This window comes from Euleptes europaea, chromosome 18 (assembly GCF_029931775.1).
Source record: "Euleptes europaea isolate rEulEur1 chromosome 18, rEulEur1.hap1, whole genome shotgun sequence".
Taxonomy (NCBI): Eukaryota; Metazoa; Chordata; class Lepidosauria; order Squamata; family Sphaerodactylidae; genus Euleptes; species Euleptes europaea.
The window spans coordinates 14,586,704-14,705,145 of record NC_079329.1 but is presented as its reverse complement, the minus strand read 5'-3'; the positions used below and the strand labels follow the sequence as shown (position 1 = coordinate 14,705,145).

At 48.1% G+C, this 118,442-nt stretch overlaps 4 protein-coding genes across 4 annotated transcripts; all 4 read right to left on the bottom strand.

Annotated features, from left to right (window-relative positions):
- Nucleotides 1-17,101: 17,101 nt before the first annotated feature.
- On the bottom strand, nucleotides 17,102-40,971 carry LOC130490452 (ADP-ribosylhydrolase ARH1-like). The gene is made up of 17 exons (XM_056864279.1): nucleotides 40,961-40,971; nucleotides 38,829-38,890; nucleotides 38,553-38,579; nucleotides 38,263-38,311; nucleotides 37,430-37,488; nucleotides 36,475-36,537; nucleotides 36,109-36,162; nucleotides 30,828-31,160; nucleotides 29,643-29,812; nucleotides 26,461-26,597; nucleotides 24,026-24,255; nucleotides 21,288-21,386; nucleotides 19,508-19,613; nucleotides 19,347-19,426; nucleotides 18,697-18,880; nucleotides 17,370-17,584; nucleotides 17,102-17,265 (listed from the first exon to the last, which is right to left on the bottom strand). Exons 1-17 carry the CDS (start codon nucleotides 40,969-40,971, stop codon nucleotides 17,102-17,104), a joined length of 2,043 nt encoding a protein of 680 aa, XP_056720257.1.
- An 11,690-nt stretch (nucleotides 40,972-52,661) lies between these two features.
- SPNS1 (SPNS lysolipid transporter 1, lysophospholipid) lies at nucleotides 52,662-64,021 on the bottom strand. The gene is made up of 12 exons (XM_056863844.1): nucleotides 63,891-64,021; nucleotides 63,223-63,288; nucleotides 62,947-63,083; nucleotides 61,612-61,763; nucleotides 60,976-61,042; nucleotides 60,406-60,548; nucleotides 58,401-58,556; nucleotides 57,326-57,515; nucleotides 56,634-56,699; nucleotides 55,473-55,571; nucleotides 54,386-54,557; nucleotides 52,662-52,782 (listed from the first exon to the last, which is right to left on the bottom strand). Exons 1-12 carry the CDS (start codon nucleotides 63,910-63,912, stop codon nucleotides 52,688-52,690), a joined length of 1,365 nt encoding a protein of 454 aa, XP_056719822.1. The 5' UTR covers nucleotides 63,913-64,021; the 3' UTR covers nucleotides 52,662-52,687.
- Nucleotides 64,022-67,036: 3,015 nt separating this feature from the next.
- On the bottom strand, nucleotides 67,037-76,705 carry NFATC2IP (nuclear factor of activated T cells 2 interacting protein). The gene is made up of 8 exons (XM_056864278.1): nucleotides 76,694-76,705; nucleotides 76,486-76,605; nucleotides 71,864-72,009; nucleotides 71,696-71,767; nucleotides 70,425-70,614; nucleotides 68,591-68,735; nucleotides 68,280-68,386; nucleotides 67,037-67,197 (listed from the first exon to the last, which is right to left on the bottom strand). Exons 1-8 carry the CDS (start codon nucleotides 76,703-76,705, stop codon nucleotides 67,039-67,041), a joined length of 951 nt encoding a protein of 316 aa, XP_056720256.1. The 3' UTR covers nucleotides 67,037-67,038.
- Nucleotides 76,706-82,360: 5,655 nt separating this feature from the next.
- LOC130490449 (tyrosine-protein phosphatase non-receptor type substrate 1-like) lies at nucleotides 82,361-90,464 on the bottom strand. The gene is made up of 5 exons (XM_056864277.1): nucleotides 90,407-90,464; nucleotides 86,555-86,887; nucleotides 83,873-84,172; nucleotides 82,656-83,153; nucleotides 82,361-82,494 (listed from the first exon to the last, which is right to left on the bottom strand). The coding sequence occupies exons 1-5, from the start codon at nucleotides 90,462-90,464 to the stop codon at nucleotides 82,361-82,363; spliced, it is 1,323 nt and encodes a 440-aa protein (XP_056720255.1).
- Between the last annotated feature and the right edge of the window lie 27,978 nt (nucleotides 90,465-118,442).

Here is a 118,442-nt window from a genome sequence, read left to right as displayed (position 1 = left end):
AAGGGAGGTGGATGCGGAGGAGAAGCTTGTGGGCATCTGTCGCGGGAAGAATATCCTTTTCTTTAAAACACAGTAGCAAAGAGCAAATTTTGTTTGTCTTCGGCTTATTTAATGCTTCAAGTGGAAGTGGCAGAAGCAGCTCGACATGTGTGTTATCCCAAAATAGATATTTCTAATCTGGTACAGCTTCTTGTTCTCAAGCCTCCCAGACAACAGCCGAATCCCTGCGAATCTCCTCATCACCCCCAGCCCCCCACCGCTCCCGGACTCGGAAATTGTTATGCTTGATTGATCTAGGCTTCAGATAATAACAGTAATGTGGATGGCCCCAATATGACCAACAGGCTGTAAGCAACATGGGATTGTCAACAAGAACTTCTTTGTATGATGGGGAATGCCCCAAGTATGCAAATATATATTTGCATATATTTTTTAAATGATGAGGACTGAGCATGTACATTACCCTGCAATGGGCATCATTAAAAAAAATGTGCAGGGGGATTAATTGTTCAAACATCCAACAGGTTAGGTAGGGTTGCCAGGTTCCTCTTCGCCAACGGCAGGAGATTTATGGGGGGGAGCCTGAGGAGGGTGGGGATCGGGGAGGGGAGGGGCTTCAATGCCATAGAGTCCAATTGCCAAAGAGGCCATTTTCTCCAGGTGAACTGATCTCTGTCGGCTGGAGATCAGTTGTAATAGCAGGAGCTCTCCAGCTCGTACCTGGAGGTTGGCAACCCTAATTGGGAGGAAAGTTAAATCCCTCTTCCTCGGGTTGGAGGTAGGGTTGCCAACCTGCCAGGCCCCTCTATTGGGGGATACCCAACACCCTCTTCACCACTGGTGGGAGATTTTTGGGGCGGAGCCTGAGGAGGGTGAGGTTTGGGGAGGGGAGGGACTTCAATGCCATAGAGTCCAATTGCCAAAGCGGCCATTTTTCTCCAGGTGATCTGATCTCTATCGGCTGGAGATCTGTTGAATTAGCAGATCTCCTGCTACTACCTGGCAGTTGGCAACCCTACTCCGAGTGCAACCATGTCAAAGAGGGACAGGAGAGTTGGTCGGGAGGCGGCATCCAGGACTCCCAAGCTCCCTCTGGACTTTCCAGCGACTCTGGTGAAGGTGTCCCGAATGTCTCATAGGGCTCAGATGCCGGCTGAGGCTGTAGGACCCATCTCCCCCGAGTTCTTGGGAGCCTTTGGCCTCCCTTTGTAGACGCCATGGTAACCAGGTGCGGTCTTCCATCTACCTATTGGTTGCTAGGAGCTGGTGTAGAACCAAAGAGGGAGAGGGGAAGCGAGAGCGGGGAAGCGACAGAGAGAGGCTGGTGCAGGGATGAGGGGCGGCCGGTTTTAGGGGAGATGGGGACAGGAGGGCAGGAGACAATTTGTGTTCCTGGAGGACTGCTGATGGGAATTAAGGATCTGCACGGGGGAAAGGGCACTGGGATGTAGGGGACAGTCAGGAGCAAGAAGCCAAACGGTAGGAAAAGGGTCACCAAGGCAAGTGTGTTGAAGAATCTCTGACCTGACCTTTTGCCCTCTTCAAGACCCCCACCCTCCGGGCCATGCAGCCCTCCTCACGCAAGGGCCGCCTCTCCACAGCGCCAGGGGCGGGCACCGCAGGCCAAGAGAACGTTTCGAGCAGCCCTTCCATCTCTGGCGACCTCCGGCTGCTTCACACAGTGTAGGTAACAAAGGCAAAGCCGATGACGTACCCCTCCCATCCCTCCCAAAGCCCGCGGAGACCACCGGCATGTGTTTTGCTTTCCAGAGATTGTGGGGACCAGCTGCTTTGCTGCCAGTTCAACAACGACGGGACGCGGATTGCTGTGGGCTTGCGCACCGGTACCATCAAGGTCAGTCTGGCGGGAGGGGTGCCCACCCTTCCCTCGCAAAATGCACCAGCCGAGCGTGCCTTTAATCCCGGCTGCCAGGGAGGCTGAGGCCGATGGATCGCGTGAGCTCAGCAGTTCTGGGCTGCAGCGGGTTATGTCGATCGGGTGTCCGCACTAAGTTCGGCATCAATATCATAGAATCATAGAATTGGAAGGGACCACCAGGGTCATCTAGTCCAACCCCCTGCACAGTGCAGTAAATTCACACCTACCTACCTCCCACACCCCTTGTGACCCCTACTCCATGCCCAGAAGATGGACAAGATGCCCTCCCTCCCATCATTTGCTTAAGGTCATAGAATCAGCATTGCTGACAGATGGCCATCAAACCTCTTCTTAAAAACCTCCAGGGAAGGAGAACTCACCACCTCCCGAGAAAGCCTGTTTCACTGAGGAAACACTCTAACTGTTAGAAAATTCTTTCTAATGTCTAGATGGAAACTCCTTTGATTAAATTTCAACCCATTTGTTAAACTGCGGGGAGCTGCGGCCCTCCAGGTTGCCCAAGAGGGGTGAACCAGTCCAGGTCGGAGATGGAGCAGATCAAAACTCCAGTGCACATCAGTGGTGGGGTCGCGCTTGTGAATAGCCACTGCAGCGTAGCCTGAGCAAGACAGCGAGACACGGACTCTAGGGGAGGGGCCGTGGCTCAGTGGCAGAGCATCTCTTTGGCATGCAGAAGGCCCCATGTTCAATCCCCAGCATCTCCAGTTAAAGGGATTAGGCAAGTATGTGATGTGAAAGACCCCTGCCTGAGACCCTGGAGAGCCGCTGCCGGTTGACTCAGGTTGACTCAGCCTTCCATCCGAGGTCGGTAAAATGAGTACCCAGCTTGCTGGGGGTAAAGGGTAGATGACTGGGGAAGGCACTGGCAAACCACCCTGTAAACCCAGTCTGCTGAGTAAACATCAGGATGTGACATCACCCCATAGTTCAGTAATGACCTGGTGCTTGCACAGGGGACTACCTTTGCCTTTTAATTCACCCCTCCTGCAAAATCTCTGTGCCCCAACAGACCAAACCCCAGTTCTCATGTATGAATGTTTGTTTACACTTTTAGCCAAACCAGTTTCCTTCTCGGTCCCACCTCTTTTGCGCACCACATTGCCTTCCAGCTCTGGTGGCAGCAACAAGGGAAAGTGGCTAGGGTTGCCAACTCCAGACTGTGAAATGTCTGGACATTTTGGGGGCTGGAGCCTGGGGAGGACAGAGTTTGTGGAGTGGAATGCATGGAGGGTTTTTGCCTTGGATTTGCTGCTCTCTAGATGCACATTTCCCCCATCTGGATTCTCAAAACCCTGCATGGGGGCTTATTTTTGAGTTCTGAGAATCTGGGTGGGACAAATGTGCAGCTAGAGAGTGGCAACCCCAAGGCAAAACCTCCCACGCGTAAATGGGTTCCGCCCTCCCAAACAACCATTTTCTCCAGGGAACTGATCTCTGGTAGGCTGGTAACCCTAGGGAATGCCCACAAGGTGGCACCAAGTAGGCACATTGCAATACAGGTGACTTGGAGCAACAAAGGGTTTCGTGGCTCCTTCGTTGAGGCAAAGCTCTTATTATTACAATACAATACAATACAATACAATACCTTTATTGGCATCTTAAAATAGTAAAACATGCCGTACAACCGGCATAAAAGAATAGGATAAAATCATTATTATTATTCATTTAAAAAGATGGTCACTCTTATTATTATCATCCTCAGTTGGCACATGGGTGTGTGCAGTCCTTCCCAGGTCCTGGTGATCAGACATGCCCTGTGAGTTACAAGTTCAGAACTCAATTCCTAGGTGTGCATGTCTGATTTGGATTAGCAGTAGAAAAGAGAGGGCCAGTTATGCACGGGAGGTTTTGCCTTGACTTTGCCACTCTCTAGATGCACATTTTCCCCATCCAAATTCTTAAAACTCAACTACGAGCCCCCATTCAGAGTTTTGAGAATTCAGATAGGGAAAATGTGCATCTCAAAAGAAGCAAATCTAAAGCAAAACCTCCTGTGCATAAATGGTAAGAGTCCAATAGCACCTTAAATGCTAACAAAATTTCTGGCAGGTTATAAGCTTTCGTGAGGAAGTGAGCTGTGGCTCACGAAAGCTCACACCCTGCTGGACATGTTGTTAGTCTTTAAGGTGCTACTGGACTCTTGCTCTTTTCTACTGCTATTGACAGACTAACAGGGCTATCCATTGTGATTTGGATTAGAACTGAGACATGGAGGGGGAGGGTCTTTAGCTTCCCCGCGGGTCATTTTCCTGACAACCTGCTCTTCTTTGCTCAAGGTTTATTCTGTCAGCGATGGATCCCTGGTTCATGTTCTCACCGACCATGATATTTCCAGCGCAGGGTTGCCGGTCACCTCCATGCGCTTCATGCCCCGTGGCCCTGCCCACAACGGAGACGTGCTTCTCTCCACCTGTGAGTGATGATTTCCCTGTGTTTTCTCATTTCTTTTACTCTGGACTGGCGCTGAAACTACATTTGGCCCCATTTTTGTTTGAAATTTATTTCTGACATTTTTAGCCTGTCTTTTCCCTTTGACTGGGACTCAGGAGTCTAAACCTGGGACCAGTACTTGTCTATCCAAATGTACTTTTAAAATGTTTTGCCATCTTCTGGGCATGGCGTAGGGGTCACTGGGGTGTGTGTGGGGGAGGTAGTTGTGAATTTCCTGCATTGTGCAGAGGGTTGGACTAGATGACCCTGGAGGTCCCTTCCAACTCTATGGCCATTTATGCATGGGAGGTTTTGCCTTGGATCTGCTGCTCTCTAGAAGCACATTTTCCCTATCCAAATTCTCAGAACTCAAAAATAAGCACCCATGCAGAGTTCTGAGAGTTAGGATCAGAAAAATGTGCATCTAGAGAGTGGCAAATCCAAGGTAAAACCTCCCATGCATAAATGGCCTTTGATTCTATTATTCAGGCTACCCGCTGAAATATTTTTTCCTAAGAATTTCAGTTTTCATTAAAAAAACAAACAAAATGCAAGTTAAGTGCAAAGACTTTCATGTTTTAGCCAATACCCACTGAAATCTCAATTGAAATCTCAAATTGAATTGAGGGGCGGGGCAGTGGACTTCCTTTTACTCTCAAAATCAGAATAAACTATGCACCAAGATACATTATTCAATTCAATTCAATTCCTTTACTGGCATATGAGAAACTAGTCAGAATACCCTACAAACCGTAAATGATACATTATTCAGATTTCATCAGTGTATACAATCTGTTCCAAGTTCAGGGATCTTGGTGCAGAGTTTTAAGGTATTCCTGTGACTACGCAGTCTTTAGGCTTGGCTCCACCAGAGCATATCCATGGATGGAGTAGTTTCAGCCCAAGGAGCTCGACTTTTTCACACACACCCCTTCTAATGCAATCCAAAATATGTGGTCCCCCCCCCGCCCCCCCATAAATTGCTGTGAATGCAGTATTTTAAGGAGGAGCATTCTGGGCTGTATCAGGAGAGGAAAGGAAGAAAGTCCCACTGAGCAAGTGGAAATCATTCCATCCATAGAAACGCTTTAGCTGGAATATTCAGCATTCTTGCTCGCTTTGGTATTTTCCAACTCCAGGAGTGTCTTGAATTGCAAATGTTTTTGGGGGAAATGTGAAACAGAATTTGAATTTTTGAAACATAATTAATGTTAGGTAAATATGCTTTGTTGAGAATTCTCCCCCCCCCCATTTGTTTTAGGTCTACAGTAGACAATGTATTAAACCCTGACCCCTCTCCCACTCACAGATTCTGGTGGGATGGTGAAGCTATGGCATGTGTCTTCCCGTACCTGCGTGCGCACTATGAAGGAGAACCGCCAGACGATGATCGCCTCCTTCAACCCCTCTGGGTCCAAGTTCATCACAGCTGGATCAGGACCTGGGATTTGCATGTACGATGCTCAGACGTGGGATAATGTGGGAACTTTTCAAGCAAGGTAAACTGGGACTATGGGGGCAATGGGAAAAAGTGAATCTTTGGTCGTTTATGCATGGTTGGTTTGTCTCACGATTCTCCCATGATTATCTCGTTTCTCCGTCGGGGTTATGCATGTTGTTCTCCTCCCCCAGGGGCTCAGGTCTCTTCCGTTCCCCAACTTCCAGAGGTTTTCCAATCCGTGTTTTATTGTGCTATTTAGTTTAGGGGTGGAGCCTGAGGAGGGTGGGGTCTGGGAGAGGGGAGGGACTTCAATGCCATAGAGTCCAATGGCCAAAGCGGCCATTTTCTCCAGGAGAACTGATCCCTGTCGCCTGGAGATCAGTTGTAATAGCAGAAGATCTCCAGCAACCACATGGAGGTTGGCAACTAGGGTTGGGAAATATCTGGAGATTTTTGGGGCGGAGCCTGAGGAGGGCAGGATTTGGGGAAGGGAGGAACGTCAATGCCATAGAGTCCAATTGCCAAAGCGGCCATTTTCTCCAGGGGAACTGATCTCTATCGGCTGGAGATCAGTTGTAATAGCAGGCGATATCTAGCTAGTACCTGGAGGTTGGCAAACATCCATTTTCTCCAGGGGAACTGGAGAAATAGGAGTATTGTGTCTAGATCAATGGAAGTAATACTACCACTGTATTCTGCATTGGTCAGACCTCACTTACTGTGTCCGTTTTGGGCTCCACAATTTAAGAAGGATGTTGACGAGTTGGAGCCTGTCCAGAGGAGGGCGACCAGAATGGTCAAAGGTCTGGAATCCATGTCCTATGAGGAGAGACTTAAGGAGCTGGGTTTGTTTAGTCTGGAGAAGAGAAGGTTAAGGGGAGTCACGATAGCCATGTTTAAATATTTGAAGGGATGTCACGTTGATGAGGGAACTAGCTTGTTCTCTGTTGCTCCAGAGACTAGGACACAGAGTAATGGATTTAAACTAAGTGAAAAGCGATTCCACCTAAACATTAGGAAGAACTTTCTGACGGTGAGGGCTGTTCGACGGTGGAATGCACTGCCTCGGAGGGTGGTCTTTAAGCAGAGGTCTTTAAGCAGAGGCTGGATGGCCATCTGTCGGGAGCACTTTGATTGTGGGATCCTGCATGGCAGAGGGTTGGACTGGATGGCCCTTGTGGTCTCTTCCAACCTTGTGAACTGATCTCTGTAGTCTGGAGATGAGCTGTAATTCTGGAGGATCCCCAGGCCCCACCTGGAGGCTGGCATCCTTAACAGATAGGTCGATAGATAGGTCGATATTTTTTAAGCTTGTTTTAATGTTATTGCTGTTTGCCACCTTGGGGCCCCTACAGTGGGTGGAAAGGCAGCTTAAAAATATATTTTTTTGAAATAAATTAAATAATGGCTTGGTTTCCTAAGCTGCAGCCCTCTTCTTCCTCCAGCGATAACCCAAATCTGATGGATGGGCACTGGTCCCGGGTGTACGCCCTGACTTTCTTCCCAGAAAACGACGATCGTTTTGTCTCTGGAGGATGGGACAACACAGTACAGGTGAGGGGGGGTATTGCATCTGTGACATGGGAAGGAGAGGCTACGTTTGCAGGGTGTGGTAGTGTGGGGGGAGGCAACACTACGGGGAGGACTGTGCTTTTACAGGACGTGGGAGGGGGGATTTGTAGAAGGGGGAGGACTAGCAACGGACATAAGAACATAAGAAAGGCCCTGCTGGATCAGACCAAGGCCCATCAAGTCCAGCAGTCTGTTCACACAGTGGCCAACCAGGTGCCTCTAGGAAGCCCCCAAACAAGACAACTGCAGCAGCACCATCCTGCCTGTGCTCCACAGCACCTAAGATAATAGGCATGCTTCTCTGATACTAGAGAGAATAGGTATGCAGCATGACTAGTATCCATTCTAACTAATAGCCATGAATACCCCTTTCCTCCATGAATATGTCCACTCCCCTCTTAAAGCCCTCCAAGACCCCCTGCTCCATGCGGCTGCTGTTCTCGGAGTGGGAATAAGTGATCATTTCGATGACTTTAAGGTTTACAGACTGTAGGCAAAGGGAGACCAGCAAAGAAGACGGGCTTTTGAACCCCTTTTCCCACTATGTAATTTCTCCCAAAATATCACCCTCTCCAAGCTATCCTCTCCACCCTGCCAGTGTATTGCTGGTAGGGTTGCCAGGTCCCTCTTGGTCTTTGGGGTGGAGCCAGAGGAGTGGGTGAAGCCTTTTCCCCCTTCATTTGGCATTCCCTCAGTGATCCCTCCTTCCTGATCAGTGTTTTGTCGTTCTTATTCCTTTGTGTGTATTTTAGCACTCTTTTATCGATGCTTGTGTGTGTGTGTGTGTTTTTTTAATTGGTTTTAAAACGCGACTTTATGATGTTCGCTTTGTTTTGTTGGCCGCCTCGGTGGCCCTTGTGAGGGTGGAAAGGCAGGATATAAACTTGGTTAAAATAAAATCACATAAACGGAAATGGTCGCTCGCCCCTGTCCTACATGCAGGCCATAGGAAAACTAGGCACGGGAACTTTATTGGGGGAAGGTTTCGAGCTCCTACTAACCGCACTTCTCTGGCTTCTGTCCCCCCAGTTCTGGAACGTACAGCTACCACATTCCCAACGGTATACCTGTACCTCCTTCTCCTTTCATTCCCCGTTTGCTTTGCCTGTTTCCCCTTCACACCATCCTCTCCCCCTTTCTATTCTTTTTTCCTGTCTTCTGCTTAGGGTTGCCAACCTCCAGGTACTTAGATATACCAAAGAACCAGCACGAGGGCTCTGCTTATTAAAGATACTAAATATACTCACAATGCGTTGGTGTCCCTTTACTTATGCAAAACTATACATATACAAAAAAACATAAACAGAATATGTTACAATGTGTTGATTCACACAATACATGCAATACGTGCAATTCCGAGTTCAGTTGTTCTTGTGCGTTGTGCAATACAAAGAACATTCGACTACAGTTCAAAATGAAAGTCGCCCAGCGACCACCTTTCCACAGCCTGGAGCCGAACGTTCAAAACAGGCTGCGGGACGAGAACGGGGCGTTCTCCTTTCTCTTTTTTCCTATACCTCGTCCCGCAGCCTGTTTTGAACGTTCGGCTCCAGGCTGTGGAAAGGTGGTCGCTGGGCGACTTTCATTTTGAACTGTAGTCGAATGTTCTTTGTATTGCACAACGCCCAAGAACAACTGAACTCGGAATTGCACGTATTGCATGTATTGTGTGAATCGACACATTGTAACATATTCTGTTTATGTTTTTTTGTATATGTATAGTTTTGCATAAGTAAAGGGACACCAACGCATTGTGAGTATATTTAGTATCTTTAATAAGCAAAGCCCTCGTGCTGGTTCTTTGGTATGATTAAGATAACACAGCATAGGTTTTGCAAAAAACCTCCAGGTACTAGCTGGAGATCTCCTGCTATTATAACTGATCTCCAGCCGATAGAGATCAGTTTCCCTGGAGAAAATGGCCACTTTGGCAATTGGACTCTATGGCACTAAAGTCCTTCCCCTCTCCCAAACCCCGCCCTCCTCAGGCTCTGCCCCAAAAACCTCCCGCCAGTTGCAGAAAGGGACCTGGCAACCCTACTGGCAACTGGCAGGAGTCTGGGGTGGGGGGACATGGGGAGATGCCTCTGGGCTATAGCTTGATGTCACTTCCAGGTTTTCCCAGAGGTTATGTCACGCTTCTGTAGGAATCACCAGAAACTGTACGGCAAAACCGTAGTGTTTCCAGCAATTCTTAGAGCAGACACATCACTTCTGGATTTCTCCCGGAAGTGATGTCACACTATCGCTCTATCCCCTCTCCCAAACCCTGCCCTCCTCACGCTCCGCCCCAAAAACCTCCAAGTGTTTCCCAACCTGGAGCTGGCAACCCAACTTCGGCTCCTCTTAGCCTTAATCATCCTCTCTGCCTCCTGCCCCCATCTGCTTACTTCGTCCTTCCTCTCACCTCCTCCCTACACTTGCCTCACAGGCGTCTCTCTGGGCCCCACATCTGCGGTGACGCGGTCTCCATCGACAAAACCGGAACCCAGGTCCTTACAGGTTCCTGGAGGAGGAATAACAGCTTGCAGGTGAGAGCCGGGGAAAGCGCCTCAGACACTCCAAGCAGAGGAGGGGAGGTTTTGAGGATGTGGGGGGGGGGGAGAGAAAAGAGAGGGCAGGAAGCCAGGTCTCCTGGGGTCTCTTAGAGGGCTATGTAGGAGGGGGGAAGGGGGTGAAAGATTCCTGAGTTTTGGGGAGAGTCTGAGGCCTTTTCTGCAAAGACGTTTCCCTGCAGTCAACCCCGCCGACTGCTTCGGGGCTTCCTTTGGATTATGCATGCCTTTTCCGATCGTCAGAGGTCACCCCACTCTCCCTGTGCATTTTGCCCGTGTTTTCCAGATGCTGTTTTAGCCAGAATCGGGAAAACCCAAGCAAAACGTGCGGGGAGAGCGAGGCGACCTCTGATGGGCGGAAAAGGCACACGTAATCCGAAGGAAGCCCCAAAGCAGTCGGCGGGGGTGACCGCGGGGAAGCGTCCCTGCATAAAAGGCCTGAGAGTAAAGAGCACCGGTGTCTTTGTGATATGTCCTTTAATGACAAATCACACTACAGTGCGGCTCGGCTGGGCCTATTGTGCTAGGAAAGACAGCCAGCATGGCATGGGGGTCAGTGTGTCAGGCAAGGGTCTGGAAGACCCAGGTTCGAATCCCCACTCTGCCATGGAAGCTCACTGGATAGCCTTGGGCCAGTCGTTCTCTCTCAGCCTAACCTACCTCACAAGGTGGGTTTTTGCAAGGATTAAACAGAGGAGGGAAGAACGATGCTGTAAACTGCTTTGAGTCCACACTGGGCAGAAAGCAGGATAAAAATATGTAAACTAAGGGGGTTACCGCACTTGTATTCCCAGCAATGTATTAAGAGTTTGAAAATGTTATAAAAAATACTGGTCGCACTTTCTATGTATTCCCACCGATGTATTAAGAGTTTGAAAATGTTATAAAAAATACTGGTCGCACTTTCTATGTATTCCCACCGATGTATTAAGAGTTTGAAAACGTTATAAAAAATCCTGTTCGCACTTTGTTTGGCCCCTTTAGCTGTGAAGACGTCTTCCAACCATTTATAAGCCGTGGTATCCAAAAACCCTTTTAAAGCAATGTTTTTATTAACGTTTTCAAACTCTTAATAATCGCTGGGAATACAAAGTGCGGTAACCCCCTAAAACTGTACAGTTGGACCTCAGCATCTCTAATGCTCAAGGTTAATGAGAGGGGATATAATGTACATTCCTAAAATATTAACTCCAATAAATTAGTATTTTTATTGTCAGATAAAAGGTAAAGGTCCCCTGTGCAAGCACCGGGTCATTCCTGACTCATGAGGTGACGTCAAGGCAGACTTTGTTTGCAGGGTGGTTTGCCAGTGCCTTCCCCAGTCATCTTCCCTTTACCCCCAGCAAGCTGGGTCCTCATTTGACCGACCTCGGAAGGATGGAAGGCTGAGTCAACCTTGAGCCGACTACCTGAAACCAACTTCCTTTGGGATCGAACTCAGGTCGTGAGAAGAGCTTGGACTGCAGTACTGCAGCTGACCACTCTGCGCCACGGGGCTCCTCATTTATTACTTACAGGCTGTCACTTTTCGCTCTAGCAGCTAGAAAGATAAGAGCCAAACTGGTGCCAAAGAATGCAGCTAGCAAGAACTGATGGCCAGCTAGGATATACTTTAATTATATTGTATTTTGTCACAATTTATATGGCATTTTGAGTTTTATCTTTATTGTATAACCTTCCATTTTTATAGTCTAATATACCTTGTAAAGGCCTTTGGCTATCTACAAATAAAATATTTACTTACTATCCTAAAATATTGGGGGGGGTGAATATATGCTTACATGCCTATGTTTTGAAAACCCAAAACCATTGATATTTTATATGAGTAATAAACCCTTTCCCTCCCCCAATCCAGATCTGGGATGCTGAAACTGGCAACAAGCTCTTGGACATCCCAGAAGACTTCCGGGGTCCATCACAGGTTGAAGACCGCTTTCTGCTCTCTCTCTCCCGTGTCCTGAACCAAGCAGCTGCCCTTCTGCTGTGACTCCTTCTCACACACAGAGAAGAGTTATGGAATGCCCTGAATGCCTGACACAGGGATCTGCAACTTTTTCAAGCCTGACACAGGGTGGTGGATTGCTGCAGGAGGTGGAACCAAACACAAAAATGTCAGGGATTGAAGTTATGCATGACTCTAAGGCCATTTATGCAGGGGGATTTAGCTCACGATCCCTGCGGGACTGCTTCAAGGCTTCCTTGGCGTTATTCATGATCTTACCGACCTTCAGAAGTGACTTCGCTCCCGCCTCGTTCTTTCCCCCGCAGTTCTAGGATGCTGTTTTATAATGAATTTAAATTCTGCTTTGAGGCAAGAGCGAGGCAAATCCCTGCCATTTCCATACATAGTCCTAACTTCAGGTTTCTCTCCCCACGGCCATTCTGGCACCTCCCTTCCACATTTTCTGTCCCTCCCATCCAACCCCATCCCTCAAAGCAAAGCACAGAAGAGGGAGTGAAACCTTCATGAAATGCAGGAGGACACGAACTGGAGGGAGGCTGCAAAGGCTGGAAGGCAGCCCCTGGCAGGGAGCTGTTGAAGAAAGGGGGAAAGGAATACCCAGCTTTGCAAAAGCCCACACACAGACAGGGAGCCGTCCCTTTAACAGCTGACCCGCCCCCTCCAAGTAAACTGCAACAAGGCTGCGTTTTCTGGGGGAGGGACTTAGAAGCTCCATGATTCACTGGGGATGCATAATTAATCACAAGGTACTCCTGGAATTTCTTTGGTGGGGGGAAGCCCTCATGCATATGATGTTTGAGAATTCGGAACAGAAAACTGTGCAGCAAACCAAACGCAAACTTCCCTTGCATAAATGACCAAATAGTAATCCTTCATGTGGAAGCTCTGTTTAACAGGATGCCCTTTAAAAGGAATGGACAAAGTCACCCTGAGAATACCCGTGTGCTGTGGTGGCCACTGTTGCTGAAACAACTCTTAAAATATCTGCACAGCCAATAATATTTCCAACGGCCTGTCAGAAACCCTGCTAGGCAAAAGCCCTATCTGGTCCTGCCCACTCTCTGAAAACCACTTGGCAGGCACCAGGAAAAGTGTTGGCAGGTGCCATGGTGCCCATGGGTGCCACGTGGGAGGTCCCTGGCCTAGACAGTCCCAGTTCTTTTTTTAAAGAGAATTTGTTAAGAGAAAATGAGAACAATAAAAGAAAATGGAAATACAACATTACTAAAATATTCATAATACAAATTCTTAAAAAGAAACTAAAACCGTGCTGCCAATATAACTAAAATACCTATAACAGTGAATCAAACAATACTTTATCTAAAATCCGCATGATTATTACATCACTACCTCTCTGCGATTTACACATTGGAGTGTTTTTTTCCATCCTTGAAATTGTTAAATTCCAGCAAGGGTCCATTTCTTCCATATTTTTGTCGTTATTTTAATATGTCAACTTAATTAAAGCATAGGTTTCTTTAACCTTATCAAGCCAATTATTTAAATCAGGGAATTGATTGCTTTTCCAATATCTCGCAAGATTTGTTCTAGCAACCGTTGGTATATGGAGGAACATAACTCGGATATCCTTTGGTTTATCGGGAAAATAATTTAATAAAGACAATCCCAGTTTTGTTATTTTCCATCAGATCCTCCCTCCTTGAAACAAACTTGTAACTTCTGTAGTTTCTCTCCTCCAGCTTGTGGCTTGACTCAGATTACTTGAGCCGTGGCAGCTGTCAGTGAGAAGCTAATCCTTCCTTGCAGTAAGGAGAGATCGGACTCCGTGTTCTCTTTTTGGTCTTGTCCACCTCTGTGATTCTCCCTTCCCCAGATTTACTCCTGCCATTTCCTCGGCACTGACCACATCATAGCTGGAGGCAGTCGGAACAACATATGTCGGCTCATCGACAGGAGAATCCTCATGGTACGGTTGTTTAATGGGATGACTGGTGGGAAGCTCTGTGGTCGGAGAACCTGATCTGCATGCAGAAGGGTCCCATGTTCAGTCCTGAGCATCTCCAGTTAAAAAAAGATCTCAGAATAGATAAATGGAGCCTCTGTGTTCAGAAGCAATTTCCCTCTGAATACCAGATGCTGGCACCAAATTATAGTGGAAGACGGTCGTTCATGCCCTGCCTGTGAACTCCCTGCTTATAAACATCTGGCTGGCCACCACTGGAAAAAGAGCACTGGAATAGACAGACCTTTGGTCTAATCCAGCAGGACTCTTCTTAGGTCCTTGGGTACCTGGTTTAAGAACATAAGAAAAGCCCTGCTGGATCAGACCAAGGCCCATCAAGTCCAGCAGTCTGTTCACACAGTGGCCAACCAGGTGCCTCGAGGAAGCCCACAAGACGACTGCAGCACCATCCTGCCTGTGTTCCACAGCACCTAATATATTCAGCATGCTCCTCTGATCCTGGAGAGTATAGGTATGCATCATGACTAGTATCCATTTTGACTAGTAGGCATGAATACCCCTCTCCTCCATGAACATGTCCACTCCCCTCTTAAGGCCTTCCAAACTGGCAGCCATCACCACATCCTGGGGCAGGGAGTTCCACAATTTAATCATAAGTTGAAGAACTGTTTTTTAAGGGGTAGATTTGAGAAGATGGGGTGGGGGAAGAAGGTTTTGGAGTCCCTTCCTTTGTTGGTATGATATTTCCCTTCTCTTCCTTGCCAGAGCACGGGAGTCCTGAATGACCTGCCTGGGGGTGTCTACAGTACCCACTCCAGCTGCCGCGGAGTCCTCGGCGTCACCACCAGCAACATCATTTATCTCGCACAGACTCCAGTTCGACCATGAACCCTCCATTCAGTTAGCTCCGATTAGGATTCTTGCTACTGCCAAGAGAGAGACCACCAACCTCATCCAATCATGCGCCTCTCCTAAGGATTCTCACCATGCCTTGCTGCTTAAGGTCACTGCTGGTTTACCTGCTGTCCTCCCAGAATGCTCTGCTTCTCTACAGACCCTTTCGGATCATGGTTTGCCACTGGAGATTCCTGCCAGACTCAGTGTGGCCAACCCCAACATGCTCTGCTGACGTCCCGTACCTTCCATCATGCTCTTCTGCTTCCAGTACACGCCACGGTGCCTGTAGTTTTCCCCATCAAGGCTTCCTTGTGTAGATGCCTTCACGTTTGGATTTGTTGGCAACAGCTATGACTGTTTCAGCATTCTGCCCTTCCATGAACAGTGTCCTCTAGCCTCTGCCGCCGGGAATTATGGCCAACTTCATCACTCTGTAGGTGACACATACCTCCCCTTCCCATCATCCTCTGCTGTAGATATAGACAGACCCATCATGCCCTGGCTGCAGACCACCATTTTCACGGGTGGTTGTTTCCCCTGTTGTGGAGAATCATGACAACTTAACATGAGTGACCAGTTCCGTCTTCCTCTGGAACCAGACTTGCTTTCCGGCCAAATGTTTGGAAGAGAGCCCTTGGTACACAATTTTGCCATTCCTGCCCAGGGGGTTAAAGTGACGAATGCTTTTCTCTCTCTCTCTCCCCTTCTCCATGCCAGATTGGCTGCCCTAACAACCTGCCCTGGTGCCAAATTAAACCATCTTGGCTGGACCTTCATGTGTATCCTGGGTTCTTTGGGAGAGGAATGGGATTTGGCCACATGGGAGCGTGGCAGCTGGGAACTATGATTCTTAGGTTCCCTAAGAAGGTCCAGGATGTAATCCCAGAACCGTTTTTTCCCCTTCGGTGACAGGGCTCAGCCATGAAATGTGTGAAGCAATGATGAAGAAGAAAGCACCTCTGGGATTGTGCAGAGTGCATTTCCCTCACCACCGGATAATCTCAGCTGTCCTCCACACCTTTGCAATTAGTGGTAATGCCTCTTGAGGCAAAAAATGCACAGGGAGGGGCTGTGGCTCAGTGGTAGAGCATCTGCTTGGCATGCAGAAGGTCCCAGGTTCAATCCCCGGCATCTCCAGTTAAAGGGACTAGGCAAGTAGGTAATGTGAAAGACCTCTGCCTGAGACCCTGGAGAGCCGCTGTTCCGTTGAGTAGACAATACTGACTTTGATGGACCAAGGGTCTGATTCGGTATAAGGAAGGTTCATGTGTTCATGTGTTTCTAAAAGAGGAGGAGGAGAAGAAAAGTTGGTTTTTATATGCCAACTTTCTCTACCACTTAAGGGAGACTCAAACCAGCTTACAACCACCTTCCCTTCCCACAACAAACCCCCGGTGAGATAAGTGGGGCTGAGAGAGCTCTTAATAGAACTGTGACTAGCCCAAGGTCACCCAACTGGTTTCATGTGTAGGAGTGGGGAAACCAACCCGGTTCACAAGATTAGCATCCACCACTCATGTGGAGGAGGGGGAAATCGAACCCAGTTCTCCATATCAGAGTCTACCGCTCCAAACCACCGCTTTTAATCAGTACACCATGCTGACTCATACAGTTTCTCTGCAGAAAATCAGTATCTGAAATGTCCTTCCTGTAGCTCACTGGTTCCCAACCAGGGGTCCGTGGACCCCCAGGGGTCCACGAGAACCAAACCAGGGGTCCGCGAAACAAAGTTATAAACCCATAATAAATTAATATTTTCAATTAAAAGTTTATTATAAAAATATATATTCAAATATTATTCTAAGTTTAATGTTTACCTAACAAGATAATTCACAGTGGGTAGCCGTGTTAGTCTGTCTGCAGTAGTAGAAAAGGGCAAGAGTCCAGTAGCACCTTCAAGACTAACAACAATATGTTTGGTAGGGTATGAGCTTTCGGGAGCCACAGCTCACTTCTTCAGATACCTGAAGATATCTGAAGTAGTGAGCTGTGGCTCACGAAAGCTCCTACCCTGCCAGAAAATATTTTTGTTTACCTAACAGTTATGATTAAAGTTTATTTTCAAATTCTCGGAATTTTTATTTTGAACCTTGGGGTCCCTGCACTGAACAAAAAGGTCCTAGTGGTCCCTGGTCAAAAAAAGGTTGGGAACCACTGCTGTAGCTAATAAGACAAACAGAAAAAAAATGTGCCAGGCACCAGAGGTAGCTACTCCAAAATTTTACAAAATCATAGTAACAACAAAGGTTCAAATAAATTGCAAAACAAGTACTACAGTATACAGACAACGAGCAAACGCAAAAAGCTAATAAGGCAAACCCACACAAGAATTGTAAACACAGCTCCAGTTTATTCTACAAAGAGCAAATACCAGCCTGTTGCTAATCTTCCACTAGGAGTCGCGGATGCTAGACGGCGCTCAGACAGGTTTCTGTCCCCAAGCGAGGTCATAGAGACGATCAGCCGCAGCCACCATCCTGTCTCGGTATTCAAGCTCCCGGTGATTTCCCTCCGGGACCCCCCGGAATCCGTGAGCGAGACCCCAGCAGCTCGCCGCAATCACCCCGGTGGAGTCACTGTCTCCTGTGAGACAGGGAAACCAAGAAACAGAGAGAGAAAAGCGTGAGATGCAGCCATCTCTGGGGTAGGACAGGGCTCCCGCTGGCCGTGTTTCCTCCCCGACTCACCGCCGTGGAACATGGCGCAGCTGCACAGCTCCTCCCAGCTGTCCCCGGCCCTCAGGAGCGCATCGTAGGCGATCATGGGGGCGTCGTGACCGCTCCGCCCGGCCCAGCCATCCAAGCTGAACGTTTTGTAGATGGCATCTCGCTCGGCGGGACCATAGGCGGGAGGAAAGCGGGCAGGCCCCTGGCTGCTGGCAAGACCCCGCTCCAAAAGGTACCTAAAGGGGAGAGGGCAAATCCCTGAGGACATTAACTGAAAACCCCTTCCATATACTCGAACCTGAAAAGCATCAGCATTTCCTCCCCATTCTTTATTTATTACGTTTTAAAGTCCATCTTTTAATTTCTTTTTTAAAAAAATTGTTCAGGAGAGATTATGACTCTCTCCCCTTTTATCCTCACAACAACCCTATGAGGTAGGTTAAGTGGAGAGATGATGACTGTGGTAAACTGAGTAGGGATTTGAATCTTGGTCTTCCTAATTACTCAGTCCAGCTCTAACTGCTATACCACGTTGAGGCCATTTATGCATGGGTACTTTGCCTTGCATTCTCCGCCAGACTGCTTTGGGGCTTCAATGGAGTTATGCATGATTTTTCCAACCTTCAGAAGTCACTAAGCTCCCGCCTTGCACTTTCCCTGGGGTTTCAGGATGCTGTTTTGCCACAGATTTAAAGTCTGCTCCGAGCCCAAATCGATGCCATTTCTGTGCATAGCTTTAACTTCGGGTTTCTCTCCCCATGACCATTCTAGCTTGTCCCTCCCTCATCCAACCTCTCCCCCAGAAGCCATTTTGGTAAGTTTCAGCAGGGAGTGTTTTAAGATCTGGGGAAGGGAGCGCTGTCCCCACTCCTCATATGCATTCTGTCTGGTCAGTTTCAGCAGCAAGAGTTTTTTTGTTTGCCAGGGCAGGTTTATCCAAAGGACGCTTGAAACAAACCATGGAGAGTTCTTTTTAGTTTGCCAGTACAAGACCCTTGCTTTGAAAAACAAATTGGGGGTGGTGGGGAGTTCCTTCTCTGCTTTGGCTGTAAAATTGCCACTCAGTTCTAATCAAATGGAAGAATCTCGCTGTGGGGCTGGCGGGGCTGGTGACCCAAGGCGCCCTAGCCCCCCCCTTTTTAGCACAAATAATTATTTCCTTTACTAGATAGCCACCATTATGGCTGCTGTTCTGCAAATATTCACAGGATATCTGGTCATTTATTTAACAATCAAATTTCTAGCCCTCCTGATGGAGGAGAAATTTGAACCAAGAGAGGTTGTATTGCCCGAACAATTTTCATCTCCTTCCTTCTCCCAAAAATCCCTCTCCCCCCAAAGTACTTACCACTCCCATTTCTCTTGGAAATAGGCCCAAGACCCTACATTCGATTCACTCTCTGCTGCAGCATTCTGGACATATTCTAAGGCGAGGGGCAGTGTTTTGAGCAACTCTGACCCCCAGTGTTCAAGGGGGAGGCCCTGTACAGCATAGGCAGTGAAGAGGGCAGAGGCCAGCGCCCCCAGATAGCCTGTAATAGAGGAAAGGCAGAGTGGGCTTTGTGGCTTATGTATTTGCTTTTCCACTGGTGAAAATGGGAGGAGGGCAGAAGAAGAAGAGTTGGTTTTTATATGCCGACTTTCTCTACCACTTAAAGAAGAATCAAATAGGCTTACAATCACCTTCCCTTCCCCTCCCCACAACAGACACCCTGTGAGGTAGGCGGGGCTGAGAGAGCTCTAAGAGAACTGTGACTAGCCCAAGGTTACCAAGCTGGCCTCATGTGGAGGAGTGGGGAAACCAACCCGGTTCACCAGATTAGTGGAAGGGAAGGAGATTGTTAGCCGGTTTGATTCTCCTTTAAAAAGGTAGAGAAAATCGGCATATAAAAACCAGCTCTTCTTCTTCTTCTTCTTCTCAGCATTGCCTTTACTGTTTCGCCTATGACCCCACAACGCATCCCATTATGAGTCCACTGCCCCACGTCCCGCCATTACCTGTGGGATGGTGATGTGTCATTCTTCCACTTTCTACACTGACTTGGACCAAAGTGGTTAGATCTGAAGGATGTGGATACCTGGGACAGATGTGACTGTGAGTCAATACGGAGTTACTTCCGGCCTGCTGCCTTTCTTGACCCCATCATACCCCACATTACCTCAGCCCAATGCACATGGACCTCATGGCCGCACCGCAACCTGTTGCACCGGGGTTGAAGGGAATGCGGTATCCACCTGGCTCCCCTGGACGCAACTGGGACGTTCCTATGAGCAGAAGAAGAGAGATGTCTTGAGATGTCCTTAGGCCAAAAGACCTGTGACACCTGGCAGTACATTGTTTGTCCCCACTTTTTCTTTTTCCCCAAAATGTAGCTACAGCTAAGTAAAACACCTGCTGGCAGGGTTAGAGGGGATTCTTCACCCTTTACCTTCTGGTAGCTTTTGGCTAAAACTCCTCTCTGGTAATTGTTCTGCTAAAGTTTTCTCCCCATCTTATTTTTTTTTCCAGTGAGGGAAAAGAGATTTGACATTTATGCCTGGGAGGTTTTTCCTTGGATTTGCCACTCTCTAGATGCACATTTTCCCCAACCGAATCCTCAAAACTCTCCATGGGGGCTTATTTTCAAGTTTTGAGAATTTGGATGAGGAAAACGTGCATCTAGAGAGTAGCAAATCCAAGGCAAAACCTCCCATGCATAAATGGCCATTGTTGAGTTTTAAGAATTTGGATGGGGAAAACGTGCATCTAGAGAGTGGCAAATTCAAGGCAAAACCTCCCATGCATAACTGGCAATCTATTTTCCCCCAGGGGAAGGAGGAGGAAACCACTTGTGGGTGATTTTTTTAGGGGGGGAAACAACATAGGAGAGTGATTAAGCACCCTGCCCCTTTGCCAAGTCTGTTTTCCATTTTAGATCACAGCGGTTTTCCATTTTAGATCACAATCTCTGCAGAGGCGGCTTGTAAAAGGGTGGGGGTGAGTCAGGAGAAAACTGAACACAGCTGAGAATTAGATGTACTTTGGCCCTTCGTGTAGTGCTGGTGTGAATGTCAGCAGGAAACCCCTGCTTCAAGTTTCCCCTTAGCCACAAACACACTCGGCGGCCTTAGACCTCCCCGTTCCACATAACACACACACATCCTGCAACAGAGAGACTGTAAGAAAAATTGCTTATTGCTGTGAGAACTGCTGAGGTGTGATGTTCTTTGCTTCGGAAAGGGGCTAGATAAAAACTCTTTGAACACATGAAGCTGCCTTATACTGAATCAGACCCTCGGTCCGTCAATGTCAGTATTGTCTACTCAGACCGGCGGCGGCTCTCCAGGGTCTCAGGCAGAGAGGTCTTTCACATCACCTACTTGCCTGGTCCCTTTAACTGGAGGTGCCGGGGATTGAACCTGGGACATTCTGCATGCCAAGCAGATGCTCTACCACTAAGCCATGGCCCTTCTCCATAGCTCTCCAGGGTCTCAGGCAGAGGTCTTTCACATCACCTGCTTGCCCAGTCCCTTTAACTGGAGGTGCTGGGGATTGAACCTGGGACCTTCTGCATGCCAAGCAGAGGCTCTACCACTGAGCCACAGCTCCTCACCCCTCCCTTTCATAAGTTAAACCCGGAGGTGGGAGAAAACCTTGTCCTGCAGGTGGGGAGGAACAGGGACTGTTTTGTCGAACTCCAAGCTGAGAAACAAACTAGCAGCCATTTCCACAGTCCCTTGTATGTAAGCAAAGCAGGGAGAAATGGAAAAAGGGGTACAAAGTGAAAAAATGAAACAACAGCCTCCTACTGGAGGGGAGGGGGAGAGAAGAATCCCTTTCTGACTTCATAAGCTTGCATCCTTCATTACTAAAAACAAAAACCCAGAGCTGAACATGAAATGTTATTTTTCAAGCGAACGGGATTTTGGTATCTTGCAGTAGGGAATTGTGTAGGTTACCCAAAATGCTTGTGGGTCCTGGCTTCCTCCCCTCCATATCCTTCATGGCTTCAACGTAGCGGCTGGCCAGTTCCTGGAACAGAGGCTCTCCATTTTTCCCTGAGGAGGAACATAAATTAAAAAATGGTTTAATCTTAAAACCTGTTCTTTCCTCCAAAAAACCAAAGACATCTTTTTAAGCTACCTTTGCCCTCCTTCAATGGCTGCCACGTCTATGGAAACCTTCATGAAATGCCCGGTGGTTATCTTGAAAAGCACTTCCTTCACCACACCACATCACACCAGTTTGCCTGTTTCCTACCAGGGGATCCCCTGACTCCTGTTTCCTGCCACCCATCCTACGGCCAGCAGGAGAAAAATAATATTTAAAAAATCATCATAGAGTGATCGTGTGACATCACTTCCGGGAGAAATCCAGAAGTGATGTCAGTCGGATCTAAGAATTGCTGGAAATACTACGGTTTTGCCATACAGTTTCTGGTGATTCCTACAGAGGCGTGACATCACTTCTGGGGAAACCCGGAAGTGACATCACACTATAGCCCAGAGGCATCTCCCTATGTCCCCGTCCCCCCAACTCTTGCCAGTTGCCAGTAGGGTTGCCAGGTCCCTCTTTGCAACTGGTGGGAGGTTTTTTGGGGCGGAGCCTGAGGAGGGCAGGGTTTGGGGAGGGGAGGGACTTCAATGCCATAGAGTCCAATTGCCAAAGCGGCCATTTTCTCCAGGTGAACTGATCTCTATCGGCTGGAGATCAGTTGTAATAGCAGGAGATCTCCAGCTAGTACTTGCTTGGGTAAGTTAAAATTGTATTATGGCAAAACTATATGGACCGATGTTACGTTTTAAGGAATTAATGTATTCATGTGTGCAATTTTGGTTTTAAAGCAACAGGAGCAAAATCAGAAAGTCAAGATTTTCCTGTACAGCAGCAACAGACTTCTGATGAAGCTAATGCAATTGGAGAAACAAGGATAAGATTCGCGAGACCTTGTAAACTTGCATAGATTGTTGCAACCTGTATAAACTGTTTTGTTGCAAAACCTGAACCATTTGTTGGAAATCACGTATTTGAAATCACATAAACCATTATGTTCAGTGAATCAGTGGTACTTTATGTATATATGTACTACCTGGGGGTTGGCAACCCTAGTTGCCAGCCACTGGCTGGCAAGTAGGGTTGCCAACCACCAGGTAGTGCAAAAACAATCCACACAAGGCTCAGTCCCATACATATATTCAAAAGGAGATAGTCAATACAAAACGTACTGCAAGCAATATCTATAGGTGAGCGACAGTCAAACAAGAGAACATTATAAAAAAATATCAAAAGGCAAGTCAAAGAACAATATATACAACAAATTTATGTCTAATGTTTCTCTTTGAGTCTTAAAGTCTTTCCAGTACAAATCAGTAGAAAGTAGAAAGAATTCCTACATATTTTCCAAGAGTCCAAGTGGGAAATCAGACTTTTATATCCACTGGCTATGTGCTGCAGGTGTTTCAAAAGGAGACCTAGCTGGCACTTATGTGTGTGTATGTGTGTTAAGTGTTGTCAAGTCACTTCTGACTCATGGCGACCCTATGAATGAAAGTCCTCCAAAATGTCCTATCTTTGACAGCTTTGCTCAGATCTTGCAAATTGAAGGATGTGGCTTCCTTTATTGAGTCAATCCATCTCTTGTTGGGTCTTCCTCTTTTCCTGCTGCCCTCAACTTTTCCTAGCATGACTGTCTTTTCCAGTGACTCTTGTCGTCTCATGACGTGACCAAAATACAATAGCCTCAGTTTAGTCATTTTAGCTTCTAGGGTCAGTCCAGGCTTGATTTGATCTATAACCCACTGATTTGTTTTTTTGGCAGTCCACGGAATCCATAACACTCTCCTCCAACACCACATTTCAAAGGAATCAATTTTCTTCCTATCAGTTTTCTTCACTGTCCAGCTTTCACACCCAAACATAGTAATAGGGAATACGATGGCATGAATTAATCCAGTCTTGGTGGCCAGTGACACATCCCTACACTTCAAAATATTTTCTAGCTCCTTCATGGCTGCCCTTCCTAGTCTCAATCTCCTTCTGATTTCTTGGCTGCAGTCTCCCTTTTGGTTGATGGTGGAGCCAAGGAATAGAAAGTCTTGAACAATTTCAATTTCCTTATTGTCAACCTTAAAGTTGTGTAATTCTCCTTAGTCATTACTTTTGTTTTCTTGATGTTCAGCTGTAGTCCTGCTTTGGCACTTTCTCTTTCTACTTTCAGCAGTAAAAAGAGAGCTGGCACTTATAGTAGAATGGAAACGTCTTCCAGGTAATAGACACTTTCACCAATGATGGTTGAAGTTTGCCTGTGTAGTGGTAGCTTTCGGAACCAGCTCTTACAAAGACTGAAATTGTACTGGAAAGTCTATTAGCATCGCACTGTGAATTGTTTTGATAAACCTCCAGGTAGTAGCTGGAGATCTCCCGCTATTATGACTGATCTCCAGCCGATAGAGATCAGTTCACCTGGAGAAAATGGCCGCTTTGGCAATTGGACTCTATGGCATTGAAGTCCCTCCCCTCCCCACACCCCACCCTCCTCAGGCTCCACCCCAAAAATCTCCCACCGGTGGCAAAGAAGGACCTGGCAACCCTACTGGCAAGCCTAGGCTGGCAAGAGCACAGCGCCGTGAGAGAGAAGGGCATTTTTCAAGGGAAAAAGTAAGGCTGGAAGCCTGCCGGCCCTTTTTCTGATACTTACCAGTGGCCAGGGCCTCGGCGGTCGCAAGGTGCAGCACAGTGTCGTCGCTGACGGGCCAGTCAGGGAGGGCAACACAAACCTGGCCAAGTCCTCCCATTTCCTGGAGCTCCTGGTGGATCTGAGGCCCGGAGGTGCAGTATTCCCAGCGCTGATTGCGATAGCCAAGTGCATCCCCTGCACCAGAGAGCACCATGGCAGCCCGATAGGCTTCCTTGGAGGGAACCTGGGGACTGCAGTGGGACAGTAGAAGAGAAGAGTTGGTTTTTACATGCCACTTAAGGGAGACTCAAACCGGCTTACAATCGCCTCCCCTTCCCCTCCCCACAACAGACATCCTGTGAGGCAGGTGGGACTGAGAGAGCTGTGACTAGCCCAAGGAAGAAGGAAGAACACTGTTGTGACTGCTGCGGGTGCCCACTGGGGCAGAAAAGCAGGAACACTAGACGGGCCACTGATCTGATCCAGCAGGGTTCTGAATAAATAGAAATGCTTCAGAGTTAGGGTTGCCAGGTCCAGGTGGGGAAATAGCTGGAGATTTTGGGGGTGGAGCCTGAGAAGGGCAGGGTTTGGGGAGGGCAATAAATAAATAAATCTTTGAATTATTTCTATACGTAATCCTAAACTTTTACAACTACTTATGCTTCATAGATCTTCCCCACGCTCCTGTGCCTTTAACAACTCACAGGATAGACCAAAAATTCAACAGGCAACACTATCCCCATCATTGCAATCTCCATGCTGGAGAAAGCTACATATGAGCATAAGAAGAACATAAGAAAGGCCCTGCTGGATCAGACCAAGGTCCATCAAGTCCAGCAGTCTGTTCACACAGCAGCCAACTAGGTGCCTCTGGGAAGCCCGTAAACAAGACAACTGCAGCAGCCGCATTGTCCTGCCTGTGTCCCACGGCACCTGATATAATAGGCATGCTCCTCTGATCCTGGAGATAACAGGTATGCATCTTAGGGACATAAGAAAGGCCATGCTGGATCAGACCAAGGCCCATCAAGTCCAGCAGCCTGTTCACACTCTGTGGGCTTCCTAGAGGCACCTGGTTGGCCAGTGTGTGAACAGGCTGCTGGACTTGATGGGCCTTGGTCTGATCCAGCATGGCCTTTCTTATGTCCCTATGATGCATACCTGTTATCTCCAGGATCAGAGGAGCATCCTATTATATCAGGTGCCGTGGAACACAGGCAGGACAATGCTGCTGCTGCAGTTGTCTTGTTTGTGGGCTTCCTAGAGGCACCTGGTTGGCCAAACAAGACGACTGCAGCAGCATTGTCCTGCCTGTGTCTTGAAGTACCTGATATAATAGGCATGCTCCTCTGATACTGGAGGGAATAGGTATGCATCATGACTCATATCCATTTGGACTAGATTTTACACCATTTGACTTTCCACCTGTCAGGCAGCTGTTAAAAATCACAGCAGCCCGGGGGGGGGGGAGCAGAATAGTATCTTCTCTTTTCCTTTCCTTTCCCGTTTCTCTCCATGCCGAGGCCACAAACTTCAAAAACAACTGGGGTCCTGAGCCTTCAAAGGGTCCCCTTGCTCTGGAGACATCATCACACTCTCCCCTTGGCTCAGACAGAGACTGAGAAGGTGTGTGTGTTAAGTGCCGTCAAGTCGCTTCCAACTCATGGCAACCCTATGAATGAAAGTCCTCCAAAATGTCCTATCTTTGACAGCCTTGTTCAGATCTTGCAAATTGAAGGCTGTGGCTTCCTTTATTGAGTCCATCCATCTCTTGTTGGGTCTTCCTCTTTTCCTGCTGCCCTCAACTTTTCCTAGCATGACTGTCTTTTCCAGTGACTCTTGGCGTCTCATGACATGACCAAAATACGACAGCCTCAGTTTAGTCATTTTGGCTTCTAGGATCAGTTCAGGCTTGATTTGATCTATAACCCACTGATTTGTTTTTTTGGGCAGTCCAGGGTATCCGTAACCCTCTCCTCCAACACCACATTTCAAAGGAATCTATTTTCTTCCTATCAGCTTTCTCCACTGTCCAGCTTTCACACCCATACATAGTAATAGGGAATACGATGGCATGAATTAATCTAGCCTGAGAAGGTACCGCTGAAGATAACCGGAAAAAACCACAGGTCGCTCCTCCTCCCTTCATTGCATACCCGTGTCTTACGAGCATTACGGTAGCCAACCCTCGGGCAACCCGCCGGCTTTACGAAGCGGGCCCCGCTTATAAATCGGGGGGGCGCGTGTATTAGGGAGATTACGGCGCAGCCTGGAACGGCCCGGGAAGGCTTCCCCGGGCTTTAGGGTCAGCGCTGCAAGCGCGCAGTCGATGCACGGGAGGGGAATGGGGGAGCAGTGCAAGGGAGGGGGAGCAATGCAAGGGAGGGGGGGGCGCTTAGGGCTATTCGGGGGGGGGTCTGTTTTTTTGCAAGGGGAGGAACCGAGCAGAAGCTTACGGGACTGCCATGGCGGCGCCGGTCTGCTGGCCCAAGAGCGGCTGGCCGTCGTCCGCCCCGTCCCCTCCGGCCGTCTGCCCTCCCCCGGCACACCCCTTTGGCCCACCCCCTGGCTGCTGCTGCTGCCTCGGCAGTTCCTAGGAGCGACGGCGGCTCGGCCAAAGTCCGGGGGCTGGAAGTGGGTTGGTGGTGGGGGCGCTCAGGGCCGGATTTCGGTTTGATGAGGCCCTAAGCTATTGAAGGGAATGGGGCCCTTTATATGTCCAGATAACAGGTACAACAGCTTGACCTACATTCAACTGTGCTGCAATGCGGTCTGCAGCTGCATGCTACATGTTGCCATGCAATCAGTCCATGCAGAATGTAGGCACCCTATATATAGAAGATAATTCACAGTGGGTAGCCGTGTTAGTCTGTCTGCAGCCACGAAAGCTCCTACCCTACCAGAAAATATTTTTGTTAGTCTTTAAGGTGCTACTGGACTCTTGCCCTTTTCTACTATATATAGAAATGAGCAAACCAGTGATATTTTAGGGAGCAGGCTAGCAGGTGGGGCCCATTACTTACATCATAGGAGCCTACACAACACAAAACACTGTTGCTGTATGTAGGTTTTATTTTATTTGTTTATCTTATACTTAGGAAATGTACATCGGGTTTTTTTTCCGTTAAATTTTTTTGGGGGGCCCAAGAGAGTGGGGCCCTAAGCTATAGCTTGTTTAGCTTATACGTAAATCCGGCACTGGGGGAGCTTAAAGCGCAAGAGGGGCTTCTCTGAGCGACCTTTTTGTTCTCTTTTGCAACGCTTTCTTCAAATCACCCACCCACCCACTTACCCTCAATTTGGCTGGGTCACCGTTTTGGGGCACTTGTAGCCTAATAAAGGAAGCCGAACCGAATCATAGGCCATTTGTGCATGGGAGGTTTTACCTTGGATTTGCCGCTCTTCAGGTGCATCTTTTCCCCATCCAAATTCTCAGAACTCAGCAATAAGCTCCCATGCAGAGTTTTGAGAGTTTGGATGGGCAAAATGTGCATCTAGAGAGGAGCAAATCCAAGGCAAAAAACCCCATGCATAAATGGCCATAGAGTTGGAAGGGACCACAAGGGTCATCTAGTCCCACCCCCTTCACAATGCAGGAAATTCACAATTACCTCCCCCCCATACACCCCCAGTGACCCCTACATGCCCAGAAGATGGCCAAGGTGCCCTCCCTCTCATGATCTGCCTAAGGTCATAGAATCAGCATCGATGATAGATGGCTATCTAGCCTCTGCTTAAAAGCCTCCAGAGAAGGAGAGCTCACCACCTCCCGAGGAAGCCTGTTCCACTGAGGAACCGCTCTAACTGTTAGAAATTTCTTCCTAATGTTCATAAGCAGCGTTTTTACTGCATTAGAACCCTCCCTTGCATTGTGGCTGTCCATGCAGGGCAGCTTGTCCATGCTATCCTGTTCTAAGTTTTGGATACTGTCCCCCTAAAGACCATGGTTGCCAGCTCTGGATTGGGAAATACCTGGAGATTTTGGGGGCGGGGTTTGGAGAGAAGAGGGACTTCAGTGCCATAGAGTCCAGTTGCCAAATAGGCCATTTTCTCCAGGTCATCTAGGTGAACTAATCTCTCTGTCACCTGGAGATCAGTTGTAATAGCGGGAGATCTGCAGCCACCACCTGGAGGCTGGCAACCCTACTAAAGACCCTGTTTTTATTGCCTGTTATTTAAGCTTCCAGTTCTCCAGTTACTACTTGTTGGTGCCAGCATTCCTTTCCTAAGAGAGGCAGGGCTAATGGCTCTTGTTTTCCCATTTGCAATAAATGTTAAATGCTTGTTAGCTTTTTAATGATAATAGTTGTGCAACTACAACATGACATTCATGAAAAAGATTAAAATATTAATTGCCCCACTTTACACTGACGGGGGTGGGGAGGCAATAAAGAAGGCCTCTCTCTTTTCGATCTTCTTTGCCTTTGATTGGAATCAAAGTAGTGCTTAAGTATTTCTTATGAACACATGAAGCTGCCTTCTACTGAATCAGACCCTTAGTCCATCAAAGTCAGTATTGTCTACTCAGACCGGCAGCGGCTCTCCAGGGTCTCAGGCGCAGGTCTTTCACATCACCTACATGCCTAGTCCCTTTAACTGGAGATGCCGGGGATTGAACCTGGGACCTCCTGCATGCCGAGCTGATTCTCTACCACTGAGCCACGGATCCTCTATGCTCTATGGGAGGTGTGTGTCTTTAATTACTGCATTTCTCTTGGCTGCAAAGTGTGCTCCTTAATGTATTTTTCACTGTTGTCATTTGTGAGTTGCGTTTTCAATCGCTGTTTATTATTCTAACCTCCAGGTTTCACTGTTGTGAGTTTTCTAGTGGGTTGTGAACAACAAAATTCATGAATTACATTTGCTGCAAAGGGGAGGGGGGAACGTAGTAAAACATCACAGACAGAAACCCCTGGAAAACTCTACCAGGGTCTGACAGTTGACTGACAAGGATGGAATAAAGACAGAACAGCAGAAAGGTTAGGAAATAAGGTCAAAGGGGAAAGTGTGGGGAGAAGCGGGGCTTTTTCTGAACGAGTCTCTCTAGTAAGCATAACAGCCAAGCAGAGACCTGCAAGATCTTTCAGGGGGAATATTGCTCTATATCAGGGGTTGTCAACAAGGGGGAAATTCCCCCCCCCCTGGGGGGGAATTTTAGGATTCGGGGGGATTTGGACCACTATTCAGGAAAGTGTGATGTCCTGTAGATTATGTGCAATCTGTAAAATTGTAGTGTTTCTTTTTTTAGTTAGACTATATTGGGAAGGGGGGAATTATATTCTGAACAATGGTGAAAGGGGGGAATGGAGCAAAAAAAGGTTGAGAACTACTGCTCTATATCAAACTGCTCCGTAGTTTCAAATCTGCTTACAGGTCATCGTGGAAAAGGAATACTTCAGCCGCATAAAAAAGGTCATTATCTGGAATGGATCCTGCACTGCTTGTTTAAAATTGATATGTTTAATGGTAGAAGAGTAAGAACATTTCTTTTTGTTTGATATCCTAGCCTTTTCTTAGAACTACAATTTTCGAATTTCCTTGGAGAATAGGATCTTCCAGCACAGTGGGTTTAAAACTGATTTCAATTTCCAGGAGTGCAGACATGGTACCCTTCCTAGGGTCCTGGGGTGCCAGCCACAGAATCGTGTCCTTTGAAAGTCTTGCTGCTCATGAACTGCTCCAGCTTTGCCTCCAGTCGCGCCAAAGCCTGTGTGATCTGATCCAACTTGCTCAGGACATCTGAGTGATTGGGACACGGCAGCGATGAAACAGAATCGTCCCGGTCATCCTCAGACGTCTTCGAAGGGTCTTTGGGGAATTGAAAGAGAAACTCTACTCAGTACGGTTGAGATTGTCAGCATCTTCAGCTGAGGTCTTGCGCTGGGGGTCTTTGACCACCAGAGGTGAGGGCAGCTGGCTGTCATGGATGGAACCTTCTCCGTGGTAGCACATGGATTGTGGAACACCCTGTCTGGGCACATTCACTAGGCCTTTTTATAATTTTTGGCCAGGTGCGAGTTTAAAATGTTTCCCCAAGCTTTAACTATGAACATTTAATTCTGAAGATTTCCTTTCCCTTCCTTTCTCCCTTAGAAGCTCCTTGATTCATAAATCTTGGGCAGCATAATTCTAGATCTATTGTTTAAGGGATATAAGGACTAATTTTGCCACTGCCAATGTAACCTTAGGATCGCTGTCTCTTATTAAATAGGGCATTAACTCAGACACAGGGGTACTAGTCCAATCTGTTAGAAGAGAATAATATAACTTGATCTTAAAGGTAAAGGTCCCCTGTGCAAGCACCGGGTCATTCCTGACTCATGGGGTGATGTCACATCCCGACATTTTACTGGGCAGACTTTGGGGGTTACCATTTATAAGCCGTGGTATCCAAAAACCCTTTTAAAGCGATGTTTTTTATAACATTTTCAAACTCTTAATACATCGCTGGGAATACAAAGTGTGGTATCGCCCATTGCTTTAAAAGGGTTTTTGGATACCATGGCTAAAAAATGGTTGGAAGACGTCTTCACAGCTAAAGGGGCCAAACAAAGTGCGAACAGTATTTTTTATAACATTTTCAAACTCTTAATACATCGCTGGGAATACATAATGCGGTAACCCCCTTTTTTGTTTATGGGGTGGTTTGCCAGTGCCTTCGCCAGTCATCTTCCCTTGATCTTAGATCTTCATAAATATGATGCTTTTAAAAATATTGCAATAGTTTGGTTTGCTGCTGTTACGTTGCTTTAAGATAGCTATAAATTGTAAATTAAAGCACTACGCCATGCTGGAACTCCCCTTTCCCATTCAGCCATCTTACCCTCCACTTGCAAAGTGACTTCCCGGATTTGCATTTCTGGAGTGTATGAGATGTAGCATCTGTAGCTGCCCGAATTCGTGGTGCCGACTTGGGAGAGGAGCAGGGAAGCGTTTCCGGTCGCCAGCCCTTCCTGGCTCAGGCTGACGTCCGGCCGGAACGCCGTCACCTCGTTGTCAAACTCGACGAGCTGCTTGCCGCGGTGGAACCACTGGATCAGGAGGCGGCTCAAGTCCACGGGCCCATCGTCCACAGTGAAAATGCACTTCAGCAAGATGTCCTCTCCAACGGCAGCGGTCACCAGGGAGGGGTCCGACTGGATTTGCAGCTTCCCGGCTGCGCGAGCCACACAAATCAGAGACCGAAAGCCAAGCTAGTTATCAGTATCCTTTAACTTAAAAAGGCAAAGGTCCCCTGTGCAAGCACCGGGTCATTCCTGACCCATGGGGTGACGTCACATCCCGACGTTTCCAAGGTAGACTTTGATTACGGGGTGGTTTGCCAGTGCCTTCCCCAGTCATCTTTCCTTTACCCCAGCAAGCTGGGTCCTCATTTTACCGACCTCAGAAGGATGGAAGTCTGAGTCAACCTTGAGCCGGCTACCTGAAACCGACTTCCATTGGGATTGAACTCAGGCCGTGAGCAGAGCTTGGACTGCAGTACTGCAGTTTACCACTCTGCACCACGGTGCTCCTTCCTTTAACTTAACTGCCTTAAAATGTGAATGGACCTGGTTTGCTACCAAGATCACCATGCATCTTACTCCACTGTGCTTACATATGACCCAATGAAGGGATCCTAGGTAGAAGCTAAACTCTTAAGATACGAATGCAGGCACAATGGTTTACTGGAGTTGGTTCCCCCCTCAAACAAAACAAAATGAAAAGCAACACCAGGGCCTTTGTGTTGATTATTCATGCCGTTTCTGACCGTCAGAGGTCGCCTCGCTCTCCCCCTGCATTCCTCCGTTCTCAAATTCGAGATAAAACGGGTCTCTAAAAATGCGGGCAGAATGCGGGGGGAGAGTGAGGCGACCTCTGAACTCCCCAAACCCCACCCTCCTCAGGCTCCGCCCAAAAAACCTCCCGCCAGTGGCGAAGAAGGAACTGGCAACCTATCCCCGTCTCCCCCTCACCGAAGCCTCACCAATTCTCCCCAGGATGCAAAAGGAGGTGAGGAAGGTCATCGACAAGAAGCCCATCTCTGCGGCTGCTGTTCTGGTATCACCTGGCGTGTCTTCCAGCGCAGCCAGCAAGGTCACTGGAGGATGCTGGGTGTGGATGGGTATTTATCAGCAGAGATGCCCAGCAGCAAGAACTCGGCTCCCTCTGGCCCATCGAGATAGCAGGGTGTTTGCCTCCGCCGGCCTGTCACGGGGGCAGTGCCAGCCAATCTGTCCTATCTCAGGGTAAAGTCTGGTAACCTCACCCAGTATCCCCCTAGTTTGTCTGGCATAAGCATATCTGGGCTGCCTAAAATGTTTCAGTGGTGGTGGTGGGGGGTTTGTGGGGAGGAGGTAGTATTTGGTTGGAAGAGATAAATGGTTGAAAAGGCTGGCAGGAGAGGCGGGCTGAGTTTGACAATCCGTATGCAAAAAGAGATAAATGGTGGTGTCAGCTGGAATCTTCAGCCCATAGACTCTGAACTACTTCTAACTGGAGGAGTGGCTCAGTTTTCTTAATAAAAATAAATACTATTTAGATAGGGTTGCCAACCACCAGGTGGTGGCTGGAGATCTCCTGCTGTTACAACTGATCTCCAGCTGATAAGAGATCAGATCACCTGGAGAAAATGGCCACTTTGGCCATTGGACTCTATTGGCATTGAAGTCCCTCCCCAAACCCCGCCCTCCTCAGGGTCCGCCACAAAAATCTCCCGCCCCTGGCGCAGAGGGACATGGATTCTGTTACATGATGCTCCACTGACATCCTTCCCTTCACCAAACTCCAAACACCCCCAGATCTCCAGGAATTTCGCAACCCAGAGTAGGCAAGCCTAAGTTAGTGTAAGAAGCAATATTTATTTCCTGCATATGTGAAGAGAGCCAAATTGTGCATCAGTGTCGGTCTCAGCACAGCCTCTGCGATATTCACCCTCCCCAATCCGAGCCATCTGGGATGAAATTCAAAACAAAGGTACTTCAATGCTTCCTTTTCCAGTACAAAGAGCAACGGAAGTTTAGGCAGACACTCCCCACTTATGCACAGAACAGCAGCTGAAAAACTCGGCTAGACCAGGCCAGCGGCTCACGTAATCCAGCCTCCTGCATCTGATAGTGACAAACCACATACCCTTCGTTCCTGGGTGCCAGCCAAGACAGAGGCAAAGGAGGGAGCAGAAAGAGAACAGATGTTGCTGTACATGTGGTAGAGTGGGGAAAATAAAAGGAGATGAATGTCTCTGCTATGAATGTAGGAAAACTAGGACAGGCATTTTTAAAGTAAAAAGAGGCCTTTCCCGTGCACAAGTAAACATAGCTGGTGGATGTTAAAATGTGACCCTTGTTAAAAATCACCTTGAGTTAGAATATTTCCATTACAACACGTTGCATTGCTATGTACAGTAGCGTGCATTCTCGGGTACTTCTCGGGTACTTCTGTAGGGTACAGCTCAGGTATATTGATATATTTTTTCCCTTTTCTGCATTAGGTGGATATTACCACTGAGAAATGATCAGTAACAAATTTGTTGTTATGTTGTTACCATGATTGCTATATTTTCCTTTAGTGACTGAGCTGTATCAGCAATGCATGTATATATTCCTTGATTTTTCATTCTGAGATTGTAATTGACATTGCAGGAGTCACAGCTTTTATTTGTGCATTCTTGCGTTGATTTTGCTTGTCATGTTGTTAAATTTCTCATTAAATACCAGCTTTATTTGCACTAATTGAATATTGGTCAATTTCGCAATAGTGTTTTTCAACGCTACATGAGCCCACGTGCTGCTTATTCCCTCAGTTTCTACTATTTACAGCACAGGTTCCACAACCTCCAGGTACCAGCTGGGGATCTCCTGCTATTACAACTGATTTCCAGCCAACAGAGATCAGTTCCCCTGGAGAAAATGGTCACTGTGGCAATTGGACTCTATGACATTGAAGTCCCTCCCCTCCCCAAACCCCACCCTCCTCAGGCTCCGCCCCAAAAACCTCCCCCTTGGTTTACAAGAGGGACCTAGCAACCCTAGGGTCACGACACTGGGCATCCTTTCTCTACTTTTCTGATACTATCCCTTTGATATGTAGATTGATACTCAGGGAAACTTCCTTCCTGCTTTCACATCTTCCCATGCATGCACACTTTCTTCTCCATCTTGCCACTATGAGAGCAGGGCATGGATACTTCATCTCCTTCCCTTTATCCCTTAGAAGCTCCTTTATCCATTGAACTTGAGCAGCATAATTTTAAATCTAGTGGTTGAGGGATAAAACGACTGAAATCTTGCCACTGACAATGTGGCCTTAGCATCTCTGTCACTTAATTAAAAAAAGGCATTATATCGGACACAGAGTCACTAGATTTATATATTAAAGGGGAAAGATATAATGTGATCTAAGTTCCTCATAAAAGCGGCATTCATAGAATCATAGAGTTGGAAGGGACCACCAGGGTCATCTAGTCCACCCCCCTTGCACAATGCAGGAATTTCACAACTACCTCCCCCACACACCCTAGCTACCCCCAGCTATTCCAAAAAGGCATGAGCTAGTGAATCAATAGAGCCAGAAGAGCAAGGGCAGATCCTTTCTGGATATGGTATATTCAAAATTCTGCTTTGCAAAACCATAGAAGGGATAGCATTCAGTCTAGCTAAACAGAAGGCTCTAGAAAGACGAGGAGTTGTCAAATAATAAGTATAAATGGGCAGACTGCATGGTGCTGGATGATTCATCTCCATCCATCCTAGTTAGCTAGATTAGAAGTCTATATCCTAGCCAGAAATGAAGTTCCTACAATAAAGAAGCATATTTGTTTGAATAGATAAAAGAGGCTCAGTGTATATTTATTCTTAGCACATCACACAGATCAGATGGGCTCTGCCGCGTAAATTTGTCTTTGTGCATTCTGCTAAATGTAGGTTACGGGGGGGGGGGGACCCCAACAATCTGTTCACCCATGCCCCAATCCTCACTCAAATACAAGGATGATGGAACTCCTGCTGGTTCTTTATTCAGCTCTAAGATAAACACAACTCAGATTGCTTTTGCGAGGAAGTCGGACCCGCTTGGACTGTCAAGCGTCTGAGCTTTGATGGGGAGACACCAAAGGATTGTGGGAAATTCTCAGGATGTGTCAACCAAAGTGCAAAGAAGGGCAATAAGTTATGGCAGCATTTGGGGTGACTGATTGGGGGCAAATGGGGGGGCATCCTCAGGTCAACGAGATCATCAGCGATCCATCCCATGTGGAGGCGGTCAGTGTCTCTAAAGAATACTGCCTTGGAATTAGCTTTTCAGCCTAGAGGGGGGGGGAACAAGAGAGTTGATTATACGCACAATTAAAATTCTCCACATTTTTCATACCATGGCCAATCCTTTTGTGGATTAAGCTTTTTTAAACCCCCCTTTCCTAGGGCTTTTATGTACTGGTTGTTTCCATTGCGATCGCTCCCTGCCTACTTCAGGGCTTTATTTTCATTATGCATGCCTTTTCCAACCTTTAGAAGTCACTTTGCTCTCTCCTGAGATTGCCAACCTCCAGGTGGTGGCCGGAGATCTCCCGCTATTACAGCTGATCTCCAGCTGATAGAGTTGGGTTCCCAGGTCCCTCTTTGCCACTGGTGGGAGGTTTTGGGGTAGAACTTGATGGGGGAGGGGTTTGGGGAAGGGAGGGACAACCCGTGCATAAAAGGCCCGTCAGTCCAAGTACCTCAAACTCTAGGGCAGATGATGTTCTCATAGTCTGGAGCGTCATCTTCACTTTCCAGATCACTGTTGCCACCTACTGGAAGACAAGACAATTGCACAGTGCCAAGGTGGGTACTTTCAGTCATGCCATTTGATGAGGGTGGATAGGTAGGGTTGCCAACCTCCAGGTAGTAGCTGGAGATCTCCCGCTATTACAACTGATCTCCAGCCGATAGAGATCAGTTCACCTGGAGAAAATGGCCACTTTGGCAATTGGACTCTATGGCATTGAAGTCCCTCTCCTTCCCAAACCCTTCCCTCCTCAGGCTCCGCCCCAAAAACCTCCCGCTGGTTGTGAAGAGGGACCTGGCAACCCTATGGATAGGGTCAACTCTTTCCCTATCCTTGTACTTAAGGGTCTTCCCCTCACTCACCGGCACAAAGGTCGAGGATGGTGAGATCTGGTTCAAGCACGTTGACATATTCTCCTTCAATAAAGGACAAGAAGAGAAAGAGGAGCGTCGTACTGAAGCAGATCAGCAATTCCCCACCATCACTGCATGCCGATATCATATAGTAAATAGGCTTTTGCCTAAGGGCCAAACATTGCCTGGTCTACACATGCAGTTCACCTGGAGAAAATGGCCACTTTGGCAATTGGACTCTATGGGATTGAAGTCCCTCCCCTCTCCAAACCCCTCCCTCCTCAGGCTCCGCCCCAAAAACCTCCCACCTGTGGCTAAGAGGGACCTGGCAATGCTATTCTTGTGCCCTCCTTCCTTTCCCCTCCCACCACTCACCAAGTGAATGCCGTGAAGATGCTGGAGACTCAGGCATATTCTCATAATGATCCCCTACGGAACCTGCAGGAGACATCAGGAAAAGAGAGCTCAGTATGAGGAAAGTTATTTACTTAATCCATATCTCATCATGCCTTTCTTCCATCCATCTCAGTCCTCAAAGCTGTGTGTAGAGGGATCCCCAAGAGATCTCTCAACCAAGTGCTGACTAGACCCAGACCCTCAGAAAGCCCCAGGACCGCCCACCCCCTACACTTCCCCTTCTGGGAATTCCCTGCAACTGAGAGGGCTCAGAGTTATTTTCTTACTTAAGAGTCCTCAATTTTAGGTAAAGGTAGTCCCCTGTGCAAGCACCGGGTCATTCCTGACCCATGGGGTGACGTTTACTAGGCAGACTCTGTTTACGGGGTGGTTTGCCAGTGCCTTCCCCAGTCATCTTCCCTTTACCCCCAGCAAGCTGGGTCCTCATTTGACCGACCTCGGAAGGATGGAAGGCTGAGTCAACCTTGAGCCAGCTACCTGAAACCGACGCCCGTCAGGATCGAACTCAGGTCATGAGCAGAGCTTTTGACTGCAGTACTGCAGCTGACCACTCTGCACCACAGGGCTCTTCCTTTCTTCTCTTTCTAAAAGGCTGCCTCAATTTTAAGGGGCAGCTTAACTCAGCAGCCCCTAAATCAGGGGTGTCAATCATATGGGCCGAGGGCCAAATCCAGCCTCTTGAGAGCTCTTATCTGGCCCGCGAGCTGGCTGAGGTGGCCACCGTGCCCCCAGTCCCGATCTGGGTTGGTGAGTTTGCTTCAGGCTGGCCAGCCGAAGCAGCCACTCACCCTCTGGGCTGGCGAGACATGGCCCGGCCCGATCAAGTGACTCTTATGTCATATCCGGCCCTCATAACAAATGAGTTCGACACCCCGTCCCTAAATAGTCAGGCGGAGCCCTGCTGGTCAATTACCTGCAGACGCTCTGTCCGTGTTTCCCTGGTCCGTATCTGGAGCATCAGGCAGCACCTCACTGTAGTGGACAAGAGAGCAGCTTATGGTAGCACTGAATTTGGAATCTGAGCAGTTACCCCATTTTGAAGTCAGACCACTGGCCTGTCCCACTCAGCATCCCTTTAGGGTAAGGGTAGGGTTGCCAGATCTGGGTTGGGAAATACCTGGAGATTTGGGGGCGGAGCCTGAGGAAGGCTAGGTTTGGGGAGAGGAGGGACTTCAATGCCACAGAGTCCAATTACCAAAGCAGCCAGATTCTCCAGGTGAACTGATCTCTATCAGCTGGAGATCAGTTGTAATAGCGGGAGATCTCCCTTCCCTCCCCAAACCCTGCCCTCCTCAGGCTCCATCCCAAAAACCTCCCACCGGTGGCAGAGAGGGACCTGGCAAACCTACCAGTACAGGAAACAAGATGGAGACCTAGATGGATAGGGTTGCCAGGCTCCGTAGCTCCACCGGCGGGAGCTTTCCAGGTTTACCCAGAAGTGACGTGGACGCTCTAGCGAACTCGGCATGAGTTTTTCCCGAGATTGCCAGAGCATCCGTGTCATTTTTGGGTTTACCCCAAAAGTGATGTGTGCATGTGCTCATGCGCGCAGTGCCCGCTGGCTATCAGCTGGCCAGCGGGCAGCCCGGTGGATCAGTGGGATTTTACCCGCCACCACCGGGCACTTGGCAACCCTATAGATGGACCATTGGTCTGATCCAGCACAGTTCTTATCTACTATGGTTTACCCTTAGCTATGATCCATTACACTGATCCATTAACCTCCCCCCGCCCCACAACACTTACATGTATCCGGGAACATAGTTTTCATCGTCGTCAGTAGCACAAGGCTGTTCTGGAAACAGGAAGAGCCAAGATACAACCTTAATGGGCTCAAGAGAACTGAGAGGGAATGCCAATAGACCATCATGTTTAGCCCCAGCCAAGAGGCAAGCCCCACAAGCCAGCCTGCCCAGTGCAGCCCACTGCTCATCACAGCTGAGACAAAAAAAAGACAGCTCAGGCAAGTGAGCCAAACTGCATGTTCTAGAACAAGGGAAGGTGGGGAGGAGGCTGCAATTCCTGCTGTTACTCACCCTCATTCTCATAACTGGGAATGCTTTCTGAGAAGGGAGCAACAGAAAGAGAAGATAGTGACTGACCATTTCAAACATTCACAGCTTGCCAAACCTGAGCTCTTTGCCCTCCTCCTCTTTTTCCTGTCTTATAAAATCAGGCACTGGCGCTCATTCATTCTGAAAAACACTCTTGGCAGTAGCTGGATTTCCATTCCTATGGGGTGCACTTGCTCGTCTTCTTGCACAGTCTTTTGTAGGCAAACAACCTTCACAGACATTTGCGTGGCCACTCACCATTATCCTCTTCATCTTTGTCGAATGAAGCGGCTGGCCTGGGAGGATTCCGCGGAGGGCATCTGCAGACGGCAAAGGGAGAATTGGCCTAAAGAGGTGGGATTATGCCCCTCCCCAAAATGATGTGCACACAGAAACATGAAAGTGCTCCATACCACCACCGCCCCGCATACGCCCTGCTTATTCCACACTCCGCTCAAATGACGTGCAGAGGCCAAGCATTCTTACTAAATTAAAGGAGCCCTAATCAGCTCACGGGAATGCTTCTATCTGGCCCTCAAACCATTTAACAGTTTTTATGGGTGTTAGCCAGTCAGAATGCACCACTGGGCGATGGGCTGAAACATCCAAAAATAAATAAAAGTTAAGCAACTTGAAGGCAGAGTGCTTCCATCTACGCGTTACACAAAGCCCTGCTTTTGTCTCCATTGTTAAAACCTCATTACTTAAGCAGATACACATAGGGATGGCCTTGTGTGTGTGTGTGTGTAAAGTGCCTTCAAGTCGCAGCCGACTATAGCGACCCCTTTTGGGGTTTTCATGGCAAGAGACTACCAGAGGTGGTTTGCGAGTACATTCCTCTGCACAGCAACGCTGGTATTCCTCGGTGGTCTCCCATCCAAATACTAACCAGGGCTGACCCTGCTTAGCTTCTGAGATCTGACGAGATCAGGCTAGTCTGGGCCATCCATGTCAGGGCGGGATGGCCTTAGCTATGGGGTTGCCCCAGGCCCCACACTGGGTGGGTCCCCAATTGCCCAGTGCCCTTTCCCTAGGGTTGCCAGGTGCCCGGTGGCAGTGGGCAACCCCCCCGGCAATTCGCCCCTCTTCCCGCCGACCACTTGAGGGTCGGCGAGCAACCGTGCGCACGGCACTTCCGGTTTACAGTGGATCTGTATTATTAAACAAGTTAGAAACCCATAAAACCAAAACTATATTAATTAAAAACTAGGATTTAGGCATATTCCCAGAAAATAGGTCTATCTGGCTACTGAATGGAACACCCCCATGTTCAAAGGCAGTATACCTCCAACTAGAAGGCAAGATTGCAAAAACATCTGCTCGCTCACAGAGCTTGCACATGCAAGGAGAGATACCCGGAAGAGGGCAAGGAGACCCAGCAAACAACTTACACACATCCAAGGTTTGCTCACCTCTGCAAGTCTGGCTGGCGTTGGGCAGGGGCCCAAGGTGGAGCTGTAAGGCCAGTGGAAGCAAGAAGAGATTCCGTCACCAGTGGGGCTGGGCAGGATCCCAGTTACCCTCCACACCACTTCCCACACCCAAGAGCAAAGACACATCATGAGATGGGCTAGAGTCTTCCCATGTATTATAGGCTGGGGACACATGAAGCTGCCTTCTACTGAATCAGACCCTCGGTCCATCAAAGTCAGTATTGTCTACTCAGACCGGCAGCGGCTCTCCAGGGTCTCAGGCGGGGGTCTTTCACATCACCTACTTGCCTCGTCCCTTTAACTGGAGGTGCCGGGGATTGAACCTGGGACCTTCTGCATGCCAAGCAGATGCTCTACCACTAAGCCATGGCCCCTCTCCATGGCTCTCCAGGGTCTCAGGCAGAGGTCTTTCACATCACCTACTTGCCTAGTCCCTTTAACTGGCGATGCTGGGGATTGAACCTGTGACCTTCTACATGCCAAGCAGATGCTCTACCACTGAGCCACACTCTACCACTGAGCCACAGCCATGCCTCATGCTTAAGTGCTGAAGGCTCCCGTGTTCGACCCTTGGCATATCCTACTCAATAATGATCTCGGGCAGCAAGAACTGCCCTTTCTTCTACTACAGACCTGATAGAATAGGTAGTAGGGGCTATGCGGATAAATGGTGTGATTCTGTATGGCAGTTTCATATGCCCATTTTGAGGGCCCTGCTCTGAAGAACTTTATCATGAAAAGCTGGGCATTCGTTTAAAACAAGGGGTTTTTTGGGGGAGGGGGTGATTCTCCCAGCTCAATATTTTAACATTTGTTTCTATTACAAGATGCTGTTAGGTAGGTGGGGATTCAACCATGTACAGCCATCAATATTCCTGAATGGAGAGAAAACACGAAAAATGGGTATTGGGTATGGAATTAAGCTGTTTGAATCCTTTCATTTAGAAAGTTTCTAACCTGGGAGGCATAGCTAGAACAAAAATTACAGAGTACACCAGAGCTCCTCTGAAACTAGGGAAACAGCCATGCATAAAAGACCAGTGATAGGAAAATGGGAGGAGAAAAGAAGCCGAGTTTCCAACACATGAAACGCCTTTGTACGCTGAATAGTGGTGCTGCAGAATGGGATTGGAGAAGCTGATTCTATGACCTTAGGCAGTTCATGAGAGGGAGGGCATCTTGGCCATCTTCTGGGCATGGAGTAGGGGTCACTGGGGGGGTGTGGCGGAGGTAGTTGTGGGGTTCCTGCATTGTGCAGGGGGTTGGACTAGATGACCCTGGTGGTCCCTTCCAACTCTATGATTCTAAGCTATGGGTGCAGAGCTTCAATAGGTGAACACCAAACAGTTATCTCCCAGTCTTCAATGGTGGATTTACAAGGGAACCGCCTGAGAGAAATGCTGACACCGGGAACAAACCAGTCCGCTTGAAAAAGGACACAGGAGAGGTCTTACTTACAGGGATTACGCCGCAGCACCCTGAAAGTCTCGAGTTGCCTAGAAGAGTGGGGCCTGTGGGGACAACAACCGACTCATTTTCTCACTCAGACTCTTACTTGACAGACCCTAACATACCCCACACCCTCAATTTTCAAACCCTTCAGAATCTCGGTCTTCCCATAGCTTTGGGTAGGATAGGAATCCCCTCCCACCCTAAACCATCTGCTGAAGCCTGTCACCATCTAGTGGTAGCAGATGCCAGAACTGCCGTTTTCGAAACAAACCTTTCTAATGCTACCTTTTATCGCCACCCGCCGTTTCTTTCTCTCGTATGAAAAATGGAGTCAAACTGAGCCGAGGTCGCGTTGCCAACGTTTTTCAGACTGGTGCTCTGATGGCGAAGAGCTGCATTCAGCAGTTTGGATGAGTAGGGTTGCCAACCTCCAGGTGGTTCAACCAAAATAACAGCACGGGGCTTTTTTTTTTTTAATCAAACACAATGAGTATTAATATACAAATGACAAGGACACAAGGCAACCAACCTATCTAGCTAAGAACATGTGAAAAAACACGTTACATGAAACACAGAAATAGGTGTACGCTTCAAAAATTCTTTAGATTTCAACTCAGGGCGAACTGAAATTTCCTTAGAGGCTGAAGAAGCCTGGTGGTAAAACGCAAAGTATACCTAGGATCTGCGTTCTGTTATGCGGTTCTGAACAAAAGACCTATTTTGGTCCCCACCAGACGTTTCATATTGCCCTTTTAAGAGATCTGAGCTTGCTACAAAACAAGTGAAACGAAAGAAGTTGATCACGTACCTGGTGCAAGCTAAGTCTACGGACGGATTGATAAGCCCCGTGTTGAAGAAACTGTCTTACACGCTTGTAATTTTTGTTGGACTTGCACAGGTGTTTTATGGGACCATTTGTTGAATAACTGTATATATTGTATATATTTCAAGTTTTGGTCTTGCTTTGTTCACCACCTATTTCTGTGTTTCATGTAACGTGTTTTTTTCGCATGTTCTTAGCTAGATAGGTTGGTTCCTTGTGTCCTTGTCATTTGTATATTAATTCTCGTTGTGTTTGATAAAAAAATAAGCCGCGTGCTGTTATTATGGTTGAGTTGCTCTCAGTACAGCATATTGTTTTGGTTAGTAACCTACAGGTGGTGGCAGGAGATCTTCCACTATTACAACTGATCTCCAGCCGATAGAGATCAGTCCCCCTGGAGAAAACGGCTGCTTTGGCAACTGGACTCTATGGCATTGAAGCCCCTCCCCTCTCCAACCCCACCCCCTCAGGCTCCGCCCCCAAAATCTTGAGGTATTTCCCAACCCAGAGCTGCAACCATACCTTTGGGGCAGGTTAGGGTTGCCTACCTCCAGGTACTAGCTGGAGATCTCCTGATATTACAACTGATCTCCAGCTAGGGTTGCCAGGTCCCTCTTTTCAACAGGCGGGAGATTTTGGGGGCGGAGCCTGAGGAGGGTGGGGTTTGGGGAGGGGAGGGACTTCAATGCCATAGAATTCAATTGCCAAAGCTGCCATTTTTCTCCAGGTGATCTGATCTCTATCGGCTGGAAATCAGTTGAATTAGCAGGAGATCCCCTGCTACTACCTGGCAGTTCCCCTGGAGAAAATGGCCGCTTTGGCAATTGGACTCTATGGCATTGAAGTCCTTCCCCTCCGCAAACCCTGCCCCAAAAACCTCCTGCCAATGGTGAAGAGGGACCTGACAACCTAGGTAAAGGTCCGCTGTGCAAGCACCGGGTCATTCCTGACCCATGGGGTGATGTCACATCCCGACGTTTCCAAGGCAGACTTTGTTTGCGGGGTGGTTTGCCAGTGCCTTCCCCAGTCATCTTCCCTTTACCCCCAGCAAGCTGGGTCCTCATTTCACCGACCTCGGAAGGATGGAAGGCTGAGTCAACCTGGAGCCGGCTGCCTGAAACCAACTTCCATTGGGATCAAACTCAGGTCGTGAGCAGAGCTTGGACTGCAGTACTGCAGCCTAACACTCTGTGCCACGGTTCTTATTTCTCAAAAGTGTCCTTCAGGCAATGTGGTGGACAGGAAATGCAAAAGATGGGGGAAAGGGTAGCCACAGGACAGTGGCTCAGGAAACCCGATGCTGGCCTGGACTTTTGATCTGATGATTCAGCAGGGCTCTTTGGGGATGGAGTTCTCCCAAAATTACAGCTGATCTGACGACACAGATGTGTTCCCCTAAGGAAAATGGCAGGTACCGAGAGCAGACTCTGGGGTATCAGATCCCTGCTGAGCTCCTTCCCCTCCCCAAGATCCATCCCCAAATCTCCAGGAATTTCCCAACCCAGAGTTAGCAACCCTACTTTGATCCATCCCCAAATCTCCAGGAATTTCCCAACCCAGAGTTAGCAACCCTACTTTGTACAAGGTTCTTGAACCTTTACTGCTTGTATCGAACAGGAACTTTGAGGGAGATGCAGCTTCCCTGAGAGTGGGAAGGCACTGTTCCTCCTCCCTCTACACAAAAATGGCTCTCTAGTTTTGTTCTTTGTTCCCGTCACCCAAGACCACCATTTGCCAAGCCTGCCAAGTTCCAACTTCCCACCCTCCCTTGGCCACCTCCCCACAAGACAGAGATCAACTCACTTATATTGGTAATCATCAATAGGTGGTGCTGTTGAGAGAGAGAAACCAACAATATTAGAAGTCTGCGAAAGTTCGTTGAGATGGGTGGATGGAGAAGCCCTGAAGCTTGCAGGTTCTCCGTGGAAAAAAAGAGGTCAGAGGAAGAGACTTAACTGTCTGATTCACTGTCCCGGCAGCCAATACACAGCATAAGTAGAACCACCAGAGCTGGGACGGTAAATGCCAACAGCCAGACCAAGAAGATGGCATCCGTCTGGAGGGCATCCATGCCACCTGCAAGGGGGGCAGTAGAGATACCGTGGACTCTGGGCAGGAGTAGATCCTGGGCTGAAGAACAGCTGTGCAAATCCAGAAGAGCCCTGTGGGAAAGAGCCACATTTTTTGCACTCAGTGTTTTTACAATTCGAAGAAGAAGAAAAAGAAGAAGAGTTGGTTTTTATATGCCAACTTTCTCTACCACTTAAGGGAGACTCAAACCGTCTTACAATCATCTTCCCTTCCCCACAACAGACACCCTGTGAGGTAGGTGGGGCTGAGAGAGCTCTAACGAGCTGTAACTTGCCCAAGGTCACCTAGCTCGCTTCGTGTGTAGGCGTGGGGAAACAAATCCAGTTCACCAGATTAGCCACCGCCGCTCACATGGAGGAGTGGGGCATCAAACCTGGTTCTCCAGATCAGACTCCACTGCTCCAAACCACCACTCTTAACCACTACACCATGCTGGCTCTTCACCTCACGGGGGCTACAGAAATCTGGAGTCTTGCCATTCTGACTAAAAATGGTGATCTCAATTTGACGACTTCCTCGTGCGGATCATACTCGTGAAGCTTTACATTTACAGCATTTTCGGTTTCCTCTCGCCCAGTTCTTCCCATTTTACTTGTGTTTTTTTTTTTTAATTCAAAGGAAATATTTACAAGCGTGCCCTTCTGCCCTCCAAAATTGGGACCCAAGGTGGATAAGACCCATTACAATGATAAAAGAAAACACCTGAATACACCTGAAAACAATGATAAAAGAAAACACCTGAAAAAAATCAAACCACAGTCTTAAATGAAATAGTGGATGCCCCTCGAAGCCATATTTTTGCATATGAATAATGTAAAAAGGAACAGATGATCCGGGAATGAAAAGTGGGTGAAATAAAAAGGCTTAAAGCAACACAGCAAAAAAGACAACACAGCAAAAAAGTGGGTGAAATAAAAAGGCTCAAAACAACACAGCAAAAAAAAAAAAGACTAATTCACCCCCTCCCGTATTTTTTTTATGCCTTATTTGGAAGTCAGAGCAATTCCTGCCAACGTTTGGATTTTCAAAGCAAAGAAAAACGGACTGGAAATGAAAGGGGAGATACAGTCTAGGACCGCCTATTGTTGCTTGGCGGTCCCTGCTCTTGACATGATATGGGGTGGTGGTATGCAAGTGCCGTGGGACTAGGGACGGCCTCCGTGGCGAGAGGACACCTCCTTCTCTTCAGTGTCTTAACTTGAAGCTCTAGCAGCAGCAATTCAGTAAGACGTTCCTTAGCTTGAGAGTGATGTTTTGAGCATGGCAGTCTTCTAACTTTCTGCCTTCAAGGGAGGCAGAACAGTTCATTTGGCACAGTGACACCTACGCCATTTTGCAGATCGTGCGGCTAGCAGGCTCAGCAGTTTGGCCTTACACATAGGAATTCAGGGAAATCTTTTTGTACCCAGGAATCTGCCAAGGAACTTTGCACCCCTGTCCTGGAGTCCCTGGATGTTGCAGAGGATTATGGGAAGGAAGGAAGGAAGGAAAGAAAGAAAGAAGGAAAGGAGGAAAAGGAGAAGAAGGAGTTGGTTTTTATATGCCGGCTTTCTCTACCACTTAAGGGGGAATCAAACCGGCTTACAATCAACTTTACTGTCGGGGAGAGGGGGTTTGCTCCCCTACATCAATTAAAATGACCCAGAATATGTATTTTATATGCTGAGCAGCATTACTTATTTGTTTATAATATTTCTATGCTGCCTCTTCAGAGTCCCGCACGAGGCGGCTTGCAATTAAAAAACACAGTATAAAAAAACAAGTCCTTGGACATAAAAACTATCCATAAAACAGAAGCAGACCATTTTTCTTGAATTTGTATGATTTTACAGAGATTGTTTTATTGTATTTAATGAATTTGTATGATTTTATATGTTGTTAGCCGCCTTGAGCCCGGTCTTCGCTGAGAATTGAGAGCGGGGTATAAATCGAACTAAACAAATGTAAAAAGCCAGGTCTCTCTTTGCCAATGGCAGGAGGTTTTTGGGGCGGAGCCTAGGGAAGGCAGGGTTTGAGGAGGGGAGGGACTTCAATGCCATAGAGTCCAATTGCCAAAGCAGCCATTTTCTCCAGGTGAACTGATCTCTATTGGCTGGAGATCAGTTGAAATAGCAGGAGAACTCCAGCTAGTACCTGGAGGTTGGCAACCCTACCTATTCTGGGCTTCCACAGACTCACCTGGCTTAGCTGTAAAGGAGATGAGTGTCATCCACATATTGGTGGCACCTCACTCCAAATCGCCAGATCACCTCCCCCAGCACTTTCATGTAGATGTTAAATACCATGAGGAATAAGATAGAACCCTGCAGGACACCATAGCATAAATGCCATGGGGCCAAGCAGCAGTCCTCCGGCACCCCCATCTGGAATTGGTTGGTCAAGTAAGAGCAGAACCACCAAAGCACAATGCCCCCCACTCCCACCCCAGTCAGATACCACGTTCGACAGCATCAAAAGCCACAGAGAGGTCTTGAAGAAGCAATGGGGACACACTCCCCATCACTCTCATGGCAAAGGCCATCTGTCAGAGCCACCAAGGCCATTTCCATCCCAAAGCCAGGCCTGAATCCAGATTGGAAATGGTTCTAGATCAGGGGTGTCGAACTCAATTGTTACAAGGGGTGGTTAGGGCATAAATGTCACTTGGTCGAGCTGGGCCATGCCTCACCAGTCCAGATCGAGAGTGGGGGGTGGCTGCCTTGGCTGGCCGGATAAGAGCTCTCAAGGGGCCAGATCTGGCCCATGGGCCTTATGTTTGACACCCCTGGCCTAGATAGTCCATCTCCTCCAAGAGCACCCGAAGCTGTGTAGCTACTCCCCGCCAGATCATAACAGTGGTACAGATGATTTCAAGTCCACCAAGATTATATGTTCCTATTTTCGTTTCAATTACTAAACTGGTATGCCGCTGTGGTCCACATTCGTTAGTCTAAATACCCTAGATTCCTGGGTGGTAACAGAGATTAGCATTCCCATTATGCCTATAAGCATATATTTAGGGGGGAAACAGGAAAATCTTAATGTTTAGGAAGCAAGCTGTTTACGTAGCTGAGACAGGTGATGCTAGAATTAGGGAGGCTCAGACTGTTACCTTTTCTGCCTATATGATCAAACAAACCCGGAGGGGGAGGAAGAAGAAGAGTTGGTTTTTATATGCCGACTTTCTCTACCACTTAAGGCAGAATCAAACCAGCTTACAACTGCCTTCCCTTCCCCTCCCCACAACAGACACCCTGTGAGGTAGGTGAGGCCGAGAGAGTATGACTTGCCCAAGGTCACCCAGCTGGCTTCGTGTGGAGGAGTGGGGCATCCAACCCGGTTCTCCAGATCAGACTCCACCGCTCCAAACCACTGCTCTTAACCACTACACCATGCTGAATACCCAGTTCAATGCAGGGAGCCAGCCAGACCTGTTGGGCCTCATTGCTGCCCCACCCGAATTGAGAATGTGACCCAGAGCACACGTTGTCTTCAAAAAATCATGTCCTTTCAAAGAATCTTGTCCACCATTTTATGTCACAAAAGAACCCTGGGCGTTTAGCCCCCCCCCCCCAGCAGTCTGGGAAAAAATTGCTGTAGAGCAGCCAGGTTGTTGCACCCAGCAATGTGAGGGGCCGTGGCTCAGTGGTACAGCATCTGCTTGGCATGCAGAAGGTCCCAGGTTCAATCCCTGGCATCTCCAGTTAAAGGAACCAGGCAGGTAGGTGATGTGAAAGACCTCCGCCTGAGACCCTGGAGAGCCCCTGCCCGTCTGAGTAGACAATACGGACTTTGATGGACTGAAGGTCTGATTCAGAATAAGGCAGTGTTCATGTGAGGATCTGTGGCAGAGCCCCCCCCCCCACTTTGCATCCAAAAGTCACCCCCCCCAGCTCCACCCGTGATATCTTCAGCTGAAGAGTTTTGGGGGAAAAGACCAGGGAAAGCTGGCGCCCATCAGATATACTCTAAAGTGGATGGCTTTCACAGTCTAAGGCAGTTTCATATGACCAGATTAGGAATGAGGGAAGGTGTCATTTCTCCTAAAATAGTCTAATATCCGTCATGCGGAGGATGGATAAAATAGTCTAATATCCATCATTCTGCTGCAGAAAAGAATCTCCATGCACCTGAAAAGTTTGCAAATGTAGATTTAGACCTAAGTTACAATCCTCAGCACTTTCTTTTAAAAAAATGCTGTAATTCTCAGTGAAGTCAAGGCAAGGATCTTCTAATCATATGCATTTCAGATCAGAGCCGATACCAGAACAGGAGACAAATGGCACGGGTCTTTTTGGAAAAGCGATTGCGCTGGTCACCTACTGCGACTGAAAAACACCTCAAAGGGAGCAGGCAAGAAGGTAGCTGCTCCCTAGAGAAGGTTGCCTTTTTCTGATTGTCGACAAGCCACAAAAGGACATCTGTAGTTATATCAAGGCAGCCAGGCTAATGAACTTTTTCGTGGGCTAGTGACTTTTGTGGACTTCGGTGATCCACTAGATTCCTCCCTAACTTGACAAGAGAAAAGGCAAAGCCAGATGCTGTTCTACATACATACCAGTATGTCCTGATGAAATTTCCTGTTTCGGCACAAACCCTTCAGCAACAAAGGATATACGGGCAACTTGATATATGGGGTGAAAGCCTGAACAGCCACCAGATTTTATGGTGGATATTGCTATATATTGTGCTATGAAATACCACTCACCAAAAGTGAAGACCCAGAACTCCGAGGTTCTCAGGGAAGGTTCATTAGCCCTCCTTCCGTTCCCCCTCCCCAAGGTTGTGGGAACAGGAGTGACTCACTCTAGTGACAATGACCCACAGCCGGATTTGGGTGCCTGCAAACGTAGCGCTGCTCTTGTGTTGTGGGTACCGTGGGAGGGAGGGAATTTGCAGCTGCAGTGTGGTAGAGAAGAAGAAGGGTTGGTTTTTATACGCCGCTTCTCTCTACCTTTAAGGAGTCTCAGAGCAGCTTACAATCACCTTCCTTTCCCCCTCCCTACAACAGACACCCTGTGAGGTAGGTGGGGTTGAGAGAGCACAAAGAGAGCTGTGACTAGCCCAAGGTCACCCAGCAGACTTCATGTGGAGATGGGGAAACCAACCGGTTCACCAGATTAGAGTCCACCACTCGTGCGGAGGAGCGGGGAATCATACCCGGTTCTCCAAATTAGAGTCCACCTCTCTTGGAAAATATAAGAAGACCCCAAGATCCAAAAGGCCGTGCCCTTGTAGGACAGGTGACATCGAAACTATTGAACATGTATTGTTCAGCTGTCCATTTTATCATGGGGCTTGTATTAGACTTACTGATCCCCTGATCAGTGGATTCCCAGATAAGTCGGCTGAGTTCCTGTCTAAGAAGCTTCTGATGGGGGAGATTCCTCATCGTTCGTTCCCCACTGCCAAATTCTGCATCATTGCAATTAAAATACGCAAAAATAGGGTGGGAAAAAACTGTTACATTCTTTTATACGTCTATATTTTTTAGTAATTTTAAGTTGGCAAGCCACTTTTGCGTCATGCACTAATTTTGTGTTTTATTAATACCAGATTTTTTTAATCAATTTTTGTAATCTGTAATAGTTTTTACGGTTTTATCAAGTTGGACAATCTGGCGTACTAATTTCTGGCTGGTCAAATAGACTGTATCAATAAACTTGACATGACTTGACTTGAGTCCACCTCTCTTAACCACTACACCATGCTGGCTGCTCAGGGCGGGGGAGAGGAAACAGGTGTCTGGGTTGGCCACACAGAGATACACTGCCAGGCCTTTTAAGGGGCCAAGAAAGGGAAAGGCCAGAGGGCCCAGACAACCATCCCCGCCGCTCCATATGACATACAACACCCTCAACTTCCCCACGGCTTGACTGGAGCCCTGGCAACCGACCAACGCGACCGCAAACCACAGGTTCCGTTGCAGGGTGGAAACCAGCACTGCTTCAGGGGCTCATTGGAGGGAAATGGGGCGCGAAGAGAAACCGAGGTGCGGGAGCGAGCGAAGGCCCCGGTCAAAATTGGAGGCCTTCGGCTCTCATGCCACCACTGTTTGGTCTGTCCTCCGCGATCGCGCTCACTCTCCTCCTTCAAACCAGCTCAGCTCAAGGAGATCGGTATCAGAGGACAAGAAGCAACGATAGCAAGGCAGGAAAGAGATGCTATCACGCAGTGCAGTGGGGACGTGCACAGAACACAGAAAAGCAGTGTGTGGGCAACAGACAAAAAAGATACTCAAACTTTGCTCCCTTGGTTGGATTAAGCCTTAAATCTTGCACCCCCAAACTCCCTCCCTTAGCCGTTTGCTCCATTGTGATCCCCTTTTTCCTGCTCTGGTCCGCTCCAGAAGTCCTGCCCTTGGGAACCACAGAGCCTTCAAAGGATCCAGGACTGCAACCCACCAACCTAGGATACGGTATTGCTCAGGTAACAGGTCAAGCCCCCAAGTCGGTCCTCTTCCCCACCTTCTCCGCCGCGCAACTCACATCTGGGGGGGGATGACCAATTCCACGCCTGGATGAGGTCCTCTCTGCCGTGGCACCGATGCTGCTGCCGTTCAGATTGCTCAGGCAGGAAGGAAATGCCACGGCCGCCAGCAGGAAGTCACAGGGCAGGTGCACTCAAGTGACACAGGAGGGAGAAGCTGACACTCCACCGCATTCAGAAGATTCAGAAGCTCAGGGAATGATAACCAGGCATCACGTGGTCCCCCCAGGCCCTTTTAGACCTTGCACAGCTCTCCAAACAACCCCCAATCCCTGTGCTAGAGCCCCCAGCCACATCCCAACCAGAAGGGGCTCCCAAGCTTCTCCCATGGCAGGAGTACCTCCAGGGGTCACGCCACGTTTACTAAGAGGTTCCCAGACCACAACTCAAGAGACTCCCGGAACGGCACTGCGGGTCACTAGTGCATTTATACATTTTGAGACAAGACACATTTTGAGCTGCATCCAGACATAGACGCAAGGCCTGTGGATCTCTTTATTCAAACAGTAAAATCAACCGGTAAAGCTCATCCTGGACTGGACAACTTTGGGCTGCCGGTGTTGCCTATTTCTATGCTCCTCCTGGGGAAAGAAAAAAAAAAATCTCCCTGCCCGCAGAAAACCAGCATGTCAGAAGGGAGGGCTGAGTACATGACAATGGAGAGCTCCTCCCCACCTTCTCTCAACATGCTGTTTCCCTGCTTATAACCTGCAGGCCACCCCCACCCCCGGCCTGAAATGGTACAGTCCAGGAAAAGCTTATATTGCTGGATCGTGTCAACTGTATTAATCGCCCCCTCCGTGCAAGAGAATTTGCAAACATCTTCTGCATGCTGAGCTGTCAAAAAGAAAAGAAAAAAGCCCCCTGCGTTCTAGAAGGGCTGCACACCAGGTGTGAACTCGCCCGCCACTTCAAGACTCCAGCCGACTCAAAGACCCGCAGACGAACTGACAAAATCGTTTCTCACTCTGGTCCTGCGTTGAGTATGTAAAGGTTTCCCCTCCCCGCCCTATCTGAAAGGTCACTTCACACCTCCTCCACTCAGTTCCCCTGCTTGGCTCCCTTCAAACCAGCAAGCCGCAAAAAGTTCATTCCAAAAAAAGGGGGGGCGAAATATGTACACATCGCAACACCTGTCCAGCTTTTAAGACGTACCCAAGGGTGGAAGAGCAGTTAACCGAAATTCTGCATCACGAGAACTGAAGAAAAATCCTGCTGGATCAGACTGAGGCCCATCAAGCCCAGCAGCCTGTTCACACAGGGGCCAACCAGGTGCCTCTGGGAAGCCCACCAACAAGATGACTGCAGCAGCATCCTGCCTCTGTTCCACAGCACCTCATATAATAATACATAATATAATTATAATAAGGACAAAAGAAAAGCCCTGCTGGATTAGACCAAGGCCCATCCAGTCCAGCAGTCTGTTCACACAGGGGCCAACCAGGTACCTCTAGGAAGCCCGCAAACAAGACGGCTGCAGCAGCACCATCCTGCCTGTGTTCCAATGCACCTAATATATTCGGTATGCTCCTCTGATCCTGGGGAGAATAGGTATGTGTCATAAGGGCGTAAGAAAAGCCACACTGAATCAGACCGAGGCCCATCAAGTCCAGCAGTCTGTTCACACAGCGGCCCACCAGGTGCTTCCCCCGAAAAATACAGACACGTGGATCTGGATAAAGTTTTGTGCTTTATAAAAATCCCATCTTGACCAAAAAGCCACTGTCCACAAGACCACCCTCCTGGGTCCATGCACAGAGCCCCCTCCCAGCTCCTTGGATCAGCCGAGCAGAGGGCCTACGAGTCCGTATTCCTTCCCAAGACCGGATTAACGGGGGCAGGGACGGGTTTCAGATGAGGACGCTCGAAACAGGGACTTTTGTCGACCGGCCGCGTTGAGGAACCACGATGCGGTCTTCGCCTTCCGAGGGCTCATTCAGCTGACCTGGGGGGGATAAGAGGGAAGTGTCAGGGTTTGGGCTGTCAATGAAAAAAAGAGAAGGGGAATGAGACCCAACCTGAAAAACGGAAGCTGGGTACCCAAGGTTGGGTGAGATAAATAAAATAAATAGATAAAGAAAATGTAATTTATTTAAGGCATCATGTCAGGATAAAAATTATTTTAAAATATCGTTAAAACAGCACAATGGCACATCCTAGGTTGATATACTGTAACCACATTGCCAGACGCGTTTCAGCCTGTTTGGCTTTCCTCAGTAGTCAGTGGATACCCATGTAAAACATACACACATATTTACAGATATATAAGCATATACAGACAATTGTATATCAGACTAGGCACATATGTAGGTAGGTAGTCCCCTGTGAAAGCACCGGGTCATTCCTGACCCATGGGGTGACGTCACATCCCGACGTTTACTAGGCAGACTTGGTTTGCGGGGTGGTTTGCCAGTGCCTTCCCCAGTCGTCTTCCCTTTACCCCCAGCAAGCTGGGTACTCATTTTACTGACCTCGGAAGGATAGAAGGCTGAGTCAACCTTGAGCTGGCTACCTGAACCCGACATCCGTCGGGATCGGACTCAGGTTGTGAGCAGAGCTTTTGACTGCAGTACTGCAGCTGACCACGCTGTAGGTTGTATAGTATATTTCCAATTGTACAAACATCTGATTGTCTACAAGTGGTAATACTGGGCTGTATATATCTCCCATATAAAATGTGTGTGCAGTTATCAACTAGGTAAAACTAGTGTTTGGGCTGTCTACAGAGCCCGACGACAGAGAGGGTTAACTGGCTTCACCTGCTGGTTGGCTGGTTATCGGGCATCGTTCTGAGATGGCAGGAATTTCTGCCTTGGCTAGGCACGTTGGACTGTCATGAACAAGTGCTGTACTACAAGAGTCCGCTCTTCAGATCTTCAAAATAATCAAGCATTCACCCTCCCTTTTCTTTTGCCAAACCATACCCTAATTCTGATACTATCAATGCACAGGATGTAGTCATCTGTCACCAGAAGCAAGGCCTTCTGTTTTATCTCCGAGGCTGCAGAACGATCCTCAACGAGAGCAGAGAAATCCTCCTGGCTCTAATTTGCAACAGCGTCCTTCTTTCCATTTTGGATTTTGGCCTTGGGTGGATTTTCAGGGACTGGCCATTTTGCATCTTAGAAGCAGTTTTGTATTTGGAAAAGCTGTTGTTGAGCCAGTGTGGTGTAGTGATTAAGAGCGGTGGTTTGGAGCGGTGGAGTCTGATCTGGAGAACCGGGTTTGATTCCTCACTCCTCCACATGAGAGGCGGAGGCTAATCTGGTGAACTGGATTTGTTTCTCCACTCCTACACATGAAGGCAGCTGGGTGTTGGAGCTCTTTCAGCCCCACCTACCTCACAGGGTGTCTGTTGTGGGGAGGGGAAGGTGATTGTAAGCCGGTTTGATTCTCCCTTAAGTGGTAGAGAAAGTCAGCATATAAAAACCAACTCTTCTTGGTTAGACGATTCTTCTATTTTTTCCCCTTCTCAGATACAATGCATAAGTGGCCTGTACATGCTTACTCACAAACAAGCTCACTAGTAGGAAAAGGGGAATAATTACCTTGTGCGTATAGCTCAGTGCGCTTACGGTCTGCCTGGATGAAGCAGGCCGTGGCCAGGAAGAAACCGCCACCGATCACTCCCACGAAAGCGCAGGCCATCAGCGCGTACTCAAGGCTCCGGAACTGCGACATGAACGACTGGGGCCGACCGCGCTGGATTTGGTCGCTGATCTAGGGGCAGGGCGGGTACAGGAGAGAAGACAGACCAGTCAACACCCAGAGAACGTAAGAAAGGCTATGCTGGATCAGACCCAGGCCCATCAAGTCCAGCAGTCTGTTCACACAGTGGCCAACCAGGTGCCTCTAGGAAGCCCCCAAACAAGACAACTGCAGCAGCATTATCCCGCCTGTGTTCCACAGAACCTCATATAATAGGCATGCTCCTCTGAAACTGTAGAGAATAGGTATGCATCATAAGGACATAAGAACATAAGAAAGGCCATGCTGGATCAGAGCAAGGTCCATCAAGTCCAGCAGTCTGTTTACACAGTGGCCAACCGGTGCCTCTAGGAAGCCCCCAAACAAGACGACTGCAGCAGCATTAAGAGGGCTGACTTGTAGAGGGGACATCTAAAAAATACATGCTCAATGGTTTCCAGCTCCCCTGTGTTACACGGGCAAAGTCTCTCCACCCTGGGGATCTTCTTAAATCTCCCTTCTAATATGGCAGATGGTAGGGCTGCACATCTGGCCAATAGGCACGTAATGATGGATAAACTCGCGGCTGACGTCAAAGGCCTGGCAGAATGGCTCCATTTACAGGCCCTGCGGAACTCCTTAAGGTTCCACAGGGCCCAGATGTTACTAGGAAAACTATTCCACCAGGCCGGGGCCGGGGCCGAAAAAGCCCTGGCCCTTGTTGAGGACAGCCGCACACTCTTTGGGCTGGGGACCACCAGCAGATGATTACCAGTGGAGAGTAGAGCTCTTTGGGGGGGGGGTGTACCAGGAGAGGCGGTCCCGAAGGTACAATGGTCCCAGACCACGTAAGGCTGATTTAACAGACGGGGTAGGAAGGCAAACCTGGCAAATGTTATGAAAAGGTGCCTTCGCAATAACTCGGGTCAGACTGGTCCCAGCACCTACCATGCCGATAAGCGCAGGGCTCCCGGCGTCGCCCAGGAGATGGGAAAGCAGGATCTGGAAAGCTTCAGCAGTGGATCGACGGGTGGGGATGACGACATACTAGAAAAGAGAAATTAAAGACGACTGATTGGCGCCCTCTGCTGGAGAAAGGGGGACCCCTCGGGGCCCTCCACAAATTAACAAACATATGCAATATTAGGCTTTTTATAGCACATGCAAAAAGGAATCTTGCAATAGGAGACTTATCGTGACAAGCTTTTGCAAACTAGAGCCAATTAGCCTCTCCCCCGCCCACCCACAGAAAAATAAGGGAAGGGGGCAAATGGTCACAGGTTGTACCTTCTGCATTGGATGTAGGGCTCTGATGCACCCAATATAAGCATAGTGACTATTCATTATGCCTTAAGTGGTAATATAATCTTATTTGGTTCTATTGATTGTACTTGATTTTATTCACTCTGTCTATGTGTAAAGTGCCGTCAAGTCGCAGCCGACTTATGGCGACCCCTTTTGGGGTTTTCATGGCAAGAGACTAACAGAGGGGGTTTGCCAGTGCCTTCCTCTGCACAGAAACCCTGGTATTCCTTGGAGGTCTCCCATCCAAATACTAACCAGGGCTGACCCTGCTTAGCTTCTGAGATCTGACAAGATCAGGCTAGCCAGGGCCATCCAGGTTATTCACTACAATAACTTATTTTTCTTGGTCTTTTAAAGCTTAATTGTGAGCCTCTTTGGCAACTGGGTATGTTAAAGCAGGGCATAAGCGCTCCTTTATTTTTAAAACAAACTGTTCAAAGTAGACCAATATAACTGTGCTATTGTTATATAAGGGGGTGGAAGAACAATGACTTGCATCAGATCAGCTGTGACGGAACAGTGCTGGCTTCCAGTAAAAAAACATTAACACCCCCACCCCCCAAAAAAGGATTTTGTTGAGCTCCAAATTCTGCAGCGGTTAAAGTCACAGAAGGGGTACTTTTGTGCCAAAAAGCAGAGACAAAATGTTTAAAATATGTCCTAGGACATGAAATGGCCCTTGCTTTGAAGGAGAATGTCACCAACAAACGGGGAGAGGAGGTAAGAGAAGAGCTTTAATACTGTGACTGTAGCAAACCACAGAGCTTTGTTCTTGCCACACCTTCCCTTTATCCAAATTCTCACCAGAAGCATGTCCGCAACAATGGCCCAGTTAAGAGAAAGGAGGGTCTCGCCGATGAAGATGAAAACCTATGGGGCAAGAAGAAAAAGAGTTTTATATGCGGACTTTCTCGATTAACACTCATCTCAGGGAAAACTTTATTTCCTGGGAAATGAAGTAATTGAAGTTCTCAGATTGCAGGCTTGGAGAAGAGTTTCCTCTATAGAGACAATTAGGCAGGATAGAGAAAACACTTTGCCCACCTGTCAGGAAAAGGCAAGATAGATGACGGATATCTTGAGCTGGATGATAGAAGGAGGAGGAGGAGGAGGAGTAGTAGTTGGTTTTTATATGCCAACTTTCTCTACCATTTAAGGAAGACTCAAACTGGTTTACAATCACCTTACCTTCCCCACAACAGACACCCTGTGAGGTAGGTGGGGCTGAGAGAGTGTGACTAGCCCAAGGTCACCCAGTGGCTTCATGTGTAGGAGTAGGGAAACAAATCCAGTTCACCAGATTAGAGTCCACAGCTCATGTGGAGGAGTGCGGAATCAAACCCGGTTCTCCAGATCAGAGTCCACCATTCCAAACCACCGTTCTTAACCACTACACCACGCTGGCATAGAGGAGAAACAGATTACGGCAGCTACGTACGGTGCCCAATGGTTAAGCCAAGGGGACGGGGGAAACTCGAGGAGCAAAGCAAACTCACATAAGTGGCGATGATGCTCCCCTGCGCGCACACCACAGCCAGGAAGAGGAAGGGGGCCGAGCCCAGCAGACCAGCTGCACAGACCAGGGGGTCGGCGCGGGGGTTGTGACGCTGCAGGCGCCGGGAAATCTCCACCCCGCTGCCGACGCCCAGCACGCCAGTCACACAAGTGATGATGCCAAAGATGAGGCTGCAAAAGACGGCGACACCAAGCAATTGAGGCACATGCAGCCTTTCGTTGTCGTCTTGACAACACCCCTGAAGGATGAGAAGCATTATTACCCCTTCTCTGAAGACGGGGATGTCAGGATAGAGAGAGTGGCTTGCCAGAACGGGAGTTAAAATAGGGTATTTCAGGTGCTTAAGAACATACAAAAGCCACGCTGGATCAGACCAAGGCCCATTAAGTCCAGCAGTCTGTTCATACAGAGGCCAACCAGGTGCCTCTAGGAAGACCACAAGAGGACCGCAGAAGCATCCTGCCTGTGTTCCACAGCACCTGATATAATAGGAATGCCAATAAGAACATAAGAAAAACCCTTCTGGATCAGACCAAGGCCCATCAAGTCCAGCAGTCTGTTCAAACAGTGGCCAACCAGGTGACTCAAAAGCCCACAAACAAGACGACCACAGCAGTATTATCCTGCCTGTGTTCCACAGCATCTAATATATTAGGCATGCTCCTATGGCACTGGAAAGAATAGGTATGCATCATAACTAGTATCCGTTTTGACTAGTAGCTATGGATAGCCCTCTCCTCCATGAACATGTCCACTCCCCTCTTAAAGCCTTCCAAGTTGGCAGCCATCACATCCTGGGGAAGGGAGTTCCACAATTTAGTGATGTGTTGTGTGAAAAAATGCACCCTTTTATCTGTATTGAATCTCTCTCCCTCTGGCTTCAGCAGAGGATCCCACATTCTGGTATTATGCGAGAGGCATTTTGTAGCAAAGCCTCTTACAGCCACAACACTACACCAATTCAGGAAAGTTGTAGGCAGCCACCACCACTGAGTCAGACGTTCCTCAAGGGGGGCTTCAGCTAGATGCAAGAGCCTTCCCCCCTGCTAACTCACCTGTCTGAGCTGCTGCAAACTTCCTCTGAAGGGCAAGGCTGAAGGCTTCCACTGGCCAGGCGTGAGCGGTACAGAAACGCAGGGGCCCACAGAGCGAGGGAACCCGTGACGAAGGCCACAGCCGTGAAGCCCAGAGATGACAACACGAAGCTGCGGCTGGCAGACAAGAAGAAAGGGAAGGCAAATGAATGGATAGGGTTACTCAGTAATTAATGTTAGGAACAAAGTATCAACAACTGTGTAATGGACACAGAGAAGTAAATTGCCAAACAGAGGATGATAAAAAATGTTACTGTAACAGTGTAAATACATCAAAGGTACGCATCTCAAATCTTGGGTCTCCCACAAGAGCTTCCTACACAAACCTACAAGTTGTTATAACATATCAAACTAAAGTCAGGAGATACAATGTTATAATAAACACAGATTTATAATAAACACATAAGCTTCCAAAGTTGAATGGGAAAGACAACGGTAGGCACTATCTTCTCGTTTCATGTGTCTTCGTCAAGTCTCTCCTCATACAAATCGTTTCACAAACATCACTCTATTTTTTTTAGAATGGAAAAGATCTTTATTTAATAAAATACAATATTGATTCAGTAAAGTACAGAAGCACTGGAAGAATGATATCAAAACACTACAGGGTGTTATGGAATTAAGAAAAGAAATACAAACATGAGGCTAACTAAGTTGACAAGACAAACATCACTCTGTTATAAAGGCATAAACGTGAATTACCACCCGCATACCCAAACTTGATTGTTTTCTTTCCCATTCAACTTTGGAAGCTTGTTGATACTTTGTTCCAAACCTTTCTCGGTAGTCAAAAGGAGCCCCCCTTTCTCCTTTCCTCACCAGCAGAAAGGAGCCAACCTGATATGTTCAGAGGATGCTTTTGCTAATGCCTTGGCAGCCAAGCCATTTTGGCTTGCTGAAGAGGATTCTGAGGCAGAAGCCGTGGCTCATGTTCTCCTCAAGAGCCTCAAGCCGACCACGCACTTGTCCTGGAGTACCCAGCACCCCTTTTTGGCAGCAGATGAGCTATTCTCCAGGGAAGGTGGTCTTCTCCAGGGAGAATGCTAAGGCTCTCTAAGACACATTTTGAAAACTACCATCTTAAAGCCTGCTGGAGCCTTGCCTATCCAACCCTGTCCAGCCTCCCTACAGAGCATGTTTTGCTCCTTCACTTTACACCATCGGTGCTCAGCTCACAATCAGAGGGTGGTAAACACAAAAGGAAGGCGAAGCAAGGAGTCTCATAGAATCATACAGTTGGAAGGGGCCATATAGGCCATCTAGTCCAACCCCTTGCTCAATGCAGGATCAGCCTAGAGCAGTGGTTCGCAAAGTGGGCGGTACCACCTCCTGGGAGGCAGTGGGATTACCAAGGGGGGCACTAAGAGGCAAGGGGGAAGCAGGGGGGTGCTAGAGGTGGGACCCTTCAATTGTGTTGCTGGATAGGGAAGGGGGCGGTGGCGTGAACAGTTTGGGAACTACTGGCCTAGAGCATCCCAGACAAGTGACTGTCCAGCCGCTGCTTAAAGACTGCCAGTGAGAGGGAGCTCACCACCTCATTAGGTAGCCGATTCCACTGTCGAACAACTCTTACTGTAAAAATTTTTACTGTAAAAAACTTTTCCTAATATCCAGCTGGTGCCTCTCCGGTTCCAATTTAAACCCATTATTGAGAGTCTTATCTTCTGCTGCCAACAGGAACAGCTCCCTGCCCTCCTCTAAGTGACAGCCCTTCAAATACTTAAAGAGAGGAATCGTGTCCCCCCTTAACCTCCTCTAAGTCTAAGTCTGAAATACTAAGCCTGAACTGCTAATTGTAATAAGTCTGATTCTAATAAGTCTGACTCTAAGTCTGAAATACTAATTGTGAACACAGCATCAGGGGTAGGAAGCTATTCCATATCAATTCGGAACAGAAAGGGGGAAAGGGAAAGAAAGCGTGTGCGGATGTAGTGGCAGTAGATTCCACCTCTCCCGCATCACTCACTTGCTGCTGAGGGCCCGCAGGTCAGTTATCCACGAAGTATATTGCAAGGGAGCATCCGAGCGCGTCTCCACAGCGCCCCGAGGTGGTTCACGCACCACAGCCACCAGCAGCAGCACAGCCAAGAGCCCTAAGCCAGGAGTCACCTGCAGGGGAGAGCAGAGAAGGCCAGTTCTCAGTGTGGGCTGCGTGGGGAGGGGCTGTGGCTCAGTGGTAGAGCATCTGTTTGGCATGCAGAAGGTCCCAGGTTCCATCCCCAGCATCTCCCGTTAAAGGGACTAGGCAGGTAGGTGACGTGAAAGACCCCTGCCTGAGACCCTGGAGCGCCACTGCAGGTCTGAGTAGACAATAATGACTTTGATGGACTGAGGGTCTGATTCAGTATAAGGCAGCTTCATGTGTTCGTGTGGGCACCTGAACAGAGGAAAAATAAAGCCCCACGTGTTTTAGGGGGCAAGGCGAGCCATTGTTTTGTGGAAAAGGGATCCCAAAAACAACATCTAAAAAAACACATTTGAAGCAATTAATAAGATAATCAACGTTGAGCGATACCACATCCCCAGCTGTACTTACCCGTAGAGCCCAATGCCAGTCACCAGCTAGTGATTTCACCTGGGATGCCACAATGTAGCCTAGACCACTGCAAGGAAGGGAGAGGGAGCAGTCAGAACCTCTCCTCCCAAGAACCAAACCTCTACAAGAACCAAACACTTGCTTGATTTCTGCCACTGGTTTAAGAAGAAGAAGAGTTGGTTTTTATATGCCGACTTTCTCTGCCACTTAAGGGAGACTCAAACCAGCTTACAATCACCTTCCCTTCCCCTCCCCACAACAGAGACCCTGTGAGGTAGGTGGGGCTGAAAGAGCTCCAACAGAGCTGTAACTTGCCCAAGGTCACCCAGCTGGCTTGGTGTGTAGGAGTGGGGAAACAAATCCAGTTTACCAGATTAGCATCTGCCGCTCATGTGGAGGAGTGGGGAATCAAACCCGGTTCTCCAGATCAGACTCCATTGCTCCAAACCACCGCTCTTAACCATTACATCATGCTGGCTCCTTAACTTTATCTGTGGATTATCGAGGTGCACAATGGGCTGTTCTGGCAGCAAAAGAGTTTCTAATTGACAGTAAACCAATTGACTGATATATATAAAAAACCATTAAGAAGCAGTGTTCTGAATTTGGAAGCTGCAGACACTGAAGTGTTCCCACCTGCCCACAGGTATGGCGAAATAGAAGATGCTGAGCATGCGGGATCGAAGGTCACCCACGAAGAGGTCAGCGATAATGGTGGGGGCGATGGTGGAGTAGCTGGCCTCCCCGACACCCACCAGGCCTCGTGTCAGCAGAAGCAACCAATAGTGCTAAAACGGGAAACAAACAGACGAGTCGTATCAGGGCACCCCAAAGGCACAGCTTTCCCATAAATCTAGTATACCCCTTAAAGGGCCCTACAAATTGCAGTCATACACAGGTGCTGAGAACTGTCGCAACAACATTTCCTAAGGCACCTTGGTTGAAAGAGCCGCAAGAGAGAAGGAGGTTTTAAACTTGTCAGACACACCCAAGGCAGATTACAAAAGTGATTAAAAACATTCAGTCTCTTAGTAAACAGATTACAGGATATAACATTTGAATCTAACAGTGGAGATTCCTAGTAGGACAATAATGCAGTTGGGTTGGGACTGCAGAACAGGGGCGGGGAGGAACAACGTATGCGAACGTATCTGCTCGATCTCTCTCTCGAAATCTTATGCCCTGCCACTCTTGTTGGTCTCTTAAGGTGCTACTGGACTAGAATCTGACTGTTGAAGACAACAAGGCAATCAGCATAGGAAAGACTTTATTCCTATTCTCGCTCTGACTGGAACCATTACACTGCAGCTTTGAGAATAAAAACAATAAAATAAAGAAAAGCAGCCCACCAGGTTTAAAGAAAATCTCTGGCTTAGAACGAGTAAAAAAATCTCCTTCAAGTGATCAGGTAGGAACCTTGTGTAGTAAAGTTCTTAGGGTCTACTTAGGGCTGGTCAAACAGAATAAGGGCAATCTCTCTCAAAACCGACTTCAGACAAACTGCCCAAAGGGCCCCACTGCCAGATTTCCACCCCCCTACACCCCTCATGAGCCCAGACGTTTGGATGAGGAGAGGATATGGGGGGGGGGGGGGAACAAAAATATCCAAAATACAAACCCAGAGTCCTTCATTATGCCCAGGAGATAAACAATCCACATAGTTATCCGGGCTGTGTAACAGTGGTCTTGGAATTTTCTTTCCTGACTTTTCGCCAGCAACTGTGGCAGGCATCTTCAGAGTAGTAACACTGAAGGACAGTGTCTCAGTGTTACTACTCTGAAGATTCCTGACGTTTCGCCAGCAACTGTGGCAGGCAAGAAAATTCCAAGACCACGGTTACACAGCCCGGATAACCTACAAGAATCAATGAACTCTGACCGTGAAAGCCTTCGACAATATTTTAATCCACATAGTCTTGCCAGTTATACAAAACTCTCCCCACCCCCATGCCACCCAGCTCACCCGTATACCTTCTTGGGGATGAAGCTGCTCCCCAGAGTCACACCTGACCAGAAGGTGATCCCGATACACATGAGGTTCTTGCGATTATAGCGATCCCCCAGATAACCGAAAATCGGTGCTAGTACCATGTAGCTACAAATAAAAACTGCCAAGAAAACAAACTGGTTAAGAGAACACAGAATTCCCATCAGCTCTTGTTCAACTCCTACTCCAAGAGTGATATCCCTACAAAACTCATGGGTGGGCAGACAACCCAGAGTTCAAGCCCTTCCCCTGTTATTTACCTGTCTGTATGAGTCCTGATTTGCTGTCATCAATATTAAAAAACTTCTCAATGTCAGGGAGAACACCTGATACAAAGGAGGAAAAGAGCACTTAACATCAAGGAAATAAAGCAAAGTATCTTTATTCCTCAAAACCAACAACAGTTGTTTTAAAATGACATCTGGGGAAGACTTTAAGGGGCCAATTCCTCATTGTTCTACAAGCTGGACCCCACAACACATATGTGGGGACAAATATCATCTACCACCCCACTTTCTGTCATATAGAGGACGGTGCCGAGTTGTTTTCTGTTGCCCCAGAAGGTCGGACCAGAACCAACAGGTTGAAATTAGATCAAAAGAGTTTCCGTCTAGACATCAGGAAGAATTTTCTAACAGTCAGAGCGGTTCCTCAGTGGAACAGGCTTTCTCGGGAGGTGGTAAGCTCTCCTTCCCTAGAGGTTTTTAAGCACGAGGCCATCTGTCAGCAATGCTGATTCTATGACTTTAAGCAGATGATGAGAGGGAGGGCATCCTGGCCATCTTCTGAGCATGGAGTAGGGGTCACTGGGTGTGTGTGTGGGGGGAGGTAGTTTGGAATTTCCTGCACTGTGCAGGGGGTTGGACTAGATGACCCTGTTGGTCCCTTCCAACTCTATGATTCTATCCTCCTCCCCAAAATTTCTTACCAGCCACTGTGAAGCGGTCCATGTAGTTAAGCAGGTTGACAAAGAAGAGAACCCCGACGATGCGGACCGCGTGCGAAGTGGAGATTCCGGTGATGGTCTGCACGTCTCCCTCTTCTTCCTTCTCGCGCCTGGACTGAAGGCCCTCCTCGTCCTCTGTGTCATCGGGCTGGCTGAGGACGGGGGCCGTATCAGCATAAGGGAGCCACGGGGACGCCATGGCGGGGGGACTGGGAGGGCCCTGCTGGGAGGAGGGGGGGGAGGCACACAAACAGAAGAGAGATCAGCTCCTTCCTGACCCTCGAAGCACATACAGAGTGAAGGGGGCGGTGGAGGGGGGAGAACAGCCCTCGTTCGCAAAGGGAGCTGAGAGGCTTCCTCGTCCCCCCCAAGGGCCAGAGGTCCCGAAGATCCCCCAGCCCCAAATTCTTATCCTAACGTTAGAATCACCCCGGAAGTGAAAGCCCCCACCCGTCCCCCGAAAAAGACCCCCCCTCCCCCGCTTGCTTACACGAGGCCTTCCCTTCTCCCACCCCAAAACTGACCCAGCTGGCCGCCCCTCCTCAATAAAGGTAGCTGCCGGGTGACATCACGTGATATTTTTCCCTTCCTTCCCCCGCGTCATATGACCGCTTCTGTTTCCGTCGCCGCCACGGCTCGGCGACGCTGGTTGCTATGGCGATGACGAGCCGCCCTCCTCCCTCCTCCCCTCGACGTCTCGGAGCAACCAATAGGCGCTTTCCTTTCACCAGGGGGCGGTGGCGAGGTGACTTTGGCCGCCAGGGCCAATCGCCTCCTGGGTCTGTTTTCTCCTCCCTTGCCTTCGGGCAACCGAAACAACCGCTCGTCGTCGGTGCGTGGGGCCCGTTGTCATGGCTACAGAGGGGCGGGGCCGTGGCTCAGTGGTAGAGCTTAGCATGCAGAAGGTGCCAGGTTCAATCCCCGGTGTCTCCAGTTAAAGGGACCAGGCAAGTAGGTGATGTGAAAGACTTCTACCTGAGACCCTGGAGAGGGGCCATGGCTCAGTGGTAGAGCATCTGCTTGGCATGCAAAAGGTCCCAGGTTCAGTCCCTGGCACCTCCAGTTCAAGGGGCTAGGCAGGTAGGTGATGTGAAAGATCCCTGCCTGAGGCCCTGGAGAGCCATGGAGAGGGGCCATGGCTTAGTGGTAGAGCATCTGCTTGGCTTGCAGAAGGTCCCAGGTTCAGTCCCCAGTTATAGGGGCTAGGCAAGTAGGTGATGTGAAAGACCTCAGCCTGAGACCCTACAAAGCCATGAGGCGGGGCCGTGGCTCAATGGTAGAGTATCTGCTTGGCATGCAGAAGGTCCCAGGTTCAACCCCCAGCGTCTCCAGTTAAAGGGACCAGGCAAGTAGGTGATGTGAAAGGCCTCTATCTGAGACCCTGGAGAGCCGCTGCTGGTCTGAATAGACAATACTGACTTTGATGGACTGAGGGTGTGATTCAGTGTAATTCACAGTGGGTAACCGTGTTAGTCTGTCTGCAGTAGTAGAAAAGGGCAAGAGTCCAGTAGCACCTTAAAGACTAACAAAAATATTTTCTGGTAGGGTATGAGCTTTCATGAGCCACAGCTCACTTCTTCAGATAAAGACAGATGGATTCACATTCTAGCTGTAAGTAGAGGAGAGTGAATTCAGACAAGCATTAGTATGCAAATGTTAACAGTATGTAAATGTGAATAGCAGGCGTGATGGGATTAGGTGTGGTATGCAGAAGAGTCTGTGATGTCCAGGGGAGAGATGGGTGTGGAGAAATCAGTATTGGTAATGAGCCATGAATGCAAGGTCTTTATTCTGCATACCACACCCTATGAATCAAAGTCCTCCAAAATGTCCTCTCTTTGACACCCTTGCTCAGATCTTGCAAACTGAGGGCTGTGGCTTCCTTTATTGAGTCCACCCATCTCTTGTTGGGTCTTCCTCTTTTCCTGCTGTCCTCAACTTTTCCTAGCATGACTGTCTTTTCCAGTGACCAAAATACGATAGCCTCAGTTTAGTCATTTTAGCTTCTAGGGTCAGTTCAGGCTTGATCTGATCTATAACCCACTGATTTGTTTCTTTGGCAGTCCACGGAATCCGTAACACTCTCCTCCAACACCACATTTCAAAGGAATCTACTTTCTTCCTGTCAGCTTTCTTCAATGTCCAGCTTTCACACCCATACATAGTAATAGGGAATAAGATGGCATGGACTAACAGCAATAAATATCAAGCCAAATCCCTTTTCTGTTTTTCCTCTTTATTTTCCTTCTGTCACCAACAATTGCACTTGTTCTGACATTCTCTGATCTGTTTAAAGAACTGCGGATTTTTTTCCTTCTTCCTTTTATAGTTATTTGTGTATTGAAAAGTATACTTTTTAAAAAAACAACAGGTTTAGAATATCAATTGAGACCACACAGACTACAGTAAAGATGGACTCCCAACTCCTATAGGGCACTACAACCACACTGAGGTGTCCTGACAAAGTGTAGTTTGTGCGACAAACTCCAATTACAGTCCCACACATAAATAGTAATCCCCCCATGGAGGATAACCTTGCTAGAGCCAGATGGCCACAAGAAACAGCTTTACCCCAGTTATAATCTGTGAATTTTAGAGTCACTCTCTGTGAATGACACCTTGCATGCAACAGCGGCAAACCCTACTCTGAAAGCCCAATTTGGTGCTGACCACTATTTTTTTGCTGGGCTGGTTGCATCCAGGCGATACAAATAACTGCAATCAAATCTAGAGTTTATTGAACCAGAATTTATCAGGACCTCAGAATGCAGATTTACCCGATGCCAGACACCGGGTCTCTCTCCACCTCCACCCAAACCATGGTATTAGGTCAATTTAAAAAAACATCTACTTTATTCACTGTTTCCAAACATTTGGAAGTGGAAAGGAAGTGGGAGGAGACACCGACTTTCGCCTCTTGTGGCCCAGAAAGGATAAAAAATGTAGGCAATTCCCCCACACCCAGGGGTAGCTAAGCGGCACTTGTTTCCTCGTCCCTCCAACCCCGCAAAACAGCAAAAGTTAAAATGGGGGTAGGTTAAGAAGTAGCATGGATTTAAGTTCGTCAGAGCTGGGAATCTGGTGTGGATCCTAAAGAGACGCAGCCTCTTTGCCCAAGAGAAAAGGCTCTCTAGTTCCACACTTCAATGACGTCGCCACACTCCATCCCCAACTCTTCCGGGGTCCAGCTGTCTGCCAGACGCCGCCCGTCAAAATAGAAGGTCAGTTTGCGTCTCCCGAGTCCTTGGGCCTGACGGTAGCGACTCATCAGTGTCTGCAACGGCTCACTCTGCCAAGAGACAAGATGTGGAGAGAGAGAGAGAAAGTTACAACATTCTCTAACCGACATGAATACCCTCAGTTGGAAGAACCACTTTCTTCTGCATGAACCTGCTCACTGAAGTCTGCCTCACGGGCGTTTCCCATGGACCTGCCACCAGTGGAAATTGTTTTCTGTTGCCCCAGAAGGTCGGACCAGAACCAACAGGTTGAAATTAAATCAAGAGTTTCCGTCTAGACATCAGGAAGAATTTTCTAACAGTTAGAGCGGTTCCTCAGAGGAACAGGCTTCCTCGGGAGGTGGTGAGCTCTCCTTCCCTGGAGGTTTTAAAGAAGTAGTTAGATGGCCATCTGTCAGCAATGCTGATTCTATGACCTTAAGCAGATCACGAGAGGGAGGGCATCTTGGCTCTCTCCTGGTCATGAAGTAGGGGTCATTGGTGGTGTGGGAGGGAGGTAGTTGTGAATTTCCTGCATTGTGCAGGGGGTTGGACTCGATGACCCTGGTGGTCCCTTCCAACTCTATGATTCTATGAAGGGGAGAAGGCGGGACCTACAAAAAGGCCCTTTTCAGGTTTACTGCTGCATCTCCAGAAGCTGCTGCTAGCATTTAGGCACCCGGCAAAGACATTTTTCCTATGCCTTTGGATGAGAATTAAGTTGTTACAAGCCGGGGTGGCAACCCAAGAAAGAGCCTTGTCAGCCGTAGTACCGAAACTTTGGCACTCCCTCCCCAGAAAGATTCATCTTTCTCCCTGTGCCTTTCGCCAGGAGGTGAAGACTTGTTTTGTTTTCTCTGGCATTCCCCCCAATAATGGTTACTGGCCTTTCTGCTAGTGTTGCGTATGTGTTTTTAATTTGATTATTTTATAATTTTAATTGTATTTTTAACGGCTCGGCCATTTTAGTGGGTTTTATGTTCGCTGCCTTGTGAACCCTGGTCAATTGAAAAGGTGGCATAAAAGGGGCATTTAAATATATATTCACTGTAATACTTTTTGGGCCAAAAATGCTAATAATTTTGTGACCCCCACTCCCAATTTTTTTTTTAATTATTACTAATCATATTCCTACTCCCAATAATATTCTCACCTTGTGGACCGTGATCTCCATGTGGGAGCTCTTGTCTTTCCCTTGCACGTGCAGCTGCAAATTTCCCACATTGTCACTCTCTTTGCTAGTCGTCTCTACTACACAATCTGAAAGAAAGTTGTCCATAAGGAAGCGTTCAAAGTTTAGGAACGAGGAAGAGGGCAGGGTGGAGGAGATCAAGGCAAAGGAGCAAGAGGGCTCTTGGGAGGGAGATCCGAGCATCAGCAACACCAGCAGAGAAAATCGGAAGGCGAGAGAGGCTTAAGGGGCTACGCTCTGGAAACAGCAGGATTCTCTGCTCGCCAACTTACCAATGATATCAGCCACCCCCAGGCCCAGCCTGCGGGGAGTGGCGTCAGCTGCAAGCTCACGGTCCCGGAGCAGGAGGAGTATCCTGCTTGGATGAACCTTCAGCGTCTGTCCCATATGTTCCACCACCCGCTGGAGGGGGTCTGTCTATGGAAGTAAGGACAGGGGTAAACACTGCGGAGCACCAAGGAACAAAACCCTAGCCAACTGGGAAGTTCCAGAGCAGTATTTATCTCAAACCCACAATATTCCTACAGGTACACACAAACAGGCCCAATTTTGCAGAAGCATCGGGCACTACGGCAAGCCTGTGCCAGTAGTTTCTCTGATCAGGAGGGGCTGAAACTATGACTGTTCAGGCGGATGCCAGTTGCAGAAAACTGACAGTTGGGAGAGGCATCTGAGAGAAGGGGGAGAAGGCAGGTAGTTGAAGAGAGAAAAGGAAAAGAAACAAGCGTTCCTTTGTAAAGGTATTCAAGTCTTTGAAACAGGATTGTTGCTTTCTTTAACTGGAACATCTTTCAAATTTACTTTAATTATTCTGCTCGAATGACCAATAGGTCTTAAGCAGAACCACACTAGAGCACAACGGCCAAAATATTTAATATATTCCCCTTTGTTGTGCCTGAGTAATCACATTCAGACACGCAAGCTACACGCATTAACTACTTCCAAGAAAAGCCAAAGAAGCAGCTTCCCAATGGCCCCTCCTTTCCTTTCTCTTGCATAGCACCAGGCACACACACATTCCAAGGGCTGGAAAAGTAATTTTCGCTTCAGAACACTCTGAACCACTGAATAAGATAGGCTCCATTCGTTAATGTAGCAATGCTCGTGCAGGCGCTGCAGAAACTAATGACGTTGCACTGACAAGCTTTTAAATGTTAAGTAAATGTTTCAATGTTGTATTGGAATGTCAAATGTCTATAAAACCTCTTGCATTGCCCCTCCCTCGGTGTGACAGGATTGCAGAGCTCATTGTCTGTATCCTGGCTCACCCGGTTATGACTTCTTGGCCAATAAAGCAAGCTGTAATCATCCAACCTCCTGTTAATTGTCTTTCATTGGACTCTATGGACAATTTTGGAGCACATCACCTTATCCTATAAAATAGGCTAAAATATTGTATATATTCCCCTTATCCTTTAAAATAGGCAACCAACCTTCTAGTTTACAATAAGTTAACAATATTGAGGCCTTCCATTCGAGAATCTCATAGGGGATTACAATAACCTCATAATACTGTTACCGAATCAGTATCTGTTTTATTCAGCATTTGTTACTGGGGTTTGTTAGCCATATTTACGGTTATTTATTTTAAAAATTAAAAAAAATATTTAATATATCAATGCTATTATATTTACTGCATATATTAGCATATTTATAATTAGAAAGGGAGAGAGACAGTTATTTACTGCACGCTGCCAGGCTTACTAGAAAGCCAGCGTGCCATAGTGGCAAAAATGTCTGACTAGGAGCTGGGAAACGTGCTTCGGATCCCAACCAGGCCATGAAGCTCACTGGGTGACACCCTAACCTACCTTGCAGAGTTGCTGTGATAATAAAATGAAGGAAGAACCATGAATGCCTCTCTTAGCTTCCTTGGAGGCAGATTAAAAATGTTCTAGACAGGTAGAACTATGGATTCCTGAAAGCCCAGAAGGGCTTTGGGCAGAAGGAAGAAGCCATAGCGAGAGAGAGGCCCAGTAGGTGGGTGTGGCAGAGGTAAGGAAGGAAAGAGGAACCGACAAGCTAGTGGCAACAGCAAAACTGAAGTGAATGATGGCAAACGCAGGATTCCTCAGAGGAAGAGAGCAGATACCAAGGAGGTCTCACCATCTGAACAGAGACTCTGTAGAGATCAGTCCGGCACCGGATCTTCAGGACCAGTTCCTGGGATTCTGAGGGTTCAGGCGAGTCAATAAGAATAACGTCATCCTCATCAGAACCCAAACCCTCCTCCTGTAAGCTCTTCTTGACAGCTGAGAGGGTGGATTTCAGATTTCTGAGTCTCTGGTCAAGAATCCTGACAAAGAGAGTGAAGGTGGGGGGGAGAAACCAGAGTGAGAAACCCATCATCTGAAAATTAAGAGAGAATCAATCCCTCCTAGGATGAAAATAACTGAATTTCATAGATTGGAGGTTAGGGCACTGGAAGATCAGATTTCAAACCCCATCTCTGTCCCAGTCTCCCTGGAGAGCATGGAATAAATCACTCTTCCCTCAAGGTCCCCCATCTTTAAAGTTCAATCAGTGGTAACTTACCTCACAGGGCTGTTGCGAGGACACAGACTGCATGCAATAAAGCTAGTATAGAGGTAAAGGATGATATAGAATACACCTCCCTCTAACTCCGTTTTCACATCATAGGCATCTGCAAGGGATCCTGGCTCCTCTTGTAATGCCCCTCCCAGTTATTGCTCGACTGGAGGTGGGGCAAATTGGTGTCCAGGCAGGGAAGATTGGGGACTACATTAAGGGCCCACCTGCTTACCCCCAACAACAACAATAATAATAGAATTTTATACCCTGCTTTTCTCTATTGAAAGGAGTCTCAAAGTGGCTTACAATCACCTTCCCCCCCCCCAACAAGCACCTTGTGAGGTAGGTGGGGCTGAGAGAGTTCTGAGAGAATTGTGACTAGCCCACGGTCACCCAGCAGGCTGCACATAGAGGAGTGGAGAATTGAATCCGATTCTCCAGATTAGAGTCCGCTGCTCACGAGGAGAGGGGAATTGAACCCAGTTCTCCAGATTAGTCTGCCGCTCTTAACCACTACACCATGCTGGCTCTCAATTGAAGCACTGTTCAAATCAATCAACGTCACTGACAAAGCTCAGGAGATTACCCAGATGACTCTGGCTCCCTTTTCAAACCAATGGAACATGAAACTACTGAACCAACAGGGGCTCCCCAAGTATTTCCAGGTCAGACCACACAGGCGAGAGGTGCTTTAGTTCATCCAACACAGAGTAGGCCTTCACAGAAACCCCCACCTGTGGTATCCCCCTGACTTTCCCAACAAACTTGGGCTCCCCCTCTTCCCTCCCCTATCCCAGTAGTCCATGTAACCCCCCCTCCCCTTCCAAACGATCCCAGCCTCTTACCTGGCTCCGTGGTACCGTTTCTGTAGCTGTGCGGGAGGCGGAGGAGATGGTGACGGTGGTGGAAGTTGAATCCTGTTGAAGGGGAAACAGATAACACAGATGGGTGTTAATTGGGGGGGGGGGTGCAAGTAACTGGGCTGAAGGGATGGGGAAGAAAAGGAACCAGACCTTTTTTCTTGCTTTGTGGGAGTCACTGCCACCAATTCTGCTTCCTCCTCCTTCTCGTCTGATTCGCCCTGGGGCGCGGAGGACACCAGCGGGACTTGAACCGGCAGCTTCAGAGACTCAGGGAACAGTTGGAGGCTGTTCTGAACCTGTGTGGTATAGAGGCAGACGAAAGGCCCAGGGGATCAAGATTCCAGCTGGGATTGCAAGCCAGAAGACAAAGCTGGCCACTAGGGTAGGTGGAGAGCAGAACTGCCACTTTGTAGGAGGAGATGATTCCTTCACTGTGGGGCTGGAGAACTAAGACTCCTGGGTTCCCTCTTCAGCTTAGCAGACAATAGCGATCAGAGAGCATTTTTGGGTCAGAACTTACGAAAAGCAGCATGGTGAACAGAAAGGCAATCCCTTTTACTGTAACACAGCAAGAGATGGGAGAAGTATGGGACCTCTATGGCACTGTACGAGACAAAGATGCTTTTGAATTATGGGTATCCAGGTAGAAGAAGAAGAGTTGGTTTTTATATGCCGACTTTCTCTACCACTTAAGGAGGAATCAAAACGGGTTACAATCACCTTCCCTTCCCTTCTCCACAACAGACACCATGTAAGGCAGGTGGGGCTGAGAGAGTGTGACTAGCCCAAGGACACCCAGATGGCTTCATGTGTAGGAGTGGGGAAAACAATCCAGTTCACCAGATTAGCCTCCACCGCTCATGTGGAGGAGGGGGGAATCAAACCCAGTTCTCCAGATTAGAGTGCGCCGCTCCAAACCACTGCTGTTAACCTCAACACCATGCTGGCTCTCTTAAATGAGTTCCTTTAAGCCCTCATCTGACAAAGTGGGTTCTGGTTCATGAAAGTTTACATCACAGGAAGGTTGCAATCCTATCTACTTGAGTTTCCAGCCTCCATGTGGGGCCTGGATATCTCCCAGAATTACAACTGGTCTCGAGAGCAAAGAGATCAGTAACTCTGCAGAAAATCATGATGGGTAGCTGTGTTATTCTGACAATAGCAGTAGAGAAGAGCAAGAGTCCAGTAGCACCTTAAAGACTAACAAAAATTTTGGCAGGGTATGAGCATTCATGTGAGCTGTGTCTCACGACAGCTCATACCCTGCCAGAAATTTTGTTAGTCTTTAAGGTGCTACTGGACTCTTGCTTTTTTCTTCTGCAGAAAGTGTCGGCTCAGGAGGGTGGACTCTATGGTGTCAAAAACCTGCTGAGTGCCCTCCCTTCCCTAGACTGCGCCTGTTCAAGCGCCACTTCCAGATCTCCAAGAATCCCCCTACCTAGAGTTGGCAACCTTGCAAGTCATCCACTTTCCTTCAAGCTAGTTCACTGAACAGAATGGGATTTTCTTCTGAGCAAACGTACAGACTAGCGTTATAAAAAGTGCCAGGCCTTGAAAGGCGCAGTTGAATTCTTTTGTTGGTTACAGTTAAAACCAACAAGAGCCAGCGTGGTGTAATGGTTAAGAGCAGTGGACTCAAATCTGGAGAACCAAGCTTGATTCCCCACTCCTCCACATGAGCAGCAGACTCGAATCTGGTAAACTAGGTTTCCCCACTCCTACACATGAAGCCAGCTGGGTGACCTGGGCTAGAATCCAGAGTTGGAAGGGATCACCAGGGTCATCTAGTCCAACCCCCTGCACAATGCAGGAAATTCACAACTACCTCCCCCCCACACCCCCAGTGACCCCTAATCCATGCCCAGAAGATGGCCAAGGTGCCCTCCTTCTCATGATCTGTTTAAGGTCATAGAATCAGCATTGCTAACAGATGGTCATCTAACATTTTCTTTAAAACTGTCAGGGAAGGAGAGCTTACCACCTCCCGAGGAAGCCTGTTCCACAGTTCTCTCCAAACTCTCTCAGCCCCACCTATCTCACACTTCTTTGGTCTTTACATTTTCTTTTTGAAAAGTTTCATAAGAGGTCTCATGTAACGACCCCAATATAGAATAATTGAACATAAGAACTGCCATTCTGGATCAGACCAAGGCCCATCAAGTCCAGCAGTCTGTTCACACAGTGGCCAACCAGGTGCCTCTAGGAAGCCACAAACAAGATGACTGCAGCAGCACCATCCTGCCTGTGTTCCAAAGCACCTAATAGAATAGGCATGCGCCCTCTAGGTTTGATTCCCCCCTTCCCCACATGAGCGGTGGAGGCTAAGCATCTTAACTGCTCCCCATAGGACAGTTGCTCTAGTCCCCTAATCATTTTGGTTGCTGTTTACTGCACTTTCTCAAGCTCTGTAATATCCTTTTTTAGGTGTGGTGACCAGAACTGTACACAGTATTCCAAGTGCGGTCTCACCATAGATTTGTACAAGGGCAGCATGATAGCAGCAGTTTTATTCTCTATTCCTCATCTAATTATGGCCAGCATGGAATTTGTCTTTTTTACAGCAGCCGCACACTGGGTTGACATCTTCATTGAGCTATCCACTACCACCCCAAGATCCCTTTCTTGATCGGTCGCTGCCAGCACAGATCCTATCAGTGTATATGTGAAGTTGGGATTTTTTGCCCCAATACGCATCACTTTACACTTGCTCACATTGAATCTCATTTGCCATTTTAATGCCCATTCTTCCAGTACGCACATCTTCCGCATCCAAATTCTCAAAACTCAACAACAAGCCCCCACATGCAGTTTTGAGAATTCAGATGGGGAAAATTTGCATCTAGAGAGCGGCAAATCCAAGGCAAAACCTCGCATGCATAAATGGCCAATGTGTCTGTTGTGGGGAGGGGGAGGCAAGGCGATTATAAGCCGGCTTCATTCTTCCTCAAGCGGTAGAGAAAGCCAGCAAATAAAAACCAAGTCTTCCTTTAAAAAATGTGGCTGCAGAAGACGAGCATCGCCGCCCCTCTGGAGCCTCTCCAGGAAGGGCACTGGGGTTACCGCATTATGTATTCCCAGCGATGTATTAAGAGTTTGAAAATGTTATAAAAAACATCGCTTTAAAAGGGTTTTTGGATGCCACTGTTAAAAAATGGTTGGAAGACATCTTCACAGCTAAAGGGGCCAAACTAAGGCTGTTACCGCACCAGCTATGTATTAAGAGTTTGAAAATGTTATTAAAAAAATACTGTTTGTACTTTCTATGTATTCCCACCGATGTATTAAGAGTTTGAAAACGTTATAAAAAATACTGTTCACACTTTGGCTGTTACCGCACTAGGTATTCCCAGCGATATATTAAGAGTTTGAAACTGTTATAAAAAATACTGTTCGCACTTTGTTTGGCACCTTTAGCTGTGAAGAAGTCTTCCAACCATTTTTTAACCGTGGCATCCAAAAACCCTTTTAAAGCGATGGTTTTTATAACATTTCCAAACTCTTGATACATCGCTGGGAAATACCTAGTGCACTAACAGCCTTTGTTTGGCCCCTTTAGCTGTGAAGACATCTTCCAACCATTTATAAGAACATAAGAAAGGCCCTGCTGGATCAGACCAAGGCCTATCAAGTCCAGCAGTCTGTTCACACAGTGGCCAACCAGGTGCCTCTAGGAAGCCCCCAAACAAGATGACTGCAGCAGCACCATCCTGCCTGGGTTCCACAGCACATAATATAATAGGCATGCTCCTCTGATACTAGAGAGAATAAGTAAGCAGCATGACTAGTATCCATTCTAACTAACAGCTATGAATACTCCTCTCCTCCATGACTATGTCCACTCCCCTCTTAAAGCCCTCCAAGCTGGCAGCCATCACCACATCCTGGGGCAGGGAGTTCCACAATTTAACTAGACGTTGTGTATCCAAAAACCCTTTTAAAGTGATGTTTTGTTATAACATTTTCAAACTTAATACATCGCTGGGAATACAAAGTGCGGTAACCCCCAAAGTGCGAACAGTATTTTTTTATACGTTTCAAACTCTTAATACATCGGTGGGAATACATAATGCGGTAACCCCCAAGGCAGAGTTTCCCAACCTTTTCAAGTGTGAGGACCCCTTGCAATATCATATTTTTCAAATATGAGGACTATAAATAATGTAAATAAATGTTTGTGTGTGTTAAGTGCCATCAAGTCGCTTCCGACTCATGGCGACCCTATGAATGAAAGTCCTCCAAAATGTCCTATCTTTGACAGCCTTGTTCAGATCTTGCAAATTGAAGGCTGTGGCTTCCTTTATTGAGTCCATCCATCTCTTGTTGGGTCTTCCTCTTTTCCCGCTGCCCTCCACTTTTCCTAGCATGACTGTCTTTTCCAGTGACTCTTGTCGCCTCATGGCGTGACCAAAATACGACAGCCTCAGTTTAGTCATTTTAGCTTCTAGGGTCAGTTCAGGCTTGGTTTTATCTAGAACCCACTGATTTGTTTTTTGGGCAGTCCACGGAATCCATAACACTCTCCTCCAACACCACATTTCAAATAATTGTTTAAAAACATCAAAAAATTTGCACGCCCATCATAGGATAGTAGTTGTACCATTAGTATTCATTAATTAAAAAAAATATATGCAACGACAAAAAGATCAAAATGTCAGTGCACATATGGATTCGCGGAGCCCCTGCAATATCTCTGCACCCCCCAGGGGTCCCCAACCCCGCAGGTCGGGAACTCCTGCTAAGGGATGCCCTGTCTTCGGCGGGGTTCCACGCACCTTACTGGAGTAGACCGGGACGGCCCGGACGGCCGTGCCGGGGAAGAAGCGACGGCGCTTGGGAAGGGGCTTCTTGGGGGGTCCCTCCGGCTCTGAGTCGCTGCTGGTGCAAGAACCCACCTGGGGAGCAAACAGGAGAAGAGTGAACGGGGGGACGGACGAAATACTCTTTCCATCTCCTCCCTCCCTCGGCGCCTTCCCTGTTTACCGTCTCCGCCATGGCAGGACGCGCCTCTTCTAATTGGTTCCGGTGTTCTCTTTAATCCGCCCACCCGCGTTCTGATTGGGCCCCGCCCCTGCGCCCCTTTTCTCCCTCCTCTCTCTCTCTGCCAGTAATACAAAAGAAAAGTTTGCTAGTCTAAGAAGGGTCTTCCGTCGCGGCGCGCAAGGGATCACGGGGAGTGTAGTTCTCTCTCTCTCTGCCAGTAATACAAAAGAAAAGTTTGCTAGTCTAAGAAGGGTCTTGCGGCGCGCAAGGGTTCACGGGGAGTGTAGTTCTCTCTCTCTCTCTGCCAGTAATACAAAAGAAAAGTTTGCTAGTCTAAGAAGGGTCTTGCCGCGCGCAAGGGATCACGGGGAGTGTAGTTCTCTCTCTCTCTCTGCCAGTAATACAAAAGAAGTTTGCTAGTCTAAGAAGGGTCTTGCGGCGCGCAAGGGATCACGGGAAGTGTAGTTCTCGTTCTCTCTCTCTCTCTCTCTCTCTCTCTCTCTCTCTCTGCCAGTAATACAAAAGAAGTTTGCTAGTCTAAGAAGGGTCTTGCGGCGCGCAAGGGATCACGGGGAGTGTAGTTTTCTATGCAATGTTTGAAAGTGTACAGGTAAGCATGATTCAAGTCCAGTAGCACCATACAGACCAACAAGATTTCCAGGGTAGAAGCTTGCCAAAGCTCCCTTCTTCAGATAAGCCCGGTCACCAGTTACAACAGCTGTAATTACTGATAATGCAGGCTGCCTAGTTTAGCTTTTAAAGAAATTTAACATTTGAGAGCGGCTGAACGTTTTCAAAGCAGTATGCAGCCCATTCAAGACAACCATCTGGCCCTGCAGGTGAGATTTCAGCCAACATAAGAAACAGTGACAAGGCAAACACATTCCCATAAGAACATAAGAAAGGCCCTGCTGGATCAGACCAAGGCCCATCAAGTCCAGAAGTCTGTCCACACAGTGGCCAACCAGGTGCCTCTAGGAAGCCCACAAGCAAGACGACTGCAGCAGCAGAATCCTGCCTGTGTTCCACAGCACCCAAAATAATAGGCGTGCTCTTCTGATCCTGGAGAGAATAGGTAGGCAGCATGACTACTATCCATTTTAACTAATAGCCATGAATACCCCTTTCCTCCATGAATATGTCCACTCCCCTCTTAAAGCCTTCCAAGTTGGCAGCCATCACCACATCCTGGGACAGGGAATTCCACAATTTAACCATGCGTTGTGTGAAAAAATACTTCCTTTTATCTGTTTTGAATCTGTCACCCTCCAGCTTCAACAGATGACCCCGTGTTCTAGTATTATGGGAGAGGGAGAAAAGCCAGCGGGGTGACCCTGGTCTAGAGTTAGAACCGGTGTTAACAATACCTCTTATAAAGCTGTTCCGCTTAGCGCTCCGTGCTAAAGGCAGTTTTATTGTACTCTAAGATGCAAATCATGTGCCTTGAACCAGAGATACTGACAGCCAGACTCCAGCGCTTGATTTGGCCACCAAAGTTGCAGCTTGCCAGAGGAAGGAGATGAAGGCACGCCAAACGACAGTCGGCTGTTGCGCTTGAATGCAGCCACGGCTTCCTGTTTTGACATCTCCTTGTTATATCGTGGGAGGACTAAAAATACGACGCCTCTGCATGCGAGCGAGTGGAGCACCGCATGTATTTGCATTCAGCTGGGTGCTGTTTTGGAGAGGGCAGTGGGAGGGGATCGGTTTAACTGGGCCCATTTCGTCTGCATCCTAAAGGTCTTGGGCGGGGGGTGGGGGAGGCCTATTTTATTGCTTTGTTTTCCACCAGCCTGTGTGATGACTTCAGGTGAACTGGAAATCCTTGATTAAGCAATACAATTACTGTTCATTTCAGAGTTTAAAAAAAAACATTCATACTTCTTGATAAACCACTGGTTATAAGACATGGGTCTTTTCTGCATGGCTGTTTCACTCGCCGTCACCCCTTCGACGACTTCGGGTCTTTGTGTTGATTGTGCATGCTGTTTCCGACCGTCAGAGGTCCCCTCGCTCTCCCCCTGCCTTTCCCCACACCTTGCCTTCGTTTTCAGAGACCTGTCTTATCTCGAATTTGAAAACCTGGACAAAACGCGGGGAAAGGCAGGGGGAGAGCGAGGCGACCTCTGACGGTTGGAAACTGACTGCATAATCCAAACAAAGACCCGGAGGAGCGACGGTGAGTGAAACAGCCATGCATAAAAGACCATGGTTTGATTGAATCCGGTCGATGGTGATTGCCCAGCAAACTGATTTGTTGTCAGGTGCTAAACTGGGATTCCGACGTATCGTTTCCAATGGGCTGGTTGTCTGTGCTCAGCACTGAGCGTGGTTTCTTGGGCCATCCAAATGCAGAAAGGCTTTTATTCAGTATCACTGCCCTACTCCGCCTCCTGCATACAGAGGCAGAGGCACAGAGCAACAGGAAAATCTGAGCCCCTCCAGCTCCATTCAGTCATCAGGGTGCTTTGTCGGTACAATCCCTCCCTTCCGTCTGCCTGAATTCACTCTTTGTTCTCCTCCCCTCCCCAGCAGGACTGTGTAGCTCCAGCATACCCAAAAGAGAAATTTCAGATTAAAAGCTATTAATTTTTTTTATATAAATATAAAAAGAACAAAAAGGAAAGAGCAAAACAGAAACCATATCAAAAACAACTGCAATTGCATCAAATAGAAAGAAAAAAGTTACATATGATACAATAAACGATAATATACACAATATATGATGATGGCAACAATTATGAGTAGTAAATAGTGATATGATAATTCACATTAAATAGTGATTATCATAATACTATATCTTGACAGAAATAAAAAGATACCCTATACCAGAGTTTCCCCAACCTTTTGAGTCATGGAGCCCTTTTCAGGAGAGAAATTTGTCATTTCCACCTAAAAGGTAAAGGTCCCCTGTGCAAGCACTGGGTCATTCCTGACCCATGGGGTGACATCACAGCCCGACGTTTACTAGGTAGACTTTGTTTACGGGGTTGTTTGCCAGTGCCTTCCCCAGTCATCTTCCCTTTACCCCCAGCAAGCTGGTACTCATTTTACCGACCTCGGAAGGATGGAAGGCTGAGTCAACCTTGAGCCGGCTACCTGAAACCAACTTCCTTCAGGATTGAACTCAGATCGTGAGCAGAGCTTTTGACTGCAGTACTGCAGCTTACCACTCTGTGCCACGAGGCTCCTAATTTTCGCCCACCACTGATATATTAAACCAAATGACAGTAGTATTTTTATTTCCAATCTCTTCATGGAGCACTAGGAGATATTTCACAGAGCACCAAGTGCTCCTTGGAGCACCGTTTGGGAACCTCTGCCCTATAAAAATACTTTATAAGGAAAGGGGGGGAAAGCTTGTAATACTTGATAAGGATAGATTTAAAAAAGCTTGCAGAGGTGACTACTATTATAAATGTCTAAAAAAAAAAAGATGAAAGATCTTAACCCCATGCTTCTATTCAGTTTCACAATATGCACAATAGAAATCATTCCACTTACAACACTGGGGGTTACCGCACTTGAATTCCCAGCAATGTATTGAGAGTTTGAAAACGTTATAAAAAATACTGTTCGCACTTTCTATGTATTCCCACCAATGTATTAAGAGTTTGAAAACGTTATAAAAAATACTGTTCACACTTTGTTTGGCCCCTTTAGCTGTGAAGACATCTTCCAACCATTTATAAGCCATGGTTTTTTCAAACTCTTAATACATCGCTGGGAATACAAAGTGCAGTATTAACAGTTGGAAGCAGTTCACAATACACCAACTGTAGTAAAGGAGCCAGACAGGAAGAATGGACCAGGTTTAGCCAAGGCTTGGCTTGCTCTAAGCTTCCATGCCCATTCCTTTCCCATTTACAGCAACAACCAGACGACAGCATGCAAAGTGAAGCGTTGGCCTTTTATGCAGGGACGTTTTCCTGCAGTTTTCCCCACCGGGGGTGCTTCGGCGCTTCCTTTTGATTATGCATGCCTTTTCCGCCCGTCAGAGGTCACCTCACTCTCCCTGCGCGTTTTGCCCGCATTTTCTGAATTCTTGCTCAAACAGGATCTGGAAAACATGGGCAAAACGCCCAGGGTGAGCGAGGCGTCCTTTGACAGGTGGGAAAGCATGCATAATTGAAAGGAAACCCCAGAGCAGTCGGCAGGAGTGACCGCGGGGAAACGTCCCTGCATAAAAGACCAGTGTCAGCACTCAAACAAGGCAAGGGAGCTCAGGAGAATCCAGAGATTATGCCTGGAGACGTGAGAGAAGGCAAGCAGCAGGCTAACTAGAATCGAGGAACCAACTACGATGTGCACACCAGGCTGTGGTTTAATCAAACCACACAGCATGGTGTATGAACACAGCCACTAAGTGTGTGTGTGAAGCGCTGTCAAGTCACAGTTGACTTACGGAGACCCCATAGGGCTTTCAAGGCAAGAGACTGACAGAGGTGGTTTGCCATTGCCTTCCTCTGCGAAGTGACCTTAGAATGTTTTCGCGGTTTTCCATTCATGCCATCGTATTCTTTATTACAATGTATGGGTGTGAAAGCTGGACAACACAGGTGTGGTTCATGAAAGCTCATACCTCGTCAGAAATTTTGTTAGTATTTAAGGTGCTCCTGCTATTGACAAAGTGCATTCCTGAGATCTAAGGGCGAAAGCCCTTAGGAAGTCAGGAAGGCGCTGCGCCGGCATCCGGGCCCCCCGCGCCGGGGTTAGCGGCCCAAATGCTGGCGGGAAGGCCCGAATGCCAGTTGCGGGGCACTGCAGCTCCGGCCCGGGACACCAACGGAGCCTTCTGCCGGAGTCTGAACGCCATCAAAGGCCGCGCCGGCATCCCAGGAGGCGTTCTTGGGGCATTCTGGCGTCCCGGGAGGCGTTCTGGTGCTAGGGTGGGGCCGCCTTTAGGCAGTCTCCAAAGCCCTTTCAGCCTGGGAATGCCTCTTTTTATTTTTGGCGAGGTACGTATCTCCTATGAGGGTTGAATAGATTTTGTGTGTGCCAGGAGGCAGTGCAGCTGCTTTGCCTCCTAAGCCTGGCACAGGCATCCCTCTCAGGAATGCACTTTTACACGGCTACCCATCATGATCTATATTCCCAACGGAGTTTCTCCTGGCGTTTTAGGAGTTTTATGAGGTTTTAACGGGGGAGGAGGGAAACCGCATGATCTACTTCACTTGGCAAGTTTATACCTTAGGGCGGTTGTCTCCAAATGCATTTAGATTACTTTAGCTTGTTGTTCCTCCCCTTTTTTTCTTAAAAAGATAGTCTCAAGGCAGACTTGCGAAATACCAAAGGCCAATTATCAATGTGTAGCTTCATATTGTAAAATCTGAGCAAACATAGAGCAATGGAAATTTACCCTTACCAACAGCACTGCTGTGAACAAATTCAATGCCCCTGGGCCTTGGGTGGTACAGAGAAAGAGAGGGCGGCACCTTTACCTCCGTGGATAGTTGCCCATTGAATTGTCCAGGCCTACTGGGTTTTTCGATCACTGCAGGGTGTCAGGAGCTGCTGGCCCGATTCTAACACTTCACTTTGCGTGCCACCAGAACAGCTGGCTGAATAAAGAGCCACGAGTGCTTCGAGTCTGTTCGCCGCACCCCTCGAGATGCAGCGAAGCGGTCTGTCCCAGGCAGCAGATCGTCAGGGTACCACAAAAGGGCTTCACATCGACGTAGTTGTGCCGCTGGGGGCAAAGTCGTTTTCTGTCTTCGATATGGCTTCTTCCGATGCAGGATTCAGATTGACCGATTCAGGATTCTGATTGACCTTGGTATCTGGATATGACTTATTCTTGCCTACAAAGAGAGATGGGAGGGGGGAGTTAGCGAGACGCCCTGTCACTGTCATCCACAACACCCCCCGCAGCCCGGTTTCATCCTTGCCCCTTCGCTGGCTTTGCTGCCTGCACCACCATCCCACGACCGAGTCCCAATCCCTTGCGGAAATACAGACTCACGTTTCCTATAAGTCAAACACAGCATGACTCCACCTAGGAGGCAAAGCGCGAACCCGAGCACGAGCACTGGCCAAGTCCAAATAGCAACGGTCCCTGTAGCAGAAGCTGGAGATGAATGGGTCAGTGTGAGTGAGCATGAACAGGGCACCACTTCCGTCCCTGAACTCTGGGGGCGCTGGGGTGTAGGGCAAGGAAGTCCATCACCTTCCCCTTTCGGTTGCCAAGGGGCTGCCAACTCCAGCGGGGCATCCCACACTTTGTGTTGCACCTGGCAGATGTAGCTGACTCTGGGGTCCGTCTCTTGGAGCCAGAGGACGCTCTGCATGGAGAATGTCCCGTTAGGCAGCGTCTGGGGTAGAGATTCTGTCGGCGGTTGAGGCGCCCCGTTTCGCAGCCAACGAATGTGAACGTCCTGGGGGTAAAATCCACTCGCCAGGCACCGGAGCACTTCGAGGGTGTCCCCTGACACAAAGGTGAAAACCTGAAGGCTTGGGAGAGCTGTAAGAAGAGAACGCAAGTTCAAGACCCTAGGGCAGGGGTGTCGAACTCGATGGTTACGCTGGCCGGATAGGACATAAATGTCAGTTGGTTGGGCCAGGCCCTGCCTCGCCACCCTAGATTGGGAGCGGGGGGAGGGTGGCAGCCTCGTGAGCCGGATAAGAGCTCTCAAGAGGCCGGATTTGGCCCACGGGCCTTATGCTTGACACCCCTGCCCTAGATAATGAACAACAGCAAAATGTGCCAAGCCCACAAAAAGTTCCCTGAAAAATCTAATGAAAGCTACCAGAGGAAGACCGAGACTGAATCCGCGAGGGCACTTCAAGCACATTTCAGTCCCTCTGCCACTGTTGGGGTACACATGTGGGTTTTTAATTCACTTATATTGGGTTTCTGAATTGACACTAAAGCCCATGCAGAAAAGTTGACCATAACGCGATCTTTTGTATTTGCTCCACCCCTGCACCGAAGCATTTACGGAAGGAACCCTGAAAAATCACAAACGCGGCTTAGCTATGCAAGCGACCATTGCCAATGGCCATGCAAATGAAGGAGCGAAGGAGCAGGCGAGTGGGGGGGGGGAGGTGGAATTTCTCTTTTTGCATCGGGACCGTGAATAGGCATTTTAAAGGTCGCGTTTAAAGAAAGAGCTTTGAGCGAGCATCAAAACTGACCCTGCGTAAATGGCCCTGGATCCCTTGGAAAGGGTCTCCCCTTACCTTGCAATTGGATCTGGAAGTCTTCTTTGAGCGGGCCTTCCAGCGATTGGTGCCTGACGCGGCATGAGAAGTTGGCGTTCGAGTCGGCGAGGCCTGGCGTGAGTTCCCAGACGCTGCTCGCATTGTATAAGCCATTCGGACTGATGTGGTGAAGGGACGTTCGGGGGCCTTCCACCACCGCCCCATCTTTCAGCCATTCCACAGTGATGTTGCCGGGGTAAAAACCCGATGCCGTGCAGGTCAGTGCCGCCCGCTTGCCAAGTTGCAGCTTCGTGGATCCGAGCGCTACGTGTGGCTCAGCTGGAGGCAGAGAGGGAGGTTAGGAGATCTAGAGGCTCGCCTGAAGTCGTCTCCAAGCCTCAGAGCCCTCCCAAGAGAGCCAGCGTGGTGTAGGGGTTCAGAGCGGTGGACTCTGATCTGGAGAACCGGGTTTGATTCCCCGCTCCTCCACCTGAGCGGCAGAGGGTCATCTGGTGAACTGGGTTTGTTCCCCTGCTCCTCCACATGAAGCCAGCTGGATGACCTTGGGCTAGTCACAGCTCTCTCAGCCCCACCTACCTCACAGGGTGTCTGTTGAGGGGAGGAGGGAAAGTGATTATAAGACGGTTTGATTCTGCCTTAGGTGGTAGAGAAAGTCGGCATATAAAAAACAACTCTTCTTCTTCAATCTCTCCTGACTAGGGATGGACAAAGATGTTCTTTTTGGTTCTCATTACCTTTCAGTTAATTTAATTGCTAGAGTTCCCTTTTCTTGGGGGTCGGGGGCTGCTAAAGTTTTAGGCTATTATATGTGATGTATATGAAATCCCAAAATAATGTGAAAATCCCTCAATGTAATGGGGAACAGTTGCTGCCAAGGAGCAGAAAATGAACCCAAATAAAGTTGCATGGGTTCTATTCACATGGAAAGCAAAGATGAAAAGGTTTGAGTCAAAGGACAGGGCTACAGAGTTCAGGAAGAAGAAGAATTGGTTTTTATATGCCAACTTTCTCTACCACTTAAGGAAGAATCAAACCGGCTTACAATCAAAAGAATCAAACCGGCTTTCCCTCCCCACAACAGACACCCTGTGAGGTAGGTGGGGCTGAGAGAGTGTGACTAGCCCAAGGTCACCCAGATGGCTTCATGTGGAGGAGTGGGGAATCGATCCCGGTTCTCCAGATCAGAGTCCGCTGCTACAAACCACTGCTCTGAACCACTACACCACGCTGGCTCTCCAGTCTCCAATATAAAACCAAAATTTAAAAAATGCTAGTCACGATTGCTGCTAAACTTAACCAAATGCAGCCCTAAATAAAACCAACCGCCTCCTAAAGATCAAAAGCATGAAGAAAGAAGACGATTGAAGAATCGCGAATGAAATGGGAATTCTATTTTGAATATGTTAAATGGTATGGGTAGACCATAAACAGATAACATATAATGATCAGCTTATAAAATTGAGTCTATAGTATAGAACGAATGTATTAAGCAAATAGTAGAACACTGGAACAATATATTAGATGTATGATGAAATATACACCCTGAAGGAGTTTAAACTGTGCGAATTTAAGTGCATGTAATTTTCTTGTTTTATTTTGTTTTTGTTTTTTAAATATTAATAAAATATCTTTTTTTAAAAAGTGACCAGCCACATGTGGGGACACGAGGCCTTTATAACATGAGAATTAGCCTTGAGGGTCCAGGAATTGGGAGAGGTCCTTCTCTGCCAGAGACCCTGGAAAGCAGCTGTCGGTTAGAACAGACAACAGTCAGTAAAACTGACCAATCCTGGGTCTAATTTGATGTGACAGCTTGATATATGTCTACCATTTTCTCTAGCAGTGGACAAGGTGGGCTACTACTCTAGAGAATAAAGGGGCCCTAGTTATTACATTTGTTAGAATCATAGAGTTGGAAGGGACCACCAGGGTCATCTAGTCCAACCCCCTGCACAATGCAGGAAATTCACAACTACCTCCCCCCCCCACACCCCTAGTGAACCCTACTCCGTGCCCAGAAGACGGTCAAGGTGCCCTCCCTCTCATCATCCGCCTAAGGTCATAGAATCGGCATTGCTGACAGATGGCTCTGTTAGAAAATTTTCCTAATGTCTAGACGGAAACTCTTTTGATTTAATTTCAACCCGTTGGTTCTGGTCTGACCCTCTGGGGCAAGAGAAAACAACTCGGCACCCTCCTCTATATGGCAACCCTTCAAGTATTTGAAGATGGTTATCATATCCCTTCTCAGCCTTCTCCTCTTCAGGCTAAACATCCCCAGCTCCTTCAACCTTTCCTTATAGGACTTGGTCTCCAGACCACTCACCATCTTTGTCATGCTCCTCTGGACACGTTCCAGCTTGTCTACATCCTTCTTAAATTGAGGTGCCCCAAACTGAACACAATGCTTTAGGTGAGGTCTAACCAGAGAAGCAAAGCGATACCATCACTTTAAGTGATCTGGACACTATGCTTTCAAGCCTGCTTGACTTCAGAGGAGCCTAGGGCAGCAGTCAGCGTTTAGCATCTGAAGAGCGGCCACAGGGAAGCCACGGCACCATTACCTTCTTTGAATTAATGCTCTGAAAGGTGGGACATGGGGCAGAGCCTCTCCCAAACATCCCGTCGTCTGGGGAGGTGCGGCTCGTAGGGGAGAAGGTGCTCCTTACCCCCCGCCCATCTTCCCTTGGGATTTCTCACCTTCCAGCTTCAAGTCAAAGCTTCCCTCGTCTTTTTCAGGCGTGAAAACAACAACACACGTGTAAACCCCAGAATCGGCGTCCTGGATCCGTGGGAGAAGCAGGGAAGCATCGCCCGCCCGCAGCCGCTCGTCGGACATCTCTGCCCTGGGCCTTGTTGCTGTGAATTTTCCGGCCAAATACTTGGCAACTGTCTCTTGGTCTCTTTTCCAAAATACAGCTAGGTCAGTCAGGGTTACGGGCCTTGGGTCTGAGAAGTTACACGACAGCCGTAGATCAGATAAAGGCAAGGCACGGATCGAGGACTGGGGCACTTCCACCTTCAGAACTGCCCCTGAAAAAGACAGAGAAGAAGAAGAGTTGGTTTTTATATGCCGACTTTCTCTACCACTTAAGGCGGAATCAAACCGGCTTACAGTTGCCTTCCCTTCCCCACAACAGACACCCTGTTAGGTGGGTGAGGCTGAGACAGCGTGACCAGCCCAAGGTCACCCAGCTGGCTTCGCGTGGAGGAGTGGGGAAACAAATCCAGCTCACCAGATTAGCCTTTGCTGCTCATGTGGAGTGGAGAATCAAACCCGGTTCTCCATATCAGACTCCACTGCTCCAAACCACTACACCACGCTGTCTCACTAGAGAAGGTGTACCAGGAAGGGAATGGGATATGCATGACAGAGGGAGAAGCCAGGAGAACAAGGCTTCGTTTTTGCCCAAGAACTGTCCTGGACTGCCAGGAACATTCTAAGCGCCACAAGGGCATTCCATGTGCAGAGCACATTTCTCCCACCTCTAAATAATGCCAATTCATAGTTCCAGCCCCAATCAAAATATGTGAGTAGGATCTCCCATAGCTCTTTAGTGGTGTGACTGTGGAGGGAATTAGGATTAGAGCCATGGCCAGCAATAATGGGGGAGGTTGTTTTAATCCCTTCCCTGGCCTGTTTTCCTATGGCCCTCTCATCTTCCCCCATACACCCTTGGAGGAAAACAGACAGAGCAGCAGGACATCCATATGGGGGGTATTCTCTATGCTTTCGCCCATTCCCCCTCGCATTAATCCTGAAGGGCTTTTTGCCAGTGGTTTACACTGCTATATTGCTATAGTGCTATAGCTATATTGCTACAGTGTTAACAATGCTACGGTGATACAGCAACTACTGGTTTTTTGTTTTTTTTTGAAAAGCCAACAACTGCAGTGGTATGGGATGGTGATGAGGAGGGAAATGTGGGTGTAGGTGGATACCGAGAGAAAATCGTGCCAATGTGGTGTGGCCAAGGAGGTGAATTGTCTCTGGGCAGGTACAGCCATAATGGAGAAATCCAATATTTTATTGTAGGCATGACTGGGCAGCCCCATGGCTCCCCAGCCCACTCCCCGCCTCTCAAAAAAATGGTCGACGAAAGATGTGGAGTTTATAATACTCTACAGTGTCACTCAGGGTTGCTGTTACCATATAGTGCTCGTGTGCCAAAGCTGAGAGGGGTTGACTACAACAGCCTTGTAGAGTAGGCCCTCCGTATTCAATTGTATTAGACTGCTAGGGTTGCCAGGCCCCCTACCCTGGTCACTGGTGGGGGATTGGGGGCACAGGGTTTCCAAATCCAGGTGGAGAAACTCCTGAGGATTTGGGGATGGAGCCTAGAGAGGACAGGAATCTCAGTAGTGCACAAATAGGGTTGCCGGGTCCCTCTTTGCCACCTGTGGGAAGTTTTTTGGGCGGAGCCTGAGGAGGGCAGGATTTGGGAGAGGGGAGAGATGCCAATGCTATAGAGTCCAATTGCCAAAGCAGCCATTTCCTCCAGGTGAACTGATCTCTATTGGCTGGAGGTCAGTTGTAATAGCAGGAGATCGCCAACTAGTACCTGGAGGTTTAGCAAAAATTCAAGCAGCCAACCGAGCGCTAAGGAGAAAAAGATACAAGCATAAGAATATTTTGTGATTAAAAGGAGAAACAACTTGAGGCTTTTGGCTGAAGAAGCTGTCTTTTAGACAGTGAAAGCGTTGAAACCATCCGGAAAGTGCTTCCAGCTTTGACACGCCTCTTCTCATGTTTCATCTGCTTCTTTGAAAAGAAATATACAAAAATAAGTCATTGTACTTACCTTTGAAAGACATTCATTGCAAAAACTGATCATCTATTGTGGTAGCTTGCTAGCTACACTCTATCTTTGTATATATGTTTATATATGTATCTTTATCCATGTTGGCTACTTGCACTTGTATATAATAGAACTGCACTCTTGCATATAATTCGTGAGTTTGTGGGCTTCCTGTTTGTGGTTCGCCACTGTGTGAACAGACTGCTGGACCTGATGGGCCAGCACTGCTTTTCTTACGTTCTTAACTTGCTCACCCCTTCAAAACCCATCGACTGCCCTCATTTGAATGCAGGCCCCTCTCTTCCCCTCCCCAGGGTAAAATGAAGACCCCCCCCCTTTGGGAGGGTGGGAACCGTTTACTGTAGCAAAGTAACCCAGAAGTCCAGCGCCTCCTCCCTGTCAACCTTTATTCTAGGATGGGCGTCCACAAAGTCTATCTTGTCAGGAACAGGCGCCTGTTCCAAGCTGATCTCCCACTGATGCCTTACTGACGCATTTTCCCCGGGGAGGGGCTGAAGACTAACAATTTCTGTCTCCCCCCCCAAAATAAAACCGATTGTGTTTCCTGCCAACTGCAGCCCTTCGCTCTTGTTCCTGCTCCCTCCCTATGGGCATGGGGGGGGCAAGTGGGGGACAATTGGATCCCTCTGTCTCTCCCCAGTTTATCGAATCTAATACCATTTATGCATGGGAGGCTTTGCCTTGGATTTGGCACTCTTTAGATGCCTTTCCCCCCATCCATATTCTCAACAATAAGCCCCCCTGTGAATTACCCCCCTGCAGAGTTTTGAGAATTCGGATGGGGAAAATGTGCATCTACAGCAGGGGTGGGGAACGTCAGGCCCGGGGGCCGTATAAGGCCCGCGAAATCATTTGGTCTGGCCCTTTGTGGGTCCTGGCAGATCTCTAGCTCAGAAGGATTTAAGACTGGAGATCTGCCCCCTCGCGCGGGGCATTACTGGACCGAGCTCCTTCGCCTACAAGCCCTGAGCGGCTTGTCGCTCACTCCGTCTTGTGTTTGCTGCCCTGCCTGAATTTTTTGGGCCCAGCTGGGGACGGCACAGCTCAAAAGCGAGTCGCTCTACATGGCAGACACTCGGAGCCATCTCCGGTCGTGCCTCTTGACTCAATGTTTGACCAAATATAGCAGGCTAATTTTTAAGTTGAGAATTTTGTATGGCTGGCGAATGATGTTATAAATATCCAAATGGCCCTTGGCAGAAAAAAGGTTCCCCACCCCTGATCTACAGAGTGGCAAATCCAAGGCAAAACCTTCCAGGAATAAATGGCCAAGGAGTTGGAAGGATCATCAAGTCCGGTGGTTCCCATATCTTTCGGGGGCCCGCCCCCTTGGTCCCACAAACTCAACCCCAGCGCCCCCCACCCTATCCAACCACACAGTTGAAGGGGCCCTCCTCTAGCACCCCCTGCTGCCCCCTGCCTCTTAGTGCCCCCTTGGTAATCCCCCCCGGGGGTGGTACTTTGGGAACTTTGGGAACCAGCGATCCAGCCCCATCCCCGGCAAAATGCAGGAAATGCACCACTGCCTCCCCCCACCCACACCCCCAGCGACCCCCTACTCCGGGCCCAGGAGATGGCCAAGGCGCCCCCCCTTCTCAAGGCCGGTTGCGCACGTCGCAAAACCATCTCCTCTCCCGCCCGACCGCGCCAACAGCAGCAGCGACAGCCGGGCCCCGACCCAACCAGGGAGATCCCCACGCTCCCCCCCCCGGGGGAAGTCACCTCTACTCACAGGTAGACTGCAGCAGGAGCAGCAGGGGCCACGGGAAGGCGGCGCGGGAGCCCCGCATGGTCGCCGCGGCGGGGCTGGTTCAGTTGCGCTGCTGCGCGCACAGTCGGCGCTCGGGGGAGGGAAGCGCCACCGCCAGCCGCTGCCCCCGACCCAGGGCGGGTTCAGACGTGATCGGGGCAAGCAGCCTCGCGAGGAAGCCGCGGTCCGGTCCCCGGGGGTGCTGATCGCCGGGCCAACTGCCCGTCGTGGCTAGTTTCGTTTTCTCTCCATGGCTTGTCGTTGGCTTGCTGCGCGCAGCCCTTTCGCTTGGCGCACCGCCGCTCCAAAGAAAGGGCTTCGGGCGCTTCTGCCGACGCCCGCCAGAAGTTTGTTTCCTTCCCTTAAAGTTTCCGGCTTCTTTTCTCCCTTCTAGATCCCTGGTTCCCAACCAGGGGTCCGCGAGAACTAAATTCAGGCCCGCGAAACAAAGTTATAAACCCATAATAAATGAATATTTTCAATTAAAAGTTCTCTATTATAAAAATATATATTCAAATAGTATTCTAAGTTTAATGTTTAAGTAACAGTTATGATTGAAGTTTATTTTCAAATTCCCGGAATTTTTGTTTTGAACCTTGGGGTCCCTGCACCGAACAAAAAAGTCCGAGTGGTCCCTGGTCAAAAAAAGGTCGGGAACCACTGCTCTAGATAATTCACAGCGGGTAGCCGGGTTAGTCTGTCTGCAGTCGTAGAAAAGGGCAAGGGTCCAGGAGCACCTTCAAGACTCGCACAAATATTTCCTGGTAGGGTAGGAGCTTTCGGGAGCCACAGCTCACTTCTTCAGATACCTGAAGATATTTTTGTTAGTCTTGAAGGTGCTTGTAAATCTGCTATTGTTGCTTTTGTAAATTTGGCACTGTCACCTTTAGTGTTTTATGACACTATTATTATTGTCTGCAGAGCCGACTACTGTTTGTTACTACAGCTTAACTGTACAGTTTTTAGTGAGTCCTTCGTACTATACTAACCTCCAGGTACTAGCTGGAGATCTGCTCTTACAACTGATCTCCAGCCGGTTGAGATCAGTTCTCCCGGAGAAAATGGCTGCTTTGGTAGTGAATTTTAGAAGGTATGACATTAACATTTCAGTACCCCACCCACCCCGCTCCACAAACAGCAGTCAATGAAATGGGTGGGAGGTGTTAAGCGAATACCAATACATAGAGTTGCCAACCTCCAGGTAGTGGGGAATCAAACAACAACCTCATGCTCCGCCCTGAAAACCTCCCGCCAGTGGCGGAGAAGGACCTGGCAACCCTAATTATGGATTGGCCCCAATCCACATAATCTTGGGTAAAACCTCCCAATGGGGAGAAGCGGTCATTGCCAGACAGCTGGGCGGTCTAACGTGCTCAAAGTTATCATTGTCTGACTAGGATGTCGGAGAAGCAGATTCAAACCCCCATTCAGCCAGGGAAGCTCGCTGGGTGCCCTGGGGCCAGACCCACGTTCTCTGCCTACTAGGGTTGCCAATCTCCAGGTACTAGTTGGAGATCTCCTGCTATTACAATTGATATCCAGCATATAGAGATCAGTTCACCTGGAGAAAATGGCCGTTTTGGCAATTGGACTCTATGGCATTGAAGCCCCTCCCCAAAACCTGCCCTCCTCAGGCTCCACCCCCACAACCTCCCGCTGGTGGCGAAGAGGGACCCGGCAACCCTACTGCCTAGCCTACCTCACAGGGTTGTTGTGAGGATAAAATGGAAAAAGGGAAATTATGTAAGACACCTGGGGTCTCCATGGGGGGGGGAGAAGGTGGGATATAAATGAAGAAGCAAATAAAATATTTATACAATACAACTCAGTATTATTTCAGTGAAAGAGCTAGAATTTGGCAGGGGGGATTCCACTCTTTGGCCAAAATGTTGGGAGGCAGGAGCAAATTTACATCTTGGTAATTGGTCAGACTATTTCTTGCACTCGTTTCTTTACCTCTCCAGAAGGGGTAGCCCCTCTCCCATCATGGCCCTCAAAAGGCTTTAAGAGGGGAGTGGACATGTTCATGGAAGAGAGGGTTATTCAAGGCTACTAGTAAAAATGGATTCTCGTCATGATGCATGCCTATTCTCTCCAGGATCAGAGGAGCAAGCCTATTATATTAGGTGCTGTGGAAGACAGGCAGGACAACGCTGCTGTAGATGTCTTGTTTGTGGGCTTCATAGAGGCACTTGGTTGGCCACCGTGTGGACAGACTGCTGGACTTGATGGGCCTGGGTCTGATCCAGCAGGACTTTTCTTATGTTCCAAAATGGGGATGCACACTAGAACATCTCTGGGGTTAAAGCTGTCTATGAGGTGATCTCCTGCACCTTCTGGAACCCAGCCAATGTCTGCTGCATAAATGCCAACTGACCCTATTGACTGAGCTCCTGGGTTTTTTGATACCTTTCCAGGTTAAACAACTGTCCCAATATATGCCCTTTGGATGTGCCTTATTAATATTTTGTGTGTGTGGTCATTCTGCAGGGTTCATTTCCCCCTCCAGGGTCTCCTAGATGTTACATTTCACAGAGGGTGAGTGTTAAAACAGTGTCCTCCTCTCTATTTTATCCTCACAACAACAATCCTTTGAGATAGGTTAGGCTGAGAGAGAGTGTGACTTGCACAGTCTCAGCCAGCAAGCTTCCATAGCAGAGTGGGGGATTTGAACCTGGGTCTTTCTAGCGACTACACCAGACTGGCTTTTCACTGGCTGCGGCTCTTGAATCGTGCTTTGGACTGTGATCACATATTGCCAAACAAATGTTGCTTTTTGAAATATATTTTTAACTAGAAGGACAAATACTATCTTGGCTTTTAGATCAATGGCGGACTGGCAGTTTGCCATTGATCTAAAGTAAATGAACACAGCATTGTGGCAGAGTACACATGATATAAAATTAAAAAAAAAAAATGCCCATCTGTGACAAATTCACCCAGGCAGCCCTGGGTGAATTCAGCCATTTACTGTCCTTTGTTATTCAGCACTGCTTTTCCCTACTAGAGCAAACAGGTGGGGTATGAGCTCCCATTTTTGGAGCAAATCTACAGCCAGAGAGTTCATAAACATAAGAAATGAGTAGGGTTGCCAGATCCCTCTTCTGTACCAGCGGGAGGTTTTTTGGGGTGGAGCCTGAGGAAGACGGGGCTTGGGAAGAGGAGGGACTTAAATGCCATAGAGTCCAGTTGCCCAAGCAGCCATTTTCTCCAGGTGAAGTGATCTCTATCTGCTGGAAATCAGTTGTAATAGCAGGAGATCTCCAGCTAGTACCTGGGGGTTAGCAAAAAACCGTAGCACTGTGGCTGAATAAATTTTAAACAGTACAGAATAGCAGTCAATTTCTATCATTACACATCAAAGAATCCACTTGTTGACAAATCCTTTTATAGATTTCTATTGTTGCACAAAGCTCAGGTTACTGCTGCATAATGCCCAGTTGTTACATGTATTTTGTACAATTTAGTGCTGTGTTGCAGTTTATTTTGTATTAATGTATTCAAAGGTTAAATCATGCATAACTTGTGATGTGAAATAAGCATGATAGAAATTAACTAAAAAAATGACTGTACATTCTGTACTATTTATCTAGATTTATTCAGTCACAGTGCTATGGTTTTTTGCTAGTACCTGGGGGTTGGCAACCGTAGAAATGAAAGATATTTGGAAGTGGAAAATGTTGCCTCTGGACTCCCCTGGCAACTCGCCAGTTTTGAGGCTGGCTGTGGTTATGCCTGGTAACAGAAAGCCCTTTCTACATTCTCAAGGGCATTCTTTTTTCATGTGACCTTTTATGCATGGCTGTTTCCCTTGCAGTCACCCCTCCGACGACTTCGGGTCTTTGTTTGGATTATGCGTGCCGTTTCCGACCGTCAGAGGTCGTCTTGCTCTCCCCCTGCGTTTCTCTGCATTTTGCCCGCGTTTTAAATTTGCGATAAAACAGGTCCCTGAAAACACGGGCAAAACACATGGAAACGAGCGGGGAGAGCAAGGCGACCTAAAAGGCCTAGGAGGGGCCAGTGATCACCTCTCGTCCAATTACCCCGCAAAATCTCCGAAATGGCTTTGCTTACATGAGGAAACAACAGATCGTCCAAGTCACCAGAGTTAAATGGAGCATTTTTTATTATTATTGTACAAGATAACGTGAGCTTGCTAAAGCAGGCCGCAGCAACAGAAATCAGAGTCCAGGAAGAACACCTATTGTCTGGGGTAGCCCTCCATGGCAACTTTCCCTTAGTATGATTATATATATAGAAAGCTACATCCCAAGGAGAAATCCATCAGCCGAGACAGACAGTATAATTTTTTTCCAGAGAGCTGATGGCGGTTTGAAAAAGAGACCGCTGTAATGTGCGCACACTCTTTCTGCTGTAGCTGTTGATAATTGTTTCTGTACACACCCTGTCTACAGGAGCCAGTGGAGGGAGGGGCTGTGGCTCAGTGGTAGAGCATCTGCTTGGCATGCAGAAGGTCCCAGGTTCAACCCCTGGTATCTCCAATTAAAGGAACCAGGCAAGTAGGTGATGTGTAAAATCTGAGACCCTGGAGAGCTGCTGCCAGTCAGAGTAGACAATACTGACTATTTTATGGGGAGGGGCCATGGCTCAGTGATAGAGCCTCTGCTTGGCATGTGGAAGATCCCAGGTTCAACCCCTGGCATCTCCAGTTAAAGGAACCAGGCAAGTAGGTGATGTGAAAGACCTCAGCCTGAGACCCTGGAGAGCCGCTGCTGGTCTGAGTAGACAATACTGACTTTGATGGACCGAGGGTCTGATTCAGTAGAAGGCAGCTTCATGTGTTCATGTGTGTTCAGCGTGGCCATTTCTGCTCTGCTTCTTGCTCCGGCCTTTGCTACTAACCTACCTGCATCCAATTTTGGTGCTCATGCCCTCTTTCCCTTCATCTACAAACTCCATGCAGCAAAAATTCTCCAGACACCTGGCATGTTCATTATGATGAAACAATGACTTGGCACCTTTATTAAATAAAGCCAGTCTGTTGTGTTATTTATTAATTTTGACATTTACAAGCCCACCTTCCTCCCAGACAACAATTTCCATGTAGGACCTAGACCTCAAATACTGAACCCCCCCCCCCCCCCCGCTGCAGCCTCACAATTTTCACAATGGCCAAGCAGTCAGAACTCTGCAGAGCTGGCTGGCAAGGAAGGAAAAAGCATAGAAGTTGCTTGAAAGTAGGCTTGCCAACTCTAGGGTGGGAAATTCCTGGAGATTTGAGGGAGAAGCCTGGGGTTTGGGGAGAGAAGGGACCCCAGTAGGGTATAATGCCATAAAGTCCGCCCTCCAAAGCAGCCATTTTCTCCAGGGGAACTGATCTCTGTTGTCTGGAGATGAGCTGTAATTCCAGGAGATTGCCAGGGCCCAACTGGAGGTTGGCAAGCCTACTTGAAAGTCATTGTGGTACCAGGACTGCAGCAAGCTGGATCTTCTTTGCGCATCAGAAAATCCACCATATGCCAGCATGAGGAAGTCAACATCATGACCTGAAGAATCTGCTTAAACATGCCTCCCCCTTTTATTCTTGGCCTGATGAAGTAGAGTTGCCAGGTTCCTCTTCGCCACCAGTGGGAGATTTTTGGGGTGGAGCCTGAGGAGGGCAGGGTTTGGGGAGGGACTTCAGTGCCATGGAGTCCAATTGCCAAAGCGGCCACTTTCTCCAGGCGGACTGATCTCTATTGGCTGGAGATCAGCTGAATTAGCAGGAGATCTCCAGCTAGTACCTGGAGGTTGGCAACCCTACTGATGAAGAGTTTTGGGGAACACGGAAGCTTGCATACTGTTATGTGGCCTTGGGTTGTGTTGGATAGTGTTTCTGGCTTTTTGGACCAACACGGCTATAAACCAGCCAGGCAAGAGGGAAGGAGGGAGGTGGCGTTGGGATTGTCGCAAGGGGCAGCCAACTGGAATGCTGAACACTTAATTTATGCTGAACCATTAAAGAACCGGTTGCTCTTCAGCTTCATTCCCTGAGGTAGGTAGTATAAGGCATGAGTGCGAATCTACAGACTCACCACTCAAGTGATATATACCAAGGTGTATCTGGAAACATGTTTCCAGCTGTGATAGGGGACAAAGGCAATATCTGTGTGTATGCATAACTGAAAGCAATGCCTCTTTCAAATCTCTTTCAGCTTTCTCAGAAATGAATGTCTCCAAGTCATTCCCTCCTGCCTCCCACTCAGCAATGGAAGTGCTGCTTTTCTTGCTGGGGACTGAACCCAGGAGTTCAATCTCCCGCCCTGATCAAATTACTTCCCCACCCTTCTGCTCCAAGACGCTCGGAGCTTTGTCCCGAAGTCTTGATAACTTCACTTTAGCCTGAGGGAGGAGTGGAATTGTGGACAGCCAAGCATCCAAGCTGGCCCCTCTGCCCTGGCTTGTTGCTTGATCCTTAGAGATCAGCCCCAAAAGGAATGGGGAGATTTTGCCTCACGGAACCAAAGGCAGCTCCTGTGGGAGAGACAAGAAAATTATGAACCAAAAAACAAGCAGTTTGAAAAAAAATCTTTGCTGCTCAGCCTAATAAGACCAAGACTACCTGAATATTGGGATTCTCTGCAAATCTGGAACTTGGGCACAGAATTCACTATCTGGACAGTATCAATTTTAATTTATTGTTCAAAAGAACAGACATTTCTAATTCTATATATGCTTAAATAACCTTGGGTATGTGGGTCATACCTGGTGGAATTCCCAGCCACATTAATTCACAACAATAAACACCCTTTCCAAAGTTCACAGAGTCCAAAAAGTCTAGCATGGTGGCAAAACTAGACCTTCCTTCCCCCATACTCAGTATCAGGAAAATGAGCTGCTTAAAACAGAAAGTAGAAGGAGCCCAATATCAGAGTGTCCATGACCATTGAAGTCTCAGATCTTCAGCCCTGCTCACTTACCTTCCCCTCGTGAATCCAGGTTGCTTTCCTTCCGTAAAGTGAAGGAGTCAGGGCTCTCCATGTTCTCGTAGGAATCAGCATCTGCAGGAGGCACTTGGTCAGTGATGGACCCAACTATCAATCCCAGCTCTTTAGGGATACTTTACGGCATAGGGTTGCCAATCTCCAGGTGGTGGCTGAAGTTCTTCTGGAATTACAGCTGATCTCCAGACTATGGAGGTCAGTTCCCCGGAAGGAAATGGCAGCTTCCAAGGGTGGTCTCTATGGCACCACATCTCTGCTGAGTTCCAGTGTGGCGTAGTAGTTAGGAGCAGTGGACTCTAATCTGGAGAACCAGATTTGATTCCCTGATCTTTCACCCGAGCGGCGGACTCTAATCTGGTGAACCGGGTTGGTTTCCCCACTCCTACACATGAAGCCTGCTGGGTGATCTTGGGCTAGTCACAGTTCTCTCTCAGCCTCACCTACCTCACAAGGTGTCTGTTGTGGGGAGAGGAAGGGAAAGCAATGATAAATCAGTTTGAGACTCCTTAAAGGTAGACAAAATCGGGGTATAAAAACCAATTCCTCCTCCTTCTCTGGCTCTGCACTCCCCAGGTGCTACCCCCAAATATCCAGGTATTTCCCAACTTGAAGTGGGCAACCGTATTTTATGGGACTAAGGATGGTTGGAGGTGTCAGCAGATGCAATCTTATTTTTCTTCCTTCCAAGCAGAGATGTAGCATGGGTAGGTTTCCCTGGTGTGCGAGTGGAGGGATAGGGAAAGCGTCACCTGCTGGATTGTGGCCCAGAAAACTCTGAAGCGTCGGCACTCACCCTCCTCATTGCTTGTATGGAGACCTTTGCTGGTGTTGGGGCTCAAGGTTCCGTTCATCTCTTCATAGGACTGGGAGCCTGATGGAAAGAAGAAGCACCTCAGACAGTGCTAGGCTAAGTACTCTTGGAGAGAGGGTCTTGGCCAAAGGGAAGACTTTGCTGCAGTCAAACAAAGAGCAGCAGGATAAAAGGGAAATTAATAGTAGACATCAAGGTGTGGAGAGATCATAGAATCGTTGAATAGAATCATAGATGGCCATCTATAATCCAACCCCCTGCTTAATGCAGGATCAGCCTAGAGCATCCCTGACTAGTGTTTGTCCAGCCTCTGTTTAAAGACTGCCTGTGACGGGGAGCTCACCACCTCCCTCGGGAGCTGATTCCACTGTCGAACAACTCAGTGTAAAAAAAATTTCCCCCTAATATCCAGCCGGTAGATCTAGATGTCTTCCAGACCACCTTACTGCTGTGGTTTGGATCGCTAAGTCGATCAGGTTATTTCTGAGCTTCTTCAGTTTCCTTTCAATATCACTTGGGCCCGCTGACTACTTCGGGGCTTTGCTTTGATTATGCTTGCATTTTCCAACAGTCAGAGCTCGCCTCGCTCTCCCTGCGGGTTTGCCCCGCGTTTTCTGGACGCTGGCTAAACACAAATCCAGAAAATGCGGGCCAAAATGCACGGAAATGGGCGGGGAGAGCGAGGCGACCTCTAACGGTCAGAAAATGCAAAGCCCTGAAGTAGTCGGTGGGGTGACCGAGAAGAAACAGCCATAGCATAAATGGCTTTGCTGTCCCTGCTTTCCCCCTGTGGTTTCTCAAATCTCATTCCAATGGTCTACCCTGTTTAGCTGTTGTTTTTAATTTGCACACTTGCAGGCAAACCTTTTGAGTTCCTTGTATGCATTGAGTTGGATGCCATGTTGCATAGGCAGGATAGCAAAAAAAAAACAACCCACACAAAAAAAAGTTTATTGCTGGGTGGGGGAACCAGCACACACTAATAGCCATGTGGGTCGGGCAGCTGCAGTGGAGAGGGGGAAGAGAGCGACATGTTTCTTATTGCCTCCTGTGTAAGAAACTAGTAAAGACTAAATTGGTGTGTGCGTTATATAACTGTATCAAGACTCAAATACTTAGTGCCAAACAGTAAGAAATTCTAAACAATCCTATAGGAAAATAGTAATACAACAGTAAATATACTACAGTATCGTAGCTGAATCAGTCCATGGTACACGTAGAGCAACTGTCCATGTGCTGAGTTGGCAACCAAACATGAAAGTAACGAAGTGGAAGCTTAGCGTTGCCACAAAGCTGGTCGTAAACAGAAGCCAGACGCCACAAGATAAGGGTTCTTATTTCGGGTACACTTCCTCAATTGCTGATTTATGCATTTTCAGGGTGTTCCAAGGACACAAATAGTTTACAAGCATTCCCGGAGACGCACTTTGGCAGACTTCCAGGAGACGGCACGTAGGCTAGTATTTGCCAATAGCTGTCAAAGATAGCCGCTCAACCTCTGCCTACATATGAGTAAAAATCTTTCCGTCGTCTTCCACGAACGTTTTTGACAAGACTGGCACCCAGTTCTTGTGTGCTTTGCCGGAGAATAAGCCAGCGCTACCTTTCGGGCAAGCGGGAAGCTCCTCTTGTGACTGGCCGTGATCTTTGGCAGTCTCCCGTAAGCACGCCTCCCTAGAGATGGACCAAGATGACGGACCTTTGTGCTCCCTTCAAAATTCAAAGAGCTCAAAGGTAAGGCCAACATACTGAATTTTCATGAAACATGGCATGACTTCATCTCATATACAAACCAGAAAGAAATTCAACATGTATCCAAACCATTTCAAAGATTATGGGAAATGAATTAAAGTTATAACAATCCTTCCTCTGCTTTTTTCTCTCTCACTCCTAACTGTATTTACCATCTAATTCGTAATTGTACTCCTCTTATACTTGTATATTTATCAATTTGTTTACAAGAATACTAAGCCACCGACCATAAGTGCTGCAAAGATAGTTTTCCGTTTTTTTATTGTTTCTGTCTTGTCTGTTTGACAGTCTTATATTGTTTGTTTACATGTTTGTGAATTGGAATTGTATTTATATATGTTAATAAAAAAAAAAATTTAAATTCAAAGAGCCAAACCGCATTTTACAATTACCTGTTGAAGCCTCGCTGCTCCCATCCTGCTTGTCCACTTGGGGGTCCAGAGACAGCTGCAGGCGCAAACCTAGAGGCAGAGATCACCATGGGTGGGCACCGAAGGCTCAAGCCATTTTAGGTTACATCCCAAAGAATCGCTAAGGTGATCACTTCATATTCTTATATTTGGCACGCTAAGTTCCACTGGGGGAGGGTCTGCATCCCCCAAAAGAATACCGATAGAAAAGGAGTCAGAAGTCAGCTGCAAAGATGTTCAGTGGTTTAGAAAGCAAGGGAGCTCTCGGCAAATCCGAGGGTCAGCTACACCATGCTGGCTCTCTGGGTCACGTATGCTAAAGTAAGTAAGAGTAAATGTATTTGTATCGCCATAGGCCTTTACAAAATAACCTTATAGTTTTACAAAGTTTTGTGGAATAAAAGCATTAAAAGTTAGAAATTCAAAATTAGTAATGGTACTGGTAAAAATAGCAGTTGACAGAGATTTGCCATGCAATATAGATCATTTTAAACCAAAATAATATTCTCTCTAAAAATTTCCAAATAGTTACTCTCTTTAAAACCTCTTTCGCTCTTATTTTCTTTGCAGCCAGGGCAAACAGTGATTCTGTGGCCATTTATGCAGGGTCAATTTTGATGCTCGCTTTTTTAAAATGCAACTTTAAAAATGCCTATGCAAAAGGAGAAATTCCAACCCCACTCGCCTGCTCCTTCGTTCCTGTTTGCATAGCCATTAGCATGTGCGTAGCTAAAGTGCTGCTGTTATTTTGCATGGTTCCTTCAGGGGATTCTTTTCGGCGGGGGTGGAGCAAACATCAAAGGTCGCGTTAAAGGGGCTCTTAATGCGAAGCAGGTATGCGCCGGCTTCGCAGTCACTTCCAGAATGACAGTTCAGTGTGAAATTTTAAAAAAACACGTGGAGCAATTCAACCCGGAACACACTGCTAATTACCATGCATAAATAGCCTATCAGTAACATATAGTGTCTGATAATAAGAAGATCAGTTTTTCAGATTCCGAGCTAGAGTTTACACCTTTCAATAACTCATCTAAGAATTTGGCTCTAGGTTCCACATACAACTGGCATGCTAAAACATAGTGATCTGGAGTTGGATCGTACTTATGCTAAACACAGGTGGCCTTAAGGGAATTCCCATGGAACTCAGAAGGCTTTGCTCCTCAGTAAAAATGTTTAGGACCATGCTGCATAGTAACTAAAGTGAAACTGGCTACTGGGAATTAAGTGGGCCTTTGCTCAGTGTGTAGGGTTGCCAAGTGCCCAGTGGAGGCGGGTAAACTCCCGCCAAACCACTGGGCTGCCCACCAACCAGCTGAGGGCTGGCGGGCAACGTGTGCGTGCGCGTTGCGCTCACTTCAATTCTGGGTTTACCCGGAAGCGACACGGACCAACCTCTGCCAACCTCAGCTAAAACTCTATGGAAACCATAGAATTTTGGCCGAGATCGCTAGAGCATCAGTGTCGCATTTGGGTAAACCTGGAAGCGACATAGGAGCTTTGTGTGGGGTGTGTGTGCGTGCTGTGCCAGGTGTGTATGCTTTGCACGCTGCAGCCAAGCCCCAAGAAAGCTCCCGCCAGTGAAGCTACAGGGCCTGGTAAGCCTATCAGTGTGGAATGATGGCGAGATATTATGTGTTGCCTTTGGAAGTCTCAGGACCGAGGCTGTGGGCCGTTTGCCCTCGCCGGGCCCCTATCCAATACCTGCTATAAGTCGGGCAGCACCAGGACTCAGAAGGGTCTCCTGTTGGACGTTTTCATAGTTGTCACCATCTGTTGGGAAACATGGGTATCAAGAGATGGTCCCCTTTGGTATCGATCAATCTGACAATTTAAACATCAGCGTTTGCATGTCCACTCCCCTCTTAAAGCCTCCCAAGTTGGCAGCCATCACCACATCCTGAGGCAGGGAGTTCCACAATTTAACTATGCTCAGAGTGAAATGATGGAGAGATGTTGTGTGTTGGATTTGGAAGTGTCAAGACAGGTCCTGTGGTGCATTTGCCCTCTCTGGGCCCCTATCCAATACCTGCTATCAGCTGTGCAGCAACAGGACTCGGAGGGGTCTCCTCTTCAACATTTTCATAGTTGTCACCATCTGATGGGAAACACAGGTAGATGTGACCACCGCTAAACGGATTGGACTGCTTTGGGTGGCAAATCCACTTTACCGAAGAAGTTGTTGCCAGGAGCAATGCCTTCAAACCTCTTCTTATTAACTTGCATGTGTCTGGCATTTCTGAACTGCCCCTAAATGACTCATCTGATATTCTCTATTTTTTTACATTTTCAGGATCGTAATTGTAGTCATGAAGAAAAGATAATAATGAGGAATTGCTTTGGCTGCAAAGAGTAATTAAAACAAAACACACCCCAGTGTGCAAGGAATGTGTGTGTGTGTGTGTGTGTTAAGTGCCGTCAAGTCACAGCTGACTTATGGCGACCCCTTTTTGGGGTTTTCATGGCAAGAGACTAACAGAGGTGGTTTGCCAGTGCCTTCCTCTGCACAGCAACCCTGGTATTCCTTGGTGGTCTCCCATCCAAATACTAACCAGGGCTGACCCTGCTTAGCTTCTGAGATCTGGCGAGCTCAGGCTAGCCTGGGCCATCCAGGTCAGGGCTGTGCAAGGAATAGGAACTGACTAATTAAAGGTAGGTTTAAGAAAGCAGCAAACGCAGGAATTGGCAGGAAGCTACTAATTAGGTAAAGGTAAAGGTCCCCTGTGCAAGCACCGGGTCATTCCTAACCCATGGGGTGACGTCACATCCTGACATTTTTTAGGCAGACTTTGTTTACGGGGTGGTTTGCCAGTGCCTTCCCCAGTCATCTTCCCTTTACCCCCAGCAAGCTGGGTACTCATTTTACCGACCTTGGAAGGATGGAAGGCTGAGTCAATCTCGAGCCGGCGACCTGAAACCAACTTCCGTTGGCATCGAACTCAGGTCGTGAGCAGAGCTTGGACGGCAGTACTGCAGCTTACCACTCTGCGCCACGGGGCTCTTAATTAGGAATTAGGAAGCCAAAAAGAAAAAGCTTCTTTAAGAGAAGGGGCATGGAGGAAAATTAAATGGCACAAAAGCCCTGAAAACCCAAATAGTGTTTTGCCAGGCCACGCTGGACAGGCTGGTGTGGCAATTGCATTTTAAGTTTTAAAAAATACCCACTAGGCCTGAAAAAAGGATAGAAAAACAAGGAAAATACTGGAATGCAGTGGGATTTAGAGAATCACTTCCGGATTCTCTATAAAAACTGATGTGTTCCAACTGAACCGCTAGCAACCAGGAACAGGATACGGATTCCCAAGGGAAGGGGTTTTTACAGTTCTGAAATTAACAAGTATATTGAATATCTGTTAAATTAAAAAAAACAAACACAAATCCATATTCCCTTGAGATAGAGAATGGCGATGCCCATGAGGCATAATAGATGGTGGTTCCCCCCCCCCCACAGGGGTGTTCTTTCTTCCCCCTGTATATTTTTTTGAAGCTGGTCTAATCCTATGGTTGTTTCAGTGTGTTCTCTACTTCCCCACCCAGATCTTACCTTCAGAAACTGGATCCTGGGCTACAGCCTGAAGGCCCTTCCGAGAACTGTTCTCATACCAAGAGTTAGCTGTGGGGCCAAAAGAAAGCAAACCGTTAGAAAACGAGGCGGACGATAATGCAAACCGGCCTTGTGCCCCCTCATTTTGTATGTGGCTTCCTAGAGGCACCTGGTTGGCCACTGTGTGAACAGGCTGCTGGATTTGATGAGCCTTGGTCTGATCCAGTAGGGCCTTTCTTATGTTCTTATTATTATGTTCATTGATAACCCCCTTTCCCCCCAACGCCAGATCCACGCCTCTCTATGTTTGCTGTTTTTCATAGGGGGAACCATCCGTGGAAGGAAGGAGAACAGCTGTAGCTTAATGAAGCCTAGCTAGCAATAAAAGCAACAGGCTCCACAGTTCAGAGTCAGGGACACGTGAACACATGAAGCTGCCTTCTACTGAATCAGAGCCTTGGGTCCATCAAAGTCAGTATTGTCTACTCAGACCGGCAGCGGCTCTCCAGGGTCTCAGGCAGACTTTGCATGCAGAAAGCCCCTGACTCAGCGCACATTGATCTGATTCTGGATTTCTCATGTTTTTTTCCCTAAAGGTTAAAAGCAGCCACAGAGGCAGGAGAAAGACTCAGGGAAGGCAGGGTAAGTGAGGTCAAGGGAGTAGCGCTGGGGGAAGGAAGTCAACTTAACTCTTTCTCTCACCCCATGCCATTTTCCAGCAGCCCGAATGCTGGTGGCCACTTGCAGAGCTGCCGCCAGTTGCAGTAGGTCTCATAAAGCCCAAGGGGCAGACCCTATAGGGTCCGTCATGTATTGAATCCACGGCCTTGATCAATTTGCTAGTGTCACTTTCCCCTCTTCAGCGAGGAGAACTACATTTCTGGCACGGTTGCAGTTTAGGACGAAAGAACGGCTTGGGAGACATTGTTCGAGTTATGCCCGACCCAACGGATTACAACATTTAAACCACCGTGGACATTTTATAATATAAACTATGAAGTTGATGTTTCACAAACTAATTGCGATGCGGTCTCTTGAGCTGACGGGAAAGGAAAGGAGCGTTACCGTTTAAAACCACGTCTTCCTGTTTCACCTCTTCCTGGGTGTTCTCGTAGTTGTCTCCATCTGAAGGAAACAGACCAGGCTGAGGAGGCTGGCCCGCTCTCCTCTCAGCCCACACGGTTTACATTGTTTTTCCTCCACAGCCTGCTGTTAGGTTTTTTTTATTTTTTAAAATTCAATTTATACCCCGTCCTTTCCCAACTCAGGCTGGGCTTCCAACAGTAGTTATCGTATAATATAAATAAGACATAATTTAAGAGCATCATATATTAACACACACAAATTAAAAGATTAACCGAAGGCCGCCCAATTTAATCTACTGTAATAATAAGAAGATATTTCCTAAAGGCGAGGAATAGGGTTGCCAGGTCCCTCTTCGCAACCGGTGGGAGGTTTTGGGGGCGGAGCCTGAGGAGTGGGCAGGGTTTGTAGAGGGGAGGGACTTCAATGCCATAGAGTCCAATTGCCAAAGTGGCCGTTTTCTCCAGGTGCACTGATCTCTATCGGCTAACGATCAGTTGTAATAGCAGGAGATCTCCAGCTAGTACCTGGAGGTTGGCAACCCTAGCGAGGAAATCCCAGGACCGTCGTAAGCAGAGGGTCAAACGATCTAATCTGATGAAAAAACCCCAGGGGTAAGGTTGGGGGTGGTTTCGGTGGGCAATTGCCCACCAATCCACCAAGCTGCTCCGGAGCGGTGATTGTGCGCGGGCAGTCGCGGGCACGCAATGACGTCACTTCTGGGTTTACCCCCAAAAGTAATGTCATCTCGTGTGTGCAGCCCCCTGCGCGCACAGCCACCCCAGCCCTGCCCCTTAAAACCTCCCGCAGATTGAGAGGGGGGAACCTGGCAACCCTACCCAGGGGTGGAAACAAGGGGAAGGAAAAGGAAGGGAGGCCAACTGCTCTATTTACCGTTGCTACCTCAACCATGTGCCTGGTGGAACATCTCTGTCTTACAGGCCCTGTGGATCTGAGTTAAGTCCCGCAGGGCTCAGGTGTCATTGGGCAGAGGGTTCCACCAGGCTGGGGCTTGTTCATTCTTCCAGTGGACCAACTCATTCTCCTTCCAGTCATCGTCCCAGACACCCCACTGGCTCACAGGGCTCCGGTTCCTCCCCTTCTTTTAGGTATGCACCATGCCCCTCCCAGTGCAGCATTTGGAGGTCTTGTAACAGGTAAATAGGGGCCTCAACCAGGTGTAGATTTCCACGCTGCTCATGAACCATGGGAGTCTGCGCTAGTCAAACCTAGAAGCACACCTCACACTTCCTTGTGATGGAGCAAGGGATTCTGGGACAAATGCGCAAGATGCGCAAGATGCTGGCTGTGGAATGGTGCGGGTCTTCCTTCCTGTTCCACTTGTGCTTTCTGCCACCGCTCTAATCCACAATGGCTGCCACTTATTGTGGCATGTATGTAGGGTTGCTAGTTGGGTGGTTATTATCCACCCAGCTGCTCGAGAGCGTGTGCGTGCGCACCTGCAATGATATCACTTCAATGAAGGCACTTCTGGTTTTATTTCCGGAAGCGCCACCGCGCTGTGGCAGCTTTAGCACTCAAACCCCCAACATTTGGGGGTTTAAGTGTTAAACTGGCCCCAGCAGTGCAATGCTTCCGGCAATCAAACCGGAAGCGACATCATCACGGGCGTGCGCCACCCCAGCCCCACCCCCTAAAACTTCCTGTTGACCAGGAGGGGGGACCTGGCAACCCTACATGTAAGTGGCCTCACAGCCCATTTATCCAGTGCAAATGGGTTAACCCTCAAAGTTTCTCAAGTATCCACTGGACATGGTTGTGAGTGATACAGCCTGAGGGCCATGGCTTAGGCCAAACTGTATCCTAAATTTCCCCTTCTAGTTCACCCAAACACAATTTACCATCCGATTTCTGTTCTGTCTCGCTGTCTGGGCACTCATACTCTTCATCATCATCTTCTGGTGGCAATGGAAGACAGACAGAGATAGAGAATGTGCATGAATTCTGATGGCACGCACATGAGTAACGGCCTTGACCACAATGGGAAAAGCAGTATGTGACACACATCTCAACTTCAAGAACAATTGATCTCCTGGTGACAGATATCAGTACACCTGGAGATAATAGCCACTTGGGAAGGTGGACTTTATGGCATTTATACCCCATTGAAGTCCCGCCCCTCATCAAACCCCGTCCTCCTCAGGTTCCACCCACAAAATCTCTAGGTATTTCCCAACCCAGAGCTGGCAAACCTAGTTGCCAGCCTCCAGGTGGGGCCTGGAGAACTCCCAGAATTTCAGCTGATCTCCAGACTACAGAGATCAGTTTTCCTGGAGGAAATGGCTGCTTTGGAGGGTAGAGTCTATGGTATTGTACCCTGCGGAGGTCCTTCCCCTCCCCCAAACCCCACCCTCCCCAGGCTTCATCTCCCAAATGCCCAGGAATTTCCCAACCAGGAGTTGGCAACCTTGTCTGCTTCCAGTACATGTAATCTGGCCTTCATTCTAAACATTGAATTGGACTTTCTATCCCTCGTCGTATCCCTTTCCCTGCCTTTTTATCCACAATGATTAGGGTTGCCAACCTCCAGCTGGTGGCTGGAGATCCCCTGCTATTACAACTGATCTCCAGGCGACAGAGATCAGTTCCCCTGGGGAAAATGGCTGCTTTGGAAGGTGGACGCTATGGCATTATCCCCTGCTGAGGTCTCTTCCATCCCCAGGCCCCACCTTCCTCAGGCTCCACCCCCAAAATCTCCAGGTATTTCCCAACCAAGAGCTGGCAACCCTAATAATGATGCTCAGTTTCTCCATAATCCTTGTCCCCTGCATTCTCTTGTCCTCCATGGTGCTGCTTCCCCTGCTATTTCCTGCATACCCAGCACATCCCTCCCACCAATTCCCCCCCTACACACAGCCAGGACTTACCTTCCACCTTGGTGGCGGTAGGCAGGTTGTTCCCTTTCTGTAGAGACTGCTGGCCAGCCCTTGAATTCTTGTTGGGCAATACGTTCTCATAGGAGAAGGCATCCACTTGGCCTTTGCCTTAGGAAAAAGAAAGGCAAGCTCCGTCAAGACACCATTCCTTCCCGGATTTAGCCAGGTCTGCTAATGGCAGCAAAACAAAGGCCATTTGTGCAGGGTCAATTTTGATGCTCGCTCAAAGCTCTTTTTAAAAATGCGACCTTTAAAATGCCTGTTCATGGTCCAGATGCAAAAGAGAAATTCCACCCCCCTTTCCTGCTCCTTTGTTCCTTCCATTAGCCAACCGCCGTTTGCATAGCTAATGCACAGCTGTCATTTTGCATGCTTCATTGAGGGGATTCTTCAGTGTGGGGGCGGAGCAAACACAAAAGGTCGTGTTAAAGGGGCTCTTAAGAAATGCAAAGTAGGCATGCGGTCACTTCCTAAATGACGATTCAGCGTGAAAAACTAAAAAAAAAAAATGCGGGGCACTTCAGCCTGGAACTCACTGCTAATTACCAAGCATAAATGGCCAAAGAGTCAAGCAAGAAGGTTCTGGAAGCCTTAATGCCTGCACCAGTCTCCTGCAGGGAGTTGCCAACGGGCCGGGACAAAAATCTCCTACCCCTTTAATAGAGGCTGACCGTGTGGACACTGATAGATCACAATGGGTAGCTGTGTTAGTCTGTCTGTAGCAGTAGAAAAGAGCCAGATTCCAGTAGCAACTTAAAGACTAACCAAATTTCTGGCAGGGTATGGAGCTTTTGTGAGCCACAGCTCACTTCTTCAGATACATCTGAAGAAGTGAGCTGTGGCTCACGAAAGCTCATACCCTGCCAGGAATTTGGTTAGTCTCTACTGTGTGGACGCTGGCAGCTGAGGCTTTTTATGGCATGGAGGTAAATAACATCATTTGGTACACAGCATGCCATTAAGCCTCTGATAAAAGGGTAGTGGTTAAGAGTGGTGGACTCTAATCTGGAGAACCGGGTTCGATTCCCCACTCCTCCACATGAACCCTGCTGGGTGACCTTGGGCTAGTCACAGTTCTCTCCAAACTCTTTCAGCCCATGCGGAGGCTGGCAATGGCCAAGCACCTCTGGATGTCTCTGGCTTGAAAACCCTACAGGGTTGCCATAAGTCAGCTGTGACTTGAAGACACTTTCCACCACCAAAAGGGACGTGACGGTCTTTGAGCAGCGGCGGGACAAACACTTGTCAGGGATGCTCTAGGCTGATCCTCCATTGAGCAGAGGGTTGCATGAGATGGCCTGTATGGCCCCTTCCAACTCTATGATTCGATGACATTTATTTTTCTCCAGGCAGCTGGCAATCCTGCATCCTGCAAGGTGATTTACCAGCTGGGTCCCAGACCAGTGCAAAAATCCAAGGGCTGGTTTTCTGAGAAGGCGACGGATAGCAAGTCATTAACTCACCAACTCCGTCCAACGAGGGCAGCAAAATCCCACCGGAGTCTGGTACCCTGTTCCGTTGGGCACGTAAGAACTTTCTGGAAACCAAAGAAGCGCATAAAGTGAAAGGCAGCAAGATGTGAATTCAGCACAAGCTCCCCTTGAGGGTAGGGTTGCCAACCTCCAGGTGGTGGCTGGAGATCTCCCTCTATTACAACTGATCTCCAGGCGATCGAGATCTGTTCCCCTGGAGAAAATGGCTGCTTTGGCCATTGGACTCTGTGGCATTGAAGTCCCTCCCCTCCCCAAACCCCACCCTGCTCAGGCTCCACTCCCTAAATCTCCAGGTATTTCCCAACCCGGAGATGGCAACCCTACTTGAGGGATCCTGGCCCCTGATCACCCTCATCGCTTTCCTCTCGACCTGCTCCATTCTGCCCACATCCTTTTTGATGTGAGGCCTCCAGAACGGCACACAGTGCCCCAGGAGTGGCCTGACCAATGCTGTGCACAGCAGAACCATGACATCTTGCGATTTGGATGTTATGCCTCTGTTGATGCACCCCAAGAATCTTCACCCTCTAAACCCCCCCCCCCATCTTTGTCACTTTGGTATGCTACCCTAATACTTGCCTCATGGCTGGTGTCCTCAGCTTCCTCTTCTGCCTATGTGCACGAAAGGCTGAAACAAGAGGGATGGATGAGAAAAAACTGATTGGAAGAACCAGGCCTATGGCTGAGGGCAGCGACAGTTTTCCATCGGAAGAAGAAGAAGAATAGTTGGTTTTTATATGCCGACTTTCTTTACCACTTAAGGGAGACTCAAACCGGCTTACAATCACCTTCCCTTCCCCTCCCCGCAACAGACACCCTGTGAGGTAGGTGGGACCAAGAGAGCTGTGACTAGCCCAAGGTCACCCAGCTGGCTTCGTGAGTAGGAGTGGGGAAACAAGTCCAGTTCACCAGATTAGCCTCCGCCGCTCACGTGGAGGAGTGGGGAATCAAACCTGGTTCTCCAGATCAGAATCCACCGCTCCAAACCACCGCTCTTAACCATTACAACATGCTGGTTCTCAGAGCTGGCCTCCCTGCCTTTCCCCATTTCCATCTTACATTTCATTACACCATTCAAATAAGGGTCCTGACTGTTTTCCCCGGGCTGTGGTCCTGTGTGCCAAAACTGAGCGCCATTTGTTTTTAGGTTAGAGTGGTGGGTTCTAAAACCAATAGTGAATTGAATTTTGAACATTTTTATTGTATTGTATTCTATGATATTTTAACTGTTAGCCACCCCGAGTTTGGCTTCAGCTGGGATAGAGGGCGGGATCTAAGTCCAATAAATAAATAAATAAACCCTCTGCCCCATAACCATCCTGATATATTTGTCTACATTAATCCTGTGTCATAAACTAGAGGGGGGGAAACCAAGCGTTGACACCTGTGCATCTCCTTCCAGCATTAGCTGAATAGCTTTGGTCACAGACTATTCATAAACATTCCATCTATTCAGGGGAAACTATCCAGATTAGGTCTCTAACATTGTAAGCTCTATACAGTCAATTTTAGAGGGAGAAAAACATGCATATAGAGTCCAGGGATAGAAGGGGCTTATGGGCTGGGAGATTTGGAAAGAAGGCAACATCAGGAACAAACAGGTGGGGTAAGGTATTGAATTGCACATATTTATTTTAACTAATTAGTGAACTCGTTAGCTCCTGCGAGTCTGTATTTCTTAATTATTTTGATATCTAAAGAAGACAGAGTGATGTGAAAGAGGGCTTTGGTTTCTACAGTTGCTCTTGTTTATGTGCCTATACTCACCACGCTGAAACCGCAAGAAGCCGAAGAGGAAACCAAGGCAGACAGCCATGTATCCTAGGGCCACGCTCCCAATTATCCAGTGATCTTTTCCAAAATACAGCCAAACAGCTGGGGGGGGGGGGGAGAAAGAGTTAACTTCATTTATATGCATGACAGTGGGCACAACATTCAGCACTCCCATTTCAGTTTTTTAGAACCAAGTTTCTAGTGCTTAAGACTGAAAATTTATGAGAGTGCCTTTCAATTTCTGGGAAATTGCGAAGACCAGGGTGGAGCTGAGTAGGATTTCCTGTGGCAGGGCCTTAGCGCCTTGCATACCCCGTTGCTCTTCTCCACGAAGCAGAACCCTGTTTGTAAAATAAGCATATACGTATACGTCTCTTATCTCAGCCTTTCTAGCTGCAGCATTTTAGAAGTTCCCGTTTTGTTAGCAAGTGTTACACAGAAAGGGGTTGGTGACTTTGCCTTTGTGATCTGAGGCCAGCCAAGCAGCATTCTGCAAAACCAGATAAGGAGACGGGTGTCAGGGAACTTAATGATTGTCATCAGGGTCAGCCAATGATCATACTGTACAGACATATCGGGAAGTGGGAGCTTCATGTAGGGTTGCCAGCTCGGGGTTGGGAAATACCTGGAAATTTTGAGGGCAGAGCCTGAGGAGGACAGGGTTTGGGGAGGGGAGGGATTTCAATGCCATAGAGTCCAATTGCCAAAGTGGCCATTTTCTCCAGGTGAACTGATCTCTATCGGCTGGAGATCAGTTGTAAGAGCGGGAGATCTCCTGCTAGTACCTGGAGGTTGGCAACCCTTGCTTCATGTCTGTCACCAGGGCCAGCCAATTAGCACTCTGTAGTGCCCACTATTCTTGGCACAAAAAGAATCAGTTTCTCCTGAGTTCAATTCCGTTTGGAAGTTTGTTCACCTGTCTAAGTAAGCATGGAGTTTATTACGCCAAGTGCAATGCTTTGAATTTAATATGGCAAGAGGCTTAAATGTCCTATGAAAGAACTGAATACTTTGCACAGACTCTTCTGAGATCGAATGACTGACGAAGCCTTTGGCAGAAACGGACTCCTAATTTGTATCCAGAACAACCGTCTCCTTCTTTGATCTCTTTTGGACCTTTTTAATCCATTTGGGATCATTGTTCAGCATCCACGCTTACCTGACCACCATTATTCTTCATGTTGGATTTCTCTGTCTTATTTACCCCCACGTGAGGTTGGACTGTACTGTTTATCTCCAGTGTGCTTAGACACTATATAGATTGTGATACATTGTAGTATTTTGTGGCTGCTCCTTGTCGATTTCATTACATGTTGTTCCATTCTTTAGCCTGGGGTTGTTGTTTTCGTTCATAAGTAAGCATGACAGCAAATTCGCATCAGTCTCTCCACCACAATGGCTGAATGAAGCCATCCAGAGACCAGGTTGAAACTCTACATCTCACCGATCAAAGTGAAACTAATTTCCTGCTGGCATCTCCCAAAGGATGCCTGTAAGATCAGACTTTCAGATCATGGCCTGAGAATCACACTTCGATCTTTTAAAGTTTCGTAACATCCAGCCTGATTAGGGTCGCCAAACTCCAGATGGTACAACCAAAAATAACGCGAGCTGCTCTCAAAACTAGTACACAACTTCGCAGCCCTTATGGCTCTGCCAACACTTAAATCCACTCACAGCTCCACAATTCATTCACAAATGTGTATTACATTAATATTGTCAATATCATCATACACATTGAAGAATCCAATACATTCGGCTAATGTTCGCTCAGTCTGTTTTAAAGCCCTCCAGAGTCCGGCTTAGGAGGCAGCTGATGAAGAAATTAAGAAACAGGTCCTAAAATTACCGGATACCTGTTCTGCCTGCCTGTCTTCACTACACCTGCCAGATGTGTGAGTGTGTGTGTGTGTGTGTGTAAAGTGCTGTCAAGTCGCAGCCGACTTATGGTGACCCCTTTATGGGATTTTCAAGGCAAGAGACTGACACAGGTGGTTTGCCAGGGCCTTCCTCTGCACAGCAACCCTGGTATTCCTTGGTGATCTCCCATCCAAATACTAACCAGGGCTGACCCTGCTTAGCTTCTGAGATCTGACGAGATCAGCCCAGCCTGGGTCATCCAGGTCAGATACCTGGGTCATCCAGGTCAGATACCTGCCAGATACCTGTTGGAATTTGTTGGGATCACCTTCTAAGCCGGACTCTGGAGGACTTTAAAACAGACTGGGCGAATGTTAGCCGAACGTATTGGATTCGTCAATCTGTTTGATGATATTGACATTGTTAATGTAATACACATTTTTGAATGAATTGTGGAGCTGTGAGTGGATTTAAGTGTTAGAGGAGCCATAAGGGCTTCAAACTCCAGGTGGTGGCTGGAGATCTCCCGCTATTACGACTGATCTCCAGGCGACAGAGCTCAGTTCCCCTGGAGAAAATGACCGCTTCGGCAATTGGACTCTATAGCATCGAAGTCCCTCCCCTCTCCAAAATCCGTCCTCCTGAGGCTCCACTCCCAAAATATCCAGGTATTTCCCAACCTGGAGCTGGCAACCCTATGCCCGATGAAGAGCTCTGGTGAGCTCGAAAGCATGCCCAGTGTTTTGGTCCTAATAAAAGGTATTAATTGGATTTTGTTTGTGTGTGTGTGGCTGTACAACCCCCTCCCCCCCACACACACTACTACTTGCAGAATGCAGTCTATGATTGCATTTCAAAAGCATGTATAGGGTTGCCAACCTCCAGGTGCTAGCTGGAGGTCTCCTGCTATTACGACTGATCTCCAGCTGACAGAGATCTGTTCCCCTGTACAAAATGGCCGCTTTGGCCATTGGACTCTATGGCATTGAAGTCCCTCCCCTCCCCAAACCCCGCCCTCCTCAGGCTCTGCCCTCAAAACCTCCCACCAGTGGCAAAGAGGGACCTGGCCACACGAAGCATGTAACTTCTACCTAATGACCCAGCCCTTACCTGACTTTGCTGACACCTCCAGCTGAAAATGCCGACTCTGGTTCTTCCAGTAACAAGTGTAGTTTCCAGCATCTCTGGAGGTTATGGAAGGCAGAATTAAGGAGATCGCGTTAGGGCTCCCTTGTATCCCGTAAGGAAGAGTGCGCCGTATTTGCATACGCAGTGTTTCTTTGTTTACACCAGGCAGGTTCCAGGACAAGGCCCTCCAGGTCCAGTTGCCGGTTATTGAGCCATTGCAAGTTGGCAGATCCTGGTCAAAACCATCCAGAGCCCTTGCAGGAGGAATAGAGGTGCCTATGGTAGCAGAGGGTGAGAAGGAAGGACTGTTGATCAGAAGCACGACTGAGCACACGTGCAAAACGGGCGGAATGTTTTAAATTTTAAGACAAAATGTCAAATTCTAGATCAAATTTGACTTTGTGAAACACTTAACAAAAAGTAAGTGTTGGGCCTTCTTTTTAAATGTTAAGGCGGCGATGTTAAGAATTTGCCAGCGGAATACTTTAAGCTCTGATCTAACCCCCCCCCCCCTTGCAGAAGGCACTTCCACATGCAGAAGAGGCGGAAGGCAGTTTTTCTCCTCTGCTGCAAACTCCATGCTGTTCTGGAGGGGGGGGGGTGTCCAAAGACAACTCGGGGATAAAATGGGGGTGGGGAGAGAGCAGGTATAGCCGGAAAGGGGAGTTGGGATCAAAAAACATTGCCCTTTGCCTAGCATAACTCCATTTGCGCAAGACAAGGTATGAGCTGTTTACATCTTGATTTGGGGTGAAATCTTCAACAGCGCACTTGTGAACATTTGGGAAACAACTCTATAACAATATGAGCCACTCACTGTAGCTTCCCTGTCTGTAATCTCAGGGTATAGCCAATCAGTAACACACAATAGAATCTTCCCCCGCCTCCCAGCCCAATCCATAGCTCTGTTACCACACCTGACCTCCAGACTAAGTGGAGAAAATGGCAACTACAGAGGGTAGACTCTGTGGAATTATACCCTACAGATGTCCCGCCCCTCCCCAAACCCTGCCCTCCCCAAGTTCCACTCCCAAATCTCCAGGAATTTCCCAACCCAAAGTTGGCAGCCCTACAATCGTCTTCCTGCCAATCCACTCTCCTGTATTTCTTTTGAACCCAGGATTCATCCACATTCCTCTTCATGCAACACTTCCCCCTTCCCCTAGAGCCAGCATGGTGTAGTGGTTAAGAACGGTGGTTTGGAGCGGTGGAGTCTGATCTGGAGAACCGGGTTCGATTCCCCGCTCCTCCACATGAGTGGCGGAGGCTAATCTGGTGAACTGGACTTGTTTCCCCACTCATACACACAAAGCCACCTGGGTGACCTTGGGATAGTCACAGCTCTCTCCGCCCCACCTACCCCACAGGGTGTCTGTTGGGGGAAGGGAAGGGAAGGTGACTGTAAGCCGGTCTGAGTCTCCCTTAAGAGGCAGAGAAAGTCGGCTTATAAAAACCAACTCTTCTTCTTCTTCTTGTCCTTGTCCTTGTCCTTGTCCTTCTTCTAGTTGCCAATAAAAATTGTCCGTGGTAACTTTAAACCCCTTCCCCCAAAAAACAAAAAGATAATTGTCTCCATCCCAGAATTCCCTCCCTTCACCCTGCCGAGGCCCATACACTTGAGTTGCTATCCGCAGAGGAACTAGTTTCCTGTGAGGTGCCGGGAAGAGCGAGCCGCGTTCACAATTGTGACGTCTCGCCTCTCATGCTGGCAGCGAAGGAGTTATTACCTTTTGAAGAACCACTCATGTTGTATTCCACGTCTCCACCAGTGTTCGTGTCACCATCTGAAGGAAACGGACCAGGATGACTAGGCTGGCCCACTTGTCTCTTGGCCAACACTGATCACTACTTTGTACCCCCCCCCCCACATTTTTCTTCACACACTTTCTGCCACTGAAAAAAACCACCCTCCTTCTGGTCTCCTTTCTCAACATGCAACTAGTTCACAGGGCTGCATATCCTAATTTTTTGGGAGTAGGGTTGCCAACCTCTAGGTACTAGCCGGAGATCTCCTGGTATTACGACTGACCTCCAGCCGATAGAGATCAGTTCACCTGGAGAAAAATGGCCGCTTTGGCCATTGGACTCTATGGCATTGAAGTCCCTCCCCTCCCCAAACCCCACCCACCTCAGGCTCCGCCCCAGAAACCTCCCGCTGATGGTGAAGAGGGACCTGGCAACCCTATTTGGGAGGCAGGTCTGTCATTTATACCCTCGAACAATGGTGCTAATTTACTCCTCACGGTATAGCATGTGAGGGTCCTGTTCCAGGCAAAGGGTATGAGGTATAGATAGAGTTGCCAGGTCCCTCTTTGCCACCAGCAGGAGGTTTCTGGGGCGGAGCCTGAGGAGGGCGTGGTTTGGGCAGGGGAGGGACTTCAATGCCATAGAGTCCAATTGCCAAAAGTGGCCATTTTCTCCAGGTGAACTGATCTCTATCGGCTGGAGATCAGTGGTAATAGCAGGAGATCTCCAGCTATTACCTGGAAGTTGGCAACCCTATCCAGCCACCACCTGGAGGTTGGCAACCCTAGGTACAAACCTTCCCACTGGTAATCCGCCATGGCATTCTAAGGTCTCAAACTGTTCACAGTGGCCAGCACAAATATATAAGAACATAAGAAAAGCTCTGCTGGATCAGACCAAGGCCCATCAAGTCCAGCAGTCTGTTCACACAGGGGCCAACCAGGTGCCTCTAGGAAGCCCACAAACAAGACGACTGCAGCAGCATCCTGCCTGTGTTCCACAGCACCTGATATAATACACATGCTCCTCTGGTACTGGTGAGAATAGGCATGCATCATGACTGGGATTCATTTTCACTAGTAGCCATGGATAGCCCTGTCCTCCATGAACACAGGAGCGCAGTCTCTTGGAGATGGAGCAAAGGCTTCTGCCATACACTATTGGTTTTGCCAGGTGATAGCCATGGAAGGTATTGAAAGTTCTGCATAGTTACTGGCCTCCTGCTTCCCATCCTGCTTCTTACTTGATCATTCTCATAATAAACACACAAAGTCAGCTTCATATTGGGGCCTAGGGTTGCCAACCTCCAGGTACTAGCTGGGGATCCTCCGCTATTACAACTGATCTCCAGCCAATAGAGATTGGTTCAGGTGGAGAAAATGGCTGCTTTTGGCAATTGGACTCTATGGCATTGAAGTCCCTCCCCAAACCCCGCCCTCCTCCGGCTTAGCCCCAGAAACCTCCCGCCGGTGGCGAAGAGGGACCTGGCAACCCTATTGTGGCCCCTCCAAGGGCGTGGCAACTCAAACACCCCAGCCCAAATGGGTTAGTCAACAAAGAATTTGTCAAGCACCTGATGGACTGCATTGCCTAGCAGTCGGGCCATTTATATGGCCAGGGGAACTGTGACTTTCCCCCAGTCTGTGTCCTAAAAGCCCTTGAGGAGACTGTGTTTGGCTCCCTTGAGTCCCACCATCCCACAAGGGAGCCGAGAGGGTGTCGTTCCCCCCCAAAAAAAGTTGAACCAATCTTATTCCAACTGATGCTGCTGAAGTCATGTTAACAAATGTAACTGTACAGGCTGGGGTCCGCAAGGAATCACAGGAGGGGAAAACAACTGGAAAATCCTACCCCGCCCCCTAAATCTCCCCCCTCCACAATTGTATAAGCTCTCTGGGGATCGAAAAGGCTGCTATCTCTCCCTTCCCTTCTTTTTCCCTCTAACCAAGGACCTAACATTTCCCCAGGAACCTCTGTGCAGAAATATTTATCTTAGGCTGACAGGCTCTCCTTTTGCAGATGTTTTGATCCGCACAAAGGAGGCCATGGCCAGAGATGGTTATTAGTTATATAGATTTTTTAAAAAATAAATCTCTAAGAGTTTTACTTGTAAAGCAACTAAACAAACTAACCGGATAATATTTTCCCTCTAGTTCATTTTATAATTGGCTTCCTCTGCCATCCCCCTTCCCTTGACCCTTGGACTTACACTCCATGTGAGAAGGGTAGTCACGCACTTCTATTCCTTTATCTGCTGGGAAGGAAAGAGAGACGAAGGCTTTGTTCTTATAAACAAGCAGATGAGATCATAGAATCATAGAGTTGGAAGGGACCACAAGGGTCATCTAGTCCAACCCCCAAGATGGTTAAAGCTTTTTCTGGACTGTAGCATTTCAGACTGCAAATAGAGGTTCATTCGATGCTCCATTTAAAAAAAAAAAATCTGTACACATAGGCCATTTATGCAGGGTCGATTCTGCTCCTCGCTTAATGCTGATTTTTTAAAATCCGACCTTTAAAATGACTATTCACGGTCCCGATGCAAGAGGAGAAAGTCAAACAAATCCCACCCACCCCACT

What these genes read in the sequence shown, in the direction of transcription:
- NFATC2IP (XM_056864278.1), bottom strand. An exon ending in AAACGGTACCACGGAGCCAG is followed by an intron (nt 70,615 to 71,695) that starts GTAAGAGGCTGG and finishes TCTCTTTGTCAG; the next exon opens with GATTCTTGACCAGAGACTCA. An exon ending in GGGGGTGGCTGATATCATTG is followed by an intron (nt 68,387 to 68,590) that starts GTAAGTTGGCGA and finishes ACTTTCTTTCAG; the next exon opens with ATTGTGTAGTAGAGACGACT.
- LOC130490452 (XM_056864279.1), bottom strand. An exon ending in CATCCTCGACCTTTGTGCCG is followed by an intron (nt 31,161 to 36,108) that starts GTGAGTGAGGGG and finishes TGGCTCGCGCAG; the next exon opens with CCGGGAAGCTGCAAATCCAG. An exon ending in TCCATGTGCATTGGGCTGAG is followed by an intron (nt 19,427 to 19,507) that starts GTAATGTGGGGT and finishes CATCTGTCCCAG; the next exon opens with GTATCCACATCCTTCAGATC.
- LOC130490449 (XM_056864277.1), bottom strand. Translation starts at nt 90,464, where the DNA reads ATGCGGGGCTCCCGCGCCGCCTTCCCGTGGCCCCTGCTGCTCCTGCTG. An exon ending in CTTTGACTTGAAGCTGGAAG is followed by an intron (nt 84,173 to 86,554) that starts GTGAGAAATCCC and finishes CTCTGCCTCCAG; the next exon opens with CTGAGCCACACGTAGCGCTC. An exon ending in GTGTTTGACTTATAGGAAAC is followed by an intron (nt 82,495 to 82,655) that starts GTGAGTCTGTAT and finishes CTCTCTTTGTAG; the next exon opens with GCAAGAATAAGTCATATCCA.
- SPNS1 (XM_056863844.1), bottom strand. Translation starts at nt 63,912, where the DNA reads ATGGACCGCTTCACAGTGGCTG. An exon ending in GTTTGCAGCAGCTCAGACAG is followed by an intron (nt 57,516 to 58,400) that starts GTGAGTTAGCAG and finishes CGTCTTTTGCAG; the next exon opens with CCTCATCTTTGGCATCATCA. An exon ending in CACTGAGCTATACGCACAAG is followed by an intron (nt 52,783 to 54,385) that starts GTAATTATTCCC and finishes TATCCCCCCCAG; the next exon opens with GTCAGCTGAATGAGCCCTCG.